Source organism: Rousettus aegyptiacus, unplaced genomic scaffold (assembly GCF_014176215.1).
Source record: "Rousettus aegyptiacus isolate mRouAeg1 unplaced genomic scaffold, mRouAeg1.p scaffold_m13_p_6, whole genome shotgun sequence".
NCBI classification, from domain to species: domain Eukaryota; kingdom Metazoa; phylum Chordata; class Mammalia; order Chiroptera; family Pteropodidae; genus Rousettus; species Rousettus aegyptiacus.
The window spans coordinates 68548939-68693117 of NW_023416309.1; the positions used below are offsets into that span (position 1 = coordinate 68548939).

The following is a 144179-nucleotide window of genomic DNA, read 5'->3' on the forward strand; positions in this document are numbered from 1 at the left end:
GTTGCCATGAATGTGTGACAAAAGTACAGACGCCCAAGAAAACCATACAAGGCCCTCAGGATCTAGGTCCTCTTTCTTCTCTAGTTTCATTTTTGTGCTTCTTCTAGCACCTTTCAATGCCTTCCCCAGGCCAACCCGCACTTCATTCGCACTGAAACACGAGCAGTTGAAAACATATAATACCCTCTCTTATCTCTTGACTTTTCTTTGTCTGCTCTCTCAGACTGGAATGCCCAGCTCCCAACTCTTCTCTGGATTCATTAATTCATCAATAAATTTTTACTGGTCTCCTTGCAACAGGTAATACACTAGATATTCCAGATACACTACTGAGTAATGGTCTTGCGTTCCATGGAACAATAGTAGCCTAAGAGGAAAGCATAGATATAACCACACAACCTGTAACATTACAAATTCTCAAAGTCTGTAAAGAAAACTTCTGGGAACTTTGAGAATCTTTACCAGGAGACTTAAAGATGTGTTTTGAGCTGATATCTAAAGGACAAAAGGAATACACACTCTAGGTAGAAACACCATGTACCTTGGGCTGGGAAAAAATGGGGCACATCTGGAACTGAATGTGAATCTGGTGAAAGTGTAATACATCATGTCGTAGATCAGTTTAACACAATGTAATTTTAAATTCTAAGGAATGTGTGCATATTTTGTCTCATTAAGATTTTGTTTCTAAGATCTGTGTTTCCCACATGCAGGACATAGTCTGTTTGCTCTCCCAGAGCCATTTTACCCCTTGATTCTGCTTCAGGAGGCTAGCCTAGATATATTACACCAATGGGCTCCCAAGCTCTCATGAACTCCCATTCATGAGTTCACATACATCAATTATTCTCATTATTACAGATGGCCAAAGGTTTCTCTCAATATTCTCCACACTGCTAGGAAGTCAGCCTTTTTTTGAAAAAGAAAATTCTGTCTCTACATCTACATATAGATGGATATATATATTTCATATATACATAACTTTATATATACACCTTTATGTATAAATAATATTTAATTAAATACATATATAAGTTATATATATATGTATATAACTTTGGAAGCAATTTTCTCCATCTGTTGAGCGCATGCTTCTAGGCGTATCCCCTGTTTGGCTCAAATAAATAATAAAAAGTTTATATATATAATTTATTATATATAATTATTATAGTATTATATGATAAAATATATTATAATTTATTATATATCTATTTATACCTATACACTTGACCCTTGAACAACACAAATTTGAACAGCATGGGTCCACCTATACATGCTATTTTTTAATTGATATCCGTACTATTTTCAATTGCCATTTGGGAGTCCATGGATGAGAAAGGCCAACTGTATGCATTGTTTTAGGCCATTTTATACAGGGGACTTTAGCATCTGCAATTTTGGTATCTGAGTTGCCCCAACTTTCTCACTGTTCATGGGTCAACTGTAAACATATTTACGGATATATAACTTTAAAAGGAACTAACCAATATATTAATTATGGTCATCTCCGGACAATGAAATTTTGAGTGTGTTTTTGTTTATTTTATTCTTTATACTTCATTTTATATAAAGCATTTTAAATAAACACAAATTACTAATTATAGGAGAAAGTCACTTAAAAATATTCTGTTAAAATGTAAACCCTCTGTGAGTACAGTAGAATGGATAGGCTCATAAGATCCAGGGCTGAGAAGAGCCTAAGGGTAGAGCCTTGGAGAACATTGGGTGAGGACGGTAGAGCAGAAGTGGGCACCAATTAAGGGAAGAGAAAGGTGCAGAGAAGAAAGAGAAAGCTGGAAGCATTGAACATCACTCTCACCTATCTGGGATAACAAGAGCTTTTCCTGGCAGAATCTTATCACCTTTAAGGACTGGCTATACGCTTTAACATGAAATGATAAAGAGAAAGATACAAACAAACAAAAAAAACCTGCGAAAAAGTCCATAGTGCTTGTTGGTATTCTGGTAGTGATTTTTCTCCCTTCAAAGTGCCATAATAATGATTAGCTACAACTGGTTTCCATTATAATAAACGTCCCTAAACTGATGAAAGAAAGCACTTTCGAAAGGATTGTGGAGTATGACTGTAACTAATGTCATCATGAGACTTTAATCAATTTTTATGATTTTTTTATGATTAGACATGATGCCACATAACTATCTACCCTCCCTTTTTATTTTTATTTTTATTTTTTTGGTTAAGAATTTTTTTCTCTAACCCTTCCCTGAGATGTTTGTTGCTTTCAGTAGGCTGTGTCAGGCCAATAAAATTCACTGCTTCTCAAAAGGGCCTCCTCTAGATCAGGGGTCCCTAATTCCTTGCCGCACACCTGGAGGTGAGCAGCGGCAAGCAAAGCTTCATCCATATTTGCAGCCACTCGCCACCACTAGCGTCACTGCCTCAGCTCCACCTCAGATCATTGGGCATTAGATTCTCATAGGAGCACCAGACCCTGGTGCCAAAAAGGTTGGAGACTGATACTCTAGATGACTTTTTCTTTCTAGGTTTTGATAACCTCTTCTTTCCCTCATTCCTTTAGACTTGTGGATGGTTCACAACTCCAATGCTACTAGCCTAGAGTTACTGCATTTGCCTCTGGCCTTCACCTTTCCTACTGCTTTGTAAACACACCTCTTGTAAATAAACTCTCCAAGAATTATCTACATAATGTAACATACAGATGATGTCTTATAGAATTGTACACTTAAAACCTATATAATTTTATTAACTAATGTTACTCCAATAAATTTGAAAAAAGAATTATCCTAATTTGAATATACTGCCTGTTTTCTGCTGAGATTCTGACAGATACACTCCTCTTACCAAAACGACATCCCCATCTGTGCTGTCCAATATGGTACCCACTAGCCACATGTAGGTATTGAGCACCTGAAATATGCCTAGTCCCAATAAAGAAGTGCTGGAAGTGTAAAATACACACTTGATTTCAAAGACTTGTTATGAAAAGAAAGGACATAAATGACTTCAATAATTTTTATACTGACTACATGTAAAAATCACATGTTTAAGTATATTAGATCTATCATTAAAATTAATTTCACCTGTTTCTTTTTACCTTTTTTAAGGTAGCTACTAGAAAATTTAAATTACCTGTGAGGCTTGTATTTGTGGCTTATATTTTATTTATCAAGTACAGAGCAGCTCTAGATATTGTGTGAGTGATTCTGAGAACCATGCCTCCTACATAATGTGTTTTTAATACCCACATTAAGGAAACACCTATGCTTAAAATGTGAAAGCATAAATGTACAATATCCTACAATGTGGGAGCAAGATGGGAGCTTGGAGACCATCATTTTCAGGATGAGAATACCGAGGAACGTTTGTAAGCATTTAAGGGACAGTATATGTTTTCAGAACAACTTTAAAATGGTCTTTGGTTTTTTGTTTGTTTGTTCGTTTGTTTCTTTGTCTTCCTTCTGCAACACAGACTGAAATGCCTAGAGAAAAACTTTAAAATATACTAAAGCTCAAGTTAGTATTAAACCTCAACTGGTTTGTCAATATCCAATTTTAGGACACAAAAAAGGCATTAAAACTTGGACTTGCTGTTCATCCTTGTAAAAAGCCCATCACTTTATGGCGTCAGAACCTAATAAACTCTTCGCTGGCTTATTGGATGGGTTGCGATTGGTGCTTCATAAACATAAAAACATGTCCAGCATTGGGTATTTATCCAGCGGGCACACATATACCAGTTCCACACAAGCAGACCCCTTTGGAAGGTTAAAAAAGGAATTCCCTGACTGTCCACTCCCATGGTCAAATAGAGTGCCTGAAGGCTGAGAGAGGAAGGTTGTAAAGTTCCAGCAATGGACCCAGAAGCTGTCTCCATCGCTTGCAGCGGTTGGTGTGCGACTGCCAGGCTACCGCCCACATTGCAGGGCGTCCTGCCGAGATAAGGAAGCCAAGAAATCAGGAACAAGTCGGATTGGAATAAAAAACCACCTCATGTAAATTCCACGGTCCACCTCCCTCCATTAAACATCAAGACGATTTGTATCGCTTCCTGACCTGTTCCTCCAGGAGCGCAAGAAGATATAGGGTCAGGCGAGGCAACAGAAAGGAAACTGTCCTTTATGGAGGGACTTTTAACTCCTTTAACGACACACACACATACACACATGTACAAACAACATTAAAAAAAAAAAAAAACCCCTTCATCAAAAACTGGGCGTAGGGATTTGGAATCGGAGCTGATATTTATTTATTTTAATCTTAATTTCTCCCCTTGATTTATTTTTTGGCTTATTTCTTAAGGCGTTATTCCTTTCTAGGTCTTGGGAAACTCTTGAGCATCCTCAATAATACAAGAGAAGAATCAATAGGAAAAATAAAAACAAAAATAACACAGCTGATGGGAGACTAAGTTCCTCTCAAGGGCCGCCGTGGACAATTGAGTAGGTGCAAGTCAAAGCTGTTGCTGAGGAATTCCGTTCGTCCTAGACAAATCGGGGCGTGGCGAGAAGCGCGGTACTGGGAACTGCTGCCAAAAATACTTCCAAAGGTTCGGGTAGGTGGCAGGGGCGGGACCGGGGAAGGATGTAGAGACAGAGGCGGAAGGGAAGCAGAGCGCAGGGAACTTAGAGGAGGTCAGGGTGGCGAAAGGCTGAGCTGAGTTGGAGGGGTTGAGAACCCCTAATCCAGTGAGTGGCCGGCTGGGTGGAAGTCAGGCCCCCGGGGATCCGGCTGGCTCTAGCTGTCAGTCAGACAACCGTGGGGCCACCGCAATCCCTAGCTCCTCTCCAAAGGAGCTATGCTGCCGGCGGGGGCGGGGGCGGGGGCCGGGGCGGGAGGAAAGGGAGGAATGGGGAAGGGGCGTCGCCCCAGTCGCCCCCGCCTTCTCCAATGTCATTGGGCCGCCGCGGCGAGGTCCGCGCCACCTTTTCTCCATCCCACCCCTCCCGCGGGCCGCGCTCGTCCGGGGGCTGGTCTGGCCTGGGCCGTTGACGTCACCGCCAAGTTTGCTGCCCTGGGCTCCCCACGTGTGGCGGCGGCTACGGCCCAGGAGACGGCGAGAGAGCGCCTGCTAGCACAGTGGCCGCGGCCGCTGACAGGTCCCGCGCAGCCAGACTCCGCTGTGCCGCTCCCAGGTGAGGCGTGAGAGCAGTTCGGAGCAGCCGGGTGCGCGCCAGGAGGGGCGGACTGCTCGGCGCGGGCCTTCTTGTTCCTGCTCGGGCAGAGGGACTCGGGGGTACCTCGCACCAGGGCGGAGAAGGCGCACCCAGGCGGCCCAGAGGACGGAGGAATTCGGGGCCGGGAGGCACTGTCGCTTGCCGCTGTCTGGAGCGCACGGAGTTCAGCGGCCCCGGAGTGGAGCGTCCCCTCACCAGGACGGAACGAGGGATGTAAGGTCTCTGAGTGGGGACCGCTGGGGGCCGGGGCTGAGACGCTCGCCTCCGCCACCGCGTCCGGGACCCCCATTCCGGCGACTCCGAGAAAACTGGGGCGCCGAGCGTTTCCCCGAAGCTCAAGACTTGCCGAATCTAAGAGGATGGTTTCTTAAGCACGGCACCACTTCTCCTTTCCCGCCCCCTAGACCGGAGGCAGGGATCCCGCGAGGGACTCCCGAGGCTCCGTCTCCCTAAGGAGCCCCGGCTGCCGCCTCCTGGGGCAGCTTGCACGGCCGCAGGGACGCACGGGCGATGTGGCCTCCGTCCAGCGCGCAGGCCCTCCTGGGGCATGTCATGGCACTTGGCGGAGTCTCGGCCTAGCATGGCTCGCGTGCTGCCCGACGTCGCCTCCGGCTAGGATGGCCCCTCCGGGCCCCGCCGGCGCCCACCCCACCTCGGCCGAGCCGTTGTCCCGCAGCATCTTCCGGAAATTCTTGCTGATGCTCTGCTCCTTGCTCACGTCCCTTTACGTCTTCTACTGCCTGGCCGAGCGCTGTCAGACCCTGTCAGGCCCCGTCGTGGGGCTGTCGGGCAGTGGCGAGGAGGCGGGGGCCCTGGGTCGCGGCGTCCTGGCCGGAGGCCCGAGGGAGCTGGCGGCGCGGCCCGCGGCGGTGCAGAGAAAGCGCCTCCTGCAACTGAAGCAGTGGCGGAGGCGCCGGCGGCCTGTGCGACGCGACGGCGGCGAGGAGGTGGCCTGGGAAGAAGAGACCCCGGGCCTGGCCGGGGGTCCCGGTGGCTCCGGGGCTGGGAGCAGCGTGGCCGAGGCCCCACCGAGGACCCTGGCGCTGCTGTTGGACGAAGGCAGCAAGCAGCTGCCGCAGGCCATCATCGTCGGCGTGAAGAAGGGCGGCACGCGGGCGCTGCTCGAGTTCCTGCGCGTGCATCCCGACGTGCGCGCCGTGGGTGCGGAGCCCCACTTCTTTGACCGCAGCTACGACAAAGGCCTCGCCTGGTACCGGTGAGCTGGCCCTGGGCACAGGCAGGGGGCAGGCAGAGCGCGATGTGCATGTTTGCGTCGGGGGGCTTTGAGAGAGACCATGAAGACTCCCAGTTCACCTTCCTACCCGTTTCATGCAGAAGGCGTGGGGGTGGGGAGACGTTCATCAGTAGTTGTTCTTAACCTGAAGGGTCTTGTTCCCCAACCATGCCTTCTTTCTCCAGTATGCTGGATGCTGGAGGGGGAGGAGGGCAGGAGGAGGGAATTGGTCCTTAATGATTGTTTTCTTTAGTCTTTGGGATTCCTTTTCCCTTAAATAGCCAATTTCATCTTTTCCTCCTCTGCTAGAGGATCCTTGTTGATAGCTAAAGAGGGGGAAAAAAGTCTCTCCTAAATTAGAACCTGTTCATCAATTATTATGTTGTCTCCTTTCTCAAAGAAGCCTGTTTTTATTTCTTTACCTTCTGGGCAGCTCTCTATGGTTAATGCAGTCTTCGCCGTCAGGTATTTATTTACCTTGACCTTTTGCCAGATAATTGTCCTAGGTGGTAAGTAATATAGAGACTTCATAAAAGTGTCAAGAACCAGAGTCTAGGTTGTTGAGAAATATATGTTGGAGCAAGTGCCAGCAACCAGTCATTGTGTTTTCAAGAAGGCTTCCTTGGTAATAACTTTTGTTTGAGGCAAGGAATGAATTTTGTAAAGTGCTTTCTGTATTTACAGGAAACAGTATCTTTTGTCTCTGGACTGGCAGAAACTTTCTCAAAGCTTTTTGAACACTTCTCTTTAGAAATGAGGTAGTCAATTGGAAGGAAGGAAGGAATGAAAGAAGGAGAAAAGGAAGGACGGAAGGAAGGAAGGAAGGAAGGAAGGAAGGAAGGAAGGAAGGAAGGAAGGAAGGAAGGAAGGGAAAGGTAGAAAGGAAAGAAAGGAGAAGAAGAAAAAGGGAGGGAGGATATGAAGACACCAGTTTCATTGTGAAAAAACTCCCAATACAGTTTAGGAAACAAGTCTGGCTTAAATTTTAACCTTATATTTGCTAGTCTTCTCAAATTTAGACCACCTTTAATAATAGAATCAGCCAAACTCTAAGAAATTCTAGTGTCACCTGGATTTTGTTTGCCATAAAATATTGGCCTTTTTCCTTTACTCCGAGAGCAAGGAAAATCATATGGCCAGAATTTTTCCATTTTATAGTTTTATCTTGTTCTTTAGATGTGCGATCTCCTTGTCATTTTAACTAAAACAATATTACCAAAGTTACTAAGAAATTTAAATATATTTTAAAAGTCCACTAAATCAACTATCCATTCCCAAAACAGAAATGGACATGGTTTGACAAGTTTATTTACTTGAGGGGTCGAACTCACCCTCAGACCGATTTCAGAAACTGAATTTACAGTAACTCAACTCACGAGAAAACATTTGGTCCTAAAAGTTGAAATCAAACATTAAACGCTTTTTTCATTTGTTGGAAAGAAAAACAAACAACCTTTCTTAATATAGAATATATATCATTTAAAATCATCGGCCACTTAAAATATTCCCTTGTGTTTCTGTCATTTATGTTGTATCCTTTGGGAAGTTCTTATAAAAATGACCTGTTGAATCTGGAAACAACAGGTCCTTCTTTTTAGCACAAAGGCAGCTCTGTTTTTTCCATTAAGGACACAAGAAAAAAAGTGATTAAAGACCCCTAAAACTCTTATCTATAGCAGTTTGCACTGAATTCAGCTTCATACAGTGTATAAGTGAACACATTTCAAGCCGACTGCCTGGAATATCTAAGACAATATTTGGCTGGCTCTGAGGTGCTATTATATATGGTGAAATATTTAGTACTAAAACCCTTTATTTTCATTTTACCATCTAGACTTTATTTCACAAAGTGGGATTGTTCTTATTCCAGAAATGAGTATTTGAGGGCACAGTATGTCTAGAGACCTGAATCTTATTTTCTGTGGACCTTTATGAGCTTGTGTACGAGAAGGAAGGTTTCAAGATAACTAGAAGCACAAGTATAGAAAATAAAGAAGAGAGAGAGAGAGAGAGAGAGAGAGAGAGAGAGAGAGAGAGAGAGAGGAGTCATAAACCTTTAGGCCACTCTCTCATTTAGAAACTGGATGAATGCTGTAAAGTAAATCTCTCTTTGGATTGTTTACTCTAGCAGAGGAGTTCTATAAAGCAATTTATGGTGGTTACAAAAATAACTGCACAGTAGACTTCATGGTTTGGTAAATTTAATTTTCTAAGTGTTGGAGCAATGTCTTTGTTTTACCATTTGCAATTTATTTATTTTTTATTGGATGTATGAATTTATGTGTAACTCGATTACATAGAAAACTTTTATTTTTAAAAAAATCCAAGCTATGGTATCTGGATTATGCGATTATTTAATGAAATTTTCCTGAGTTCTCTTTCATCTTAGCTCTGAAGTTGGAGTTTAAAGTTGGTGAGAAAGATTGAAGACTTAACCTTGAAAAAAATCTCCCACACAGAATGTCACTTAACTATTAAGTGCATTCCAGCAGTTTGTATTTAGCCAGTATTTTATAATAAGGGATTCACTTAGACTTTCTTGAGTCAGCCCCAAATTTTAATATTGGATTTCTAACACACACACACACACACACACACACACACACACCACACACACACACACACACACTCTGACAGCGAAAGAGAGGAGAGAGAGAGAACCCCAAAATTTACACCCTGAAGTGAATTATGGAAGAGAAAAATCTGTATAATATCTTTTAGATGCTCATTGACGTGGGAGAATCATAAATGTCTAGCCTTGTTTTTTTGCTCAATGAAATCTCTCAGTTTGTCATAATAATTTGTAGTGGCAGTGCCCCCTACTGTCCTGACAAAGGGAGAAATCTGTTGCTGTTAGAAAGTTTGAGACAATCCCTTGGTGAATGAATGAGTTTGAGTTAGAAATGCCTGTTGCTAGGATGTTTCAATAAATTTCTCACTCTGGGCAAAATAAAGTACTTTATAAACTGCATCCTAAGACTAGTATAACTGTAAAGGCAAAGAAAATGAATTTATTCAAAATCTCTATAAATGAAATGTTTCTAATTAATTAAAATGTCCTAATATTACTTTTAAAAAAATGAAACAAAAGTAAAACTTAACATTCCAGGATATTTGTTAATTTGGATAATTTAGGATGCATCAGTGGAGTTTTCTGAATATGAAACTCCACCCTGATAGGATTTTAAGAACATTCCACAATACTTAATTTAGCGGGCATGATATCAGTACAACAAATGTCTGTGGCTTGCATGTCATGGGAAAACAATCCTTTGCAATGAATAGTCTTCATTTCTATTGTATGTGTGGTGGGTTCATAAAGGAAGGTAGGGAACTATTTCTTTAGCTTCTAAACTTTGAGATCTTTTCTGTAAATCAAGACTGAATGACTCTACTATAGTTTAAGAGCAGGTGAACTTAGAATTTAATGTCCCCTCTCTCTGCCTGTGTATATCTGCACCAACTAGAAGCTGTGCTTTTTTTCTCCTAAGATAAAAGGTACATATTTATGAAGCATATAAAGGTCTGTGTGTCTTTATGTATATGTATGTGTGTGTATATATACACACACATATATATTATACATATATATACACACACATATATATCATACATATATAATTATATATATATACATACACACATGTTTATATATATGTATGCATATAAATGTTTGGGACAAGATAGTATTTATTATCCAACCTCTTATACTCATGCATCTATTTCCTTTCGTAAGACTAGAGAATTTCAGTGGAGAGCAATATCACTTAAATTGTTTTACTCTTTAATATTCAAGAAGATTCAAGATTACTTAGCTTGGTATTTAGGAGTTAGTTCTCCACCGACCTCATCAAAATTTGAAGTTTTCTGGCCTCTAATAATCATCGCCTTATTTTTCAAGTCCACCAGAGAGGATAGTAGAACAGGAGAACTTTTGGTTCCTATCAGGAGAAACCGGCATTTTGTAGCAGCTGGGAGCAGCTGCAAAGTACCTCCATGTGCAGTTTCCCACCCTCCTGAGCCACGAGGCCCTTCTGCGTGAAGGGCTGGAAATGAAATTTGAGCCAAGGGAGCTGCAGAGTCTGGCCACCCATGCAAGGTCATATGGATTGAAGTCCAAAGAGGCCTCTCTGTCCTTAGAACTGAGTTAAGAACATGGAGAAAGGACGAAGGATAGGAAGAAAGCAGGAAGAAGTTGTTTTGGACCCTGAGTCTAAGGCACATGTTTGCAGAGGGGAGGGAATAATTCTTTCAGACATATAGTTCCCAGGAGCTCTTGGAGATGGGATGCTCTTCATCCACTGAGAGTTTGCATTTTGTTTGCTGAATGTCTGAGCTCTTGGATCATCATTTCAATAGACTACTCAGGAAAGAAGTCAAACAGCCTAGTTTCTGTATTTCTGTGTATGTGTGCTTGTGCACGTGTGCATACCCACATGCTCATATGTACAAGAGCAGACACCTAGTAGGAGGGAAGTGATGGAATTGATAACAAGGAAGTTATTAAGTGGTTAGAGAACTTCTAAACATTATCAGACACCCAGGGTATGGAACAGGCTTTGGGTCTACTGAGTACAGGTATTAAAAAGAATAGCAACAACAGAAACTGCAGTATAGCTTGGACCTGGAATACCTCATGTGAGTGGCTATTTCTTCATAACAATGAGATTTATAATGTGCTGATATATTTTATGTGAAATACATAGCCATGAGTGAAAATCCTCCACATTGTAATCTCCTGTTCTCCTCTTAAAAAGAAAAAACACTCTGGCCAAAATATTTGTCTCATATAAGTAAGTCTCTTGATTGGTCAGGAAAGAATATGTGCCAAATCCATATTTTGGCAGGGTCATGAGAATGAAATAAGCCTGTTCAGTTAATGACAACAGGGGCTAACCTTATATAGACCAGATGCTAACATCATGAGAAGAGTGTCACAGAGCAAACAAACCAACTTGTTACAAAGAACAAAAGGCCTCATCAATCTAAGGGATGCATTTGAACAATTGCAAATTGCAGTTGCCATCAGTCAAATTGCTGGACCTGGTTAGAAATTTTATATACTTAGCCTTTTACTTTAGGTAGACATCTTCTCACTGAGTAATAATAACTTGGCTGATAAATGTAATTTCTTGTGATGTTTCCCAGTGATGTTAGACTCTAAGCTTTTAGGAAAATTGTTTCTGCTAAGTGATGAGTTACAATTTTGAAAACGACATTTCTTACTAAATATATACCTTTAATATGTAATCAGAGAAAATTTCACCTAAGGAATATATTAGTTACCTATCCTTTGCAGTTATATGAATGTCTTTAAAATGTTTTCCAGCACTTTAAAATTTAAATTTGATATAGTTTAAAACTCTCTGTGGGGGATATTGACATAGTTAAAAAATAAACATGTGAAATAAGGACTTAGAAATTGTGGAAATGCCAAGTTTAATGAATTGAAGCATCTTCCTAGTTTTTGCCAATGATCACAACTTCTGACTTTTTTTTTTTTTTTTTGCATTATTCATGAGGTCACGACTATCATGCCTTTAACATATACATTTATCTTATGAACACATGAGGAAGGTATTCCAGAGGTTCAGATTTGGCTTGTTTCAGAAGTTGTCAGATGACAGTAAATGTAAAAGGGGAAGCGTTTATTAAAACTGAAGTTTAGTGCTTGACATTAGGCTTGTGATATTCTTACAAAGGTTAAAAAAACAAAATCCTATTCACTGACTTGAGAGCCGCCCACTTTGAATGTGATGTGTAGCGCCACCTGGTGGGAGGAAGAGTCAGCAAGGAACCAGAAACGCTAGGCTTTGAAGACCTCATCATTATCAGAGTATATCTGCAGTCTCAATTTTAAAAAAGGGGGGAAGGGGGAGGGTGTGAGCATCACGTTAGGTAGCACTTACAGCAAGTAAGATCTGCTTAGTGTAGCTGAGCTCACTTCTTTCAGATAGGGAGTTTATTCTTTGGAGAGAAATAAAAGAGACTTGCCTTCACAATAAATCTGAAAAACACGATATAAATGATTAGGAGATTTATATTAGAAATGCACATGACCGAAAGGAATGCCATATGCCCCAGATTAGTTTTGTTAGTGTGTTTTGCCTCTGTTTCTGAAAGTCAGCTTCAAATGAAAATACTTCCAGATGATTTTATTTCAACATGCAGCTTTATGCCTCCTCCTGTGTAGTACAGGCTCTGGAGGAGGGTCCCATGATTCTTAACAGGCAGCACACAGAATCCTGTTTAACCCTTAACATACCTGAGATACGCTATTGAAGAAGACCCTACTCATGTGAGACAGTTTCATAGGAAGGTGCTTTCAGAGTTCTAACAGGAGAGACCTTCCAGGGACTACAGTCCAGTGCCTGGGGAGGGTGAGTTGGGATAGAGAGTGGTAGTCAGGTTAACATTAGGCAGGAAGAAAGGGAAAAATAGGAAAGTTACAGTGGAGAAACCTGGCAGACACCACCTTAACCAAGTGGTAAGTTTTACATTTCCCTGTGGTCATGTGCAGATCATGTACCTGCCGGTGTAATGCAATGTGGACGGCAGTTCACCTGTGGGAGATTCTCCCCCCAAATCCGTAGCCCCACTCTAATTATGAGAAAACATTAAGCCAACCCAAACAGAGGGGCATCTACAGAATACCTGACTAGTATTCCTTAAAAATTTCAAGATCCTGAAAAACAAACAGGGAGGAGGCCAAAGAGGCTAACCGCTAATGAGTAAATAAAGTATGGTATCTTGACTGGGTCCTGAAACAGAAAAAGGGTGTTCCATGGAAAAAATGGAGAAATGTGAATAATGAGTGTGGTCTAGTTAATAGTACTATACTGAGGTTAATTTCTTGGTTTCAATCATTGTACTAGGGTATGTAAGATAAGAACCTTAGGGGAATCAGGGCAAAATGGTATCTGAGAATTCTCTGTACAATTTTATTTTTACAATTTTAATATCTAAAATTATTCTAAAATAAAAGGAAAAACAGCAGCATCAACAAAGAAAGCAGGAGATGCCTAATGTCACCAAGGGCTGTGGGCTCATGCTGTAACACTCCACTGTGTCAGCTTCCTTTCATTCCATGTTTCTTCTTTCCTCTCCTTCTGAAGGCCCCCAGCACAGGCCTGCCAGCTTCCCCTCCACTGCCAGCACCTGTTGCTTCCAGACACGCTGAGCTTTCTCCTCAGCTGATTTTATAATAAAATTGGCTCATGGCTCCCCTCCTACTCTCTTGTCCCTGGAACAAACACAGAGTTTGTTTTTTGTTTTTTTGGTTTGTTATTTTGTTTTGCTTTCCTCTTTTTCTTTATGGCTGGCAAATGTAAATGTAAAGTGAAGAAGGTGTAAGAAGTTGCCCACCCCTGACTGAAATCCTCGTGGTCTGGAGAGCAAAAACTTTGATGTAAATGATAAGTTTTTGAGAACACAAAGAACTGAAGTAGGAGTCAGAGGAAAATTAGACTTGGGAATCTGGCTTTTTTGATTCAGACATAAAAGGAGCAGTTGTCAAGGACTGGGAAGCTGGTTATGGGGTCAAGAGATGGGTTCATGACTGTGGACACTCCTTAGCCTAGGATATAACAATGTAGTCCAGGTTTTCCTGGCCAGCTTAAATATTCTGCTTACTTGACCTTATGCTTTAATCTTTGGTTTAGACACTATGGTTTATGAGACCAACCGTAAGAGCAAAACAGACCTGGAGTAGTCATCGGGTTAAAGAACGAGGGAGGAAGAGAGAAAATCCACCCTCCAGAGCACTGGAGGACCAAGACCTGGGCATCCTGGGTGGTTCTTCCTGTTGGAACTGCTAATCCCGGGATGCCAGTGTTATCAGACTAGGTAGCATGCTGGCATTTTCTGCTTCTGTTTTTAAACACACAGTTGTGCATCTGAGAGTCTGGTTTAATAGAGTAATGAAAATCTGACTTGAAACATTTCCTTTGATATTTTTAACAACTATAAAAATAGTTTTATCCACATTACATTTTTACTTGAGCAAAACAAAATAATATACAAGCAACATCTTGAGATTTAAAGAAGTTAACAGTATTTCCTCTAATTTTTGACTGATTTATCTTTATCGGATATGTTTTACAAACTGTTTCATGCAAAGGATAGTCTACTAATGCTTATATAAGTTAAAAATAATTTCTTTGATTTAATACCGTTCCCAACTTATTGTTTGGTGTTTTCCATCATAGTTGGTATATACTTTTCTCCATGCATTTTGAACCATTTTTAAAATAGCAAAGTATTTGAACCCTGCAATATACATTTGATAAAAATCTATCATTTTGGTCTCTGTTTCATTCATTTTTGCTTTGGCTTTTGTTATTTTCTTCCCTCTGTTAACTTTAGATTAGATTTTTCTTCTTTCTCTGGTTTCTTAAGAGGTTAATCAGTTAGATTGTTTATTTGAGCTTTTTTTTTTTTTCTCCTTAACATAGACATTTATCACTATAAACTTCCCTCTGTGACTGCTTTTGCTGCATGCCGTAAGTTTCGGTATGTTGTGTTTGCATTTTCATTTAACTCCATATTATTTTTTGATTTCTTCTTCGACTCATTGTTAAGGAGTGAATTGTTCAATCTCTATATATGTGTGAATTTTCCAGTTTACCTCTTGTTACTGATTTCTAGTTTCATATTGTGGTTAGAACAGATACTTGATATGATTTCAATTTTTTTAAATTTTTAAGAGTTGTTTTGTGGCTCAGCATATGATCTATCCTAGAGAATGTTCTGTGTGCACTTGAAAGGAATGTGTATTCTGCTGCCGTTGGATGTAACGTTCTATGTATGCCTGTTAGGTCCATCTGGTCTAAAGTATAGTTCGAGCTCAGTATTTCCTTATTTATTTTCTCTCTGGATGATCTATCATTTTAGAAGTGAAATAATGGTTACATGTGTTGGGCCCTCACTGTATGCTCAATGAAGCTGCATAGTCTGGATATTTTGTTAATATGATCAGTATTATTAAGTAGGTCCTATCACTTACTACCTTTTATAGATCAGGAAACAGGCTCAAAAAGGTAAAGTGACTTGCTCAAGGTCATATAGCCAAATAAATAGTAGAACTAGCACTGGATCCAGGTCCACTCACCTCCAATATGCCAGTGCTACACCACTGCAATATCCTATCATGTTCTCAAAGTTGCATGTGTGGTTCCTGCCTAAACAGTAAGCCATCAGTGGCTCAGAGATGATAGAAGTTGAAAGGCTGCCCCATGTTTGATTCTGAGTCTTCAACCTTCAATTAAAAAAAAAAAGACAACATATCAACATATGGTTGAAAAGTAAATTTTAAAAACTATTGAATAACTATCCTTGTGAACTTATTGTCCTATATGGAATCATGAAAGCCACTTCTATTTCTGTCTTTCTTTCTTTCTTTTTTTTTTTTTCCTAGAAGAAATCTGATCACAGAACTTGTGCTACTGAGCATATCAGAAATTCTGGGCCATTCAATTGATTTTTTTTCCCCATCCATTAAAACAAATACCGAGAATCATAAAACAAAAACAAAAACAAAAACCCCCCAAAACCTCAACCATTGATTGGTCTGAATAGGCAAATTTCCTCCTTCTAAATAGCTGCATGGAGAAGCCAAAATATTAACAGAAATATAATCAGACAGGTCCTGAATTTGGGCAAGGTGAGTTTCTGGGTGTGCTTCTTTCCTGCTATCATGTGCAACCCAATGCTCCCTTTTGGCTCTAGGAATCCTCCAACCAAGCATTCCCTGTGAACATGGCTGAGTCATTGCCAAAGTCCATCTTTCTTATTCTTTTCTATATTGGCGTTTTTGATTTTTTTTCTTTAGATATGTTAATATTCCTAATCAGGTCAAGGTCCATTTGTTACCTCCAAACACTATCCTATCTATCTTTATTGTTATCCTTGTTAATAATTTTCACCTAATTGAAAATTTAGATTTCCTACCAGCTGGTCATTATTAATGCCAAGCACTTTATAATGACCAGGTCATTGCCACATCAGACATGACTCTTAATTTGAACTTCCTTTGTTTCTAGCCATATAGGCTTATAAATTATTAAAGGATGTTGGAATTACAAGATATCTTAGAGAGTGTCTTCTGTATGTAAGGAAACCGAAGTGCTTTGCCCAAGATTAAGCCAAACACATGAACTCTGGGTTTCTAATTCCCAGGGTACAATTCTGGAGATTACAATTGAGAAACAACTGTATGTTCTGAATTACATAAATTTAATTTTGGAAGATTTGCACCACTGACAAAAAAAATTCCAGAAAAATGAAACAAGTTATAACATTATTTTTTCTCCTCCCAAAACTAGTGAATTAAAGCATTGAACTGAATTGAGTCAGTGCTCAATTCATTTTTAAATTTCTGGTTTTTATCTGAGATGTTTTCCCCAATATTTTGATGCTTATAGATTTTGGAACCCAGCTAGCATGATTGGCCTATGGATCCTGGTAAGTAATTTGTGTTTTATGGTTGTTGCCTGCTTGTAAAAGATTAGTGGGAGAAATCCAAGTACAGACAGGAAAGTTTGCTTTTTCTCTCTTGAGTGTTCAGAGTAGGAAGTAATCAATCAAATTATAGGAATAAAATTCTTTTTCTCTTTTCCAGAGTTCTTACTTGGATTAGCTCTCTCCTTTCAATAGGAAATATCAAAGTTGCTAGGCCGGTTTGAATGACAAAATCAAAAACAACGTGTTTGTTACGGTCATAAATCTTTGCAGATTCTCATTAAGTTCAGGTATTTAAAAAGGGAACTGGATTAAGCTGCAACTGAAGTTATATTTCCAGAGCTAACTGCTCCCCTCATCACCTTTCTTAAGTGAAGCCATGTTTGCTCTAACTCAATGTTTTGAAAAGTTCTGGCAGTAGGAAAATGCTGTAGCAATAAAGCGATTTCATTTCACGAACAAAGCTTTTAAATAAACAAAAACTGGCATCTTTTTTTTTTTTTTTAATTTCCTGGTGTACTCTAATTATTCTTATAGTTTCTTTCATCAAATATTGTGGGTGTTTTGGTTTTTCTTTTTTTTTTCTTTTATAAATAAAGGCCACTTATTTTTCTTTCTAATGAGAACTTACTCTTCCTTCTTGGTGTTGGAGGACTTGGGATCACAACAGTATCTGTTAAAAATGCTTTTCTCAAAGCCAGAGGGTCTACTAGAATGCCCTTCTAGGGTTTAATGGTGGAAAGAAAACAAATTGGATCTGTTTTATATTTATATGGGGGGAAAGTCATGGGGAGTTAATGCTTGTGATAAAAATTCTTGAGATTTTCAGGTGCATTTGTCTTGTGGCAAAAGATGGCAAGTTGGAAGCAAACACTGGAAAAACTACTTCTCAATCCAGCTGGTGGTTACCAAGCAAGAACGTGGACTTACCATTGCCACGACCTTTGATTTTTTAAAATAATTTTGGAATACTGATTAATTAAAGACCACATTGGGAAATAATTCATATATTGAAAACCAAACCCACATATAAAATAAAACAACATTCTGCATGGATGAAGCAAATCATTTTTATCTGAGATAAATGGTTGCTAGATTATAACCCATGGCCTGTGGTGAAGACCAAAGCTAGGCAATAAAAAGCTGGTATACCAAGAGGCTTTCAAACTGTGTGACTAACCATACATTGATGTAAAATAAAATTAATTATTAGTTTTTAAATGTAAGGGGCTATAACAGGATAAAATAGCAGCATGAATTTCATATAGCTAGAAAGACAAATACTTCTTGACAAACTCAGTTCAGTTATTTACCTGTGTGCACCAGCGCACAGAAAGGATTATATGTAAAATGTATTTGCTACAGTGGATCTCAGTAGAAAAAATAAATTTGAAAAACACTGGCTAGTGTGAATAAAAGACTTGCTTGGAAAGACTAAAATGTATATGCTTCAGGGTCCCTCAAGAAACTAAGTATGAACATTCTATGCTATGGATTCTAAAGTTCAGTCATTTTCAACCTTGTATCTCCAAGACCTTGAACTATACCTGTCACATAATAGATGCGCTATTTGGTTAATGGAAAACAAACAGACAAACCCACCAACCAGCCTTAAAAAAGACACTTAAGGCAAAGGTCAGCACTTTTTTTCTGGAAAAGACCAGAAAATAAATATTTAAGGCTTCGTGGGCTATATGGTCTCTGTCACAACTATTCAACTTTCATTTTATAACAGGAAAACAACCTTAGACACTGTGTAAATGAATGGGCATGGCTATGGTCTGATAAAGCTTTATTTACCAACACAAGCCTTTGGCTTGCTGGTCATAGTTTGCAAATTTCTAGGGTAGGCTAAAGGTTTACAGTATGTTCCCTGATCTTCCCTCACCTATCTTATTACTCAGATGAGTATCCACAGCCAACATTATGTGAAGTGATGTGAATGCATGATATAGGTGATTAACCTCCCACTAGAGATACAACTCAGAAATAACAGAGCTCTTTGCAGCTGTATGAAAAAGGAAAGTTCATTCCAGAACTGCCTGAGAGTGACCCACCCATGGAAACTTTATGAGATCTGCAGAGTTGTTTGGGTGATGGCATTTCACATAAAGGTGATTATATGCTTCATTACAACAATTCTGTTTTGGAAAAGACATCACGAAAACACAAACCAAAGCAGTCTTTGGTCATTTTTTTTTTAAAGCTTGACTTTGTACTTGAGTGCATAATTAATTTATGGATCTTCCCTTGCTTCTCCATTTTTCCTTTTGTCTTTTAGATGCCTGGTTATTTATTCTGCGAAGCATTTAGGGGTAGCACTAGGGGACACAGTGAGGTAATAGTTCATCACCTGGCCTCTGTTCTGAGAAACAATCCCACCATGTGATTTAATTCAGCAGTCTGCCTTAGCAATTGAGAAGTGAGATATCAAGTTGGGAACAAAGCACAAGGAAAGATTGCGGAGAATTATTAAATGGCATGGTTAGAGAGCTTGGACTTTATTCTAGGTCAGCACTGTCCCATGGAAATGGAATGGGTACCACATATGTCATTTTAAATTTTCTAGCAGCCACCTTCAAAAAGTCATGAAGATGTGAAATTCATTTTAGTAATATTTTTATTTAAGCCAATATGCATGAAATATTATCATTTCAATATGTAATCAAAAACAAAACATATGAGACATTTTGCATTTTTTCCATACAAAATATTACAAATCTAATGTGCATTTTATGTTTGCAGCATATCTCAATTCCTAATAGTCACATTTCAAGTGTTTAATAGTCAGTGGCTACCATATTGGACAGCATAGCTCTAGAGGTGGGGGCTGGGGAATGCATAATGAAGACTTCCTTTCAATAGAGGACTGATTTCGCACACCTCTGGTTGTTTTGTGGAAACCTAATCCTAGGTGGCATGTGAATGGTAGAGAATGCATACTGAGCTGGGTAGGTGGTGAGGAACCTAAAGGAAGGATAATGGAGGCTTGAACTACAGCAGTGCAGTAGGCATGGGGCTTGGGAAAAGATTTGCTAGACTTTTTGGTAATAGGAATTATAAAATTTTCTGTGGAATGCTAGCAATGAGGAAAGGAGAAAAAATGAGAGACTATTTCTAGGTCAGGTGTATTTACTAGTAACTGTCACTATGATAGAGAACAGAGAAAGAAATAATAGGTATCAAGGAGAATAAATAACTTTCTTTTAGACATAAAAGTTAGAAAGTGCATCATTGAAGTAAGCTGGAGCTCACAAAGAAGGTTAGAATTGGGAGCCATCGTGAGGCACGATTGTTGAGGTTGTGAGAGCCATCACCATAGCTGAGATGTGAAAGTGTATAGCAGAACACAAGAAGAGGGCAGGAGGAAAGCAGGACCAGGAAAACACGCTTATATTCTTGCCCCAGAGGGAGACAGTTTCCATAGGTTATGGCATGCATGAAGAAATGTCTACAGGGAACTGTATTGATGTCTATCATTTGCTTTGAAATGCACTGAAAATGATAAGATGAATTGATGGATAGTTAGAGGGATACCTAGACTTTTGATAATAAAAGTATAGAAAAATATGTATTTAGAGTTTAGTTGGTGGGTAAATGGGTGTTTGTTGTATAATTCTTTCCTATTTTTGCCATGTTTAAAATTATCCTAATAAAATGTTGGAGCTAATGGGGATGATTTAAAGGTCAGTGATTTTAAATGCTGCAGAAGGGGTACATAGAGGCCTGAGACAAAAAATGTTTGTCTCATCAGTTAAGCAGGTATTGGTGACTCTGAGACAAGATTGACTACAAGATGGTGTGACAGAAGCCAGCCAGCAATGGGTGGATGAGAAAATGAAAACGCTTCAGAAGAGACAGGAAGTGTAATGAACTTCACCCATGTATCTCTGATCTATGCTGTCTCCCTTTTCTTAACTGGACTTGAGTTGACCAATGGGCTGTTTATACTTGCTTTAAGATCACCATGGCTAGTCATTTACATAAATAAAACTTCTTATATGAAAGGAGGGTTTTAAAATATGTTTAGTATGTTTTTGTCCTGTTTACTGCATTTGTATGTCATGTTTTTGCACTAATGTGCTTATAAATGCATGGTGACTTGAACAATAGCTTTTTAATCAGAAGGTTCTAGCTAGATCTTTTTGTTTTTTTTTTTTTAATTGCAGCTCTACTCTTTAGATAGATGCTAAGGTTTCTAGTATTAATTACTGAACACAAATTGTGTCTGCTCTGCCTGTTTAATGTTCTTGAAATTTTTGGTGAAACTGTAGTGGCTCTTTTTCAAGGCTGCGCTGCACCAGCCTAAACTAAAGTCTTGCAAGTGTGAAAAGAAAAATAAACTTCTTTTAAGAATCTCCATCTTTTTGCACCTCAGTTGAAAGTTCCATAAGAGAATGAAGAAATTTAAATGCTTTTTGTTTTCTCTCACCAACACAAAGTTGCAACCATCAAATATTCTTTGTTTTTCTCCTGATATTTTTCCTTATCCTCTGGAAAGTTTGGTGACAGTGAGAAAACACTAAAAAAAAAAAAAAAAAAAAAAAAAAAAAGGTAATGTTTTATTTCTCACTTAGTTGATGGTGACAATTTCTCTCCAATTTGTAGAAGCTCATAGAGAAAGGACTTAGAGGATGCTTCAAGCTGAAAATTACTTAAATAAGGGGACTTTCTGTATCTAAAGGATCTATTTTCATGGCATCTCTCTATATTTAGTATTGTAATATTGCAGATAACTAATCCATTTCTAGTCCACTCAGAAATCTAAGAGTGGGCTTTTAATAGCATGCTGACATAGCAAAGGGGATTCATTTGGAGAGGATGAGGGAGGTGGCAAAGGAGAGAGTGTGGGCAGTCCAGAGAACTGAAGAATTAAAAAACTAGTAGATTTACATAAACACAAATAACTGCATTTTCACTTAACTCGTCTAATATCCTGATTAAAATAAAACTGATTGCCATGTCATGTTCTGTACATGTATGACAGAACTTTGAAAAGTTTCATTGCATCACCAGAACTTGGCATAATTGTAGCAGAGGAAGAAGTAGAAAACTAGAGGGGAAGAGAAAGAGAAAGGAGCCAAGAACAGATGCTTTAGAGGGCCACCCATAAAGGGGCAGAGACCCACATGCAGCAGAGTGGGATGTACAAACAGTTTCGGATCTTGTTCGTGGTCAACCTTGCTATTTTCGGTGGATACTTCTGGATGCTTTTCTAAGTCCTGAAATTCTCAGATGTGGATATGTTCTTACCTGCTCCCCACCTCTGTCTCCCTTGTCACGTCCTGCCATTGGCTGTGGGTTTCCAGTAAATTTCCTCAGAACCTATGTTTATTGCATTTTTAGTTTCCGCCATAATTTTGTTCACTTGATCATTTCTGAAGAGAAACATTTCCCCACATTTTTGGAGACTGAATGACTATACCATCGTCATAGGGATTCAAATCATCTGCCTCTACAAAATTAACAAATGATGGTATCTCATGAACTGTGGAGACTACTTACACATTATCAGAGTGACTACTAGAGGCTACTCTACATAATAATGCTAGTTGAAAAATAAGGCATTTGGAAAGGTATGACAGTATTTCAAATATAGTTTCTTATAATAGTTTATTGATTTCTCAAGGAAAGGAAGCATGAAAAATCATTAATCAAAGGATCTTGTGTATGAGTAGTGCTATGCAAATGTAAAAGGTGATTATTTTGAAATACTTAGAAATCCATTAGACATTAAATGTCTTGTTCCATGTGCAACCCCTTGATTGGTTAGCAAATTACATCAATGATAGATTGTATTTTGGCTCGCTTCTTGCAAGCATGTTTCATCTTCATTTGTAAAAAAGCAAGTAATAGTTCATTTAAACAATTCTATGAGTATATCAGCTTAAACATGTGACTTATGTATCCTATTATCACAACATGCAAGCATAGTTTTAAAGGTTTGGGTGAAATCAATGCCCTTCAAAACAGAAAGTTCTTGAAAATTGGATGATAATTAGATATGTATGCATTTTCAATGTATTGATTTCGATGTCTGAACTTACAAGTGCCTATTATCAGAATTTTGTAGAATATACTAGCTCAGATTTGAAAGCTTGGGCAAAATCATTTTCCTTGAAAACAGAAAGTTCTTTTTCTTCCTCCCCAAGGCTTCTAAAAATCTGAACTATTGAACTTAGATTTGAGTAATGATGTACTATATACTTTGCCAAATGAGTCGTTTCCCTTTTTATAACATCCATCAGAGAAAAGGAAGTGTTCAGTTGGAAAAACTGTTTCCCAGGAAAGGCCCTTTTTTTTTTTTTTTTTTTTTTGGTATTTGTTTAAGTCAAGGTGATTTTAAAATAGCGGAAAACTTCGTATTTGCTCTCAGGTGACATTTTGAAAATAAAATGTTTGAGTCTGTGGGTTATTTTCTATTGACATAAAGATGTTAAGACAGTAGTTTAAGGAAATAAGTTATCTTCCATAATCAGAACAAAGTAATTTGGACTATTTAACAGCATATGTTCATATAAAAATGACAGAAATAAGAGATGTTTCACATATTTGCAGTTTTCTTAGACACAACTATAACAAAATATAAAATGTGTTTTGAACATATTTTTGTAAATTTGTAATATTTACACTCATAGTAGTATGACTAGATTTATTTTTATTATAGGCAATTCCTTTTTGAAATTCATGGAGTTTGTACTAAATCTCAACTCTCTGGAAACTGAGTTTGTTTATTCTTATCCAAAATAAAGTACCTTATTACCAAGGAAAAAATGTACACTATCATTAAATTTCATTATTAGCATTAGAAATTCCCTCTGGGTCATTTAATCCAATACCTACATGATATACCAAAGTTTATTAAAACAGTTCCATAGCTGTTCTAGTCATCAAATAATGCTTTCGAGATACATCTTCAAAACACTGATATAATATAATGTATTTGAAGAGTAAAATATTTGTCAGTCATCTGCTTCTTTTGCCTATTAGTTGCCAAGCAGATTCATATTTATTAATTCTTTATTAATGTGACTAGTTGTTTTGAGACAGTATAAATTATCTAGACAACTTTAGAAATATGGTTTTATTAGCTTATATTAAAGCTTATGCACTACAAACACAATACAGTCAATTCTGCTATGATGCTTGTTTTGAAAAAGTGAAATTGTTTCAGGAGATTAATATATTAGGAAATTGTTTGAACATAATGTGAATTTTGCATTTGTTTATGTGCATTTTCATCCACAAGAAACATTAGCTAAGCCCAGCTATGCAAGAAAACACACACACACACCTCTTAAATATCTATCAGTTACCTCAGTTCACAAAAAGTTACAAGTCATACCCATCCATGTCTGGAGTGTGGCTTTAGGTTCCATTTCATTCATTCATTCATTCATTCATTCATTCATTTTTAGGTGAGGCAACCCTTGGTTGATCTCACAGATTGCAAGGACTTTGTCAGCTTACAATCCCTTATTTTTTATTTTTTACACCTACAGCACCTGGTCTTCCTAGGTGGCCTCTCATCCAAGTACTAACCAGGCCCAACCTTACTTAGCTTCTGAGATCAGATGGGATTGGGTTTGTTCAGGGTGGCATGGCCGTAGACTTTTAGGTTCCATTTTAGATAACCCTCCTTCCACTATATCACAATAGCTCACAAGCTGCAACCCTTCCAATGCCCACTTATACAAGGAAACTTTAGGACTTTTTCAAGGCCAAGTGTCATATTTATTGTAGTATTTATGAATTTCATAATCATTTAAGGTGTGTAAAACTGTGCTACTATTGTTATTAGGTTCCTATCTTTTTAAAAACGTGCCATGGATGAAGTTTTTGACTGTTGTACCCTAACTCCATTCTTCCCATATGTCCTGTAATTTTTATTGTGTGATTTTATATAGTACAATGATTATAGAAATGCATATGTGGAAATTTTAGCACAACTCACTGTATATATATATATACCTATTACAGAAAATGTAGCAAATTACAGAAAATGTAGCAAAAAGGTAAAGATTACCCTTATCACCAATTTGATTTACTCAAATTTTATTATGTTTCACATATTTAAAAAAATATATAACCTAATTAGCCTCAGGGCATATATGTAATTTATTATGATTTTATTATTTAGGAGGGTAGTATAAATATTTTGTAACTACATTGTTAGGCTTCTTATAAATATTGTATTGACTTCTAAAACTCATTTTAGTAATATATCATAATTTACTTATCCTTTAGCCTTTAGATGCTTTTTAATTTGGGGCTATTATAAATAGTACTTTGATGGATATCTTTGTTCTAGTTCTATTTGTTATATTGAATACAAGTTATGTAGACTGTATTCCCAGAAATAGAATCATAAGGTCCAAGGCTATGAATATTAGGTATATATTGCTAAGTTGATTCCTACAATGGTTGTATGAATTTATACTCGCAACAGTATTGTACAGGTATAAATGTGATCAAGTTTCCATAGATTCTGAAATGATGAGGAGAAAATTTTATTTGAATGGCAAAATGTGTCCAATTACACAAATGCTTTAATTTTTTTTAAGATGCGCAGTGCTAGACATCTGAACATTTTAATATATATAGTTGTATGATATAGTCAAAGAATCACCAGCTTATCCAATAGTAAAATGTTTTTGTAGGTATTTTCACATCAGACAGCTACATTAAATATACTACATTTTTTATATTTAATGTAAATGAAAAATTTGGGAATTATAATAATGGAAAATCAATTTTATTTTTAATACATGAATTAATTTAAATCTAAATAATCACCATACTTGTAAATAATTATTTTTGTTGACATGGTATTTGTAATATATCTTACCTAAATACGACTTTGTTATTAAGGTGCTTAAGTGTCAAACTAGGAAACTAATTGTTACTTACTCATTTACAAATTCATTAAATATTGCCAAGTCCCCTTCCAATGCTGAACACTGTACTAGGCACTGGATCTAAGTAGGAGGAGAGACTGGGGCCTTAGGTTCTAGATTGGATTAAAGTAAAGCCTTGAGTGAGGAAAACATAGCTCTCCAAATACCACTGTGGAAGCCCCTGACTTTTAAAGATATTTTAGTATTGCCTGAATTCTGTTGTCTGGATGTGTTGTAAGTCACTTAATCACTCCTTATTATTGAATGTCTAACTTGACTCAAGTATTTCACCATGATAAACGAGATTGTGGTGGACTCCTTGTAACTAAGTCTTCAATATTCATCCATGATTATTTTTTTTTAGAATGCTCACAAGAAAAATGGTTGGGTGAAATGGCATATACATTTTTTTAAGGCTTTTGATAGATACTGCAAAAGTACCCTTTGGAAAAATTATTCCAAATACTCCCACTGGTGGTGTGAGAGAGTACATTTGATTAGCAACTACTCAGAGAAATCTTTTTTCCACACACGTGTGTGTGTGTATATGTGTGTGCGTGTGTAACAAAAGCTGTTATTAACATTTCTATGTTACCCTTAAAATAGTCATTGGATATAAAAATTGAGTTGAAGCATACCTGAAGTTTATGCAGATGCCACTCACATTGACTGTTGTAGAAAAGCACTTTCTAGTAGAGTAGTCTGGAATTTAGTCCTGGCTTTGTCATTAATTAATTAGTGAACTTATACCAAACACTTGACTTCCTTGTGACTGATTTTTTCATCTGTAAAACAAGAATGGTAAATTAAATGATTTCTGTTTATTCCCTATGAGCTAAAAATTGTACCATTCTATATGTATTCTGTACTGTGCTATAAGATTATGGACTAAGGAAAGCTCGTGAGCTTTACTGTAATTAGTACTCAAGCTATCATTTTTCTTCTCTCCCAAGAGGGGACAGTTAGCTTCACTGGTTTCCACCACAGCCAAACCTAAAGGCTTTTCATGGTGGAAGGCAGTAGAGAAGGTAGGCCCTTCTATAGTGAGTAGCTAGGAAGAAACCCCATGAACCCATTGGAGACTAAGAGTCCATAGCAGCTTAGAGGACTAGAGACTGGCAAGCTTTCATCCAATCCAGGCCAGGCAGAATCAGCATTAAGAAACCTTAGTTCCACAAATTAATAGCATGTAAGCAGAATCGGGGTGAAGAAACCTTAGTTTCACAACTTAATAGCGTGTTGATTAGGCCATCCTACCAAGCAAATGCCTAGTTCATCATCCAGTGCTAAAATAAAAATTGTCCTTAATGGAACTAGTCAGTTTACTGGCAAAAACAAAAACAAAAACAAAAAACCAGAGTAGTTGCTTGATCTAGGATTAAATAACTGATTCTTAAAATGACCCTTGACCTCATGTACTGCAGAGATTATCTTTTAATTGCAAAATGATCACCTAATATTTGTCACCATGCATAATTACAATTTTTTTTTCTTGTGAAGAGAACTTTTAAGATTTCCTCTATCGGCAACTTTCAAATATACAATATTATTAACTATAGTCTTACATTTCCATGGCTTATTTATTTTGTAACTGGAAGATCTTAATTAAAATGGAATGCTTCAGATACTATGTGCTATTAAAGTTCTGTGGACATCCCCCAAACTGTCCTGGTGGTTCAGAAGTTATGTCCACAGGTTCTTTGATATGCCTTCTTTCAGGAAGTAGAACTTAATTCTGGGCTAGTTCTAGTGATTCACTTTGAACAAGCTGAATAAAGCAGAAGCGATAGAATGCTGCTACTATGGTTCTGTTATAAAAGACTGTACTTCCCAAGTTGAGTGCTCTTTGTATTAGATAACTTGTCATAGGGAAGTTAGCTGCCATGCTTTGGGAGTAGCCCTGTAGAGAGGTCCACCTCGTGAGGAGCAGAAGTCTCCTACCAACAGCTGTGTTAGTGAGTTAAAAATGGATCTTCCAGCCTAGTTAAGCCTCCATGTGACTGCAGCTCCAGCCGACCACAGGATTGTAATCTCAAGAGATAACCTGAGCCAGAACCACTCAGGATTCCTGACCCATAGAATCTTCGTGAGATAATCAGTGTCTATTATTTTAAGTTATTGAGTTCTAGAGTCATTTGTTATGCAGCAGTTGCTAATACAACCACTAGCACCATTTGCTGTGGCAGTGCTTCTTGAACCTAAGTAGGCATCAGAATCACCTGGAGAGCTCATTGAAACACAAACCTGGGCCCCAGCTCTTGAGAATCAGATTCAGCAGGTTTAATGTGGGGCCTGAGAATTTGCATTTCTCATGGGTTTGCAAATGATGCTGATGCTGCTAGTTTGGGGATCATCCAAAGTGCAAAGGCCTTAATCTGCTGTCTAGAAAACCTTGGTTTTAACATGCTATCTACAGCAGAGTAGAGCTTTTCCGTGACGCAGTCCTGGGAAAATTTTCTGCCATTCCCAATCCACTGTATCCTCTCTTTGCTACCCAGCATTGTGGCTAGGAATGAAGTTTAGTAATTACAATGAAAGCTTTTAAGGCTTCAACACCTGCTGGTCTGCTGGTGGCCATTCCAGCAATTAGTCAGTCTGTTTTCAGCTCATTCTTTCCCAGTACGATTTCCCTCCTTTCTTAGCTTCTATTGGCATCCTCCCTGCTAACCCTTGGTGTAGTTTTGTGCTGTCTGGAAATCTCTTTGGCAAATGTGGAAGGAGCTAAAATATCTGAATGATCCTTAGAATGAGCTGTAAGTTGAAATGGTGGGAGTTGAAAGTTAAGAATGGGTTTCCCATTGTTTTCCCTGACATAAGTCATCATAATTAGGAGGGAGGGAGAGAGAGAGAGAGTGTGTGTGTGCATGAGCACGTGAGGGTGAGAGCGAGGGCTCTCCCTGGTTGGGGCTAGGAATTAACTGAATGCAGATTCATGCTTGTGTCTCTCTGGTTCTTTCTCCAAAGCACACAGCTGTCTTCATCTGAGTAGTGTGTCTTATAAATTGGAAAATTATAAATCAAAACAGAGGCTGGTAATTCCCTTCTTTTCTGACTTTGAACATTATTATCTAGCTTTCTTGAGCTTCTATAAAGATCCTCTTTCCCCATTAGTGCAGGAGCTTGCAATTTGGTAAGGGATTCAAGAAAGAATCACAGTATAGAGTAGCATGTGCAGTGCCAAATGAGGGCATGCAAATGATAAGCATCAGAAAATTTCAGAGCTAAGAGAGTAGGAGAGGCCTTTGTGTGCTGGGACATTGAAGAAAACCTCCCAAAGGAGATGGGACCATTAAAATGAATAGGAGTTAGACATACAAGGAGAAATTCTAGGAGGGCAACCACAAAGTGAGAGAGAGTTAGTTATATTGGGATGCTGTTGTAGGATGGTGGTAAGAGGATTAATTTAAATAGAGTGGATATTTTGTTTATGAGGAGTATCGTAAGATGGGATGAGAAAGAAAAATTAGAATCTCATTGTGATGGATCTTAAAAGTCAATTTAAAAGTTTTAGAATTTTCTTTCTTATGGAAAAGTTTTTGAGCAAGGCAATGATATGTGCCCTTAAATGTTTAGGAAGATCGATGTGGTGATGGGTATAGACTGAAGTAGTTGTGGTTTAGTGTAGCATAGAGTGCACTGCAGGTGGGAGCTTCACTCAGGAAACAACTGCAGTCATTTTGGCTACAGCTAATGAATACCTAAACCAGGGGAAGAATACTCACATTTTGGTGTCTGGTTGGTTTGGGAGAATAAAAATGACTCTTCCCAAATTTTTATTGTATTAGTTTGGAAATAGGTGAGACTGAGTGAGTATGAATAAGGAGGTGTGATTCATACTGAGTGAGTATGAATAAGGAGGTGTGCACAGAGAGTGAAGGGTGTGAGTTGCAGATGCAGCTTCCATCAGGCAGAGGTATAACTACAAATGTGTACTTGGAGTGTTCTGCTTAGAAGTGAGAGGAGATACCATAGATGGGTTGAATTTTTAAGAGATAGAGAGTAGGAGGCCTTGGAAGAGACCTTAGTGGGGGTATTGGGTTATGGAAGAATATTTTAAAATCCATTCAGAGAGGTCAGATGGAACACAGGGCAACTGTAATGCTGTGGAGGCGGGATAGTGGTTATCTTAAATGCAGACAGGAAGGAGGCTAGGAAGAGCCAAGAACTCCGAAGATCGAATGTATTTGGCAGTTAACAGGTCAGGGTGAGCAATCACATGGACATTCAATATTTTGACTGAAATCCAGATATAAGTGGAAAGACTTTAATGGAGCATATTGTACTATTTCTCCAGGACCTCCTGAACTCCACAGCTATGCATAAAAATCCCTCCTGCCCTTTGGGATCATGCTGTTAAAAAAGCATGGTCTTATGGTAGAAAAAGGGTCATTGCTTTTCTGCGATTCAATATATAAAATTTTCACTTATTCTTTTTGTGTCTCCCGTGTCCCTAATAGGATGGCTAGCTCCTTGAATCTGTGTTTTGCTCATTTTTAAAAATTTTCCCATGGTTTCTATCCCAGTGCCTCACACCTGATAGAAACTTGGAAAATGGCTATTGGATTGCCCATCTTCTAAATCCTTTAAAATAAGAAACTGGGTCTAAAGATCAGGCAGGTGAAATGACCTTAGCAGATTAAAATAAGAGACTAGGTCTAAATATCAGGCAGGTGAAATAACCAGGACATCTCCTCTAAGGAGCCAGCCTCTATGAGCAGAAACCAAATCTTCAATAATGGCCAATTCAATTCAATCCAATTCAGTATCAACCACAGAATCAAATTAGAGCACTCTCTCATCCCCTCTGCTTGTTCATGAGTTGTTCTTAGCATCCTAACTTCTTTTAAACCTTAGCTCAAAATTTCCAAATGCATGAGTTTCCTAGTCCTTCAGGGTTAAGTACCACAAAAAAGAGGTCCAACTTTTCATCCCCTGGGAAAGAAAGTGTGTGGGGATGCTGCTCCTGAGCCCACCATGTGATGACTTGGCTTGGGACAAATAATTTTTCTTTTCAGGACTCAATTTTGTTCTCTCAAAAATGCGTTTGACTCAGTGCTTTCTGATCATATGTAGTCATCTTTACAGAAATGTTTTCAAGCAATTCATAGAGGTAAAAAAGACATGCTGAGCGGGTGAGGTGAAGAGAGATGAAAAATCTATTCAGCAGCATTTTGTTCCTAAGGAAAGCATTTTTTTTTTCCTGAAGGCTGTCTGTTTTGTTTTTGTTGTTAAACAGCATTTTATTATGAACATTTTTAGTATGTAATAAATTTTACAGGGAACACCCACCTACCTACTCACACCCTAGATTCTGTTCTTAACACTCTACTATACTTGTTTTATCATACCTTCCCATCTATTTATTCTCTATCCAGTGTGGCTTGTCCTATGTTTTCAGGACTCCTCAGGGCATACAACTCTTCTCAGATATGCAGAGCTGTAGGAAAGTTAGGGAAAGTTGCTAACCAACCATTGAGACAAAGTGGAGTTGGCAAATTGGTAACCAACACCATCTTAGATACCCTTTGAGGGAGATTTTCTTCCTGCAGTCCTCACCTACAAATTTGCTAAAATAATGCATCCACTGTGCAATATAAAATATAAAAATAAGAAAACTGAGGTTTTGTTTTATTTTGTTTTTAAATGTGCAGAATTTGTAGGTCCAAATGAGCAAAGATCATCAAAGCAGTCTAAAACAGAGGTTATCTACCTAGTCCAATATTGCCATCACACAGAGTATTTGTTGGGAATTTTTTTCTTTTAGAATTTCCTTCAAAACTAAATGCCTCACAGGAAAGCTGGCTTTATTGCTTCTGGATAGGCACACACTGATTACATACATAATTACTACTTCTCAAAGCCACCCACCATCCCACCTTTCTCCCTTTTATTCCAGCTGTGGCTCTCATTCTCACTACCCATGAGTTTGTGTGGCTGAAGTAGCAAACATGAGTTCTCTGGATTTGCACACATCTACAAAGAGCTTTGATAACAGTGAGCTTCTCCTTTCTCTCTCCGTGATGCTGAACAACTCATCATCAAATGCCAGCATCTCAGTTTCTGTCTCTTTAAAATACGGCCAAGAATTTTTGCCTTGCTCTCGTTAAAGGGTTGTTATGATGGGGAAAAAAATGGGGGGGGGAGATACTTAGGAACCTAAAACTTTAAATGCGTGAAAAATACACAGGGTACTATGATTTTGACTGTTTAAATAAAGTCATAATGCAAACAAAAAAAGATTGAAAGGAAATACATTAAAATGTTAGTGTGCTAAAATTATAGATGAGTGATTATTTTCTCTTTTTATTTCTAAAATTGTTTATAAGGTGTTACTGCCTTTATCATGATAAGGTGTATTAGGACTAACCATCTGTTGTTATCATTTTAGAACAAAAAGCAAGAAATGATTTTTGTGGTAGATAATGAAGAAAGGGAACAAGCAGTCACTTGGGAGAAAAACTGAAATATCATAGTGATGAACCTTTTTTGCCTAGTGGTAGCACTGACTGTCAATTTATATCTTCTATATCCTAAGAATATTGTTTACTTTGCATCCTTGGGTAACAGCTGGAATCTCACAAATACAGTGAGAATAGTCAAATGTTGATCATTCTAGAAATTTTTGTCACTTTTGAGCTGTAAGAAAATTTTGAGTAGTTAGATGAACTGTTGATAACCTGCTAACTCCTATCTTCTGCACTGTGCTGGTTTCCAAGCTGGATTAGTGGCAACTCCCAGAATAGAATGTCCAGTCTACTCATCTAGGACACAGCTTACATGAACAGGAAAGTGGGAGAGTGTAGAATGGCTAAAGACCCATTTTACATTTTTAGAACAGAGAATGTGAAAACCAGGGATTGTCCGAGGGGTAGGTAGCATTGAGATTTTTTGGTTATGCTATTGAAAACTTCTATTATACTTTTTCCTCCCCACTACCTTTTTCAAAGGATTGAATTTATACCAGACTTTTAGTCCTACTCTTGTCTCCTGCATTAAAGTTTCAGAAGTTGATAGTTGTGAAAAATAAACATCTTAAAAACCATTACTGGTTGTATAGACAGATGGAAATGGAAGATGCTGGCAGGGCACAGCCTGGGGACATGAGCAGTGAATCATCTGATTCATTTTTGTATCATCTCAGGACATCCAGCTTTGTGTACTGGATAGCATTCTGTAGCGGTCTCCACTGGAGGGCTCATGTTGTTGTGTGCATCTGCCGCATGTTACAACAATGCAGTAGATGTTGGAAGGCTAGCTTTTCCACTTATGAGATGTGGCACAATTATAGCTTCATAATTAAAACTTTTAATTATCTCAGAAACTCTTCCAGCAAAGAGATGGACTAAGCCAAGGAAAGATGTGATCTAATTCTTGCCTCCCTCTGCCAGCTAACAATAAACACATAGGAATGTTGCATAAAATATGACAACTACCACAACAAAAACAAGTACACCAAGCCAAAGCTCAAAGAAAGGAAATCCTGCTGGAAGAGTATATGGAAGCTGAGGCTGCAGCAACCCACAAAGGGTAAGTAAGAGAGAGGACCTGCTGGCGGAAGGCTGGGTTCTGGAATTTGGCCTTGTGTTTGCCAGAAGAAACAAAACTATGCCCCCTCCATAATGCCAAATATCTTGACAGACCCCATGCTCTTGCCCTCATGAATTGGAAACCCTCACCTCCCAGAATCAGAAAACGGGGGCAAGGGTATGGGAATTTGGACAAAATTTTAAAACCACCCACAAGAAATTAAAACCACAGTGCTGAGCTGTACGTTTGCATGTGGTCTGAGTTTATACTTCCTGTATAGTGTGAGAACCACAAGCTGAGAAGTCAACATAAAGACTGGTCTCAGGACCATCGACACCCCTGGTATCTTTGGCAAAAGAAAAACTGAAACCACTCTGGACAATTTTCCCTAACTTGGTTCGCAGGAGACTTCTCTAGAATGAATAACCACAATCGAGGATGATTGCACAATTAGTGATTTCAGTCACTTGAGGAAGGAAATCGAACGTGAAGGGGAAGCAACAGACCCAATGAACCCCCAGACAAACCTCAAAAATATATATTCTGAAAGATACTTACATGCTTGTTTCAAATTATTAAAGATATAAAAGAAAATATAAAAGTCATAATGAAAAAAGTATGGCAGTATAAAAACATTTGAAAAACAATATTAAATGAAAAATAGAGTTAAAATTAAAAATTCAATGGCTGGATAAAATAGCAGGAAAACATAGTAATAACTAAAAGATCAACCTAATAAATTTACCAAACAGCAGAGCAAAACAACTGAAAAATACTACTAAAAAAATTTGACAAAATTACCAAAGAGATAAAGAGATGGAGGACTAGAAAAAGGTGGTTTATAGACACAGAATAGACTAACTAGTTCCAGGATACATTTAATAAGACTTCCAGAGGCCAAAACATGGAGAAGTTTCAGATAAACAGAGTTAGCTAACTCTGTTTATCTGAAATATGACAACTACCGCAACAAAAACAAGTACACCAAGCCAAAGCTCAAAGAAAGGAAATCCTGCTGGAAAAGTATATGGAGGCTGAGGCTGCAGACTTTCATTGAAACAACTACTCAATATATACTTTAGCAAGAAGGACTGAATCCAGAAAGAAAGCATGATGTAATAAAAGCAATGTTAAGCCAAGAAATTGGTAAACATGTTAGTACTTCTAAATGAGCAATGACTAGAAATTAATAAAATTAATAAATTGGTTGGATTACTAATGAGAATGAGAGAAAGGTGAAATGGGGAACAGTGTTAAAGCATTTTAAAGTCTGTGTTGATAGCAAGAAGACTAGGGATATCAGCTTTAGATTTTCTTAAGTCAATCATATAAAACATTTAAATGTAACCACTAAAAGAATAAATATAACTTCAAACTAGAGAGATGGTAAAGCAAAATACAAATAAGCTTGATCTATCCAATAAGACCCCCCAAAAGTCAAATTTATTAAGTAATCAAATAGATTGGATAACTTCCTCAGAAAAATAGGCCTGCATCAAAAAGAACCTGGATTTTTGGAGAAAATTCCCTACTCATTTAGAACTTCTTCCACGCACGTCATTTCTACTATCTTCTACACCAAGGGATAAAAATAACGTGCTGCTGTGTGCAGACAGAATAAAGATCTGTATGCAGAAACCTATATTAACACATGTCCTGAGGTGCTGCTGATGGAAGAATTGCTTTTCCTGGACTGACATTAAAAATTTCCTAAAACAAATCCTAAACATTTTAGCTTCCTACAGAGCAATGGTAATACAGCTTTTTGGCCAATGGGATGATTCCAAATATTTTATCGTGTAGTGACTGGACCAAAGATAATTCAGAAAAACTTAATGCCTGGCAACAGTGCTAACAGTTGCAATTTTGTGATTTTAAATTGCCTTCTCACAGTTAATTACAGTTATTTACAAAGTTTAGAAACACAGACTGAGGACAGGAAGGGGCTCCAGCTGAGTTCACCTGGGAAAGATTTCCAGAGCCAAAAAAAGATAACCGCCTTCAGTCCAACATCAAGGGCCATTTTGTGATGCTTTGCTAGGCTAAAATCCTCTGGATTCCATGTAGTTGGTGATTTCTAGTGGCAGAGTGTATCGGAGCTGGAAAGTAACTTCTAAATATCCAACCTGTCAATCGGCTGTAGAGATGAAGAAAACTAAGTCCCTCTCTCCCCCAGATTAACACAATAGCTGGGCATCTCTGACATTTTGTTTGCCTAGATTCCTACTTGTAGATTACCTACAAAAAACCTACTCCAGTTGCCTTGGCTTCAGTTAACATAAAGTCCTTGTGCATAATGATCTGAGTGAAACATAACATGGGTACTGACCAACACAGAGATTCTTCAGGTAACTGAAAAAAACAGAGAATCTGCCACCCCACCCCCACTCCCTACCCTACCCCCACAGCACAATCCCCCTACTTCCTTGTACTCCAACTTCAGTTTCTTTCAGTACAGTTGCTGCCCTGAAAAGATGGCCGTGATCTAACCTTCTCCAAGGTTCTGGTGGCATGTTGGAGAATTTCCTCACTGACTTTCCTCCTTTTCACATGGGATCCTGACACCCTGGAGGAGGTAGGGACTGAGAGTTCAGGTAAAATGGGTTCCCTAACCCCTGCATTCCATTTGTAGCATATGACATAACAGGTACATATTCTCCACCCCTCTTTCAGTTGTACCCCAAAGGATCTATAGGATAATGTTTGGGACTCTTAGGTCTGATTTGACTCCTTAACCCCAACAAAGTGAGCAAACAACAGCTGGTTGACTTAGCTTTTCAGGTTCTGTATCCGCTCCTGATATACAATCTCCTTGTAAAAGAAGCTAGGGCCTTCCAGGCAATGAAAGTTAGACAAAAATCATCTTTTTATGAACTCGAATACTGTCCTCTCATAGTAACTATAAGATGGTTTATAGTCATAGGACACGTTGATTGGCTTCATAAACCCTGACTCCTGGAGCTCAGCTGGGTGCCTTGATATTTGAGTCTTTGGATCGAGTTTGGCCCAGTGGAAATGTTTGCCAGTGATTTTCATCAATGTAGAAAAACAAGACTTACAGCCCATAAATTCTCTGCCTGGCCAGGGGTGGGGGTAGGTTTGGTGGGGCCTTGGGGGAAGGGCCTGAAGGCAGAGAGTAGAGGATGTTAAAGGACTTCCATCAGGATAATGTTTCTTCAGTTTTTGAATCTGTCTTTCACGCTGGACATTTTTATAGGGCCATTCAATCCCAGGATGTAAGGAAGATCTGAGGGTGTGGGAGGGGCCTGCAATGTCAGGAATCAGATAAGGTTACTGCCCCTGGCCCGCTGTTTCTCCATGTGTGCCCCTGCCACCACACTGGTGACAGGATGTAAAGTGCCCAAAGCATGGATTTGGGTGTCTTTCTGTCCAAATCAGACATGTTTGTTTCTTCATTTTGCAGAATGAGTTATCCTGGACTCCTCTAGGCCAAGCTTGTGTCTGACTCATCTCCTAGTATGTGGTAGGAAATTAATAAACTCTTTAACGCTGCAGGCTCCCCTTTTCTAGATACAGAGCCTAAGTTACAGGGTGGTAATGGCCATGAATTGAGGGGAAAAAAAGGGATGAGTCAGATCCTCTGTGTGTTCCCATTTTTAGGTATATAGAGGTCTCACCAATGCAGGGCTTTGCTAGAAGATTCGACTGTCCATAAGGGACATCTGCAGCATGCTGTGTCATATGTGGCATTCTTCTGTGGCTGAGCTCCCTGTCCCAGAGAGAATGTTTTCATTGCCAAACACTTTTTTGAGGAAACTGCCTTTAGCACCACTCAGACCAGCACATCGCATTGTGATTTTGCTCTTGGTTCCTGCTCTTTTCACCTGTTTAGGACATTTGTGTTGGCAAAATGCACTGCTCTGTCTTTTGACACTTGTGTGAGTGAAAGGACTGCCATCGGCTGCTGTGTCCACCTCCTGCTAGAATTCCCCCATGTCTCCAGCCTGGTGGGAGGTCTGTGGCCAGTGTGTTTAGGAATGGTTCTGACCTGGCAGTTTCTCAGGGTGAATGCTGGAGGGAAAATCCACAGCAGGAAGAAAAAAAATGTAATCTAGCATTACCTCCTAACACAAGAGTTACTATGTTCACTGGAGGTGGACAAAAATTCACAGCTGCAGCTGATGTCTGAGTTCCCATTCCTTCAGGGCATTGTGTCTCAAAGCTGGCTGCTTATGAGAATCACCTGGGGAGCTGGTAAACGCTGATACCTGGGCTCTGCCCCAGAGAGCCCTATTTAATGGATGTGAGGTAGGCTCCAAGGTATCTATGCAAAGATCCCAAGATAATTCTAATGGGCACTAGGGATGGGGACCTCTGCTTAGCTGTGGCATGAACAGAAATGAGGGAGATGGAAGCAATTTGTCTCTCATCTCTTAGTGGTTCTTTCACGCCTACATTCTCCCATAGGCTAAGCATTTTAAGGTTTTGTGCTTGGCTAGATGATGTTGCTGGAAGTTAAGTCTGAATTTCACCAGCTTTCTCTCATCCCATAAACTCGAGGAATGCCACTTTAATTTCCCAAACTTGGGTGTCTTTATTTTTTAAAAGAAGAAAACATTTAAAAAGGTTTTTCTGTAGTACAAAGATTTTAGTTCGTTATCAGATTCTTTAATAGGCAATATTGCAGTTGTGCTTTGAGTAAAATAGAATTATAATATTTAATTATTTAGAGATATTTGTCCATGATATTGAGTAATGGAGCTATATTGTTTTGCACTGAAAGAGGTCAGCTCATGTAAGCATAGTCATCGCCAGACAAATGGAAACCTTACACTCTAAACCAAAAACACAGACACATGTTGTGAAAAAAAAAAAAGTCTCAATGGGAAATATCTTGAATGTGATAATTGTATTATGATTACTTAGGAGAATGTTTTTTGTTTTTGTTTTTGTTTTGTCCTTAGGAGATATACGTAGAAGTACTTACTTGTGAGGTGTCTCAATGCCTGCAATTAACTCTATTATGGTTTAGCAAAAATATATATACATTCACACACACACATAGAGGCAAGTCTAGCCAAAAAAAAAAAAAAAACAAAAAAAACCCTTCAAGTTTGGCTTTCACAATAAAATTAACTTTTCTATTTCTACATTTTTAGTTTTTTAACATTATTTCGCCTAGCCTCTTTTCATGTCTCTTTACTTCTCAAGTAGCTTCTTAGCCCGCCTTATCCTTAGTATTTTATATTTTCTCTGATTTTATGAAGTCCATATTTAAGTATTGTGAGTGTTTTGGCAGGAATCACTTAAAATTTCAGGTTTTGTTTGTTTATTATACTTCTTTTTTTCCTCTTCAAAACATACTTTTGTTGTCTGTTTTTCTTTACTGCTTTGTTCCTTTCTTTTAATTTTATGGCCTCTCTAGAACTGATGTTGGTTATTTTCTGTTGACTCATACTTGACTGTTCAAGGTTTTATTCAGGCCTTTAATTTGCTCAAAAAGTAGGATGTGTGATTCATCCCAAATAAATTGAAGGTCTAGTTAATGACAAATCCATTCTAATGAACTGACTCAGCACCTGAGAGGAGAGAAAAAGAGGCCACATCTTAAAGCATCCACCAGGGAAACGTTTCTGGGGTACCCCTCACCCCGCCTCCTCTTTTTTGTGAATCTGCTGTGCCAGGTGGCTGCTTTCTATGTGGGCTTTTGTTTATTGGGACTTTTTTCTTTTTGTTTATTTAACTTTGGTGTGGCTGAGCCTTCCCTGGGTGTGTATATGATATGACTGTGTCTGACCGACTTAATGTGCTGCTGCTAACTGCTCTTTCAGTGAAAATTTCTGCTAGGTGCAAGTACCATTGCCATTGAGTTTCTGAATGATTCTGTGTTTATTCTATGATTCTCCTTGCTTTCTAACTCTTTCTAAATTTAGGGAAGTTCAAGGAGTTCTTCTAGGATAGCCCCTGCTTACTGCTCATCACATATACTGCTGTTTTAGGAAAGACACTCAGGTAGCATGGCCCTAGGTAGATCCCTTAACTTGATTCCATCTGTGTCATATCTGTAGGAATACCTTGAAGCTGCATGCAGAGGTTACCCTTCACCAATTTTCAGTACTGAAGGAGAAATTTTTCACATTTTTATCTCCCTTTGGTCATTTTGCTTAAGATTGGATGAAGGATGTGAGAAGGAGGGGTGAGAATGAAGTCAAAGGTACCTTTTACCTTCATGATTTGTTTCTTCACTTTCATGCTTAGAAAACATCTGTCCAGGAATTACTGCATATTCATCTCTGTTTCCAAGATTTTACATATACTATTATATACTCACATAAACATGTAACTCTTAACACATTTGGAATTTACATTTGTGTGTGGTTTAAGGGTCAGATGGAACTTTATTTCCTATCTCAAATAGTTGAGTGGTTGTCTCAGCACCTTCTGCTGCATATAAATATCTTTCTTATTTTCATTATTTCATCTAAAAGTACCACATTTATGTCACAGGGGAATTGTGTCTTGTTTGGGTGTTAGGTCTTAAACTCCACACATAAGACAAGGTCTTATAAAGTCATTTACCTGGGAAACTCTTCAGCCAAGCCTAGAGTGCTGCAAGGTGAGGTGCTTCCTCTGTGAAGGGCCTGGGAGAAGTGGGACCCATAGAACCAATGGCAAGTCACCGTACCCATTCCTTACTTTCTAGGACATAAGCTCCCAACAAGTGACAGGTTGAGTCCCCTGTAGTATTTCAGTTGTGTTCTCTCTGTTGCCAGGTTGAACATGTGTAAGTGAAATGGTTGTTCAGTATGACATCCCTTTAAATAAGAGTGGATTACACTTCTCCATTTTGCTGTTCTCATTTCCATACTGCATGAACCATGTGGTAGGATAGTAAGAGCAAAGGTTTGGAGAAGGCTTCCCAGAATGGACTGGCAAGAGGGTGAGCTCCAGAAAGACAGATGGCTCAGAAAAGACATGTAGGTTCAGTCTGTGCTCAGGCAGCCATAGATGCTTCGCATCAGCAGAAATGTGGGTCTCAGCTAGGGAGGAGTGGGTAATACTAAAGAGGTAAGTGGTCTGGGACTTTATTGTGGTCACCTGTGAATTCTAGATTGAAATGTTCGTTCATTATTTGCTAATCAGCCACTGAATGATTTTCAGTAACGCCATCTTCAAGGGGCTTAAGGAAGAGTAATTTGGCAGCACTGAGATTCAGGATGAAATTGAATGGTGGGCAGTCTGCCTGCAGGGAGATAGCTTATAAGGATATTGCTATAGTTTAGTTTTAGGATAAGAAGGCCTAATGGAGTTGAGGGTGGCTAGATGGTGGCAGGAGGTGGCATCTGTTACAACCTCAAGGATGGCGTCTTACCCACCCCAGCAGGATTTGAAAACCTGGGTGAACTTTTCCTCTTCCTGCTTAAAAAATAAACCTTTGCCTTATCTCTCTTTTGAGGGAAGGTTGAGCATGCTTCTAACTAGATCGCCCTTGTAGGTATGAGACTTGACCGTTCCTAAGTCACCAACACTCAGCAAGGAAGGCAGTAATCAGCTGTATGTGGGTCAGAGCTATGCACTGACTGCTGAGTGTTCTTTAGGGACCATATTCCAGAGACATCAGCACTGTCAGGTGGCAGCTCTGGTAATGACTGTGTCTTGGAAAACTTGGTGGATTTGCCATTCTCCTTATGAGAGCTTTTATTTCTCCTTTTTATTTTTAATAAGCTTGATACATTATGCATTGTTCATTTGCTACTAAAATTGGAACCAGTAGAGCAATAACTAACAATTACTTCTTTGAGTGCTGTGAATTTTCTCCTACTTTTCTATAATAAACGGAAGGCTCTGAGCTGTCCAAACAACTAGACTTTGGCCATGGACTTTAGAGCTGAATGGTGGAAGCCCTGAGCCTGAGTCCTGCCTGGAGCACAGGCTACCTTCTCAATAGAAACTCTTGGAAACAAAGCAAAACAAAACAAAACTAACTAACAAGGTAACAAAAAAGAATAAACCTATGATTAATCAAATGGATAATATGTCTTATTTATGAAGCAGGAATTCCCCAACTCGTTAATTCACAGAGAATGTTCTTTCTCCTTTTGAATTTCTGATTTCTTTGACTTCTCCAGCCTCCACACTTCCTGGCAATCATATCAGGGAAACTGTTCCCTTATCTTGGTGTCTAATTTTTCTTGCAAATTCCTGCCTAGAGTATTTATAGGAAAATTACTAGATTGTCAATTGCTAATATCCCAGTCTATAAGGGGTATCCAAGGAATAAAATTCCTTCTGAATATTATTTTAAGGAATGCTTGATAAAGATATGGGTAGTTTAGGCCAAGAGCCTACTTACAGTTAGAAAAGGAAGTACCTGAAAGGGTAGTGGGGTTAGGAATATTGAATTAAAAAAAACATTTTTAAGAAATTAATACTATCTCATGTGCCTAGGAAGAACTTTATGAGCATTTATAAGCTGACCAGAGGCACCTCAGAAGAAGTTTTTAAAGCAAGGAGTGCTGTGGATGAGAACTTGATTGGTGAGACTTAGTCTCAGATATTTAGAAATATTTGAACTGTTTTTTAGAATTTTGGTACATGGACAAGTATTGAGGACCCTGAAGGAACCACAGGCAGAGATCTTAGTTTTTTCAACAAAGAGTCAAGGCATAGTATCGTCATCAAAAAAAAGGTTTATCAATGCCATTAAATCCTGCACTGATGGCTTATGAGGTCTTCACCATTAGTGGATGCAACCATGGAAACCTACTTCTTTCTCCAAGCAGTTTCTCCCTCACAAGATCCATGGAGAAGCTCTACTTGGTCATCCCCAAACTGCACTTGTCAAGCCAGGTGGTGCCAAGTTTCCTGTCCTGTGAAACCACAGTACCCCCTACTCACTCACCTCTTCCCAACCTTACATTGTTAGTACCAACAAGAAGTTGAAGGGAGGAACAGGCTCTAGCTCTATATTCTGCCTTAGAGATATAATCCAATCTCTTGTTAATAGGGCTTTGAATTTTGTATACAGCTTTGTGCCACACCTATTCTTACTTATTGTGTAGACTTTGTACCACAAAAACAAACAAACAAAACAAAAACAACAACAACAATAAAAACAACAAGAATTTAAGTTAACTTGATAACTTGATCATGGAAAACCAGGAAGCCTTAGACCCAGGAAACTAGAAGTCTAAATGACACTGAAAGGCCATGTCTCTAGGCAATCAATTGAAATTCTCCTCCCTGTTAAAGGGGAGCCAGTATTTGTCAGGAGAACTACTTTACTGGGTTTAGTCAAGGCCCAAACTATTTGCTTAGTTAAGGTGGGAAAGGAAAGACTTGGGAAGCCCTTCACCCTAATCTGCCTCCATTTCCCCTTCTCAAGTACAAGGGCTGCTGATGCAGCTGGATGAAGAGGTTTTTGCTGTATCTTTCTTTCTCTTAATTTGCATTTGAAAAAAAAGAAAAAAACCCAGACTTGCCTAAATGCTAAGAACAAATCCGGCACCAAATAATGATGAAAGTAGATTTGGGCACTATCCCTCTAGCCAGTAGGAAGAGTTCTGGAAAAAAAAAAACACATTTCAGTACAGATGGGAATTTTTTTTATATAAAGAAATTTACAAAGGAGGTGACAGAGCCAAAGTGAGCCACCTAAGGAGAGGCAGAAAGAGTCCCCCAATCTTATCTCATCCACACCAATTTCAATATTGCCCTTGAGAGTGCTTTCATGGGGAAGTTGTATTGATCAATTCTGCAGTTGTATTTTCTCCCGACATACCTGGTACTTAGATTATAAATACTGTGGTTAGCCAAGGGAAAATTAAAGTGTTCAAGAATCAAATATAGCAATTGCCAGTCAGACAGCCATAAACTTAGGTCTAAATCAAATCAGTAAGTGCTGTCAATTGGTGTCTCTGTATATGGGGGTAAAAGAGGATTGATACCTGGTTTTTACTTTCACAAACTGTGTAGTTTACTTGGATAGATTCAGACCTAGAATATTAAGCAGTAATTCTTGTGTTAAACAATATATGAGAAACATAAAAGAGAGAGAGGAAATGCTTCAGGGCAAATAGATCATTATGATAAAGTCACTTGAAGGAGATAGTTGGATCTTAACTGAGAAGGCTTTAGTATGATGAAGAAGGTAAAGAATGAAAATCTAATAATGGAAAACAATTGAAGCACAGCATAAAGATAGAAGTGAATGCAATTTATTCAAAGGAAAGTTTTTTAAATTACTTTTTTTCCCCCCAGAGAATGAGATTCATTTAAATAGGGACAATATTTTGGAACCTGAAGGTTAAGGGCTCTGGTTAAGCAGTTGAGAGTTATCTAGTAGCCCTTTGATCAGGGCAGGGACATGATCAAAATGGTGCTTTAGGACAGTTTATCTGTTGCTGTGTACATGGTGGATACCTCTCTCACTTAGGGAAATATGGCCGCTGTAGCAAATAAACGGTGATCCTGTCTTTAAAATGTTGATCTTTTTTTCATGATGAATATTTCTTATATCAATTTTAATTTTTAAAAAATGTTGCATTAAAATATTATTTATCTTACTGAGTTGTTGGGGCCTTTTAACTTTTGCACCTGAGTAAAATAACTCATTTATCTCACCCTAGTCTTGGCCCTGAATAAATCCCCAAATTTGCGTATCTATCTAAACAAAAGTTTATTTTTCACTCACATAACCAATAATGCAGTTGTTTTTGGTCAGGTGACTCTGCCCCAAGTGGTGATTCAGGAACCCAGGTTTCTAACATAACACATGACACCAAGCTCGCTCTGGGGTTCACCTCTAGTGTGCCAGCCAGAAGTGGAAAAGAATAAAGAAAATTGTGAAGGGAAGGTTTTCACAGACCAGGCTTCGAAGTGATGCACATCATTTCTGCTCTCATACTATTGGCTGGAGCTCAGTCACATGCCACCCCTTAGCAGGTACATGGTTGGTAAATGAGGTGTAGCTGTTCTCAAGAAGAAAAGGAAATAGGCTGGGTGAACAGCTTACCTAGATCCCTTTGCCAGAAATCTTGAAAAGTAAATTTAAACTTATACTAAAAAGTATGGTTCATTCATTTAAATTTAAACCAATGCTAAAAGGTTCAAATATCAAACTTTGTTAATATTGCACACTGTTGCAACCTCTAGCAGATTCATAATACATGTTAGTATTTTATGGCTCTGAGAATAAATAAACCAAGCTTATTTTAATTTAACCTTATGCTCCCCAAATATATATGGCCATGGAATCTTCCTTTCTTAGAATATCTATCAATCTTCTATTAGCATTTTGGGAAATGGTGCGTCTAGAGGAAAGGGAAGTTTTTAGATAATCGATAAGAAATGAGTAAAAGGTCTTCTGAGTATCATGAATCATTAACAGTTTAGTTATATCAGTTGGCAAAAATTTATGGTGAACCAAGATAGAATAGCTTTGTGACTTTTCCTAATAACTTTCCTAGAGGCTAGAAGGGAAATAACCTATGGTTCAGCAGTTAAAAGTGTACAATCGCTACAGTAAACTGTTAAGTCCATGTGATGATTGGAGGGACAAGTAGAAGGAAGCTTTGATATATCCAAATGTGGAGTTTAACAGTGTGAGGTGCAACTGCCACCAAGAAAGACAAATGGAATTGGTTCATTGGGAGGGATCAGTGTTAGGGAAATTTGCCCGAGGTCAGAGAATTGTTTAACAGTGGTGAGTGCGAGGAATGTAACAAAAGAAAATGTTCATAAAAAGGCAGGAAGTATTTGAGAGTTCGATGCTGTGTAATAACTAAGTCTGTGCCTTTGTTTGTGGCTAACATGTGGAATGGAGACTATCAGTGAAGTCTTGGAATGTGATAGACACAAGATCAAGGTTATAGATGAATCTTTAACCTAAATATTATCTAGGATATTAAGAGACATGGTTGGTATATGGACTGAATGTACCACCCTGCACCCTAATTCATATGCGATGATATTTGGAGGTGAGGCCTTTGGGAGGTGATTACCTTGAGATGAAGTCATGAGAGTGGGGCCCCCATGATGAGGTTGGTGCCTTTGTCTGGCATGTGAGGATACAGTAAAAAGGTGGATGTCTGACAACCAAAAAGAGTGCTCTCACCATACACCATATCTGTGGGCACCTTGATTTTGGACCTTCCAGCCTTCAGAACTATAAGAAAAAAAGATATTGTTTAAGCCACCCAGTCTATGGTATTTTGTTGAGCAACTGAACTGATTAAGACAATATATAAAAGTAATACAACTACAAAGTCATTAAAGACCATGGAAATGTCTACTGGAAAGCATTAGAGTATGAAAATGAGACTTGAACTTTGTGGTATAATTAAATAATGGGAAATTTAAAAGGTGAGCTTAGATGCTGAGGAGAGAGATTAAGTTTAAGACTCCTTTTGTTCCCTTGAGATGATGGGAGTGGAGGATAGGTTTTGATTTAAGATACTGGTCATAGAATTTAATCTGTCATAGAATATTTAATATTGGTAATTATTAAGTCTAATGTGTGTTCTTTGAGGGGAGGGGTTCCCAGGCAACCAGCAAAACATGAATTTCATGGTTCAATATGTTTGCTAAATGTTGCATACCACATGATTTTGGAGTTTCATTGTGTTTACTAGCACATTAGAATGTTTAAAAAGTCCTAGAGTAAAGATTAGACATATTTATCTCAACTCTTCCTAAACTTATTTGTCTATGAAAGCCATTTTTTATGGTACACATATTTCTATTTATTCAACATGTTTATTGAACATCAACCACTTGGCGCTGTGCGAGAGAACACAGTTTGAGAAATGATGATCTTGTCCAATCTCTTCATTTTTCAGACAAGGAAATTAAGCCTATAAATAGTCAGGCTTTCAGTAAAAAGAGAGGCTGATGAGGTAGTGCAATTTCCGTAAGGAAGTCAGTGGGGAAAAATTTACTGTATTATCATGGCAACTGAGAAGAGTAATATGGAAGGAATTGTATGAATGCAGTTTGGGAGGCAGATACATAATTTTTTATGTGGGTTGCATATGAAGATGAAGGAATAAGAAAAGAAGAAAGTATACACAATTTGGGGAGGAGAGAGTCTGACTAATAGGCAGTCAATTTTATGATATTGGAGAGGAAGGTTTGATGGAAATTAAGCAGAGAAATGCAAATACATAATCCACTACTCAAGCAATCCCCCAAACTGGCAAAAGGTTGAGGAACAAAGATTCATCTGATACTTTTTGAGTATTATGCTAATGCTCTGGGTGATGCAGACAAGAGATAGAGAGTGTCCCTTCCATGGAAGAGAGGTCTCTTTCATGACCTCATGGAAGAAGCGATGCATCTGCAGATCCAGTATCAACTCAATCCATGTCCCAAGCACAGCTAGGTTCTTGCAGAAGCCACATAACCACAACCTCTCGGGCTCAGTGGAATGTGACAGAAAATATAAAACCTCTTCCAGGCAGAGAGATGCTTAGCTCCCAAGTCTAGGTAGGAAGAGAGAAGGAAAGATTTCTCAGATGGTGAAAACAAACCAACAAAAGGAAAAATCCAGAAACAAAAGTTCTGCCATGATAATAAACAAACTTTAGAAGGAGTTATTCATGGAAATACTCCCCGTGGAATGAGCAGAACACTGATGTCTCCATTCATTATGCACATCCCCCTCACACTGCTTTCATTACTTGAATGCTATCTGGTGTCATTAAGATATCAATGTTATTTAGGTGTATCTGCATTGGCAGTTTAATTATGTCTGGGTAAGGCTCAGTATTTATTCATGGGTGATCTTGGGGAGTTGTCAGACACCAGCCTCGAGATAAAGACGAGGTGCCTGAGGAATACTAATGCTCCTCAGTTTGCACTTAACACACACACATGCCAGTTATTACCAAACTGATTATTTCGATCATTAACAACATATACATCACCCTCCTTCACCCGAGATTGCCACACGCGTTCATCTTTTCATAAACAATTATCTGACAAGGGTGCTGAGAATTGATGTTCTGGGGGGAATTTCCCAACTTGGGTCAGCCATGAGATGCAGCAAGCTGAATACCCTGTTAGCATCATCATTTCATTAATCAGATTAGGACAATCACCCGTGGAATGAGCACCGTGTTCATAAACAGTAACCAATCAGCATGCCTTTGTGTTGCCCGTGACGGTGGCTGAATTTCTTTTGAGAGGATGCTGCTTTGCAGATCCCCTTGGAAAACCTGCATATTTGCTCATCCTATCACCCTCCCATTTATAATGATTACTCTTGTTCCAAGGAACAAGGCACAATGAGAGACTCAGGGGTTGTGGAGGGACCATCTGCTTTTTATTGCTCACCTGAGTCAGAGCCTCCTGATGTCACTTCTCCACAGCAACATGAGCCCAACTGAACAAAAAGAGGCTGAGACTGTGCCAGAAGTCAAAGGGCCTGAAAAGTGATGAATGGAAGTAATGGGACACAGCAGAACTGATCTCAGACAAAGAGCTCGTTCCTTCAAAGGGTGACTCACAGAAAAGGCAATTTTGCCCAATGGGAAAGACCATTCCTGATAAGAAAGGACTAATGTTTGTTTCTCTATATCCACAGCTTATTCAGATCGCATCTCACCCATTTTGGAACAGGGAACACTCTGCCCAGTTTCACATGGGCTTTGTGTTCTTTTTCTTCTTACGTAATACAGAGTTATAGAGTTTGGTTTTTTAAAGACTAGATGATTGCCTTTTCAATAAACACACATTTTTTAAGCAGTCCCAAAGCAAAAAAAAAATTTTACGCATCTGTCCTGAGAATGGTTTTATTTGGTGGCACATACAACGTGATACGGTGATGATGGTGCTTTCTGTTAATATAACGTTTCACTCATATAGTCTTTTTTGATTTTCACAAAAGTTGGACTTGCTTTCTAAAAAAATTTTTGGAAACTGTGGTTAACCTTGTGCAATTTGCCCAAGATCATGAACTGATTAGTAGTAACTCCTCATAAGAATTCTCCTTAATATTTTACAGCCTTGAAATAACCCTAGAGTCACAGTAGTCACGTTCTATGTGATGCTTCAAAATACTGACAAATGGTTATTCTTGTGAGGAGACCTCACTCCCTCTTGGTATCTAATTCATTCTTCTTTCAAATAGCTTTAACATTTAAAATTTCATTTTTATAATTGGGCCAAAATCTTTGTAATTTCCAGCTTATTCAAGATTTCCTCCTAGGTGCACATAGAACAAGTATGATATTCCATATGAGTAGCCTCTTGGATAGTTAAGGATAGCCAAAATGTTTCCTGGAAACTTTCTTCTTTAGGCTAATTCCAGGTATTGAGATTATGTGGTACTAAATTCATCTTTGAAGAATGTCATAACAAAATACCACATATGAGATTATATAAACAATAGAAATTTATTTTCTTACAATTCTGGAAGCTGGAGATTCTCCTAAGGCTTCTTTCCTTGGCCTTCTGGCTGTTTCCTCACATGGCCTCTTCTCTGCATCTCTCTGGTGTCTCTCTTTATCCTTTTAAGGACTCCAGTCCTATTAGATTAAAGCTCAGCTTAATTACCTCCTTCAGTGCCTGATCTTCACATATAGTTACATCGGGGGTTAAGGCTTCAATGCATGAAAATGGCAGGGGAGAGGAGGAAAGTTCAGTTCATAACAGGTATGATTAAGTCAAGGCCTCCATTTCATTAGCATACTTTATCACATGTATAAGAAACAGAGAAAGCCAGCACCTTTTATAAGTGGAGGAGGTATCTGCAGATTCGTGAAGGACTTGACCTCCATCTTTTTTAAGTGGCCTTCAGCCAATGTTAACCTAAGTTAACACTGAAAATGATCAGGACTAAGGCAAGAAATATGATTTCACTAAGGCAAGAGAGTTCTCAAAGACTCTTGGAACTGGCTATTTAGCAGCAGGTTTAAAACTAGAAGACTTATTCTCTCATATCTCAAAGAAACCAGATTCAAGCTTTGTTTTCTTATAATATGTTTGAGAAGGTGAAGATGGTAATTATATAAACTGACCCTTCTATTCTCAACATGTATACCAAGAGTGAGAAAGACAGTGATGAATTACCCAGAATGAAGTTAGAATAATTTGATTTTTAAAATGTGGAAATGGGGTCTTTAATCCCTACCCTTTGGATCTGTGGCTCAAATTCATTAACAGAACATGGACTAAGAAGTCCAAAGTAAGATAACCCAGCATCTGCCACCAGCAACTGACTCCAGCACTTGGGTCAAATTGACATCTGAGAATTCTTTAAAACTTTATGACTGGGATTTTTTTTTTCCTGGCTTGATTTCTTCTGTACTCTTAGTCTCTTTAGCCAATAAGATAGGAAGTGTTTGACATGCATTCAAAACTCATTCAAACCACAAGGCAAACTATAAAGGAAATTTTAGGGGACACGCAGGGTCAGTCACGATAGTTCCTATCATAGCTTTCAGTAAAAGAAAATATTTTACAGTATCAGTAAAGAGAATTATATCATAATATAGAAGTACATTTAGCAAGATTTACAAAGGTACATGTGCTTTCTCAAGCAGTAGTTTTCAAATATTTGATGACCTTAGAACTCTTGGTTCAAATGAAATTTTTCATTGAAGTAAAATTGAACAGAACTTATCAAAGGAAAATTGCTCTGCTTACTTAAGAATGTGCAATCTCAGATACCCCCATCTCTCCATTTCACTTTTTGGGAAAACCCTTAGTAGGAATGAATGCCAAGATTTTTCAAGAAGATAGATTGAATGCTTTTTCTCTAGGAGATTCTTATTTTACAGTGAATTTCTTCAATAAACCACAGAACATATGTGAGTGAAAGCTGATTATTAAGTAAGTAGTAAGTCACACCCCTCCTTAAGTTTTGAAAAATATTTTGAAAATGAAATATGGTCTCCAACATAAATGTAGAGATTAAGGAAAGTAGATTTCCCCCATAGCAGGAACCTTTAAAATTATTTTACTGTTTAAAGCAAAATACTGCAAACAGGTGTATTTTATCAATTGTACATGCATTTTTTTAATTCATCAAATTATACACTGTTAAAAATGTAAGGGACCCTAGAAATTGAAATGAAATGAGATCATTAAAAATACTTTGTCATCTCTAAAATATTTTGCAAGAATAAGTGTTGATGATAATGCTTCCCCCTTTCTTTTAACTGGAGCTCAGAAAAAAATATCTTGCTCAGTTTTGAGCAGCTAGTCAGTGACACGGATAACACTAGAAGATTATAGATTGTTGCTTGAGGACATTTCAATCAGTTATAAAAATCTAGTAATCAGAGATCAATAAGAAATTTAAAATAAACCATTTGCTTTCTCATGTACATGAACTACTTTTTTTTTTTTTTTTTGGAACACAAAAGATATAATTCTGGACCTGCAAGTCTAACACATGTTTTTAGAAGAATTTAGGCTTATTTACCTAAGCCCAAACTGAGGAGCAGAGGGGAACCCACTCTTTATAGCTCTGCATTGATGTTTGGAACATATAGAGTGGGCTTTCTTCTTACAGAGTTGGTGTTGAGTTTCTAAAATCAGAGTAAAAGTTAAAGATCCTAGAAAATCAAAATTACTTCCGAGAATCCTTTAGACTCTTAGAGCTCAAAGACAAATGCTATATTATTTTTGTCTCTGGAAGTTTGACGGAGATATTACTTTACCTGTGATATTAGACACCAAGATCATTTTTAACTGAGCAAGGCAGCATAAATATGTTGTGTTTTGTTTTTTTTTTTTTGAGCTTTATTGATTGATTACGTTGAGGAATTTGCACATGATCTGATACCATAATACGAGTTTCCTACTTTACCCACAAATAACTCATGGTGATAGAACTGACTTATAACTCAAATAAATTTGAAATGAGGATATAATAGCAAATATGCAGTGATACTTAAGAGAAAGATGTTCTTTGGGAAAGTTTCTAACCTGCGAAGAGAAATTATGGATGGTGAGTGCAAACTCCCCCAATTGATCCTGTGAGCTAGGATCTGGATTTAGAAGAACATTGGGAGTTGGTATGGTATTATCTCCAATGGTGGCCACCAGTGATTTTTCTCATTCATATTTGTGCATTTCATATTTGTGCATTCTCCTATCAAGTGAAATCTGATTATTTCTTCTCCCCTTGGATCTGAGCTGGCTTCGTGACTTGCAGTGACTAGAATGAAGCAACAATATTCCAGTTCCAGGCTTAGTCATGTAGAGGCCTTACTGCTTCTGCTTTTGCTCCCTTAGAGCCCTGAGGAGGACAACCACCCTGCTGGAGAGAGAGGCTCGCTAGCACCCAGCTCTTTAGCCAGTGCAGCTGAGGACCCAGACATGTGAAGTCATCTTGGTCATTATAGCCCCAGTTGAGCTCCTGGGATGAACAAAGCTGCATGAGTCCAGCTGACATCATGAGTCCACATGAAGCAGAAGAACTGCCTAACCTAGCCCTTCCTAAAATATAGAAGCATGATGAAATAAGTGCTTTATATTGTTTTAAGCATTAAGTTTTGAGTGCTTTGTTAGACAGCAGTAGATAATTGAGACAGTTGGCCATGAGATTTCTGATAATTTTTGTTTTGTAGACTCTGCCCTGGTAGTTTTCCTTCCTCCAAGTAGACTCTTGTGTTTCTGTGTGCTCCAAAGCTACCCACACTCTTGGTAAAGAAAAGTAAAACAAAAACAAGGCACCAAGTACTTCCTCAGTAGTAGACCCCGCACGATCTTTTGTCCCACCCAAATAGATGTTTGGGCCGAAGGATCTGGCTTCAGTATCTCAATGTGGTTCTCAGCTTTGTAGGAGTGTTCACTAACACATGTCATGGTTTCATAAACTCACATTCCATATTTTATTTTGTTTAGTTTTTAATTTCCATTGCAAAAGAAGACAGCGACAGGTGGCACACAACTACTTTCTAAAGGATTCAATACCTAGTGAGAACAGGGCAGTGGTAAGGATTGGAAATGGGAAGTTAAAAAAATTATAGGGCAAGGGTAGTAAATTTATTTCTAGGAAAAAATATAGTGCTACCACAAAAATATCAAGAAACAAGTTCAGTGACTTGCAAAATGGTGAATCCACCTATTCTTAGCTACTCAGTGGCCAATCTGGATGGCTAAGTCAGTCAACTATAAAATAAATTTGTCTGAAAAAAAAAAGTGGAATCCCCATCTGTAAACATAAAGAGTGACTTATCCATGCAATACCACCATGAGCTTCATTCTGTTAAACACAGTTGCTAGATGTCTGACCATTAAATAGTAAGACACGTCACTTCAGGTGGATCAAAAACACTATAATGTCACTTAAAATGCATAAAGGTAGCACCTACAGACCAAATAGATATTTATTGATGGAAAACATCTTTTAAAACCTTGTCAGGGTAAAGCAATCTTCTGAAGAATGTTTATTGTATTAATTGAAAGTCAGTTAAATTCAGCAATGCTGTCACTTAAGAAAACACCAAAACCCAAATTTCAACTCTACAGAAATATGGATGGTATAAAGTGGAGACTGATGGAATAAAGGAATCATTATTATCACTACCTTGGAACAATCTTTTCTGGTTGTGAACTACAAGGGAATTCTTTTTCCACTGCCATCTCCCTACTACCCCATCTCCTGTCCTGTACAAGAGGTAGCTCTACCTTCAGTTGACAAGTGCCTGGTGGAAATGGTGGGAATTTTATGAGTTTCAGTGAGGCATCAGTTGTCTTTAATAGCTGAAAAAAATTGAAAGGAAAGATTCAATTACTCTTGTGAAAAATGAACCTTCTATCCAAGATTTGACCACTGCTGTTATGCTTGTTTTAAAACTGAATTATAGGTGCAATACATTTGTCAGAGACACAGGCATTAATTTTTCTTAAACCATTCAAGAATGGTAGGACAGAATAGGAGGGAGCAGAGAGAAAATAAGATAATAAGAGTTTCACATTGATTTATTCACCTTTGTGCAAAGTAATAGGGACAGGAGAGAGACTGCTCCAGGAGCCTGAAGGAAAGGTGGAGAAGCTGTGGAGGGAAGGACTGCAGGGCAGCCTGCCAAATAAAAAGTCAGATTGTTGTTTTTAGATAATATAAGACCATTTTATTTCTCTAGCTACTTTATAAAAAATGCATATGCATAAAATATACCACCTGATGCTGCTATAGTGAGTGAAGGACATACTGTTTACCCAGGAAACAGTATATTCCTAAACTCCCTGTATGTTAGCTCATTCCTTTAATAAAGATAAACTGGATCTGTACATAGCAGAGCTGAGGCTATGATTCTAGTGTACTTGAGTCTGGTAGTGAGAGAGAGACTGGCTCACAGCCCACTCTCAGCAGATGGATGGGTTCTTGAGGCACAAAGTTGACGCCACACAGATGTCTATGTATGTGACCTATCTTGCAGACCTAATGTTGGATCATTTAGAATAAATAAGAGAAGCACTGCACCGGCAATCAGTGGAGTCCTCCCTCAGCAATTAGCTCCATGCAAGACCAGGTTCATGATTTGTGAGGCACAGCACAAAATCAAAATGTAGGTCTCATTTAAAAAGTATTTTGAATTTTTAGGCTGTAATGTCAGAGCACTAAATAGAGGACAGAGCCTTTATAAGTGTGGACCTGGTGAAACTGCACAGATTTCATTCCCATCAAGGTCATCCTGGCTCCAGGACTTTGTAATAAGAAGCTTCTCATTGGGAGTGGTCAATTTCCATGAGTTAAAATTAACTGATTAGATAGGATCAGAAACTTTAACTTTGGGATAGGGTGGTGGTGAAACGTTGTTGGAGTCAGTTAGCAGCATTATTTAGATTTCTATACTATGGAATGTAAGTCTTAATCGTAATTCCAAAGAACTTCTCCCCATTCTGTTCTTTAAACCATGTATCAATGCAAAGTTCTGTGGATTCTCTTGAATATCCAGGAGGTGAGGAGTAGAAAGTTTATGACCATTGTCTCATAGAACAAAAAGAACTTAAAAAATAAGAGCATATATTCTCATATCTATAAAATAAAATCAAGTTCATTCATTTATATTAAAAAATTAGTCTTTGCCTTTCTTCTAAAACAATTTAAATCTGTTTTTGTCCCCAAACAGAAATTTAAAAGATAGCATATGCTCATTTATCTTGGACTGACTTTTCAGGCAATGTTGGCAGGTTTATCTATTTGAAAAGAGACCTTGAAACCCAAGTGCTTTCTTTAAAGCTTGGGCTCTGAAGTTGAACTTCTGGGAGATGACAAATGAGAACAGGATGAAGTATAACTTTTCTTCCTATCACCATAAAAGGATCACTAAACCTGAGCATAGGGATTTGGCTTGGGAGTTCTGAGAAACATCATTCTTGTGTCTAGCAGCTGTAAAATGAGTAACTCTGGTTCTCCAGGTCATTTAGGGAAGGTTCTGGAGTCATCAAAAAAACAGGCTGATATTTCGGTTTCTGGTTTCGATGGGAGAATCTAATATAATTCTGAAGATCTGCAATTCTTCCCCTTTTTATGACTCAGCGAGTAGTAGACAATGAGGACAGTAAAGCCATTCATTAGCTAGGGAAAGCAATTTGACATATCAACTTGCTATTTTATATGAATAGGTGTGTCATTGACCTGTTGATGTTTTTCTTTTCTTCTTTCTCCTTTATCTCTCTCTTTCTCTCTCTCTCTGTAAAACAGGAAAACCTGATCTGGAAGAACAGAAGTCCTGCAATAAATTTGGCCTGCTTTTACAGGTTCTGAAAGACATTTATTTCACAAATACGGTTGACCCTTGTTATTCATAGATTTGTATTTTCAAATTTATCCACTTGCTAAAATTTATTTGTGACCCCAAAATTAATACTTGTAACATTTTCATAGCCATTTGTGGGCATGCACAGAGTAATGAAAATTTGCGTTACTTGGTGCATGTGTTCCCAGCTGAGGTCACACAAGGCAACACTCTTCCTTCTTGTTTTAGCTCTCATACTGCCAGCAAGTGTCCTTTTTTGGTCTATTTAGTGCCATGTTTTGCTTTGCAATTTTTCATGCGAATGATTTCATTGTTTAAGTGATCCCCAAGTGCAGTGCTGAAGTACTATCTAGTGTCCCTAAGTTCAGGAAAGCTGTGATGTGTCCTATGGAGAAAATATGTGTGTTAGATAAACCTCATTCAGGTATGAGTTATAGTGCAGTTAACTGTGAGTTTAATGTTAATGAATCAACAATGTATATTAAATAAGTCTTTAACAGACACACACATAAAACAAGGTTATATATTGATTAGTCAGTGCAATGCTGGGACTAGAGACTCTTGGGAACCTAACCCAGTGTTTCCCCTAGGGACAACAGTTCAGCGTTTGCTAATTCAGTATTCACAGTGACTTTGTAGAATATAACGACCTTCAGTAATGAGAATCGACTGAATGAATTGAGGCCCCACTCTGTTCAAGTGCTCTAAAGCCTGCAAAGTGAAGTAGAAAAGTGATCCCCTCAAAGAGTGTGTTTAATGACAGTGGTGATCATTTTTGACTACTTATTCTAAGCACCTTATACAACGTCTTTTTTAATTCTCTGAAGAGTACTGTAAGTTGAGCATTAAACCATTCACAGGAACAAAGACTCAAGTTGGCAAAACTACTAAGTGGCACAGCCAGGATTTGGACCTGATTCCTTGACCCCTCCCCCGCCCCAAATTATGCATTCATCCTCTCATACTCCTCTATCTATCTAGTCAAGGAAAAGAAAATTCGCATGCTGTCACTATTAGATTGAGAAAAAGAAGATACCAAAACACATATTTATTGTTGGTTTTCTAAAAAACACCAAGCCCAAATTTCTCTCTCTAGCTTGCTTTGAGATATTTTTAAAAATGTTTTCAAAGAAGCTTATCTAAAATTTACAGCTCTTCATATGTTAAGTCTTTTCTTCTTATTTGTTGCATTAAATATAAGGTAGGAATTTTAGACAAGCAAGAAAAGAACTTTGTACTTGAGACTATGATCCTTTGCTACAATGAATATCTTTTTTGTTGTTGTTATTGCTGTCCTGTTTGATCAACTTGTTGACTGTATCTAAAGCTTTAGGAAGTTGTTTCCATGAAAGTAAGAATTTTTATCCTGATACAATCAAATATTTCTCTGATGTGTAAATGTGCATTATGTTATTTAAATCTTAATGAACATAATCAACCTCAAATGGCAGGTACATATGGACTAATTTCCTCCTGCCTTAAAAAAATAATAATAATTTTTCATATTATAAGAGGTTTTATATTATTTTCTGTTTTGTCTTCCCTTTTAAAGTTTGGGAATTCTTGTAAAGCGAGGTTTGCTTCAGACCTTTCTCTCCCAATCAGGACTAGGGACGGTGACATTTTTTTTTCCTGTTTCTTCAAGGTTGTTATAAGAATAAAGTTAAATAACTTAAAAATCACCTTAAGCAGTATCTGAATTATACCAGGACTCATTAACTATTAGTTTCTTTCCTAACCCCCTTGGTAAGCAGTTTAATTTCTGGTTAGCAGTTGAGGACATTGTAAGGCTAGTGTGTAAATGAGAAAAACTAACTTGTACAGATACTGCTATGTAGAGAAATTTTACATGTGTAGAATTCTCTACAGTTTATGGAGCTCCCCTCCCACCTCCTGGACATATTTTATTCAATTTAATCCTTACAGCAATTCTGAGAAAAGGACAGAGCCTTCTTTGGGTAAGATGCTGAGACAGGGTCTATAGAGGATGAGGTTATTCAGGGTAAGACCACACATGTCACTGAAAAATATCCTTTATACTTTCTCTATTTTCATTGTAAGTCAAAGTATATATGTCATCATATTGCTTTAGTAAGAAAATATTTTTAAAAATATTCAAAAACCAGCAGAACCTGACTGTAAGATGCTGCTTTTTGATACTCTTATCTTCTGCTGCCCAGACATCCCTAATTTCACACGTTTGATGAGGAAGAATGGTTGTCTTTCCCCATGTTGGATATCCTGTCAACGGATGCCAATGAAATTCTTAATTCTTTCTTAAAATCCAAATATCCAGATTTCTTTTATGTGTGAATCTCTACTTTATTCTCCTTAGTCCTGACCCCTCAGGCTTTGGATTCTCCTGGAAAACTCATTCTCTCACCATATACTTCTCTCCTTGTTTCCAGATCTTCAGCTTGCTCCTGAAGCACTAGGCTTTGTTTCCTGATTTCTGGAAGTTGACTATTGCTGCTGCTGCTGCTGCTGCTGCTGCTGCTGCTGCTGCTGCTGCTGCTGCTGCTGCTGCTGCTGCTGCTTCTTCTTCTTCTTCTTCTTCTTCTTCTTCTTCTTCTTCTTCTTCTTCTTCTTCTTCTTCTTCTTCTTCGACTGCCTTAGGACCATCCATTTGTCAGTTTGAAACTTGAACTTCCTGGTAGTTCCTGTGCTGTGAACCCTTGTGAGTGTATAGGAGATCTCTCCGTGCAGGAGACCACCATAGTCCCAATTCAGCAGCCCCAACTCCAGCCTTCACATCAATTGCCAGAGAAGTCATTCACTGGTGAACTGTGTCTGTGGCTTCTCTGCCTCAGAATGGGCTGTTTCAACTCATCTGGCTGATTGTGCTTGCAAAGAGGCTTGATTTTCAACTCTAATTACAGTCACTAATTCAGGCCTGGCCTTCTGATCATTCATCTTTTGAGTGTTCAGCTTCTGAAACCCATTTGGTTCCCTGTCCCTCTCTCTTTCCTACCAACTCCCCTTGATGTGGCTAGAATAGTTAACTCAGACAATTAGTAAATGCTGAATCATTGAGTCAGTGAATGAGGCAAGTGTCTGTGTGAGGTATACAACTTCCTGAGTGGGTTTAATGGAAGCCTAAAGAGATTTTTCACAGATTCATGGGTTTTCAAAGGAGAAATTTGCATATTAATAAGAAGCTGTTCAGACTGATTCGCTTAATGTGTTTGGAGTAAGTATAATTAAATGTCAAGGGAGATATATCATGAAGTAATGAAGCTGAAGCCAATTTATCAAAAATAAGGTCTAGGGAGAGACATTTCAAATAATAAACAGTTCTCTAACCTTCCTTTTTAAGGTGATTTGCTTAGTCTGGGCCAAGATTTACATATTTTTTGAGACTGGGTTCAAACAAAGATACTGGGAACAGAGTGGGGGTGGGGAAAGTGAAAAGACATTTTTTTCCTATTCAAGTTTATAACATTCGAGGAGGTCTTTACTGTTTTGTACCACTTTTAAAGGAGACAAAACCTATTTATTTTTTCTCTCCCGGATATCGGGAATGTGGTTAGGATCAGTACCCCAACTCCACCCCAACAAATACAGCTTCCATTTGCATACTCTTGTTTTGATGAGAGGGAATGTCATATGTTAGGGCAACTAGTCATTCTGGAATTGCACTTATAACAAAAATTTATGAAAATATAACCCTGCAGGGTTCCAGACTTTGAAGAGTGAGCTATTCATTAAAAAGCATGTCTAAGCTGCTGGCTGTTCTTTGAACAAATGTAACCCAGGCTCACTTGGCATTCACTAAGGAGAGAAGTCATGATAAAATTACACAGCCATCTTTTTATGCTTTATCCCCTAACTGTTTGGTTGAATTAACCGAGAAATTCAGGCCTGTACAATAGATGGATTCTCTTGAATTCTAAATGACACTAAAGTGACCTCAGGAATAGTTATTTGACTGGACCAAATGGAAACACTCAATAATATCTTGATTCTATTTATCAGAATGCAAAAGCCAGTGGGTTCATTCCTGGGCAGAATGCAGTGAACAGGACTTTCAGCTGCTTTCCTTAAAGAGGTCTCAAGGGCAGAGAGGAGAGACCTGAGTCAGTGCTGTAAAACCACTGGGGAGAAGGAAGGCAATACCTACCTTGTACTTGCTTAGTACTCTAACAAAATGAAAAGTCACATTTACCAAACTGAGAGATTGAAGCGTTTCCACTTGAACTGACTGCATTGTACTGACTGGTGCCACTGTGAAGATTAAGTGGAGAAAAGCTGTGATTCAGGGATATAAGCTTATGAAGTTTATATCACTTAAGGGTGATAGCCAATGCCCTCAAACAAGCTAACCTTGAGAAGCTTTGAAAACAACCTGTTTTGTCCCATATCCAAACAGATAACATTATATAGGGTTTTTTAAAGTTAGTCTGTTAACCCACTGTCTTTGAAGTCTGCCTGTCTTAGGTTCAAGTCTCAACCCTCCTCCTTACATCCTGGGTAACTTTGGACAAGTTGCTTGACTTATCTACACTTAAGTTTGCCATCTGGAAAGGCAAAAATAATAACTTATGCCTGGCTTGGCTTTTGTTGGAGTAGAGATGGTGTATGTAAGCTATCTTGTTATTATTGTTGTGATTTTTATCATTTGACTCATGACCTCATGAAGCCATCATTTGTGGATATCCTTTACATTTAAAGTAACTGGAGACATGGGACCCCTATAATTTTAACTTTCAAAGGTGAAAATAAGAACTATATTATAGGTCGGATTGTGTATGTCTGACTAGAAGAATCTCTTAGGAAATCTGTTGCATCCATTAAGAGCAATGAAAAGTAGAGCATTTCTTTTCTGTGATCAAGTCCCTGGCTGTCCTCTTTTTCCTAATGACAGAATTAACCTTTTTCTCCGTGTGTGTGTGTGTGTGTGTGTGTGTGTGTGTGTGTGTGTGTCAATAGATTATAGTTGTGGTTTCAAATATTTGTGCCACTGGGACTCATTTAAAAAAATAGTGTCGCCAACTCTTACCATACAGTAGAACCTGTGCTGATTGAATGAAGGAAAGAAGATGTCTAGAACCCATGTGCTTAGCCCATCCTTTCTCCATAGGGTGACCCTAGAACATTTGCAACCAACCTTTAAGGTCGCCTTTAGCCTAGTTTGAATGGCTTGCATTTTCTCTAACTGTGTTCAACAGGTTTGCATCATTGTATTAATGATTTTATCACATCATATCACATTACTGAAACTTAAAGTGAACACAAGAATATTGCACTGCGGTTACAAACACTGACAACCTTATACAAATGTTCTTTTATTTTGTAAATTTAAAAGTTATTTTCATAGATGAATGTTTGACAATCCAGAAAACCAGAGTCCTAAGTACCTTCAAAGTATGTTTTTAGCTGTAAGCTTTTCTCTTTCTACCACAGAAACAGTACATTGAATATTCCCCAGTCACACTGTTAATAGGACTCTCCACAGAATAATCAGTTAGAAGGACCATCCACATACCTGGCTGAGAACAGCAAGTTAAAGAATAAGAGATGAAACTTTATGAAACAAGATGGCAATTGTTTTGTTTACTATTATCACATTTTGATATAAAATGTTTATGAATTCCTCAAAGTCAACCCACAAAATGTATTCGCTGTAATGTTACTTCCACAATGTTATGAAAATAGGAGGACTTTGTGATCAAACGTGAATAGGACATGAATTCAACACTCTTAAATTTTTTTTAGTGGACATTTAAGAGTTGTGTTTCTAAGATTCACTGTGACAAGTCAAATAGGGTTTGTCATATGCAGTGTTTCTGACCATGGAAAACATTTGTAACAAAAACCTAGAGGACTATATGTTCCTTGGAACATGGTTTGGGAAATGCTGTTTTGTTTTTTTTAATTAAAGTAAATCGCGATTTATAAAATGAAAACTTTGTTAGGATGGATGAACTTCATTGTTAGAATTTGATGGTCTTAAGGAAATTATTTTAGGATACCGTAAGCAGGTCATTTTCTTCTCCTGAATAAGTAGATGGTGATAGGAATATTAACTGCCAATTTCTTTTCTGGAAATGTGGTCTTAGAGACGGAATTTTACTTGATAGATTGGCATTATGATATGATTGATTTTGCTGTACCATTAGACAAGCAATTCATTTTCTCCCTAACAAATAGCAGGTACTATTTGTTCAAGGAAACCACCTACATAGAATAAAATATCTTTTTAGGGCTGTCAAAAGTACTGTGCTATGGAATTTTCCACACTTTATTGCTTTAGGAAGCTCATTATTCTCTCAGGGTTACCATTTTTCTATACTAGAGTCTGCAAACCAATAGAACTACATATATAGGGCATTTATTACAGCAGTATGTCTTGCATCCTATATTTTCCAGCTTTATTTCCCTAGTCTGCCCTTCTGCTCCAACCACTGCATACTTCCATACCCCATTCCCTCCCAATACCTTTGGTCCCACATCCTTCATCTTTATGTCATTGTGCCTTTATGCACATGTTCATCTCTCTGTTTAAGATGCCTATTTTTTTTCTACTCATTTAACCCTCACTCATTCTTCAAAGATAAACCCAGCACCACTTCCTTTATGGCTTTGCTTTCCACAGTGGCTCCTTCAGTGGTTGAATTCATCACATTCTTTTCTGAGTTGCATTCCACTTTGTTTACAACTCATCCTCGGTCACTCTTTGGGTTCTCCAGGCAGCAAATCCTGAGAAGGAGTTAAACATACAAAGGTGTTTTGGAAATGGTTACCCGTACAGGGAAAGAAAAGGAAGCTGGATTGGGCAGACCCAGTGCACACCTGACAGTCTCTGCCTGCCCTGCCAGGAGGTCTAGAACAAAGATTGCTCATCTGGGTTAAGTTTCAATGCCATCACCTTGTTCAGTCATTGACCAAGAGCCACTTGGAGCAAAAACTGTGCTCAATAGCTCAAATGGCCTGTAAGGACTCGAACAGCTGGAACATATTAGCTGACTACACTTCACATAGCTAGACTGCAAGTTCTTTGGTTAAGGGAGATCAGATTATCTCATCTGTGTGTCTTTGTGCTGCTTGTCAGAGTTTTTATTCCGTGACCCATATCTCCAGAATATTAAAACTAGAGGGGATTTTGAGATCGTGCAGTGGAACCATCACATTTTACTGACAAGGAAACAGACATTTGTCATCCACACTGGGTTATAATTTCTTTCATTATATGATCCATACTGAATTGAATACCAAATCAGAATCTACTAGATCAGTCCATTCATTCCCATTTCTACTTCTTCATTCAAATTACATCTAAGAATCCATTTATCTGGCCACCCCAAGAGGTACTGCCTTTTTCTGGAGGCCAAGAAGAATGAATAAAAGGAGAAAATTATTAGTAACACCTGCAGAGGACATAGTAGTTCAATTACACATTAAAAAAAAAAAGTATTGACATTTTGAATATTAGGCTTTTGTGTCTTGAAGTCCCCAAACAATTACAGATAATGAAGGGGGGACTGAAACCCACAAAGCCAGATCAGCTGCATCAATAGTTGTAGTCTATGAACAAATTTTTGTAGAAGGAAGAAAATCAATGAGCAGAATGGGAGTAAATTGCAGCAGAGTGTTTGTTTTCCTTTCTGTTCATCAATTACTTTTCATAGAAGCCCCTTGACTCCAAGATTGTCTGAGATGCTGCTTTCACTTGCTCTCTCAGCTCTCTCAGTGCTTTGTAGAGGATATCTGTGCTGGTTATGTGGGGAGGACTCCACTCTCCCACAGGGGTCTGCCCCACTCTAGTGGTGACTGATAATGCCTTAATTACCAAATCCAAAGCAGGTGATGTCTGTCTTCCTGGTCCTGAGGGCTCTTGATTACTCAACTCCTTAAAAGGAAACACTTTCCACATCAATAATTAAACAGAGCAATTAGTGGAATTTAAAACATATAATTATGCAGAATCAACTCTGTGTCCCTTGAGCATTTTATCTCTTTTTCTTGTTCATGCTCTGTTCCCTCCCTCCCATTCCCCTAAAGTGTCATTTTGTGGACATAGGAGGGCTCTATTCTGTGTTTTTAAAACCCAGGCAGAGAAGGGGAGAATCATTTGAAATCATTTGAAAGGGATGAACTTGAAGAGTGGAAGGTAAGTCAGACTCAGGCTATCAGCTTGAGCTTTTGGGACTTACCATTTCCACCTTACAGCCAGCCTCAGCTTCTGGGACTTGAGTAATAGAAATGACACAGGCTCTCTCAGGCTGGCACATGCAGTTGTACAGAAGTCTCTGAAAATGGGTCCCCTTGTCGCTAGCATAGTCAGATGTACGGCCAAAAATATAGTGTGCGGTGGCTCCGAAGGGGCATCCACAGAAAATTATCTCTGCTAGTGACTTTTTAACTTCACTCAGATCCATCTAGTGTCCTCAGGCAAAGAGAATCCTTTTTTTTTTTTTTTTTCCTACTTTGAGAAAATGAAAATCAAGCACAAGACAACCAGATAATATGAAAAATATGAAAATTAAATTTATGTTCTAATTCAATATGATAATATAAACCTGTGTATGTAAGTCTTCCCATCTCCCCAATCCCCAGTGAAATGACCAAAGAAATAGTAGCAATAAAGAAAAGGCAGTATCAGTAACAGAACAAGAGCGAGTCACCATCCATGTACCATAAACGTTCATAAACTTCTCTAAGAGGTGATTCAGGGAAATCTAGACTGAGAAAAGGGCAGTCAAGCCCAGAGCCAGTGAAGAAAATGTTGGCCTGGGAAATAAGTAGAGGAACCATCAGGAAACCACTAAGCTCAATTGGTAGGAACTGACGGAGAGAGTGCTGCAATGCAGTGACTGAAGTTAAATCTTGAGTTGACTCTGGGGAGACATCAAGTGCCAGAACTGAACGAGTAGCATTCATCCCTACATATGACACCAAGAGCCAGGATTGAAAAATTAGCATTCACGCCTGCAGATGACACCAAGAGCCAGAGTTGAACAAGTAGCATTCACTCCTGCAGATGTCAGGGTCAGGGCCTGGAGAGTCTCCGCTCTTCAGGGGCAGAGTGTTGGGTACATGTAGGGGCTCAGCACAGCTAGTTTCAAGTCAGCTTTGACATTGTAGCTCCTGTGTTGGCGTGCTACCTCCTCCTGCTGTATGGGCTATTTATTTCACTTTTAATTTTACAAAGTAAATCCCAGAAAGTAACAGTTCTCTTCTCTATTTCTCTGGCTCTGACAGATTTCAATAGGAACTCAGAAAAACAAGTCATTTCGGCCCTGAATGTGGACAAATATAGATTCACCTCTGGTGCTCTCTAAGGTCAGCAGGCAGAAACATGATCAAACCTAAGTCTTTGTCCTTCAAAAAATCATTGCCAGTTGTAGAAATCAGAGCGAATATCCTGCCTTCCTGTCCCTCCATAATACAGAGTTTCAGTATGAAATAGGAGAAAACTTCAGAAAAATTTCTCAACAAGATTTCAGTGTTCAATTGAAAAGGTACTGAATACCATGCAAAAGTAATGAAAATAACCTAAATGTATCCTGATTCCAAAGAGAAAAGTTTAATCAAAGAATGTAAGGGAAGGGAGGAAACAAAACAAAATTCTACAATCATCTAAATGACAAAAACAAGTTTACTCAAAAGAAGAAAAATGAAGTTAGCATTAAATGTTTTCAAAATATAATATTTCAGAAAACATTGGCCTCTTATTGCAGAGTTTTGAGGGGGGAAATTTTGTGACTTAAGAACTTTTAACCTTAAGTATCTCAAATGGTAAGATAAAGAAAGTTGAGACAGCGCAATAAAAATGAGTGAACTAAAACCACATAATATAAAAGAGAATTAATAATCTATGATGGTAACTCATTGTTTATAAGAAGCATACTACAGCAACATAAAATAATGCTTATAAACATAAGAATGGTCAAAGCTCACTTAGTTACAAGGCATGCACATACACACACATATATACACACACATACTCAAAACTGGGAAAAGAAAGGAAATAAAAGTAAGCAAGCTGGGATGACAAAATTTACATCAGGCAATGTCAAATTCAAAATAAAAGATTTTAAATGAAACTAAAGATCTATTTTTAATAATCAAGAGTACAACCTATAGCTTAATTTCCATTAACCTTTATCTGCTAGATGACATAACCATTTAGTATCAAAATACATGAAGTGTAAACTGTTAGAAATGCAAATAGATTTTTTTACTTTATTTTTTCTAGTTTATTTCTTATATTTTAATTTGAAATAGTTATAGATTTATAGCATTTCTAATAAATATACAGATAATTCCTGTGTACTCTGCACCTAGATTTCCTCAATTTTAACATCTTATATAACTATGGTACAATATCAAAACCAGGGAATTGATACTGATGTAATCGACAGAACAAGCAGATTAACAAAAAATCATAATATTCTAATATGTCCATTTGAATCTTTGCCAGAACAATTGGAAGAAAAACATCTGGAAATCTCAAAATATACTTAATTTTGATTTAATAAGTAGGTAAAAAATGGCAACCTATGCTATAAACAGAAAAGAGTCTTTTCAAAAGCCTGTAGAATATTTATAAAAGCATTTATATACATGGCCACAAATAGCATACATTTCCTGAAGTTTAACTAATATTAAACTCACACTTTAACTACAAGTGAAACATAATAATAAAGGGAAAAACAAAATTAATAAAAATACAAAATAACAGAATTAATTAAAAATTATTTTCTTTTAAACTCTTGAATTGAAAAGAAAATCGAATCTGCAACTTAGGTAAGTCAAATGATAACAGTACATACCTGTCATAGTGTATAGTCAGTGATGTAAGTAGAATGAATTCATGTCCTTATATATTTTAATATCATCTAGAAAGAATGAAAATTAGTAAAGTGAACATTTAAATCCAAACACCAGAAAAAGAGCAAGAAATAAAACAAGGAGAATGGGTACAGCCAAAAATATCAAAGAAATTAGAAAATATAGTTTGTATAACTCCATAAGAATGAATTTAAAGTATACTAGCAATAATTTGTTATCTATAAAGAGATACAAATCACCAAAATTGTCTGTAGCAATCAGAGGGGATATCAGTTGTTGAAAGACAATCCAAATTAAATTAAAAACAAGCAAACAAAAGCAGCCAAAAATTTACTGAGAGAAACTATTAGAGATTTTTCTATGTGAAACTAACTTATCTGTTCTCTGAAGCACTAAAAAACCTACCTCACCATGGAAGGCACACATTCTGGGGAAACTGTTCTTTTCAAGAGCAACAACCCCCTGTGTTGCCCAGTCTATCATGCCTTGCCATCTTTAATCATGTCTTTACAACATTTAATTTTTTACATTGTTGATTAGGACCACTTTTTAAAACATTATCCTGTATCCCTTTATTTCATTTTCCATTGACACTACCATCCTTCTTCACTGCCTTTTCTTCCTAATTTGGCTCCCAAAGGTCCAGGCTTTGTCCTGAAAATTATTATGTTCTTTGTCTCAATTAATTGATTCTGTTCTCTACTTAAGAAATTAACTGGACTTACCACATTCTTTGTCTTTTCCTTATTTCACCCACTTCCTGCACAACTACATGGCCAGATCTTACAGCCAACTTTTTCTAGAAAGGAAATTTATAAGGAGAAAAATGGACAAAACTTCACTTGATCTTTTGCTTGATTCTAGTCTTAGTTGCTGGACTCTTGAGAGCTAGTTCTTCCTCTCTCTTTTGTGACCATACGAGCTTGTATAGCATCACTTTTGACCATATCTCCTGCCTCTGATTCCTATTTTGACCCATTTTTGTTTCATTTACAGACATTCAGTATTTCTAGTTCACTCTAGATATCTTTTTTTTTTAGCTTGAGAACTTGCTTTACCCCTGTTTATAAAACTTAATTTCTGTGTTTTATGGTAATATGACCCAAACCAATAGCACCATCATCTGCACTTACTTTGTGTGTATGTGTGTGTGTGTGTGGAGGGGGGGAGTCTATGAAGCTTGACTTAAAACAGCTTCAGTATTGTTAAACATTGTTTTATCCTTATATACTTGTTTCAGTTTTTATGTGCTCATGTCACATATCCCAACTTAGCAGATATCATTTCTTGTATGACTTGATATTTACCAACTAACTCTGTGAACTGTCTATGAAGTGAGACCTAAATAGATATTGTTTAATAGATTGTCTTTTGAAATAGATGATAAGATCTGAAATGGCAGGGTTTGACTTCACACATTTTCCTATAGCACATAGTAAATACTCAATAGTCTGCTGGATGACCCATGATGTTTTATTTAGATAATTTTGTGTCATCTGAGGTAGAGGTAAGGCACTATAATTACCTTAATAAAGTAGAAGATGGAGTGCCCATTAGTTGTTAAAAGAAAAACATGTTAAATTAAAAACAATCAAACAAAGCATGCAATAAAGTATTGAGAAAAAAATAGAGATTTCTAAGTGGGAGACTAATACCCATCTCTTAGCCATAGCACAGAGAAATAATTGTTTTTTTTTTTTTTGAGAATCAAGACATTCTAACAGTATTTTTAAAACATATTTTCACCCTGATTCACATTATTTATATGTATATACATATAAACAGATAAATATGAAATATATGTTCATGAAAGAATACTTTCTCATATTGTCTGATATTTTCTATCCTATCTTATTTATTCTAGTCTATTTTTTTAATGTAGATTTCAGTCTTCTAAAGCAGTGGTTCTCAGCAGGGGATGTTTCCTTTGCCCAGGAAACATTTGACAATGTCTGGAGATGTTTTTGGTTGTTATCATGCCCTGAGGGGTGTGAGAGGATGTTACTGGTTTCTAGTAGGTAGAGGCCGAAGATGCTGCTCAAATCCTACAATACACAGAACAGCTCCCTCAACAAAGAGTTATCCATCCCAAAATATCAATAGTGTTGAGGTTGAGAAACCCTGATGTAGTGGGTGTGCCCACAGACCTCAAAAACACCTTTACCAAGAAGGGGAAAACATAGTCTGTAATAATATGCCAAGGTTCTTCCAAAAAGAATGATAAGAACAATTTTTGTCTTTATGGGGACCCCACAAAGTAGACCCATTTTCCTTATGACAGTGCTTGGTATACTATTTCTTCAAGTTTATATCAACTTTGTGAGACTTTGGTTTTTGATGCCATACAGGGCACTTTGAGGTTAAAATATTAATGAATGCCTCTCTAAGTGTCCATGGAAGTTGATTCAGCACTCAGGGCAATTAGCAGTGTTGGATTAGAACTAATGAGCTTTGGGTGCCAGTATTTATTTGAGCTTAGTGGGGCATTAAGACCCAACAGCACTCAACTTCTTTCTGACCTGCTTGGACTTCTATTCCTTCAAAACCCAGTGGTGAGAAAACTGCTGAAATAGTTCATTCCCCATCAGGCTAATTACTTCTTTTCCCAAGATCAAGACTATATTTTGGAAGGGCTGAAACATCTGAAAGCAGAGAACATCCTGCCTACCGGGGCAGGGATGCTAAGGCAGTTTTTATGCCCCTGAAAAGAAATGGGAGATTAGCAAAGAATCTGAAAGAAGAACACAAAGTGGAAAGACTTCTAATGTAGTCTGTAGACCAACCCTGCCAAGAAGCAAGTTGTGACTAAAACTCAGAAGCATGGATTTGGGAGGTGTGTCACCGCAGATAGTTGTTGCTGTGTAGAAAGAAAGGGTGGCAGTGGGACTAAGAAAGCTCAGCAGAATACGTGTAAACAGTAGAGAATTTGGAAAGAAACATATGAAGTTGCTTTTGGTTGGAAAGTTTAAGGTTATCTCAGCAAGCTCTCAAGCTCTCATTAAACTTGACATACAAGTATGATATTCCAGTTTTCTTATGAATAAGCAATGCATTATTTTATTTTTTTACCTAAATAGAAATATTTTGCAAATTCAACATTCTTAGCTATAATCACTATGGATTAGTTCTGTAGACATACATTGTTTGGGAAATATTTTAGAGATTTTCTGGCCTGAAGGTAGGGTCCTAGATTTTTACTCTTACTTGATGAGTATAATATTGGGGAAATTACTTTGTCTCCTGTTCAGGTTCTTGTAATATTTAAATATGTGATTGGAACAGTGCGATAGCTAAGTTTATGTCTCCTTGAACATACTATGGGTTTAAGAGGATGGGATAATAATGGAACTGTTCTAAGTACAGCAGATCTTGTTTTATATCCCACTCAAGCAGACATTAGAAAATTAAAGCATACTTGGGAAAGAGAAATTAATAATGAGTCAAAACATTTTGATTATAAGGAATATAAAGAGTGTCAATATTAGTAGCATATTAGTTATTCATTGATTCTTTGCCAGACTTCTTACTAATTTGAGAGTAGAAGTAGAAAAATAGTGTGACAAATTACTCAATTTAATTTTTATAACAAGGGTACTTTGATTATTTCCATTAATGGATAAAGAAACTGAGATAGAGAAATTAAAACACTTATAGGTCATGTAGTTATTAGGAAATTGAATCAGATACTTTTATTCCCCAAACCTGACCCATTTTCATATAATTCATTTTTCACTCAACTCTAAATTCTGTGCTTCATACTAGAGGATAAACCTCTGCTATTTTGTGTTTCACTTATTTAAATGCCTTACAGACTGTTAACAGTATTTATTGAAGCTTAATGTGGGGAGAACAATCTGATCAGATTAATAATAGTTTGTAATTACCCTCTTTTTTCTAGATTTGATAAAGTTTAAACCATAATCATTTCTTCTCTCAGACAGTTGACATGAATGAATAACTATGCATCAGTATCGACTTATTTATAAACTACCTCATGTATTTAATCATATGAAAGTCCAAATTAGATCAATTGCAAAATATTTAAGAGATCATGTGGCAGTTGACTGTCACTGTACCTAAAAATAAACACACCACCATCATCATCATCACTACCATCATCATCACCATGCTAAACACTTTCAGCCTTATTTGTTCACTTGTACAGCATTTTGGGTAGTTTTAACAGTTTCTCATCATTGCTTTTCCTATTTATAGTAGAAACAATTATTGTCTTGATGACTTCACCTTCCCAGCAGGAGCCATTGCATCTTTATAAAAGAAAAGTGAGCTATAATAGAGGTTAAGTGACTTGGTCACTGATTTCAGATTATCAGTGTTGCAGACAAGAACCAAAGCCAGCCATTCTAAAACTTTTGACATATTCAGTATTGTAACCATGCAGACTTAATTTATGACCCTAGGCAGCTACCAGGATTAGGACCTATTTTCTTATCTAATCTACCTTAGGCATTTTAAGAACATGTTAAGAAAGTAAAATGGATCAAATCAGAAGTAATCATTCAATTTTTTAGAGGGTGCAGCAATATGTTCAGCGTTTGGAAACAGTGTTGACCAACAATTCAGTTCCCTAGAGGTAACCATGTTAATGGTTGGTGTGTATCTGTCAAGGTTTTTGGCAAACCTATGTTATATACAAATTAGAATATTAATTACCAATGGCTAACATAAAATGATATTTCATGACATCACCACAAAACCTCAGAGACATACAAAAGCAGTTATTTATTAGACTAGTCTACAGAGTTGAGCTGATTCAGGCTAGTTTAAGATCTTGGCTGGCCTTACTCATGTGCCTGTGGTCAGCTGTGAGTCAACCAGATGTCTCTCCAGACTTGTGGGTCTGCTCACATATCTTGGGAATCAACTGGCTGAAGGCTGATCTAGGGTGGTCTTTGCCAAGATAACTTGGGTGACTCAACCATTTGTCTTTCATCCTTCAGAAGGCTTATCCAGACATGTCCTCACAGTGATGACCAGACACAAGAGCATGAGTGGAGAACATATGAGAAGTTTTTCAAGCCTCTTTTTGTATTACAACTGCTGCTGTCCATTGGCCAAAGCAAGTCACATGACTGAACTCAATATTAAGGAATGTAAACATTTATTCTACTCATGATGAATAAGCTGCAAACTCCATGGCAGAGGGTAAAAATAGAGCGTGGGTTGAAGAATTCAGGCCATCAATTCACTTAGCCTAACAATTACTGAAAAATGTTTTAACATACAAGCATTGTTTTTTATTGCCCGTTTGTACAAATATGAGATAGTAGCCTATCATTTTATGGCTTATACTATTTTAAAGATTTTTTTTTAATTTGAAGCAGATGTAAATCAATCTTTTAAATATTGAAAAATATTTCATTATATGGATATTCTGTACCAGAAGATTTATCCAATCCCCTAATTATAAACATTTAAGTTGTTTCCTGCTTTGGAAGATTTTTTTTTTAATAGTGCTGCACTGGATTCCCACTTACATTTGTATATTTACTCTGATATTCTGTAAATTGAACCTGTAGAAATAAGAATGTGGAATCCCTCATACTTTAGCCTCCAGCAAGACTAAGCCACTTGTAGTTCCCTGAACATACCACAATCTCTTAACCTCTATGTCTTCAAACACTGTTTCTTCTAGAATTCATTTCTCTCCCACTTGTCCCTGATAAACTACAGGTTAACCTGTGATAAAGTGAATCTACACATAGCATACTTGGTAATTGTCAGCCTTTGCATCAGACTAAGTGCAATATCTCAAGTTCACAGTAAATACAATTGAACTGTATGGGAGGCCACTTATAGCTCTATCCTCATTATCATTCTAGTCTGCACTTAAGCATCACTATATTTTTAAAGCCATCTCTAAATTCCTTCAACAGCTCAGGTACTCCTTCTCTGAATGTAATAAACACTCCCATTATGGTAATTCTCCCATTGAAATACATTTGCTGATAAGCCCATCTGCCCACTAGATGGTAAGTCAGGTCTTTGAGAACAGGAACAGTGTTTCTGTCCTCATAATTCCATTTTCTAATACATGCTTAAACAAAATTGGCACTCAATAAATGTTTGCTAAATAAAAATCTTTTACTTGAGGTCAGTCTTAAAGGTAGCTATATAATAATAACTCAGAAAATATTTATTCATTCATTCAATAATATTTATTGACTATGTGCACTGAAATGGATATGTTTGAAATGAGAGGATGGATATGAATGTACCATCCTGAAATGAGATGGTCTTTAGAACATATGGTGAAATTTCAGACTTTTCCCTCAGAAAAATGCATACATGCTCATGTTCACATTTTTTACGTACACTTACAGTGAGCTCACTACTTCCTGATGCTCATTCTTTGGGACTCAGATTAAGAACCTATGCCTTCAGTTGATAAGAACATGCCTATGTCAGACTTATCTATGCTAAAGACAGATTTTGAGTACTTGAGCTTAGACCCTCCATCATGACACACCCATAATACTTTATCTTTCATTCACGATAATTGCGCAAGTTGCCAGAATATGGATTCTGTCATATTTATACCTTTATCTAGATTTTAGATATCTTGCCTACCCCTAAAGTAGTTTTAGAGGCTCACATATTATTTTAGGCTACAGATAATGTGATAATACAAATGGAAACATCTACCACACATATGTCTCATGACTCATTTAATGTGACTTAACCATAATTCTGTGTAAATATATAGATCTGTTTGATATATTGGAAGAAAAAAATCACCAGGTATAAAATATGATTTCTGTATTTAAAAAAAAACATTTTAAGGTGTATTCAGATTAAATGAAACATCAAGTTCACATTCAAAATAGTAATAAAAATAGAAACTATTTACAAATAATGTCAATAAGATGTACACCTTCCCTGCAAAAAATATTACTGAAGCTTCAGGACTTGGGGCTAGGCAAAGAATTCTTAGAGAGATAAGAGCATAATCTATGAAAATGGATAAATTGGGCTTTATCAAAGTTAAAAGAAAATATATTGCTCACAGACATTTTTAAAAGAAAGACAAATACTTTATAATATTTATATGTGGAATCTTTAAAAAAAAAAAAGCAAATTTAAGGAAACGAAGATTAGAAAAGTGGTTGCCAGGAACTAGATGGTGGGGGAAATAGGGAGAGGTTGGTACAAGGGTACAAAACTCTCATTTATAAGATGAATAAGGTCTGAGGATCTTAGGTACAACATGGTGGCCATAGTTGATAACACTGTATTTTATAATTGAAACTTATTAAAAGAATAGTACTTAAATGTTTTCTCACATACACACACAAACTAATAAAAGAAGTCTTCAAATTTAATCATTAAAGTTCAGTCCATGAAAGTAAAAAAAAAAAAAAAAAGAAAAGAATGATGAGATGAACTACAGGCTGGGAAAATATTTCCAAATTCTGTATCCAATGAAGGACTCCTAGTTAGAATACATAAAGAACTTTAAAACTCAACAGTAAAAAAATAAACAACTCAATTTAAAAAATGCAAAAATAACTTTAACAAATATTTCAACAAAGAAGCAATTAAACGAAAAAGATATTCAATATCATTGGTCATTAGGAAAATGTAAGTTAAAATTACTGTGAGATACCACTATTAAAAAGGCTTAAAAAAAGACAATATCAAGTGCTGACAAGGATGTGGAGCAAATGGAACCATCATACATTGCTTTTGAAAAAGGCTACTCTTTAAAACAATTTGGCAGTTTCTTATGAAGTTAAACATAATTTTATCAAATGACCTAACAACTTCACTCCTTGCTATTTGCTCTAAACACCTATATTTACACAAAAACCTATACCAAATATTTATAGAAGTTCTATTTATAATTGCTGAAAATTGGAACAAACCCAATTGTCCATCAACATGTAAATGGTAAACAAATTGTGGTACATCCATACAATGGGCTACTACTTAGCAATAGAAAAGAACAAACTATTGATGCTTGGGGCAGCATGAATGATCTCAAAGCCAATATGCTGAGTGAAAGAAACCAGTCTCAAAAGATTATGTATTATATGATTTTATTTATATGACATTCTTAGAAAAACAAAATTGTGGTGATAGAGAACAGATCCATGTTTGCCAGGGATTAGGGGTGAAAGGAAGGTAAAACTACAAAATGATAATGCATTATCGAAGTGACAGAACTGATTGGTTGGAGTTATACAAATCTATACACATATTGAATATCACAGAATTATACTCCAAAAAGTCAATTTTACTAGATATTAACTTAAATATAAAATAAAATAAAAACTTTAGTGAGGAACATTAAATAAAATTTGCATGAATGAAAGCTATATCATCTTCCTAGATTGACAGACTCAATATAAAAAAAATGCCATTTTTTTTCTAAATTAATCTGTATGTGTTATGAAATCCCAATTCCAGTGGTGGAAAGAATAGGACTTAATGCAAATATTTTATAATTTTTCAGTCCATTTGGAAGAAAACACATTTGATAAAAAATATTTAAGAATAGAATAGACAGTCAATTTCATGTTGATTTAAGAGATATTAGGAGACTACGGTAGTTAAAAGAGTGTTATTCTAGTGCCAAAACAAATATAGAATATAATATAGAAACTTAATAAACAAACATTATAAAAAGATGACATACAAAATGAAGTTTATATAAGAATTTACTATACTAAATAGGTGACATATCAATATTGGATAAAAAGACAGTTATCTATAAGTCTTTAAAAAAGAAAAGTAATTAGAATTCGACCTCAGCAATTATCTAAAATTAATTACAAAATGAATAAAATTAAAATTAAGGTGGATATTTATTTATATCATATTAAGGTAAGAAAGACCTTACTTAGAAAACATAAATAAAATGCAAAAGTCATGAAGAAAAATACTGATAGATTTAAAAACAACAAAATTAAAAACCATAAACGAAAAGGAAATGAGAAATGATAAACTGTAATATTTGCTGCATAACAGAAAAGGGATAACTATAATTAATATAAAGAAAATGCTTAAAATCTAAGAAAAAAGATATCCAGTAGAAAATAATAGGCTAAAAAGAATACAAAACCAGGAAATGTCTTTAAAATTTATTTTCCTAATAATACATGGGACAATGCTCACTAGTTTAAAACATAAGTATTAAAATGTTGAAAAAATATTTCCTATGTTTATTGGCAATAATTACATAATATAACAACACTCAGTATTAATAAGTGCATGAGAAAACATATACTGAACTAGAAATAAAAGATTAAAAACAATATATTAAAATTCAAAGATAAAATTTAAAAACCTTCACAGAAGGCAAATTTGTAATACAATTCAAAAGCCTTTAAAATACGTATGTTTTCATTTTAACTTCAAGGAAATAATTAAACATGTGAATGAAATTGTTTAACTTTGGAAACAACCTAAGTATCCAACAATAAGGAATTCACTGAATACTTTATGGCCGTCCATCTATGGGATACTACGCAGTCATTTGAAATGAAGTTGATGTGTATTCAACATCACGAGTGATGTTTCCAATTTAGCACAAAAAAAGCATTTAAAATGATGTGTTTATAAAATGATCTACTTTATAAATAATTTATAAAGATCTGCATAGAATAGTCTAGGTGGATATGTTTTAAAACACTACATCTGTGTGCTGGGTGGGTGATTTTACTTTTCAGAATTTTGTGTTTCTCTGACTTTTCTAATTCTTCTATAATGAACTTATTTCACTTGTGTAATTTTTAAATTTTTGAAACAATTTTTAAAAGTTTGGTTTGAAAGCAACTGTTTTCTCCATGGTCTCATCCTACACCCTATGATATTTTGTCTTCCTGGGCTGAAAGAAGAGAAACTTTTGTGTAGAGAGAGTACATCTGTGACATCTCTGCTGTGGAAGTACTACCTAGTTCACCTGAATTGCTTCATTAGGAAAGTCCAATTCTTGAGGGCCTTCGGGCTTGTTTTGGAACCAGAGCCTCATCTGTCTGCTTTTTTTTCCTCTTTATAATGACTTTTCTGAGCCCTGGTACATTCTCTTCAGGCCCACTCTGAACATCATCAAGTCTCTGGACAAGAGTACAAATGAAGGCCCCACAGTCCCATGTGTCTAAACATTTAAAAAGTGATAAATCAAGCTAATAAGATGCTAAATGGAATAGAGTCTGTTCTCCTATTTTGGTAAATATCACTTCATAATAATAAAACATAAAAATATGTTTAAATCTACTGTTTTTATATGTCTGAATGTTTTAGCAGAATACCAAAAGTGACTAGATTTAATTATTATTGCTCAACTGAGTATGCTGTTGATGGGCCAGTAATGTTTGGATGGGTAATAAAGATACACACAGATCATGAGCTCAGATACTTAGGCAGTACAGGTTGTTTTTCATGCTTAATTTTAACAAAGTACTAATTATGTTGCAATAAAGATTTCATATTAATTTTTTGCTATTGACAGTAATGATCTAAATTAGCAAGAGTTGACAAACATTTTCTGAAAGTCAAGATAATAAATATTTTGGAGTTTATAGGCAATATGGCCTCTGTCACAACTGTTCAGCTTTGCTGTTACTGTTCCAAGCAGCCATAGACAATCTGTAAGTAAGTGGGCATGGCTATATTTCTATAAAACATTAATAATAAAAATAGTTGGATTCCACCTGTGAGCCATAGTTTAGCAACTCTTGATCTAAAGGATTTGTAAAGTGAAAGTGTAGAAATTTAGATGTGTCATGGTCCAAACTGTAAATCAAAGTAAGTATAAAAATTAAAATTATTTTCATGTTTTTAAGTCATTTTTCTTCTGAAGTATTCCAAGTTATCTAGCAACATTCAGAGACAAAATATAAATTATAATTAATAAATATCAAAATTTGAAATCAAAATTAAAGTTGACTTTTTATTAATTTTTAAAATTATAATTAAATCTTATTGAAGTTTTTCATAAAATTAGAACTATTTTCAATTCTAGCCTGCAATGCACTTCGAGTTGACAGTGGAAAGAATTCAGTATCATGCTTTACTGGTTTCACCTAGCCATACATATTTACAGCATCCTGAGTAGCATCATTTGATTAATAATACAAAACATCACTCCACCTCCATGTGCAACTGTGGTATAGTACTAATGTGTGAGTACCTCCAGGACCATGAATTGTAATAGGAGGTGCAAAGAAAACTCTCAGTAATATGCACAAAAGCTTTTATCAATTAGCTATTCCATGATATCTCATGAAGCATTACATAAGTAAGGTAATTTGTTTTCTCTCTACACTATTTCCCTCACTCAGACCTTCCCCGCTAAAAGCAAAGCCCGTCTTCAGTGTTGGCAGCTACACAAACCCATCTTCATTCTCAGCATTCAGATTCTGTTTTGAAGACACAAAGTGAGAGGTTTACAGAAGCATTTCCTGGGGCCTGAACAGTGTCGATCAAGAGAGTGGATATTTAGGGTTACGGGCTGCACATTGTCAATGTTTGAGTGACAGTTTCTTTAATAAATCAGTGTGTCATGTGGAACCTTCTAAATTGTGGGACTTTGAGCTATGGCTTTTCTTGTCCATGGGGACTACTGATGTTTTTTACCTGTGTGCCTACTAGAGAGTGTGTTTTCTCCTTCACGGTGGTATGTGGTATAGCTACACTGATAAACTGTGTCTAATGGATACTGATTGATTGCTTCCATGAAGTTTGTTTTGTCTGCATGCCCCATTTTATGATGAAGTCATTATTTTGGAGGTTTGTTTTATGTGATGAGAGAGATTATTTGGGAAGTTCTGTTTTGATGTTAGTAAGACAGATCATGTATCATTTTCTGCTATCCAAAATCAGGGAAGCTGATGGCAAGGTACAGATGGTAAACTTTAGAAGGAATACCCAATCAGTCTAAGGCCCCGAACTATGCATTATCATGGCCTCGCATGGATTTTCCTATTTTAAACTCAAAAGAGATAGTGATTTAGGACCTACTCTGTGTTCAGTATATAATAAACAGAACAAAAAATCAAGAAAACAGAAAACAAACAAACAAAAAACACCATTGCCAAAATATAACAAAGAATCTTTACAAAATTTCAGGTTTTTCCTCATTATGCCTTCAACATGTTTCTCTCTCAGCTTCTCCACTCTCTTTAGGTTGTTGATTTCCAGGCAAGGAAAGCAAGCTTCTTCCCTTATCTCCCGCAGCACATATGCAAAGACCTGATAATTCCTGGCTGATGGGAGAGCTCTGTTCTGAAGCAGCTGTCCACAGTAGCACAAAAGCTGATAGCACAGCTCTCAAACTAATCATTTTTAAAACCCCTGTCAGGAGCCAAGATGAGCTAGTAGATGGAGGGTTGCTGTGGCAGTAGCCACAAAGCTGGGAGAGGTGGCTATCATTAGCCCATGCCCTGCCCACTCTAAGAATTCCACATTCCTTTTCTAGATTGTTGATATTATAACATGGTTAAACATACCCATCTGGTACTTTTCTTCCTTTTGTCGGGGATCATATTGAATGGAACTTTCCTGCTTCAGAAGCACTGCAAGGGAGCTTCCCCTCCACAGATGAGCTTTATTTTTCAGGGATTTGAAGCATCAAGATGGGTCAGATCCTGTTCATATTATATTTTGAGAATTAAGGCAGAATGATAAGCCATCGAAAGAAAAGTGAACCAAAGGTCTGGAGAATCGAAATCGAAGCCAAGCTTTGTGTCCATTTGGCTCATATAATTTCTCAGATCTTCTCACATCTGTGAAATGAAGAGGCTAGATTAGGGGATTTCCAAAATTCCTCCCAGTTCTAATGTTTAGTGGGGTTGCTGCTTAGGAGAACATAGTCCTCCCACTTTCCTTGCTCCAACACATTCTTTTTTTCTCCTACCTTCTCAGTCTCTTCTTCTCTTGTCTCCTTATTTCTCGTAATCAGTTAATATCATCCTCTCTCCCTCTCATTCTCTCATTCTTTCTTACACACACACACACACACACACACACACACACACAATCATAAGGATTTGTAAATATCAGGCTTTAGATCCTAAGTTAATTATATTTTATTTTAACTTTATTTACCATCATTTTTTATAACCAAATTTGGAGTTATACTTGGGCTTATTTCTGTTCTAACCAGTTTTAGATCTTAGATTTTATACACTTACATTTTCATTCCCAAGCTTTTAATTTGGCTCTTATCTGTGGTTCAATTAAAGTGAAACTTCACTGTTGAGAAAACTACCTTGGTATTCTCAAGGAAGATATTAAGCATCGCTGGATGTTATTATTTTTGCCTCATTGCATATCTGAAAATGTCATTTTGATACTACTTCAAGTGAAGTAAAATTTAGATTAGTACAAAGGTGTTTTTCCCTTTAATGTTTTATGGCCTTTGGGCACTTATTACTAAAGTGTAAGACCAAAGTCCCCTTTCCTCATTTATCAGTGTTATTTATTTGTCTTTGTGTATGATTGTCTATGAAATGCTTTATTCTGAAACTCTTTTACTATTTTTTAAATTGTGATTCTCTACCACTTTAGAGTGAGGAATTAGGGTGAAGCACTAGTAGCACAAAGGGTGCAAGATTTGAAATAATGCAAGTGTTGAGTTCTGCATGAAGAGATAAAAGAATAATTGTTACTTTTAAGCATGGTACATAAATAATGTCTTAAATCCAGAGACTGATCCAGTACGGAGAGATATGCCTGTCTTTTTCCAGGTAGTTTCTTAGGCTCTGATTGGCTTATATATTCTGAAATTATTAGGTTTTAATGTGAATTTTAGTTTTTAAAAATATTTTTAGGTGTTTTTTTTTTGGGGGGTGTGGGTATTCTTTGACACTTTGATAGGACACTGGGGGAAGTACATCATTTCCCAAGAGCCAGACATAATTTTAAAACAGAGTTTGGAATAATGTATACAGGGTTAGGAATGATATTTTAAATCTTGTGACTGCATTAGTTCCCCCAATATAGTAAACCTAGAAGGAGAAAATCAGAAGTTGAAGCAATGAGCCTTGTAAGATATTAGTCTATTTTTGTATTTCCCAAAAGTCAATGAATGAGATCATTTATGGGATTGTTTGGGAAACTCTTAAGACCCAACACAAACAAAAAGCATTTTTGCTTGAATTTATGACCCAAGATAACTCTTGCCCCTTCCCTTTCAGGACTGCTCTTCTCTGTGACCTGAGTACAGATATATTTCCTGCCGTTTTATAAAGCTTCCCAAAATTATCAACTAGGAATCCTGGACCTTTCTTTCCTGCCCTGGAGTGCCAACAGACATTGTCTCACTTGAAATAAACTTCTTTTCCTTTGTCATAAAAACTAATGAGAGTAAAAACCATCTGTTTCTCTTTCTATATTTGATAATTAAGAGATTTATAAGGAGTCTGCTATCTGGCATGGGGAAGTGTATCAGCCTTTCCTGGAAGTTTGATGTTTGACTTATCTAGACAATGGTTTGATTATTAGAATTGCACATCTAGGCTTGGTCAGTTTGGGAGCCAGTTTAAAAAACATAAGTGTTCTTTCACAGGAGCCAAATCAACTAACAGGAGTTTTCTTGCCAGCATGTTTTGAGTAGGGTCTCACATAACAACAGAAGAAAAAAAAATATTGGTGTGATTGGGGCTTGGCCCGAGGGACAGCAGGCTAACAGCACCAGGAATTTTGTAGCAGTTTCCTCTGCTCCAGGCTCACGCCACGAGAGACCCACGGGAACTACCTTCATGCCGTGACTATGAGAAGAGCATGTTCTTCCTACAATTTTCTACTGCCAAAGGCTTCCAAAATCAGACATGGTTCGGTTTGGTTTTATAGACTAAAAAAAAATGTATGTATACATGGGCTAGACTTATTAATTCTTCAAGGTAAATTACCATTGCAATACAACTCAGGGACTTTCCCAGGTTGCATGTCCTTCTCTTGAAGAAGAACACTATTGGAAAAAAATGTTACCTTTTTGCAACATTCCAGGTAGGATGATTTGCGCTCTGAGATGAAAAGTGAAATGGTGCTTTTAATATGCATGTTTTGATAAAATGTCAAAGACAGCCATAACATCAACCAAAAGAGTCCCACTGACATTGCCTGGGTGCCTATGAAGGTTGAAAGAATATGTGCTTTAGAGATGAATGGATCTGGATTTTCATTCTGCCCCTTTCACTTGTTACTGTTCCTTTGTCAGTCACATAACCTCTCTGAATCTCTTAACTAATCTTGAAATTATAATAATTCTAGTTTTTCACTATTGCGAGATGCTGGAAATAATACATCAGATCTTAGTCTACAGTAAATGCTTAGTTGGTGTTCATTTGCTTCTGTCTTCATCATGTTTTTTTCTAAGGCACCTGAACTTGAATTCTTGGCTGTCTTGTATCTATTTTTAACTTAGCCCTATCCATGCACTTCATTTTCTAGCTATGACATCTTATTTTGGTTTTTCAGGCATAGAGGAAGCATGGGACAGAGTTGGTTTCCTTAGTCACTGCATTATCAAATGCAGTAAGACCACTCAACTCCTGGACTTCCTGATACTCGAAGTGCTGGGAAAATGCCAAATGAGCCTTCGTTTGAACAAACCTCAGCACTTTCTCTGGGCATCCATTATTTGAGCTGCATTCTTTCAGACATCATTGATTTCTAAATCCATTCTGTTGGTGAAGAATTGTCCTAATGATTTACACAAATTTTTTTTTTTAATTTGATTGGTGAAGCCACACTTCAGTACAGAGCAGTGTGAGGCTGTGCAGAGTTTTAAATTTAGCAAATTAATAATTAATTAGTCCTACACCATACATTGAATCTTAGAAATAGAAAGGCCTTAGAGATATGGAGAACAATAGTCTTATTTGGCTTATGAAGAAACCATGGCACAGAGAACTAAAGTGATTCACCCAAAATCACACAGCTTATTAACAGCAGAGTCAAGACTGAATCCACATTCCTGTTCCCAGTTTCGAGCTTATAAAGCTATGTTGTCTTAATGGAGATATATGATCCATCTGTGCCATACTTTAGAATTAAACTAACAATCTTTTGTCTTCATTAGCATTCTTAAGCAGAAACTCTAACTTTTAAAAATTAGCCTCAACTCTACTAAAAGAGAAACATATTTCTTTTTTGTTTTAGAAAGAGAGGGGTCTATTTCATTCCTCAAAATAACTGTTGTTTTTTTTAAGTAAAATTTTCCTCATTTTTCACCTTTAAAATTTTGGGATAGTCTTTGAAAAATTCTACTTTGCTCCCTTCATAAATCGGCTCTCCAGCCACATCAGTTCTCCCTGTAATATTTCTCATGTTCTTGACACTGGAGAGCCCGATGAGGATGGAAGTCCAAGTGAGGACTCAACTCGAAGCTCCGGTGACCAGGTTCTTGTCTTATGCCATGAGAAGGAATTCAAGGACAAGACGAATATCAAGTAGGAAAGGGCAAGGTTTATTAAAGCGAAAGTACACACTTAAGAGGGGAGTGCGAGCAAACTCATACATAGAACTCGTCCAGCTGAGGATGTTTAGATTATGGGCTTTTGTTTTCCGGGGCATATGGCCCAGAGACTTTAGTTCTAAAGTAGCCTCGTTGTCTCCTCCCAGTAGGTGGGGAGCTCAGTTTCCCCATTCTTTCTTATTTGGTGTTTCCAGTACTCTCATGGCATCAGGTGTATGATGAAAGCTGTAGTATGTGCAATGCAGATGACATTATAAGGACATTATAATTAGCCAAAAGTCAGGTCTCGGCCTAAGATGGCATCTATGCTGGAAAGGACTGTTTTTATCTTATCTCCCCTTGCCAGAGCTAAAATATGGGGAGAGTTAGTTGAACAAAGGATGAAAGAAAAATTCCAGAGTCTTATTCTAGGGTGGAGGGAACATCCTTATCTTGGATCTGAGGGCTGAACAAAGGACAAAGGAGAAATTCCAGAGCCTTATCCTAGAGGGGAGAGGACTTCCCTAGACTATCTATCTTGCCTCATTCTCATTACCCCTTTCAAAGTTTCTCACTATCAACACTCTAATAATCCAGGTCTTTAGCTCCTCAAGCTTGGGATATAATGGGTTATATTTAACTACCTGCATTATATTCTTGCTCCATTCTAATTTGTGCATTGCCTCAGATTTATCACTGACATAAATTATATCATCATCTTTTCAGTCTGATTTTATACAACTTTCCAACACAAGCAGTCAAATTCCTTTATTTGTATTTAATTCAGAGTTTGGGTCTTCCAGGATCTTCACAGCTACCCTCTAGGTAAATCATGTTCTCATGTTCTCCATCTGTTGAATTTGCCATCTTATATATGTTCTTTTCCTATTGTCTTTGTCAGTTGACTTTCTCTTATCTTATGAAATAGAAATAACTTGTCTTAGGCTTGGAGAAAACCACGAATTGCCTTCTGCATACTGACTGTGGGAGCTTGTACATGCAAAGTAGCCTCTCTGAATCTCAGCTTTTTTTGTCAGAAAAAAAAAATGGGGAGCAAAGTATCTACCTTATCTTCCCTATGGCTATGGAAAGATTAAATGAAAAAGCGATTGCTAAAATGCTGTACAAACATGATGTGCTCTTCAGTTATCTCTATAGTTGTGTCCACACTCTAGAGACACATGCTCTATAATACTATGAACACCACTGTGCTTATAGCACCTGAGAATCAATGCCCAGCATAGAGGACACAGGCTAGGCAGCTTCTGTTTTGATAACTTACCTTAGGGCGAGTGGAAAGTAGTCACTGAGAGGTCTACTGATTCTTGGGTATGGGAGTTCAACCTCTTTTCCTTTATGATCTGAATTTTCATAAATTAGAAATGAGGTTGGTTTAGCAAATACTACTTTTTTTAACTATTATTACTTATACCTATCGCACCTGGTCTTCCTAGGTGGTCTCCTATACAAGTACTAACCAGGCCCAACCCTGCTTAGCTTCAGAGATCAGACATTGGACTTATTCAGGTGGCACGGCCGTAGACCATGGATCGTGGCTCCACTGAAGCATGAACCCAGGGTATTCTGCATGTAAAGCAAACATACTAACCACTACACTAAAGAACCACGTCTGCAAATACCATTTTCTGAAATGCACAATTTCTTAAAGAATATGAAATAGACAGCATAAAAGAAAAAAGCAAAAGACTTATCAAACAGATACTGAACACATAAGGTAATATCCAAATGGTCAGTTTTTTAAATACGTTGTAAACTTTTATCGACTTATAACAAAATTCAGAAAAGGACACAAGTCTTGACATACAGCTCAATGACTTTTCACAAGGTGGATACACTTGTGTAACCAGCACCTAGATCGTGGACTGGGATATTTCCATCTCTCCAGAGGCCCTTTTTTCCCCCTTTTAATGACTCATTCCCCCAAGGGTAACCACTCTCCTGACATCTAATAACTCTAGGTGAGTTTTTGCATGTTTTTAAACTTTTTTATAAGGGAAATTATAGTGTATATAAATCTCTGCGGTTAGCTGTGTTTGTTAACATTGTGTGTATGAGATTCATTCACAGATTTTGAGTCGTTCATGCCAATTCTATATAGTAGTTCATATATATATACATATGTGTATATATGTGTATATATATGTGTATATATATATGAAATTATACATTTATATATAAGCATATGTGTATGTATATGTGTATATAGCATCAAAAATAGAAGGATATACAAGTGTGAGTAGCTTGCATTTGGGCCTATTATGATTAACTACAAACATTTATGAACATGTCTTTTGGTGAACATATATACAGTTTCTAATGAGTATAACCCTGGCAGTGAAATTGCTGGGTCACAGTATATGAACGTGGTCAGCTTTGGTAGAGGGTGCGAACAGTTTTCTAAAGTCACCATGCCAGTTTACACCCAAAACAACAGAGAACCAGTTGTTCCTCATCCTCACCCATACTCAGAATTCTCTGTGGCTTTTATACTAGCCACTCAAGTGAGTGTGTCATAATAGGGCATCCATTGTGTTTTAACATTCATTTCCCTGATGACTAATGAAGTTCAGCACCTTTTCATACATTTATTGACTGTTTCTATATACACTTATTGCTTCATAGGAACTCTTTATATATTATGGTTATAAATAGTTTCTCGGGCATATATATTATAAAAATTTCCTCCCATTCTGAGGCTTGCCTTTTCACTCTCTTAATGATATCATTTAATTAACAGTTTCTGTTTTTAATATAGTCCAATTCATCATTACTTTCTTAATGATTACTCTTTTAAAAATTTAAGAAATCTTTGTCTCCATTAGAAATTGTTAAGATGTTCACCTAAGTTTCCTTTCAAAACCTTTATTATTTGTATATGGTAAGAGATTAAGAATTATTTTTCTATATGAATAACCAATTGACCGAACATTATTATTAAAAGTACAGTGGGGAAGGATAATATCTTAGGAAGAAGAACGTCCAGAGAGAGCCAGTAGCAGTTCCAGTGGGCAGGTGGGGGAGCAAGAAGACAATATAAGGGCAGTGGAAATTCAGGGGAAATGGCCCAAAGGGACAAGAAAGATAAAGTACATGAGGTAGGTTCCTTTTTTGTACTTTCTTGATGTGTTATAGACATTATGAATATGTGTTGTTGAGTGCCATTGAGGGCTACCTCTGGGTGGTACCCCTTCCCATAAAAGTGGTGGTGGTGCAGACAGTGCTAGAGTAGTGGGCCATTTTCCTCTGAGGGAGGCCTTGTCAGTGGGGCACAACCCTGGAAGCGAACCTGTCCTGTCGGCAGTATGGAAGTGGAAAATTCCTCTGTGTCGTCTAGTACTCATACCATAAACTACCCACTTGATTTCAGGCTCAAGTAGAAAAGAACAAACTAGTTATCGGTTCTATCATGGTTCCTACTTAGCCATAATATTTCCCACACCATAGAGAGTGGCTCAAATAACTCTAGGCCCATAGAATTTATCCCATTGTGACTGATCATATCCAAAATTAAATCCCCAGGACACCGAGGTGGAACAAAGTCTTGAATCAGATGGAATTTTACCAAACTGATTCCTTCTTGGCACAACTATACCACATTGCATAGGAGGACATTGATTCTCCTTAAAAACTGAGCTCACCTCTCTCACACCATAACAAGCCAGTATCTGTCCTTTCAAAGAACTTGGTTTTGCTAGCTCATGGCTCTCAAATAAGCTTTTCTCACTCTGTATGTATACATAGGAGGCCTGAAACGGACAGGTGTGTAGTTGTCCCAGGGACATGCTGGAGGGTCTCTCATCTCTGGGCCCCAGTTACCTGCACCAAATGGGGTTCTCCTGGCAGTTGGAGATTCTGAACACCAGGTGTCGCTTTCTTAAGAAGAGTGCTTGGAATAATCCCTATAATAATGGTCATGCCCACACTCCATTTACAATCCAGATTTCCCAAACCTGTGGCTGGATTTTTCTGGCGAGGTGAGTAAACTGAGATTTGAGAGGTTAAATGACCAGTTCATGGTCACCCAACTGGCAATAGGCAAATACAAGACACAGGCTTCATCTTCTAATTTTACATAGCTCCACCAAAACTTCATAAATTCTTATATTCCCCTTTGTCTAGCAAGAGGAAAGAAAAACTGCAGCCTCCTTCAGTACCTTGTACTAATGTTTAATTACCTGCATAGCCAAAAAGACTCCTTTGTCTAACTAAATTCTATTGATGCAATTGAAACTTTTGTCTTCTTAAGGAGTTCTTTTTTAAATAAATTATGGTAAAGTAGGCATAATGTAAAATTTACTATTTAACCATTTTTAAGTGTTCAGTAATGTTAAGTACATTTACATTGTTAAGTAATCAATCATCAAAACTCTTTTTATCTCACAAAATTAAAACTCTATATTCCGTAAGCAGGTTCCCATCTTCCCTCCTCCCAGCCCCTGCAGCCACCATCTGACTTTCTGTGTATGAATTTGACTCCTCTAGGTACCTCATAGTCTGGAATTGGTAACTGTCCTTCTGTGACTGGTTTATTTCACTTGTATAAAGTCTTCAGAGTTCATCTATGTTGCAATATGTGTCAGAATTCCCTTCCTTTGTATGTACAAATAGTAATCTACTGTATGTATATATATATCACATTTTGTTTGTCTATTCATACACATATGGACACTTGGATTGCTTCTACTTTTTGGTTGTTGTGAATTCTCGTTGTGTTTTATAGGGACAAAGAGCAAATATATGCAACTCATCTTGTAAAAATTTTTAATTTACTTGTGAAATCCCTTCTTATCCTTGTCTTTTTCAGGGGAAAACAAATAAGCTTCTCTAATTTTTTCTCATAATCCTGGTTTCTACTCATTTCTCCATTCCCATACTTATTATAAATGTCTTCAAATCCTTTTCTGAAATTTTAGAATAGCCTACAATGTTATCTTGGAAATTAAGGCCTCCTAGGATCTATCCCTCTATTGTTCAATTGAATTTCTCACTTCCCACCCCAACTTTTTCTGTCTTCAGGCAAACATCATATGTCTTCTCATTACACACATCTTTCTGTTCCCATAGCCTGTCTGGTATTTCTGCAAAGCTCTTATAATACTGGTAGGGTCCTTTCATTTCTCATCTCAGGCCCAAGCCCTTACACAGAGTAGAGCCATAGTATATGCTCCACTTGGGTAAGGAAAGACAATTTCTAAATTCTCTTAAACACTTTAAAATATGGTATTCCAAATTACATGTGTATTTTATTTTATGTGAGAGGTAAACTCTTTTTGGAACATTAAAATTCAAATTGCAATAAGAAAATGAACAAAGAAATTAAAAGACATATTGCTATTTTAAGAAAAATGGTTGTGAGTCATTTGCAAAGTAACATTTTTCTACAATGTAAGCTTAATTAAGGCTTTATTTAGACTATCACTTTTTCATTTTTTAAAAAAATAGCTTGCAGGCAGATTATAGTTAACCTCAACTCCCCAACCTACCCCATGCTAAACAAGTCAGCTTTCCTCATCCTGTACTTGACAGTAATTAATGTGTTTTTCTTCTGAAATCCTATTTTAGCTGTTTCCTCTTCAAACTCCTCCTCTTTTGGATAGCTACTTTTCCTACTCTATTGAGGTAATTTAAAATATGGTTTCTTTTTTTTTTTTTCAGAGATATTAGTAGTATTTCCTCTGGCCTGGCACAATCTGCAGCTTTAATCTCTCCCAAAAGGCTACTGGGGATCTGTGCATTCCCCCAGAGACAGAGGAAAAGAAAGCTGAGATTACTAATCAGTAGCTCCCAAGTGAAGTACGTTAGCTCTATTTTACTGGCCAAAATATGAGTAAAGTTGAGTAGTTGAAAGTCACAGATTCTAGGAAAGGATATAAGAAAGCTGACTTTTTTTAAAAATCAACAAATACTCTTTCTTATCACTGTAGTGATGTTTGCTTTAACAGTCCAAAACTTTTTCACACATTTGATCAAATGTCCCTCACTGAGATATTCCAACAACTTCTTGATAGATCTCCCGGCTTATCTTATAAAATTTAACCTAAGGTTCCAGAGTAAGATCGCCTAGCCAATTTCTCAAGTCTTTCAAGAGAGGCACACAGTGACAAAATCTGTGAAATCATGGCACACAGTGGCACTAGTGTTGCATAAAGAGTCATAACAATCTGTGTCTCTCTTGTGTCAACACTGAACTCTCTGGTCTTTGCTTAATCTTACCTGGACCTTAAGGTATATTTAAGAAATGGAAAATAGAGCACATTAAAAGTTCTTTTGGAAAAAGAATTTCATATTTAAAAAAAAAATGAAACAAACAACAACAACAAAAAAACCAATAGCTGTCAGACATCTATTATCATTTGCCCCTTACGAAAAAAAAAAAAAAAGTAAAGATAACCTTACTGCAATATCAAAGAAAACAAAATGGGAGAAAACCTGAATCATCATTAAACTAAGGCAGTGTCAGTGCTACCAGATTGCCATAAATGTTGAATTCATGCCAGATACAATACAGATGGGAACCAGAATGTTTAAGAAACGATTGATAAAGTGTATGAGATAGACTTCAAAGAAATCCATTTGGGATGGTGGGGAATTAGAAATGGAAAAGTTATGAATGAAATGAAAATGTCAGTAGTTAGTTTTTGAAGCTGGATATAAGGCACATGAGATTTATGTTATATTTTTGTGTATGTTTGAAATTTTTCATAATATATAGCTAGCAAATAATATAGAATTAACTAAATTATAGGAAGTGAACAAAGGCAAACACACAACACAAAGTACTTTTTTATTACAAAAGCAAAATAGAAATTAATAACAAAATTACCCTGCTCCCCCCCCCCAAAAAAAGCATACCAAATCAACCATTAGAATTACAAATTGAAAAAGAAGTAATTCTAGGTAATGCCTGGACCAAATAGGAAATTTAACATGTAAAATTCAATTCCAAAATATTTATGAAGTTATGAAAATGACAACAGTACATATCAAAACTTGTGGAATTTGACCAAGTCTGTACTTTAAGGAAAAATTGTAGCCTCAAATGCTTTTATTTCTTGAGAAGAGAGATTGAAAACAAATTAAGTAAGCCCAATAAATTGGAAGAATAACAAAGCAAAACTAGAAAAAGAATAAAGGGGGCATTAAAAAGCTAAAAGGCAAATTAGCGAATTAATAAAGATAATCTAACCTAGAAAGCAGGAAGGAAGGCAGAAAACACAAAATTACAATTGAGAATAACTTCAACTACTCAATTGGGTGATTTTTAGAAAAATATGAATTGCCAAAATTGACATGAGACAAGATATAGTATTACCAAAAATAAAATAATAATAATAATAATAAAAATAACCGTAGAAGAAACTAAAAAGAGATTTAAAGTTTCTACTTCCTTTGCTACCCTCATGCCTGAAAGTGCTAGTGTTAAAGGGCTTTGTAGGTGACGCCTATTAAATTTTGAAAAAATATAAAATTATTTTGCTACTTAAATTTCCCTAGAATGCAGAATAATATGAAACATTTCTCGACTCATTTTGTTTGTAGAATAATTCATATTCTAACAATTGATTAAGCTATTAATCAAGAGAGAAACTACAGAAAACACCTCATTAATGAATATAGATGAAAAATCCAAAACAAAATAAAGATTGATCAAATCTAGGATGACATTAAAAGAATAATATATCATAATCAAATAAAGTTCATTCCAGGAATAAAAGCGAATCCCGTATAAAGATATTTATAAGTTTGATTCTTCTTATGGATGGATCAAAAGACAAAACACATTTAGTCATTGTAAATCCCCAAAATATATTTATTTTAATATTGATTTGAGCAACATCTATTTCTTACAAAACTTGGAATTAGAAAACAGTGCCTTGCCTTAATAATAGAAATATATATATAATACATATTTCAAATAAATAGTGGATTTAGTGACAGTACACTTAAGTTGGAAGAGTAAGTAGATTTTACCTGTCTTGCTCATATTTTTTTGTTCCCCTGCTCATATTTTTTGATTGACCATCCACTCTCAGTAGGAAAGCATACTTGAACTGGGTAGCAATATCTGCTCCATTGAGATTCCAATGGGATTTTTTTAATATTATAATGATGGCATTTCAAATTATTGATAAAAGATGAATTATTTAACATCTTGTTTGTTACAGGAAAATTCCACAATTATAAAGAGAAGTATTTTGTGTAACATACTATGATATTTTTTTAAATATAATTGTTTTGTTTATAAGAGAATTGCAGAAAGGGCTCAGGACGTTTTAAAACTATCTCATAGCAGTATGATTGTGTTTATTACAATATTTTAATTCGCCTAAAGAATTCAATCAAGGTTATTTTCTTACAGCATTGTGAGTTGATAATAAAAAATAAAAATTATATAGCATTTATTCTGTGCTATATAATTGGGGTATATTAACTCTTTTAATCATCACGACAATCATATTAGATCAGTATTATTATTATTATTTTCCATTAAATACACAAGGAACCAGAGGTGCAGTTTGTTTATGCAACTTTTCTGCAGTCACACATCTTATAATTAGGAGAGTTGCAATTGCAACTCAGGCAGTCTGGCTCCAGAATTTGTGTTACATTCTGTCTCCTAGGAATGAGCTGTTGAAATCAGGATAAGTCGGTCAGTTTTCAGGCCTTAACATGCTTTTTTGGCTTTTCTCAGGGACCTGATGCCCAGAACCCTGGAAGGACAGATCACCATGGAGAAGACGCCCAGTTACTTTGTTACCCGGGAGGCGCCCGCGCGCATCTCGGCCATGTCCAAGGACACCAAGCTTATCGTAGTGGTGCGCGACCCGGTGACCAGAGCCATCTCGGACTACACGCAGACGCTCTCCAAGAGGCCTGATATTCCCACCTTCGAGAGCTTGACCTTCAAAAACAGAACCACGGGCCTCATTGACACATCATGGAGCGCCATCCAGATCGGCATCTACGCCAAGCACCTGGAGCACTGGCTGCGCCACTTCCCCATTGGCCAGATGCTCTTCGTGAGCGGCGAGCATCTCATCAGCGACCCAGCCGGTGAGCTGGGCCGCGTGCAGGATTTCCTGGGCCTCAAGAGAATCATCACGGACAAGCACTTCTACTTCAACAAGACCAAGGGCTTCCCCTGCCTGAAGAAGGCCGAGGGTAGCAGCAAACCCCACTGCCTGGGCAAAACCAAAGGCAGGACACATCCTGAGATCGACCACGAGGTGGTGCAGAGACTGCGGGAGTTCTACCGGCCTTTCAACCTCAAGTTCTACCAGATGACGGGGCACGACTTTGGCTGGGATGGATAACAGTATAATTTAAAAAGAAAAAAAAAAATCATAATATAATATATTTTTTTACCAATCGGTAGAGAAAAGGCTGTTTAATATTTGTGCTGAAAATATTTGTTTCAGTATTTTTTTCAATGAACATTGAGATTGTTCTCACCACCACTCCCATCTTCATGTTTAACTGAAACCAAATATTTGAATAAGCAACAAAAAAAATTTTACTCATCTAAACACTTTCAATTTTCAATTTTTATTTTATATTTTATATACATAATTATTATAAAGTATGAGCATGAGTTGCCATTAAAATTTAAGTAAATCCTGAGTATAAATCAATCTCTTTCTTCCACCTCTCTCTCTCTCTCTCTCTCTCTCTCTCTCTCTCTCTCTCTCTCTCTCTCTTTCACACACACACCACACACACACACACAAGGCCCAGATAAAAGTGAAATCTATCCTTGTTTTTATCCCTTTAATTTTTTTTCTTGTGCCCTACTTTTTTTTAAATGTTTCCAAATTAATAATACTGTATGTTTGTACACCACTTGGATTATCACAGTGCTTTCAAATAAAACATTTTTTTATCCTTACACAACTATATGGTATTAGAACATGGTACATAGAGATTATAATCCACATTTTACAGACCAAGAAACTGAGTCTCAGGGAGGTTAAATAATATCTTAAAGCCAGATGGTGAGCCCCGGACAAAACCCAGTCTTTTAGTCATCCGTTATTTTATGTCACTTTTTCTAGGAGGATGGGAAGTAAGAGACATCTGTACTTCTAAAAATGGTTAGCTAGTTTGGAGATGATCTAGATGGAACAGAGAGTATTTCTTCTTGCCTTCTAAGTTCCAGGCTAGCCCACTGGCACTCAGTCACACTACAAGTGTGCTTAAGGAAACCACTCAAATCTGAACATAACATCTTTTAAGAGCAAATCTTGGCTTGTTAAAGTACCCTAAGATACGGAAACTTTGGCTTGACTGAAGCTGACAAAATTTATTGGATTCTTATATCAAAACAAGATGGACAGTCACACTAGCAACAGGAGAAGGTGTGGCAGAACACAACTTATTTGTTGTTTTGACTGTCCTTTTTTTATTTAATAAAATCCCATATCTCTAAGAGCTTACAAGTATGAATATTATTTTTCTTTACCTCTTTTTTAGCAAAGAAAATCTGTTCCTTGTAATATCTCATTACTAACCTTGGAGCTAGTACTAAAAATATAGCAATAAACATCTCATTTATAATGCCCTTATTTTTTCACTGATGGAAGACTATCACCTTGACACTTTATTTTTCTCCATTTCCTATTTATACCAATTATAACCCAATATTCATTAATAATTGGGAAATATTCTCAGAAATGCAAATGAGGTTAAAATGGTGGTTTTCCTTTTCTCCCATCTGTTTCTACCCATCTCCCATTTAAATAGTTCAAATAAATCAATTGTTGATTAAGAGTATTCCTTTCCTCTTGAAGTGGGCAGTAACAAGATTAGCATTAATGGGAATTTAATTGGTTTAGAGAGGAGCACATATACATGAAATATATAAAACATGGATAATTCGACTGTCAGCAACATCTTATTACAGGTTTAAACCCAAGAGGAAAATGTCTTCTATCCCATGTAAGTTTTCTATATCTGCCAAAAGTTAAAGGACTCCAGTATTCTAAAATAATGCTTTTTTCTTCTCCAATGTTGTCAATTAAAAGAAACTAAATTTGTTTTAAATACGCAGTATAACTCTGCATTTGCATAGAGATTGAATCAGGTAAAGTAAATATTTCTTGAGAAGGCTAACGTAGGATTAAAACAATGGACAAAAGTAATTTTAATTTCTAGGTATTTCATCATTGCTCAAAATCTTTGGCTCTATTTTATTAATTTCCAGCTTTGGGAGTTAAGTAAACCCCAAATTCAGGTCCCTTTTTCCAGCAGATTTTCTCCCCTTAATTTTCCTATGCCGCAGATTTTTTGTTCTACTTGAATCATCACTACCAGGAACAGGATAGTTACATTAAATTTTTTTCATCTTTTCTCTTAACTCATTTTTGTTTGTGCTTCTGATTCTCTTATAAGCATTTACTTGGCATTATGCAAAAGAAGTTTGCACAAGGGAACAAATGCGTCTAACAATTGTATTCGGCAGTCTTCACCTTTTTGTGTTAAGAAATAATAATAATAATAATAAAAACAAAATTGAGTGCAAAGGACCTCTTCTTCATGTAGACTTTTTGTTATTGTTCTTCATATTATTTTTAAAAATGAATGACTAAACAGCACTCCAGGAAAATCTTCTAAGATTTCATAAAGGTGTTAGAAATTATAGATCCCATAAAATGTATTAAAATCTAGAGTCAGTATACTCTAAGGTTCCTCAAGAATGGGAATTTATTAATTCTGCTTCTATGTGGTACTTTCTTCTGCTATGCATGGACTTGATCTTAGATTTCTTTTGTCCATTTAGCTACAACAAATAATAGGCTTTGCCCTTGATTTAAACATCTTAGCCATCCTTCCTCCAAGCTGTCTGCCCCACTGTCATGCCTAATGACCTCCTAACTCTTATTAAAAGTGAAGAATTGTCTCTCCAGAAGAACAACCAGAGATCCACAGCTTCTTTCTGAGCAGTTTGCTTTTGAGGCCATGTCTACGGTGTATAATTTCTCCAGATAGCTCCCAATCTTGTAACACTGCTCAGTAGCTAAGTGTTGACTGATAACTCTATACCTATAAATTTTCTAGATACTTAGTAACTTTTCAGGAACATTAATTTTATTCCGTTAACCTGGAATTAATAAGCTTCTAGAGAACGGATGTTAATTACTCTAGGAGTATTAATTCTACTCTATTCTTATTTTCAAAGATCTTTAATGTTAGAATAAACCTCAAATGTAATGTGAATTAAATCCCCATTTAGCATTGAATCCTTTCTTTAGCTGGTTATGCCTGAGTTGAAAACATTGATGTTTCTGTAAATTCTTAATTCTTGATTTTGCATTTATAAAGAAGATAAATTTTCCCTAAACACATTCATCCTGTTTTGTCTGCTGAGATCTGCCAAATTACTCATGAAGATATATAAAATTCAGGGTATAAACAAATAAATAAAAATAAAAATAATACCTTATATACATGTAGCAGTCTATAAAAATAATACTTTATATACATGTAGCAGATTAACCTTTCAAATGCAACATTTCACCTTACACAAGTAGCACCTCTCTACTCTCATTAATTCCACTTGACAGATGATGAAACTAATCCTTCAGACAGTGATTCTCAACAAAAGATTATTTTGCCTCCCAGGGTCATGTCTGGAGATACTTTGGTTGTCCCAAGGGTGGTAGAGTGTAAGGTGCTGATAGTGGATAGATGCCAGGGATACCATTAAAACATCTTATAATGCACAGAAGAGCCCTCACAACAAAGAAGTACCCCACCCAAAATGTTAGTGGTGCTGGAGTTCCCAATATAAGAAGTAAAATAGTCACAGCTTGTGAGTGTCTGAACCAGGTCTAAACACCAGATTCTAATTATTGCTTGACTTATAATTCTTGCACTCGCCACTCTAGGTTTTTCTCTTGAAAACATTTATTTCTCTTACTCTATAAGTGACTTCATTTTAATAAGCAGGTCAATGTTTAATGTTATCCTTTACCAAGAGGAATACTAAAGAGAAATATCACTGAACTGGGTTTTTATGAGAGGCAGGAGCAGCTTATAACAGATAGTTGCATTTGTTTGAAATGGAATCAGTCAGTTTCAGGTGGAAAAATAACATTTCAATAAAACATTTCTAAAGGCTTTTTTAAGTTCAAGTCTTGTAGTTTCAATTTACCTCCATGACAATGCTGTGACCGTATTTCTTGCCATCTGACACAACCAAATGACAAATGTTAAGCAGCTAAATTCAGATGGATGTTCTATGGTTTATAAATGGCCCTAAGTTGCTAAGTAATAGCAAAGGAAGGAGCAATCTTATTGCCAAATTTTCTAGAAACTCCAGAAATTTGTATGTAATTATCATAGAAGCAGGAAAGAGAAGAGTTTATGATCCCTTAACATAGGAAAGTATGGCTGAGATTCAGTCCAGCAGTCTTAGTGCAAAAATAAAACTCTACCTATTCTTCTATTATCACTGGAGAAGACTGGAAAGCAAAAAAACTCAATGTCAAGTCCTGTTGGGGAAACATCAGCATTACTGTAGAATTTTTGGTCCTTTAATTATCTTCTTCGACATGAACACATATTTGCACTCAGAGTCTCAATATATGGTAAAAAACATGGATAGGGCAAGTTTAAACCTGTTTGCCACATTATAGAGTTTGGGAATGGCAAGCCTTTCCTTTTAAGCTTGGGGAAAAAAAGGTGATTTGGGAAAATTATGAGGCAGTGCAACTTCAGAACCAGAGTAATAAAATAATGAATCTATTGTGAGATATTTAAGATATTTAGTTAATATATTTCAGTCAATAACCTTAGTTTTCTACTTCACTTTCCAATTGTTGGCTGTATTGTTTTAATAGTTCTATGCTCAGCAATTTCCTTTAGTTTTACTGTCAAAATAAAAGATAATAATACATTGAGAACATACTTTTAATCCCCCAATTCCTGGGGCTTATATTTTAGGTACATTTGAAAGATGAGCTATGATAAGAAAATGGTATCCTTTATTAGCTCTGCCTGGCTTGTACATGATCAAGTTAGATTTTTAGCCTGGTGCTGATAATTCCTAAGAAGGCTTTAAAGTTACTATCTGGTCTACACATTGGACAGCTATGGTCCATATGCTTCCTGTCTCCCGAAGTCACTTTATAGTAAACCTGGAATGTTTATCATCCCTGGAGTCGTGTTTTTATTGCAAGGAGGAATAATGCATCTTTTTCCCTCCCACCTCCCATCTCCATGCTTCCTTTACTTTCTAGTGCCTTCTCTTCCTACATCTCACCAAGTCCAAGGATGACTGGCATAGATCTTTCCCATTTCCAACAATCCCTACTAGCCTAAGTTCTATCCTCTCTTCAAATGCAGCATACCCCATGGTAAGATTCTTGGGGAAAACCTTGCAGTTAGCCTTAGGCAACTGCTCTCAGCTTCAGTTCTATGGAAAGGAGTCTAATTATTTGATACAGATACCCAGATAGATGAAGTTCAAAGGGGTTTAAATTTCCCCCAAAGTATTTATCTTAGTAAAATGGGGCCTAAAAGAAGATGGATAAAACAGTATGAAAGCGTAGGGTCACATTTTTGACAGGAGATGGAGGTGGTGTTGGAAGCATACTTACTGTGTTCCAGTGCCCCGCCCCACACCACTGGTCTGAAGAACCAGTGTCAGCAACTTATCATTCCACTTCTGAAAGGTTGCCTGTCTCTGGTCTGAGCAGTGGCATTTTCTCACACCTGTTTTCCCATACGGCTTTATCTAAGCTCAGATTTCTTTATTTCAAGCCTGCAACAGCTGGTCAACCAGAGAACAACAGTAGGAAGCAAGAAAACTTTACAGTCATATCACTGCAATTTTTGAGAGAGAACAGGAGTTCTTGATTAGCTACCATCAACTGATAACCTTTATAGTCAAACTTAATTCTTATTTCAGACTACTTGTTCATACTCTTTAAATCTAAGATCAGTTGTTCTTTGTTAAGAAAAGCCCAACTAAATATTCTATAATAATAATGACGCATTCCTTTAAATGAAATTATTTAAAGCACTTTTAAACCCTACTTAGGTTTGAATAGGGTTATTTTTCTCTTTTTCCTTTCTGGATAAAAAGAAGTTTATGTAATCTGTTATAGGTCTTTCCCACTTCCAACAATCTCCACATTTCCTCTCAATTGAAATACGTTCAAATATCTAAAAAAGTCTCTTTTCTTCTACCCTTCTTACTTCTGTGTCATTTCCCTTATTTATTTAATTATTTAACCCTTTATTTATTGATTTTCCTCCTCCCACTCCGCCATATCATTTCTCTTTTGAGTGAACTTTTACCCTTCAATATTTTCATGTCTCAAAATTCCTATGTCAAAAGTCATCCTGCATTTCATTCATTTATTATTATTTGTTTGTTTGTTTGTGTGTTTATTCCTCTTTCCTCTTCAGTAAGACTCATTATTTTTTCCCTTTTGGTCCACAGAATTACACCTTATTTTTTATTTCAAAACTTGGTCTTTATTTTCTAATATCATCTTTGCTTTTTCTTAGATTGTGTCGTTACATTATAGGGAAAATTTTCTTTAGAGAAAAATCCCTTCCCACTAGCCTTCCAGCATATGGCATTTGAAACTTGCTTGGGGTTGTAGCTTTCTTATTCCCTCTAACCCACTAAAATGCAAAAGTACTCAGCAGCATTGGCTTCCAACTGTAAAATGATTCCGTATTGAACATGTCTAGTTCTTCTTCCATCTAGCTGTAAATAATGAACCCTTTTTCAGACTCTTTGGCCCCTGCTTTTTGATGAGGCCATTAATAAAAAGTTCTGTATCAATGGAATGATAAACTCTACTAACCCAAGCCATATATAATGAATACGCAGAAAAATTGGAAGCAGATCTGTTTGCACCAGCCTCACTCATCCTGTCTTCTAACATAAGCTGCTAATCTCCCACATGGTAACAATGCCCAGAGTTCATTTCCCTCATCAATCCTTCAATGCTAGTCCCCAGGTTTCTCATCAGTCCGCTCTCTGTTTTTCATGTTCATGCATTCCTATAACACTTCCATTATTCAATTGACTTTAGCTCCAATTTCTCCAACATGATCTTCATAATTTTTACTATTGTCTTTCTTATTTCTACTACCACCACTATGATGTTTCCTAGGTGTATGAAACGGCTCTGAGTCTGCCTTTTCCCTGACACCCTGTCATTTTCCACCTTCTTCATTTTCCACATTATTTAAAATTTTCCTCAACCCATTGTTCGAGGCCAGAGAGACATAGCTATACTGATAAATAATATGATTATATATTCACTAGATGTAGGCACCACTTCATACATATATATATATACCTGGAAAAATAAACTTTAGCTTGTCTAATCCATCCATTTTTTCTTTTTTGTATGTGTCCTTTTTTTCTCATCCATTTTTTTGATCCTCCTTTTTTTGGTGACATTTCTTCAATTCATCAGTTCTTTCTGTACCTTAATGATGAAAACTCATGTCTTGTGGATAATTTTGTGAGTAGTCTTGATTTGACCAGAAATAATAAAGTCTTGTATGAATCATTCAGTACCACGTGAACCTCAGTTTTCTCATTTATTAAAAAAAAATGCAGAGGATAAAATATGCTGCCAGGCTTATTCCAGTTAAAATGTCTGGAAACATTTTATGTTTGGAGCTATCACAATACTTATTTTTCTTCTGTCTCTTAAAATGATTATCATTAAATCAATCACTTTACCTAGTTCCTATAGGGCACTGAAAACTGTGACCAAAATTTGCTTTTATTAATAAGAATCAGTGCTAGCTGGCCACCAAATCTTTTCTTCTCTGTAACTCAGTAACATTTGTCAACTTTATAAAAGTGATGGACTGCCCTTGAATTCTGCGGGTTTTTTTCCTATTTTCCTTGCAGTACTGGCATTATCACTGTTCCCTGATTCTGAGGCCATATCTTTTCTGGATTCTGAGGAAAAAATCTGTTAAAAAAAAAGCCTTTAATAACAGTTTCTAAATTGGAGTTTTCTAATTTATACATTTTAGGTCCTTTAATTTACAGACTACCCTCGCCCCAACCTTAAACAGTAAAATATAGCTATAAAGAAACTCATTCATTCTCATGTTAACCATTGCTTTCATCATCACTTTGATCTGGTCCAGACAGACCATATTTTTCCTTTGACATATGCTATTTTCTGTGAATTTTTATACTCTGGTCTTTCCCACCTTCTGCATTCTCTGCTTTAAAAAGGAGGTAGAACTTTACTCTTTGAATACTACTACTAAGAGAATGTACCATTTATAATCTTTTCAAAATGGAGACAGTGTTTTTGGCCTCTTGATCAAGCATACAAATGACTTTTGAGTCTAGGGCTTGCCAAAAATTTTCATTAAGTGACCATCAAAGTTAACATCTATTGCTTTGTGTTCTGGCCTCTATGGTCCTTACAATTAAATCCATTCTGCTTTGATTTGTGAGAATTCAGTTAGTTTCCAAGGTGTCTTTTGAACTCCCTTTTTAAAAAGAGTTTTGTTTGTTTTTGGTGAAATAACAAAATCTGCCATCTTTAGCCATTAAGTATATAATTCAGTGCCATTAAATACATTCACAATGTTGTTCTGCAACCAACATCATTATCCATTTCCAGAACTTTTTCATCATCCCAAACTGAGACCTTGTAACCAGTAACAATAAACACCCTCCCCCCCCAATTCTCCGTCCCTCAGTCCCATGTAATTTCTATTTTACTTTCTGTCCTTATGAATTTGGCTTCTTTATCTACCTCATATAGGTGGAATCATATATTTGTCCTTTCGTATCTGGGTTATTTCACTTATAATTTCATTAAGGGTCATATACATTGTAGTATGTGTCCAAATTTCCTTAATTTTAAAGGATTAGTAATATTCCATTGTGTGTATATATATGTGTGTTTTGTTTATCCATTCATCTGTCGGTGGTCATTTGGGTTGTTTCCACCTTCTAGCTATTGTGAATAATGCTTCTACAGACATGGGTACACAAATATCTGCTAGATTCTCTGCTTTCAGTTTTTTTGGGGTATATACCTTGGAGTTGAATTGTTGGATCATGTGGTAGTTCTGTGTTTAAGTTCTTAAGGAACTGTCAAAACATGAAGTTTTCAATTTCTCCACATTCTCAATTAAAAAAAAATGGGGCAAGGTAACAATAGCCATCCTAATAGATATGAAGAAAAGGATTTTTTTTTTCTGTTTTTATTTATTAATGCAAAGTCTTTGTTTCTGGCTTCCCCTTTCTTCTTGTAATACTTCTAGGGGACTATTTATTTATAAATACAGACTCATTTCTCCTTTTCCTTGCCTTTTCCTTTCTTCCTTCCCCTTTTAAATTTCACAATAGGAACCAACTAATCCTCTACCTTCTTCTACTGCTTCTTTGCCTTTTTTCAAACTTTCCACACCTTAGAAACCACTCCTGATTGTCTACCCTGAAAGCACATGGTGACTTCATCTGGATGAATCCTAATTTACCTAACTTGTCTGACCTTTCCATTCTGGACTTTTGAAGCTGACCAACCTATACCCTTTTCATTATTGTCACAGTCGGCTTATGGCCAGGGTACCCACGCTCACATTTGTACAGTCTTCACTAAAGACCGTATTTAATCTCACCTTTACTTGAGGTATTGCCATGTTTTGCATGTTGGAGACACTTTTTTGATGGTATATAACACTCAAGTGATCTCTCCGACTTACTCTAAACCTTTAGCGAATGGTTTACCAGCCATAATAAGCAAGTTCCAAACAGCAGAAAACATTTTCTTCATGCCATCTTTCTTTTTCACATAATATATTCATTAATACAAACCGCAGGCTGGCTTGTCAACCTCACTAGAATTGTAAACACAGCCCAGTGTTCCTTTACTCAGTCACAAATTCTCCCTTACCCTGAAGGGATAGCAAAATTAACTTAAGCCTACTTAGCAAGACCTCTATGAATAAAAACAAGTCAAGTCATCTTTCCTTATTTTCACTTCAAAAAAAAATATTAAAGTGTCACTGTAAATGAAAAGATCTACCTTAATTTTTGCCTCTGTTGTCTTGAAAAATGGGTGTCAGAAAACGGCACCATTCCAGGCTCAGAGACGAATCTTGTCCTCAGAAGGGACATAGATGCCTAATCCTTAAGTGGGTAGTCACATTCACTGAGGCCCCATGAGCCTGGACATTTTGCTCAAATTCTGAAAATTAGGCTCATTTTATTTTTCTGTAATCAAGCTCCCAATCTTGTAACGCTGCTCAGTAGCTAAGTGTTGACTGCTAATCCTATATATAGCTGGGTTTAAGCCTTTCTTCCACCCAGTTATTTCAGGATCAGAAGGTATTTGCCCAAACCCATCTCTTTGATCACATTCCTGATGTCTGCTGCGAGATCTCCTTTGATTTATCTACCGAGGCAGGTCAGGAGATGGGATGACAGCCTTCTATTTGAATTCACCCGAACATGTGACTTGTGCCTGTAGTACTAGGACTCTCTGTTTATTTTATCATCTTACCGATGTCATCGCTGATCCATGCTAAAGCCAAACCTAATTCTAAAGGACATGTTCCAATGGCCATTGCCCTTTTTTCTTTTCACACATTTTCTAAAACAAATCAGTTTTCTCTCTCATTTTGTGTTCCTTGTAGGAAATTGAAAGGCAGCTTTTGCAGCTTTGGTTCCTCCCAGTTTAATTGATATTCCCCAGGTGGCTGTGGTTTCTCCTGAAAGGTTTTCTTGAAGAATTCTCCAGTTCACCTAGGTATACAACAGCAGGAGCTCCTCACGTCCTCCTCTACTGCCTCCACCCTTGATCAGGTGGATTTACTATGGACGTGTTGTGGTGCGATCAAATCCAAGACCCATGGAGCCAATCAAGATGAATTATGAGCCTTTATTAGCCAGCCGGTGACTGACTCTCTACCACGCAGGGTTAGAAGAGATCAGCAGCGAGCTTCCAGAAGAGGCAGTTTATATAGCCACCAGCACATCCCTGAGCAGATCACTACACCCTGGTTAACAGTTGGCAGTTAGCATATCCTTGATCAGATTACCCTGGTTAACAGCATCTCCTTGATCAGATTACCATACCCTGGTTAACTGAATCAGAAGTAAATATTTAATACTGGCTTACTGGAAAATTGTCCACCCATAACGGATGGAATAAAGCTCAAGCTTTAGATCTTTCATTAGCACTAGCTCCTTCCAGGATTCTTTACCAAATTTTACATATGCAGTTCTATATTCTTTTCTCAAAGAAGCCCTTAAAATTGTCTGAGCCCATGAAACCTGTATCCACTTCTGCCTGTGTGATTCTTGGGGAAGATAAGTGTGCCCTACCAGCGGGATTCATTTCTTCCCCTTGCGCCCCCTTCTTGATTTAGTACATCTCAAATTTCATTCTCCCCAACTTCTCAGTTATATTTTCCAGTTCTGCTTCCTCATTCTTATCTCATACCTGGCTGATAGCTGTAACTTACAAAGAGAGGTTTAAAGATCTGTGTAAAAAACCATGGCAAACCAATAAAATGGGAGACCATTCTCTCAGTTATTTTTGAAAGGAATGGAATGATGATGCATTTTAATTTTAACTGGAAATGCCAGATCAAACTAATCAACACAGGCCTAAACCCATGGTGACCAGGGGCAAGAGATATGTTAACACAACTCACAAATCGCCTGCTCCTCTTAGACTCTCCAGAGACTATTTTCTAACATAAATCTTTATTATTGAGAATCAGTGTGGATTGTTAGAAGCATGGGTGTTTGATTTGAATTTCTGGATTTGCTCGTTTCTAGCTGTGTGACTCTGGGAAACATACTTAACCTCTCTGGGACTGTTTTCTAAACTGTAAAGAAGGGATGATAATAATAGCCCTCATAGCATAGAGTTGTTATAAGGATTAAATTATGTGAAGTGCTTATATCAATGCCTGACACATAGTGAATAAGATATTACTTTCAGCTTTTATATTAGCTATTATTTTAGAAACTGTACAGACTCATTCTCTTGGTTCTAGAATATGACTGTCATTTGCATGAGTGTATTTACGTACATGTACATCTCTATCTTCCTATGTACTTTCAGGCCTCTGCAGAGATTATGCAGTTTGGGATAATTGCATCACATTTTAAGATTAGTTTATCTTGAAATTAGAAGACTGGTTAAATACATACTAAAAGGTTTCGAATCCTAAAACTCTCTAACAGCTAAGTAGAAATGGGACACGGATGGAGTCCAATTTTGTCATCCCAGTTATATCCTCATGTTTTGCAGAAATAAGTTATGAGCAGGAGTTGAAGACCATCTAGGCTTCTTCATCATAAGTCTTTCAACAGAAAGTAAACACTTGGGATTACTTGGTAGAATGACCTAAGGGTCTCCTCATTGCAAAACTGTGAGAATCTGTAAGGAGAATCCCCTAACGGCCTCAGGGCCTGGAGTTTTGCTCTGTCTGACACTATCTTTTGACTTTACATAAATTCTTAGGGGCTTTCGGAATCTCAGTTTGCACAACAGAGAGTAGATGAAATGTTTTCAAAGGTTGCTATCAGCTCTAAGCAAATATATATGCAAATTTCATCAAACCGTTTGCTTGGTAAATCCTAGTAATGACACATTTTAATGGTAAACCATTTTAGAGTTTGCACAAGTCCTTTGATGGCACAGATTAAATTTCTTTAGCAGTCAGTGTCCCTAAAAATGGGATAATTCCATGTTCATTACTGAACACTCCTAATAGCACCTAAGTTCAATGACACTTTCCCAGTAATATTTTTATAAACACATGAGCAGAGTGATCTGGTATATTTAACAGTCTACACCACATCCTACTTCCATAATCATCTAGTATAGAAATTCACATTTTATATTTTCATTGGAAGAGAAAAAAAGATGGTGATGTGGAAGTTAGGAATATATTGATTTTTCAAGTAATAAACTTTAGAGAAAAAAACAATGAGAGATGATTCATATAATGGCAAAGATGTTGTTCAAACTCAATAACTATAAAAATTAGGTTAATCGAATTGGGATATTCTGTTTATCAGAATATTTTGAGGTCATAGAATTCATTCATGCTTGCATTTATAAAACTTCAACATGATGAAAATGATATTTAGCAGCAGTTTCATAAGATGAAGATATTTACCATAAAATAGCACTTAAAAGCTATGAAATAAACTTTACAAGGCTCCCAAAGGCTTTTAGCATTTTATATATCTAACATATTGGTTAAATTTTAATTTTCAAGGACAAACCTGGGCTTCCTAAAGATTTTTGCAAATATATTAAGATTTGTAAATAACAAGCAAATTAATAGTTTCCCTTGATGGTTTGGTTCAGTTAAGCCAATAGTACATTTTTGTTTATTTTCTTCCCATGTGGTAGAATTGGAACTGAAAGGAGATCATTTGTGGTGGTGGATGTTAACTCGATGCAATTTGTTTGCTCATATTTGTTGAAATAGAAATTATATTTATATATATGCTATATTAAGGAGGCACTCTATTTGAAGTTCCATGTTTTTTTTGCTCATATTGGATTATCATTAACATTTAAAAAAAATGCCTTTCAAAGTTTCTTTAAAATAGTCTTCTGTGACTTAAGTCATCAAAAAGATAGCTTTTATGTGCTTCAAGTCTTTGAATTTATTTTTTGTATTGCAAATTTTCCTTATCTGGGAGAATTCATTGATTTCTTTCTCTGAGGAAATACAATTCCTTTTGTTTTATGTTCATCATTCTTGATTTTTTTCTTCCAAAAGCTGCTAAGATCTTTTATTCAAAATGCTTCTCTGTAAATTTTCTTAACTCTGCAATTTTTCCACTCTAGTAATTGAAACCGGAAACGGTTTAATATATTAAATGTAAACTCATTGTGACAAAACTGCCAGGAAAATTATAGACAATGATAACAAATTAAGAATTTAAATAATACATTGAAAAATTCCCATTTTAAATGTATTTATTAAATCGTATCACTATACCAGGTTTTCTTTCTCTTTCTATGTAGACTAAAATATGTATAGGTTTTCCATGATAAAAGTTTAAAACATCTGTCTTCACATAATATTTTGTTGGACATTTTCCCTTTAGTGTTATTTGTTTAAAAAGAAAACAAATTTTGTTTGTATATTATATTTTACTTAATAAAAGGCACTCATTGTATAAGTACATGCTCAGTTACTGTCATTCATTGATGCTTATTCATAGAACACAACACTTAAGAATCTTAATATTACTGAAGGGGTAAACATTATTTCAACATTAAATTAGTCTTATGTTTTTTAAAATGAAAATTATTATGACTTTAAACATGTATCTATTATTGTTCCTTCCTTAAAACTAACAATGTCCACCTTTTTTTTTTTTTTTCTGGTCCAAAAGTAAGACATGAGAAGAGTTTTGGCTTTCTGATAAAGCAAAACTTAATGCTAGTTTCTTTATTATTTAAACGGTTTATTTTATTCTTTTGGATTTCCAAAGTACTTTCTAGACAGTTCTATTGACAAACAATTGAACATAATAAACTGTACATATTTAAAGCATTGGTTTCATCAATTTTGAGATATGTAAAAAACCCATGAAACCATTCATTTAAATATTAATTTTGAATATTAACATATTCAAAATAACAAATATATTCAATTTCTTTAAAATGTTCCTATTTTTTCTCACAGCTCTATCAGATTTAGCTTCATATATTTTGAAGTTATCAGGTACATACACACAGGATTATTATGTCCCCTTGATAAATTGATCTCTGTACCATTATGAAGTAGTCTTCTTTATCCCTGGTAACATTCCTTTTTTTGGAAATATAGATTCATGTTCTATGTTTATTTGGGTTAGCATAGTAAGTCTTCTGTTCTTTTCGTTTTAATCCATTTGTGTCTTTATATTTGAAATTATTTTCTTTTAGGCAGCTATAGCTAGATCTCAATTTTTTTTTAATCTATTATGACAATCCTTACCTTTTTTATACATTATGGCAATTGAGGTATTTCAACCATTTACATTTAATGTGATTATTGATACAGTTTTGTTTAAATCTTATCATCTTGATATTCGTTGTCTATTTGGCACATCCTTTATCCGTTTCTGTTTTCTTTGGGATTAATTGACTTTTTTATGATTCCATTTTATCTCTTTATCGACTTATGGAAGTAGAGTTTTTTGAAACCTAATGAATTTTGTTTTTGTGTGGAATGTTTCCAAAAAAAGTAGAACTGAAATAATGTTTAGTCTTTATAGTTCCACGATGCAAACAAAGGAACTGTGGTTCTTCCACTTGATATCTAGTGTTAAGTCTTACCCACCACTGCTTCATTTCTATAGTTACTTTTATGCAGTTTGAATGAGCATGTATACACACACACACGTGCACGCACACACGCGCACACGTGCGCGCGCACACACACACACACACACACACACACGCACATACTGTATTTCACCACAAGTCACATTTAGCCCTGCACATCTCTAACTCTGTCTTGGTATCTCATCGCTTTATTTTATTTTTTATTTTTTAAATTTATTTTTATCATGGTGACATGGGTTTTAAAAATCCAGTAAGTTTCAGGTGTACAATTCAACAGTAAGGCATATACAAGTTGCATTATGTGTTTATTGCCCATGGTTAGATTTCTTTCTGTCACCACATATTTGACCCTTTTTACTCCATCAACCTCCTCGTTCCTGACTCTGTCCAACCTTCTGGTAACCACTAGTCTATTGTTCATGTCCATAAGTCTCTCTGTTTGTCCAGTTCGTTTGTTGCTTTTAGGTTTATATCCCACATATAAGTGATATCATGTGGTTTTCAACATTCTCTGTCTGGCTTAATTTATTTAGCATGATTATCTAGAGGTCTATCCATGTTGCCACAAATGGCAGTATTTTATCTCTTCTTATGGCCGAGTAATATTCCATTATACAGCTTCTTTAGGACACTTTGGTTGCTTCCATGTCCTGGCTACCATGAATAATGCTGCTATGAACATCAGCGTGCAAATATATTTTCAGATATGACTTTTCAAGTATTTGGGGTAAATACCCAGTAGAAGAATTGCTGGATTATATGGTAGATCAATTCTTAGTTTTTTGAAGAACTTCCATACTGTTTTCCATAGTGGCTGTGCCAATTCGAAGTTCCATTAGCAGTGTATGAGGGTTCCTTCTCATCACTTTAAAGAACTCCGATGTAGGACCCTGAGAACTTGGGTCACCAAGCTTACTTTCCAGATACCTATATTAAATTTGGGGGGCTGCTCTTACAGATTACCACAAACTGAGAGGCCTAAAACAATAGAAATTTATTTTCGTATAGTCTACGTGTCCAGAAGTCTGAAATCAAGGTACTGGTAGGATAATTTCCTTTGTAGACTTTGCCTCACTCTTAGCTTCTGGTGATTTCCAGAATTCCTGTCATTTCTTGACTTATAGCTGAAATTTCTGTGTCTGTCTTCACATGGCCTTCTTCCCTCTGTGTACATCTGTGTCATCTCTGTCTCCGAATTTCTTTCTTCTTATAAAAACACCAGTCATTAGATTTAAGGCTCACCTTAACCAAGTATAACCTCATCTTTTGCAAAAAAAAAAATTGTTATTGAAGAGTAATTGAAACATAACATTTTATTAGTTTAAGATGTACAATATAATGATTCAATATTTATGTATTGTGAAATGATCCCACAGTAAGTCTAATTAACATTCATCATCCTACATAGTTACGAGATGTTTTTTTTTCTTTATATTATTTCACTAAACGTAATGCCTTCAAGTTCCATCCATGTTGTCACAAATGGCAAAATTGCCTTCTTTATTATGGCTGAATAATATTCCATTATATATACCACATTTTCTTTATTTATTCGTTCATTGATAAATACTTAGTTGTTTCCATGCCTTGGATATTGTTAGTAATGCTTCAATGAACATGGGGCGCATATATTTTTCCTGAGTTAGAACTTTTGTTTTCTTTGGATAAATACCCAGAGTGGAATTGCTAGATCATATGGTACTTCTATTTTTTATTTTAGTATTTTAAAATAGTATGGACTCCTTTTAATTTGATTACATCCTCAAAGACCAAATAGGGTTACATTAACAGGTACCTGAGGTCAGGACTTCAACATAGTTTTCTGGAGAACACGATTCAAACCCAAGTGGTATTGTAAATACAGGGGACATAAAACAAATGTTTTCTGAGTTACACTGAATGTGCCATAGATAAATTATTTCTCCTTCCTGGGTTTCACTTGTGTGTTATATATTGTTGCAGAACAAAATGCCACAAATTTATTATGTCCTAGTTTCTGTGGGTCAGGATTCCATGGAAACTTAGCTTGGTCTTCTAATCAGTCTCAGAAAGCTGCAGTATCAGGTCACCTTGTTATCTGGATGCTTGTCTTGGGAAGAATCTGCTTCAAAACTCATTCAATTTGTTGGCAATTTTTTTTTTCTGTGGTTATAGGACTGAGGACCCAGTTATTGCTGTCATCTGGAGTTTTCTTTCAGCTCTTAGAGGCTATTTCAGCAACAGAGACTGTCTACAATTTCCAGAAGCCACCACAGTTCCTTGCCATGTGGATTTCCTCAAACACGCCTGCTTACTTCATCAAGCCATCAAGGAGAGTCTCTAGAGCAAGTCTGCTAGTAAGATGGAGATCTTTTATCAGTCATGTAATTACAGGAGTGACATTTGTAACCTTTGCCATATTCTGTTGTTTAGAATCAAGTCCTGCCTACACACTCGAGAGAGGGTTACACAGAGGCATGTAGAAGTGAGTATCTTGGGGACCACCTTAGAGTCTGTCTGCCATAGGTTTCCCTGTCGATGAATGAAAGGACTGCAGTAGATGCTCGCTAAGTTTCCCTTCACGTCTGGCATCTAAGTGTCTGAGGAGATCCTTCACCCCTAGTTTACATCTGCTGCCAACCCCTTTTCATGTTCATCATGTCCCACTTTCTGACATGTAAGCACAGGGCCATTCAGAACTTAATCTATGTTTTTGCCAATAAGAGACCCAGACTTAGTAACTATCTTTGCTGAGGTTTTTAACCATTCAAAGAAAAACTTCTAACCAGTATAAGGTGTGTTTGCCTGAATAATTTAATTCCTGAATAAAACAAGGCTTTCACTCCTCTGCGTAGAATAACCTGGATTTATAACACTCTTGACTCGTTTTCCTTTGATACATTCTCTTATGTAGTCTCTTAAAGAATACTTTCTTTGCTGATCTGAAGTTATCATCAAATACCTTGCTTCCAAAAAGTTGAATTACAGAACTATGACTTTTTGATATAACTCACTAATTGCTAAAGAAGATCCTTATCATATTGTTTGTTTCTGGGCTGCTTTTACCACATTATCTTCATGTTCCTCTGCTTAGAAGACTTTGTTTCATAAGCCTTCTTCTCTCACCTGCCACACAATTTCCTCTGCTTACTCTTCCACCTTTTCATTCTTCCCTCCTCTCTTCTCTCTTCTCTGACCTGATCGGGCTTCAGCTAACCTCATTAACTAAGTTCTGAATGGCTCTGTGCTTGTACCGCAGAGGTGGGACACGATGGGTGAGGGCGAGGGTTGCCAGCAGTTTTATACTTGGGGGCGAATAACACAATAAGAGCATTCAAGTAAAAACAACAGCAAAATAAAACACACATGCAAGATCCTGAAGTGTCTGTGGCCTTTCTCTGGCTTTTCTTATATCCCTGTTGATACATCATTTTTTCATCCTGCACTGATACATCTTAGATACAGGCCTGGCCTCCTTTTCACTGTGTCATTTATAATTAAAAACTGATGCTCTCTGGGCAAAAAAAGAGCTCATGTCCCGCATCCTCCGCTGAGCTGCCTGCCGCTCTGGTAGGTGTCCACACAAATGTGCAGTCTTTCTACTCTGCCTCCTTCCCCCTCTCCTCATCACACTAGGTTCTTTAATTTTTGGGCTAAGTTGACAGAGCAGTTTCTAAAAGCCTACCAACTAGTATCCTCATTCCCACCCCACCTCTGGCCTCGTTGATGAAACAAAGACATTCTCAAACCTGGGATAAAACAACATAGAGCTAGATCAGTTTTTACATTGAGATTCAAATAAGTAATTCTGACTTGAAGCCAATATCTAATAAAACTCATCTCCAATTTCCAATGTCAAAACAGTGAATGCATTCCTTAGTTTAGTAGTATTTGATCATAGCTTCGCAGGAGGGATAGGATTGTTGGTATTGGTGATATGAAGGCAGGAGAGAGCACAGTGCTACCAAAGAGAATCTTCTAAGAATATGTAAGTTAGTGACTTATTTTGCTGTTTCAGGTCACTATTGTAGTATTGACAAAGGTGCAATGGCATCACTGTGGAGATGGATGTTACTTGGCTCACCTGCCTCTGTGCTCCCTCCTGTACCCACAGAAGACATCATCAATTTATCATAGTACTCCAACATATTAAACCCTTGTTCCCCTTGAGAGTTCTCCCAACCACGCTTTGGGAAGCTACTACCAATTGGTCAAATGCGGGTGCAGGTGATAAAGTTGTACCTGTTCTTAGAGTTCAGAAAATATTAAAGAATAAAATAAAAAAAGAGGTTAGTAGAGGAAAATGGACAAGATCACTGAGATCTCAAATGCCATCTTACTCTTTTTATCATACATTTAACTTTATCACATTTCAGCTTCCCAATTCTAAAACTGAAATACTGGTGCCCAGAAGATATCTGGGTTTCCTAAAATCGCAAAACCAGATTATAGTGTTTTTAATTTACTTCATTTTAATTTGTAAAATAAAGGTAATGATGGCATCAAATATGCAGAATTGCAGAGTCAATAAAGTTATATATGTTCAATTTTTAGAGTAGTGCTGGGTACGTGGTAGGTACTTGATTAATATTAACTATCATTAATATTAATGTTAGTTATAATTTGCAAGTGGTTACCCTCTTGGTGAGGTTTGTGAGACATCTTTTAACACCAATGCAACCTTTCTTGTGAGGGCTGGGCAGCATTTTGCTCCTGCTCCAGAAACAAGCCATGTGAAGGAAATGGCAAACTTGCTTACCTCTGCATTTACCATGTCATGGCAGAGAGGATATGTCTGCAAGGTCTATAGCATTGTGTCAATTGTAATAAACTTCCTAATGCAACCCGACCCCAGTCTCTCACTGTGCTTCCCATTAACTTTTACTTCACCTCAGAAAGACCTTCCTGGGAAATGTGGTTTTAAAAGTGTTGGAGGAATTTGTCATCAGGGACCTCTTTAGTTACAGAACCCAAGTGAAGTAACCAGGGCAGGAAATACATCTGTTCTACAGTACTGGGTTGCCCCAGTGGATACACAGCTCTCCAAGTTCAGGAGAACTTCTGAGTACCAGCATCCTATATCATAGTCATCTGTCCCAATAAATCCTGCACCTACTGCTAGATAAAACCACTGTCCAGGGATGAAATGATTGATTCATTAGCTACCGGTGAGGCTAGGAATCCAGACTTGCCTTCTTTTTCCTGCTTCATTACATTCGAGAACAATTAATAAAAGTGATTTTGTCCTCACACTCTTGGCAATAATTACAGTTTTAGTGGGCTAAGTAGTAGCCTTGAAGCAAAAACGGGTTATAGGTTTCTATCACGTTTTCAGGTTGAAATTAATGATGGTCATTGTCACAAACTTTTTGCATATGTGTGTCTCTATTTTACTATCAAAAAAATAAAAAGAATAGACATACCGACCTTCTTTCAATAGAGCAATGAAAATTGGAGCCAGCTGGCCCTCGGGGACCTTCTTGTTGCACAATGGGTTAAGTTTTATATCTGAGATACTCAGAAGAAAGGTGCTATTGAACTTGACCTAGAGATCAGAAGACAAAGGCTTGCAAGCAGGCACAAGGGAGTCCTCCTAGATTTATGAAGTATTCTGAGATTTCAACTTCGTTCTAGACCTGGCAAGTATATCACGGCCTCCTCCTCCTTGTGCCTTCGGGTCATGAATTACAGCACTTTGAAGAGCTGTAATAAGTAAAGTGGGATGATATCAAAGAATTTGGCAAATCATAGAGTTGTTTTTCATTTTTCTTTCTTTTTTTTTTTGCCCATGCACCAAGTAAAATATTTGAAAAGAATAAAAAAAATATGAAATCAAAGACTTCAATTATTGACACTAGAATTGTTGTTTCTATCCTAATTCTATCCACGACTTAGAATTTTAAAGACAGCAAAGCAATTTGATCCTTTTCTCAATCCCCTCTACCAAAATCCAAGAATTCAATATGATTGGTCCAGGGCATAAACAAATGCACAGGACTGTCAAAGAAATGTCAAATGCAGTACATAAAATCTGTTAATTTTTTATTTAATTTAATCTTGGAATTCAAAAAGATATTTGAGAATAATAGTTCCAACATCCTTAAGACCTAGACAAAGTGCATGAATGGTGACTGTAGTCTTTTTTTCTACTGGTCACATATTGATTTTCTTGACCTTCAGAGAGAACAGAGGAGGAGACCCCTTCAGGCTCTCTTACTCTGTTAGTTATTTGGAAGTAAAAAGAGGTCTTAGCTTGGCCCTCCGCGAAAAAAATAGGAGCTTTCGACTTGATTATTTCAACTTTGAACTCCACCTAATAATGCACTGACAAAATTTTCTTGAGATTAGTAGGAGTAGAGAGGGGAGAACTCAGAACACTAGCAGTTACTGGATGCCACTAACAATCCCATACTTCAGTCACCCCTGTCTTTGACTTCTAAATGTCAGTCTAGACCTGCCTCTGTGGACTCTATAATTTGCTTGAGTAATATCATTTAACCTGGCTTTCTAAATATTCCTTTACCTCCTTGCTCCATTTCCAGACATAGTATGCTCCTAGCCACAACCTCCACAGTCTACAAGTCGCTTAAGCTGTCTTCTCAGCTCTAGGTTTATTCTGACTTATCTTAGAACCCAGCATAGAGAGAATCAGGTCATTTACACATAAGAACAAGAAGTTCAGAGTCAGGAGGAAGAAATGAATATCATTGCATTCAGTGTAGCATTCTGGGCTCAGCTCAGGGTTGGCATGAGACATTCTCCTTGATATTAATACAAATCATGTGTGGTATAGACATAGAAGGGTTTGATCCAATTCATAGAGCCAGAGTCTAGTACAGATAAAGTTCTAGTTACAATAGTTGGAAGGATTAAAGACTGAAGGAATTTACTACATGCCAAATTCACTCTGACTGAGGGATGACATGGGTCAGGTGGCAGAAAGTAAAGAAGAAATGGAGATAAGAAGGTGTGAAAGAAGCAATGGCCAAAGAGGCTTGGAAAGAGATGAGAGGGTCAAGGTTGTAATACGTGAGCTGATTTAATCAGTAAAGCTCCTTAACTCCTGGTTTATTCCAGAAGATATCCTCTCTAGCCAAAGGACATCTCCTCAACCATCCCAGAAGTTTCTGGTGGATGGAACGACTAAGGTCTCTCTGCAAAAAGTCATCCATGAGTAGGATTGAGCATATCCTGCCTAACAGAGCAAATTATAAAATAGAATTTTTACTAATCTATCTACACAAGTATTAAAAGTAGTAATCTCTGGTAAGTGGGAGACTGCCCTTATTTAACATTCACCAAACTCTATAATTATCAATATTCTTAAATTATGACCCTGGTAGATGTGGGCTAGTTTCTTCTGTGAGTTTTAAGTGGCTTATTTCTGACTTCAGTCTAACTCTGTACTCAGCCACCCTAAAGGATGCCTATACTAAATGCTCAGGTACAGTCCCAGGAGACTGAGCTCCAATTCCTGGTAGTGCACCTCGCATATCCCACCTATATTGCCTTCTGTAAACTATTAATGCTAAGCTATCATTTAGCAGAAAGCTGAATAACAACCACCAGCAAGTTTCGTGGGAAACAACCCACTACCCAGTTTTCTGCATTTCTTTTCATGCATATCAAAATTCATGTTTCTCTACTGTGACAACTTGATCTACATTCTGACTTTCCTCTTAGCTTAAAATTTTCTTGGTTTTTGACTACAAATTTTTAGTTCAGTTAACCAATCATAGTGGCCTGAAGGAAGAAACTGAGCCAATTTCTTTATGTTATCAGTAAAATGAAGGGCGTTATTAATGGCTATCTAGTTCAGGGGGATATGAAATTGTTCACTTCAATGCTCTTCCCCACCAAAGGACACATGCAAGTGGCTTCCCCACCACCACTACCCTCCTTCCTCTTCAGTGTCCCAGATTTGCTCTCCTATTTGAACTAGTTGTTGTTTTGGGACATTGCACAAGCAGGCACGAGATAGGGACTAAGCAAAGGTCTTAGAGCCTGAATGTTCCTCTAGTTGAGTAGTCACAAAATGAGAAAATAAAAGGCTCAGCAGTGACCTAGGGAAGTAAGGTTTGATGCAAAAGAGGCATTCCTGGAGAATGTTAATATTTTAAAACTATATATTAGGCAGTAGGAATTGTGAATTCTGCAAATCTACAATCCCTGAGAACAGTTTGGTTTTAATGCTGTTTTTCTTTATCAGTACTATCGCTAATATTTTGCAGCATTGTCTTTCTGAATAACAACATGATGTATCATAAGAACTATTTGGCCTTTATTATAGCAATGTGTACTATTCAAATTCCACACCAAACTTACTGATTTCCACATACAATTTTCACTATAGCATTAATACTACTACTTGATGAATATTCAGATGACATTGTTCTGAGTTTAAAATAATTTTAATTGTATTTACAGTGAATGCAAAAATAGCAGCACAATAGTCACCACAATCACTTCAGAAATTTCCATACCCAGAAACAACAATATAGTACAAAGGACACAAAAAAAAGCTGCCAAGAATATCATTTTATAGATGAAATTGGGCCATTTGGCAAAATGACAATACATTTGTGATTTGAAATGATGTGATTCTTCACTTAATTTTTCCTGCAATCTTCAGAAAATTTGCCTTTTAAATTATTTTTCATATAATATGAGATTGTATTAATAGTGTCTTGATAGCACTATTTTTAATTTGTATAAATGCAACAGCCTTGTAGTCAGTGCCCAGGGAACAATGCTCACCAGTGAAGGTGGGAAAATCCCAGGCCACTGACTTAGCTCCCACACCTTCCTCTACTGCAGCAGCCAGGGTCTATTCTTTCAGGCTTCCCAAGCAGTGGGTCCTCTCCCTTAAGCATTTTTTTGGATAAGCTCTGAGTTCCTGGGAAACTTATCTAGCAACTCTTCCCCTCCATTCTCATATCTCTCTCAATACAGGAAAACTCAATTTAATTGAGAAAAATCCTCCCTTTTCTCTAAACCCTATCTCCCAGTCAAACTATTTGGCTTATGCCCATTGAATCCTATGTATCAGATTATCATTGCACCTTCACTAGCATTCAGAGGGTGGTGGAAATATGAGCAGGGTCTCACCTCCATAAACAGGCAATGAGAGGGACAGTAACTTGAGCAGTTTTCCGGAGATCATCCTGAGAACCTGCTGAGATCCTGCCATGTGGAATAGTCGACATAACTATGAATTGCTGAAAGAAATTGTCAAATGAAGTCAAAGAGGGTATGAGAAGGAGTGTCCAAAAATTCTAAGTTCTTCAGAAATCCTATCTGCCAGGGCAGAGGAGACAAAAACCCCTAAAACTCCTTTTTTTTGCTCCATTCCCAACTTTCATTCCACACACACAAGCTTGACTCCCATCTTCTGAATTCACAGCACATCTATTGATTTGGTCTTTAAAAAAATATTTGAGACTATGTGAGGCAAAGGGGTTAGTTACTGTTTTCTCAAAAAAATACTAATTGTGCCAAAAGGGAGAACAAGTCATCCAAATTGGAAAAGAAAAATTGAAATTTAAAATATTAGAATAGCAAAAAAATATGAAAGTTTTAGGGATAAGTATGATTTAAAAGAAAAACTGTAAGACCTGTTCCCTGGAAACCACAAAACAATGTGAAGGGAAGTTTTTAAAAACCAAAATAAATGAAGCAATATTCTCTATTTGTGGTCTATGGAAGTCAATATTAAACTTTCAATTATTCTTTATTATTAAATTTATTGGAGTGGCATTGGTTAATAAAATTGTATCAATTTCAAGTGTATAATTCAATAATACATCATCTGTATACTGTATTTTGTGTTCACCATCCAAAGTCAGAATTTTCATCATCATATATTTGAAACCTTTACCCTTATCTACCTCCTCCATTCCCCTAAGATATTAATTATTCCCCAGTGAATGCATTCACACTCAAAATTTCAGTAGGATTTTTTTTAATTGACAAGATGAATCTTAGAGATGCCAATGATCTAGAATAGCCAAAATGCCAGCCATTAAAAAAGAATGAAAAATTTGGAGGATATTTATTACTTGATTTCAAGACTCATTTGTCATAAAGTTACAGTAATTAAGACAGTGCTGTTGGCATCAAGATAGGCAAATAGATCAATGGAACAGAATAGAGTCTTCAGAAATAAATCCACACATAGCCAATGATTTTTAACAGAGATATTAAGGAATTTGATTGGATAAAGGGTAATATTTTCAATAAATTATGCTGGAACACTTGGCTATCCATGTGCAAAACAAAAATGAACGAAAACAAACATTGATCTAAACCTCATACTTTTACAAAATTATCTCAAAATGGATCACAGACCTAAATGTAAAACCTAAAAATAAAATTAAAAATTTTAGATATAGATATAATACCAAAAGTACAATTTATAATAAAAAATTGATAAAGTGAGTATCATCAAAATTAAGAAACTTTGCTCTTCAAAAATACTGTTGACAAACTACAGAGTGGGAGGAAATATTTGTAAATTACACATCTGTTGAACAACCCGCATCCAGAATATATAAATTACTTTTAAAACACAATAAGAAAACAGTCAACATAAAAAAAAAAAGAAACGATTTAGAAATTTTAACAAAGAAGATATGTGGATGACAAACAACATATTTAGATACTCAACACTATTCATTAATAGGAAATGCAAAATAAAACCACCAGTAGAGAACCTTAGAATTGTTAAAATTAAAAAGATTTACCACACCAAGTGTTGGCAAGGATATGGAAGAAACGGAACTCATGTATACTACTGGTAGGAAAGTGAAATGTTACAATCACTTTTGAAAACAGTTTGAAAGTCTCTTAAAAAGGTAAACATATGTCTGCCACATGACCTTACAATTCGTCTCCTAGGTATTTATCCAAGATAAATGAAAGAATATGTTTTACAAAGACATGTACATGAAAGTTCATAGCAGCTCATATGTCATAACCCAAACCAGAAAGAACTCACATGTCCATTAACAAATGAATGAATAAATTGTACAATGTGTTGTACAATGAATAAGATGTGTAATGAATACAATGGTGTACCACCCAGTATACAAAGGAATGAATTATTGATACATCCAACAACATGGATTAATCTCAAAATAATTATTATGTGCAAAAGAAGCCAATTATACATACTGTATAATTCTATTTAAATAAAATTCTAGGAAATGCAAAATTAACCCATAACACAAAAAAGCAGATCAGTGGTTTCCTGGGAATAGAGTGTAGGGAAGAGAGAATAAATTACCAAGAGATAGGAAGAAACTTTGGAGGTGACAGTTAAATTCATTATCTTGATTGTCGTGTGAGTTTCTCGAGTATCCAATTACATAATTTATATATGTATAGTTTATTGTATGGTATTTACACTTTAATAAAGCTATTAAAAACTTTTTAAAAATATTATCTTTGTATTAAAGGGAATTTTGGGAAGAAAATACTCTTATACTTTTTCTCCCTATAACTAGAGAAAGACATTTAAAATTTTTTCCCAGTTTTATTGAGATGTAATTGACATGTAACTTTGTATTAGTTTAATGTCTATAATAATGATTAGATAGATAGGTAGATAGATAGATAGATAGATAGATAGATAGATAGATAGATGATAGATAGATAGATAGATAGATAGATAGATAGATAGATAGATAGATAGATAGGTACGACTACCACAAGAAGTTTAATTAACATTCATCACACTTCACATAGTTACAATTTTTTTCCTTGTTATGAAAACTTTTAAGATCTATTATCTTAGCAACTTTCAAATATACAACACAGTTTTATTAACTATAGTCACCATGCTGTTTATTACATCTGTAGGATTTATTTATCTTAAAACTAGAAGAATAATATTTTTAAAGAAAGCTGGACAGAGATGGTAGGTCTATAGGATAAGCAAGGGATAGCAAATTGTGAGTGAGGAAGTAGATACACTGAAGTTTTCTCATAAGATGCACATGTACATTAGTTTTTAAAAAAAGTAAGATCAAATATATTATCTTGGAATAAAATCAGCTCCAGAAGAGAAAATGCTGTTAACTGGGAGTGAGAAGAGAAGCTCTGTTGTAGACTCCAGCCCCCAATAGACACACGGACCACCAGAAATCAGTGAGTTATAGGAAACACACCCTTTATTCAGCCAGCTGGGTCTCCCAGGGGTTCTCAGACACCAAATTAAGCAGCCCCGAAATGTAGAGGTACAGGGTTTTTAAGCCCTAAACCCCATTCTTCATTCTGTCTGAACACAAAAGTCTATTTTTCTTCCATTTACTAACTGTCAACCCACCGGTCAGTTGTGCAAGCGAGGGTACAGAAGCAGAAAGCTTATTGTTAGACTATTATGTTCCCATGGGTGATAGCCTATGTTCCCACAGGCGATAGCCTATGTTCCCTTGGGCGACAGCCAAGCAGTAATTTTCCAGCTAGCACAGCTCAAATTTTCAAAAGTCATTTTTTAAGGCTGATTAATAGTGGAGTCCAGGGCACCGACTCAGTAGGTCTTTTCATGGTCCTCACTCATAGTAACACTAGCACAAAATGAAGCATTCATTAAAGTTTAGCTTACAAACATGTTGTAGATGTTGACAGTAATCTAAAAACTTTTTAAAAAATAAAAAAATAAAAATAAACATATCTGGCTGCTTTAACAGACCCAATTAGACAATGAAAGAAATGTATTTAGAAAGAATGAGAGAAAGACTGGCATTTTTTTTTTCTGCTCCCTTTAAATAATGCCATTCCATCTTTCCATCCCCCAGGGAGGGATTTGGTCTGGCAAGGGATAGAGGAGGAAAGTTATGGTGGGGGGTTCCTGAGCAAATCAGAGAACCTTGTGGAAATGGAAAATCTCCAGAAAGCTGCCCAAGGGTGACTTTGACAGACAGCAATTAAAACCACGCATTGTCTGCAGACTGAAATGGGTTCAATAAGACAATTTCTCTGACAAGTAGCAGTAAATGCATTGCTAAACGTAGATTCTGGAGGCATGAAAACTTCCCAACTTTTTTCCGCGTGTTAGAGGACACCAATAAACTCCCATCTGTTCAAAACAAAGGTAAACATTCAATAAAAAGAAGTTGGTAGGTATTTCTGGCTAATATTTATTCAATGCTTATTATGTTAGGTACTATTTTAAGTTCACATGTGGATCACTTAGTGTTCCCAGAAACCTCAACATCAGTTTATAGAAGGGGAAACTGAGGCATGGGCTAGCTAGGTGCTTACTTTTTCCAAAGGAGCAAGTTACAAACCAGACAGTCTGGCTCCACAATCTTCACTCATAACCTACGACTCCACCACCTCTGGCGTATTTCAGGTACATCATCACAGAGAACTTTGTACTTGAGAGTTTCAAAGACAAATGAGTCCTATTTGAAAAGCATTTCTAGGTAGTTTCTATAGGCACAGTGCTAGATGGTTTTATATTATTTTTTAGCAACAATTCTGTGATAAATCTGATACAGGACAGGGCAAATTTCCCTGAGTTGGCGGGGGAAGACCAAGCCCTGGACCGAAAGAAGAGTATCCTTAGGCAGAGAGTGTAGAAAGAATTCAACACACATGCCAAGTTAGAGTCAAAAAAAAGTTTATTAGAAAAGAGGTAACACTCCACAGAGAGTGGTCTCCTCTCAGAGACAGAGAGTGAGAGAGACAGTGAGAAGGACAGTGATGAGAGGGACAGTGCAAAAGACAGAGTTAAGGCACTGAGAGAGACCTTTAATATTCAGGAAATTCAGTTTACCATTCTTTAGTTCTCCTTTCCTTTGATATGGACATATAGTGAGGAAGGGAAAGAGTAGGTCCTGTGAAAAGGTAAGAATATGTAGAGTGAAAGTCCTGCTGGAAGTTCCCAGCCTTTAATCCATAGGTTCCCCATGGTTTTAGCCATAGGAAATGACTCTGTTGGGGACTATCTCCTCTTCACAGGTGTGGAGAATGGGCCTTTAGTAATCCCAGCAGAAATCTTCCTTTATTCTGAAGGTGACCTTGACCTAGTTGCAGGGCTGATCAGCATATTGCAGTTTCTGAAAGTGGCTTGATTAGCATTTTAATTCTCTTGCCTCCTCCCTACACTAAACCTATCCCATTTCTTTCTAACCTTGTTCTTTAGAAAGTAGGTTTATAATAGAAGTGAAATCTTTTTCTCTAGAGATTTTGCCTTTATAGAGAACCAGCCCTACAAAATAATTTAATGAGTGAATCCTAATATCTTTCCTTCCTTTGACTATTTATACCTCATTCATACAGTTGTGTTCTGCTAGGCTAAATCAGAACCGCCTTTCTCCCATGGCACTTACCCAAGTCCTAGCAGAATGTCCAAGTAGAGTTAATTTACTTCCAGTGCTAGCATTTCATGTCTCATATTCTTTTCGTCTATGCCAGATGTCATATCAGTTGTCACCTTTTAATACAAATGGCATCCTAATCAGAAAAAGTTTCAATGTTGGATGGTTTCCGGATGGATCGGTGAAATAGTATCATATTTCTTTTGTGTTCCTGGCTTCACACTATCACCACAGTCATTTTCCAGAAATTCTTAGAGTCTCCCTCCTGGTCAAAAATTTTTGTTAGTTTATTATTTATATCTTGAAGTCCGGCCTCTCAGTCTGCCATTTAAAATCATCCCATGATCTGGTATGGGTTATTCTTTTCTGATATTATTTCTGTAAGGTAAACACGTGACAGGCCAAGAGAAGTTTTAAAAGCAAGCCTTTATTGGGAGAGCGCTCCTGGTCGAGGTTCTCTGGTCCAGAGAGGAGAGGGGCCAGAGAAGTTGCTCCCTGGGGCCCTGGGACAGGAGGGCGTAGTCTTTATAGGGTTATGTCGGGGTAGGGTATAGAAGGGGGAATGTCGGTTGAGTATCTGGATTAGGGTGGTGGCGGATTAGGGAGGTGGCACCAGGGCTTTAAGGTGGGCCCTTGTCCGGATTCTGATGTCAAGCTGGGAAGTCTCCAGGCAGCCTCACCCCCGCCCCTGTACTCCTTCTGCCCCCCCCACCCCCACCCGCCACTGACCTAACAATTTCCTGTGACTCCTTCCTTCCTTTCTTGTGACCTTCCTTTTTTTCTTGCTCTCCATCTTACAGTTGCAGGGGAGGAAAAATAATTTTCCATCTACCCTTTTAGGTTCTTGGCTGAGACCCCTCTGTAATAAAAGACATTAACAGGAGAGAAAAAAAAAATAAGTTTAATAACATAACATGTATATCTCCTGTATACATGGAAGAGGCCCAGGAAAATTAACTCCCTCAAATAGCTCAAGTAACTACCTCAAACATAATCTCCAACTAAAGACAAAAGAAAATGTTGGCAGTGGGGGAGCCAGTTATGGAATGTGACCAGGAAAAGCACAGTCAACAAGGGTAAGGTTGTTTTGTAGATTTAAGTCTATACTTTTTCAATTGATAAGAGTTTCTAGAAACTTAGTTATATCCTCTTCCTCTATAGAGAGGAAGACACCCTTACAAATGGAGATTTCCCTCATAGATGTAAATGTCTCTTACAAAAGGATAACTTCCACTTGGTATTTAGAGCTTCTCACCTGCTGCTGCTTTTTTTTTTTTAAAAATAATTAGATCAATAATTAATATGTCAAGAAGGCACATTTTGGGGTGGTGTATTTTGCTCCCCTTCACAGTTCATGGCTGCTTAAATCCAATGCAGTGGCTCATGGTTTCTAGAATGTTCTTTTGTTCTCCTCATCTTTTAAATTCTCTTCAGAGTTTTATACTGTGAACCGTCAAGGTCCAATTGCAAGGCTATGTCATAATCCCTTCTCCAATCACTCTAACAACTCAAGCCATCTCCCTTCTTTTCACAGCCCTTTATTAGAATCTCTCTGTGACACCGGCTGGTTTTTGTTGGTATTTATATACTAGTAATTTATATAAGTCTTATATTCCTACATGGCAATTTCCTTAAGCACATGACTGGTTTCACTTTGGGAAAGAAACAGAGGCAGACATAGTAATATGATAGTGGACACAGGGAAGAAGAGTAGGGGCCCCAAGTTTATAGCACTGGGTATGCCTCACATTTTACAAAGAATCAGAAAAGCAGCTTCTCACACTTCACAGAGAAATGGCTGAGGGCAAGTGGTGCAATCGTTTACTTTACATTTATATATTTTCCCCAACAGGACCTGATTGGGCCATTTTGACACCATGCTGTGCAAGTGCTCCTATTGGGAAATGTTTGTCTCAGATTACCCCAGAGGTCATTGAGCTCCACTTTCCCCATCCTATACACAGTTACTCTGAATCAAGCACTAATCCTTAAACTAATCAGCAGTTATCAGGGGAGTTGAGGTGACTTCATGCAAGTTTACTCTAGTCATAGAAACTTTATTATATAGAAAATTACTAGTGAGGATAATTTTTTTTTTTTTAGATGTAAGTTCAATTCCTTCTCCTGCCTGCCCAGCACAATAGAATCTGGTGATTTCTGTCAAACTTAGATGAGTAAAGTTTGGTTCCCAATTCTGTAATACAGCCAAACCTAAGCAGGATTTCGAGGGTCAAGACAGACAGGCTTGGGCCATCTCCACTGCCTGTTTTAACATCTTGAATGGCTAATGAATGGTTCTTCTTACATGTTTAGTTTTAGGCTAGAGCTTAGAGCACATTATGTCACCTAGCTTAAGCTATAGACAATCATGTCTTCCCCTCTTCCTGCCTCCTCCATCACTTAGATCAAGAGCTCTTTTATTATCTGTGCTGGCTTCAGAAATATAGGTTAATAAATTTCTATGGCTGTATTGGTCACACAGCTTTGTAAAATCAACAGGCCCATGAGCCAGCTGTGTGTTGGAGCTGAGTCCTATTAGCTTATTAGAGCCAATTGTTTGCATCTGTTCCCAATTTTGTGGACTCCACTATAGTGATACCATACTGGTAGCTTGAAATTGACCATAGTAGGAGTATTTACACTGTAGAAATGGGTAAAGACTACTAATACGGAGTGGTTTTTCTTTTCTTTCTTTCTTTTTTTCTTTCTTTTTTTCTTCCTTCCTTTTCTTTTCTTTCTTTCTTTCTTTCTTTCTTTCTTTCTTTCTTTCTTTCTTTCTTTCTTTCTTTCTTTCTATTATTTTCTTTTTTTGCAGAGAGCTGGTTTACTAAATGCAACTGAAGTAAGCCCATCACTATTCCTGATGACAAATATAAGACAGATGCCTGCCTACAAGGGCATTATTCTATTTCTCATAATACAGAAAATATATCCTGTTTCTTTGAGATCAAATTTATATAAGAAAGCTGAAGCATAGAGCTGATTGCTCCAAAGGAAAAAACACAGAATGGAGCTCCAGAAATAATCTAGATCAACATCTTAGTTCTATCCAGAGCTGGTCTAAGGTACCAAAATTTTTGCCCCAAAGAGTCAGATGAACCTAAGCAAGGTACAGTGATTTGTGGGGCAGGGTGGGGGTTGTGGATGGGAGGTGGAGCTCGGGGGCCAAATGGACTGATTAAACTTTTTGTAAATGAAGTCAATAAATGTTTAGAATAGAAAGAACTACTCCCATTCCAGGCCTCTAGCAGCCTCTAGTACATTTCCATGTCATGCTGGCCTTAATATAAAGTGACAGCTGATGAAAGCTGCTATTCATAGTCATCTGAAACAGCTTTTCCTCCCAGATGAAATTCAGTGTGGCATGAGTCTAAACACACAGACCAAAGGCCAGGCAAATGTATTCCCCAGGTCCCCAAGGGCTGGCAGAGGTGACTCTGTTTGTGAGGGGGCTTCCTGACTGGGCATCAGAGAGGCTCTGTGTAAACAATAGGAGTCTTTATGACCCTCCTATGCTCAGGCCCAAGATGGTGATCCTGGCCCTAGACTCTGCCCATCTCAGGCCCTCCTCTTTGTTTATAATCAACCACAGGCATTTGGGGTAACTTTGGAGTTTTGCGACTAGTATTTTCCACCACCATAAATGAACAAAGCCCAGATTGATATCCACTGCCTTCTAAGTGGGCCATTTTCCTGAGGGAAGCAATGTTGGGGTGGGTAGTATGATGCATGAACTGCCTCGATTTTGAGATGACTCTTCTAAACTCCTTGTCTAGAAGTACCAAGAGCAATACAAGTCTAGCAAAAAAGACTTTTTTTGTGTGGAGTTGAGGAATGCTGGTTATCCCAGCACCCTGTAGGACTGATCTTTACGAGCCTAAAGCAAGTAAACACTCTGTGGAACAAGAAGCCATAGTTCTACTCCGCGTCTTGCCATCTGACACTGACATGAAGTTACAAACATGTGGTTGCCATCCAAAGGGAGTTAGTGGTATTTGTCAGCCTCAGGGAACTAGGGACATAGTAACTAGAGTAGCTAGTAACTTAGTAGCTAGAGACTAGGTACTTGGAATAACAGCATCTGGCTCAGGAGGCAAGTCCTTCTGGAAGAGCCAATATACAAACTACATTAGTGTGAGGACTGGGCAAAGTGGCAAGATCAAGAATCTGGGACTAAGAGAAATGGAATTTAGTCCTGTAGCTTCTACCTTTATTCTGAGTCAGCTATCTAGTTGGGCATCCAACTAAGAGAGGCAAAGGCTATCGTACATCAGGCTGGCAAACTAAGGCCCTCAATCTAGGGAAACAGAAAAAAAGATTCATGTCCCTCTCCTTGTGCCTTCTGACTCCTAAGACACCTCTAAGATCCCCAGTGAACAGATACTAACCTTAGGCCACAAAGACAGCCTTGGAAGAAAGGAGAGATTATTTTTAATAGCTAATCGTTTCTTTTTAAAAATTTATGCCACTGTGTGATAGAAACTAAATTTCTTGTATCCCCAGAAGCCCAAAACAACATATAGAACTCAAGAAGCTAGTTTTCGAATGTGTGAATGTTAGGATTCTCTCAATTTATGCAGCTTTGACCTCAGTTTCTTGCCAAGTGCCAAGGCAAGTGTGTGTACACAGCTGTGAGTGTGTGAGGCTGTGTATGTATAAATGTGTGTGTTGTGGTGGGCGCGTATCTGGTCCTAGGTTGTCTGTCAGTGTTAGTATATATGGAGCTCTCCTTGTTCCCATCATTTCTCCAGTTGCTTGGCCATTTAGTTCTCTGCTCCATTCTTCTAATCCCAGCCACAAGGCCTCTTCAAGTCTGTTCTTCAGGGTGTGTGTGTGTGTGTGTGTGTGTGTGTGTGTGTGTTTGTGTTTCTGAGAGGCGCACGTCAAAGAGTCAGTCATTCTCTGTGCCATTCCTCATCCTCAGAGACTGATTCCTTGAAACACTTGTCCCAGTCATTTCTACTCTACAGTTCCATTCCTGTGCTGGGCACCAGGGAACAGGGATTTATACTCCCAAGTTCCACAGGGAAGAGAGATGTGGATGTCACTGCCTTACTTCTCCCAGCCCACCTGGAGTTGTTACCATCCTGAACCACCTGAGGACCAAGTGAGTGGGCAAGAAGACAGCACAGGAGAACTTCTTTCTTCTTTAATTTTTCTCTCTCCTCCCAGACTATGAAATCTAGTGTAGAAGCATCATAACTCGACTCTTCATCTACTTTTTCATTTCAGTATTTATCAAAACATTTGTTGTACCATGTGTGCCCTTGAAACTCATAATTTTGAGGCCCATGTAACTAAAAGTTTTCTTACTTGCAGACCATTTTTCCAGCCAGCAGTTTCAAAAATCAATTTTGATCTAAAACTGAGTCAATTCTTCTTCATCTTGGCATAGCTGCTAAAATATTCCTGCCTTGAGACACAAAAGTGGAATGTTCTATCTGTCTGGGTTAGGGGAAGTGTCACAGGGTAAAGAAAAGTGATAAGAAAAATCTTTGGCTAATACTTTAAAATATTGTCCTGCTTTATCTGCTGCTTTGATCAGATAGATGCAACAAGTTTCCCATGGTCTGTCATCTGAACTGAGGCTCCCATTCCTACAACACCAAGGGTCCCTCAGGAACATTTAGGGGAAGGGAACTGACATATATAAGTTATATTCTGAGACTAAGGAGAACCTGAAAAGTTAAGGTCTTGCCAAAAAGCTTGGCCAGGAAAGAAACAAGCTCTTCATTTCTCCTCTAATCTCTCAGATAGGAGGGTCTTTCCACAGCACATTTACTAAGGAACATTTGCAGTGTCCCAAGGCTGTCTGTTATCTAAGTTTATTATAATACTTAAAGTTGATAGAGAGAGAACTTAGATCCAAGAGATATCAAGCATTCTTCTAAGGTGTGTGGGTTTTCTGGGTCTCTTCCCAGTGGTGGGAAAGGAAATGTGGAGGTTTATGCCAGATTTTCTTTCTGTCAGAATTTTGGAATGATTAAGCATAAATAACTAATGTTTTGTCCTGTATATTAAACTCCCTATATGCTATTTATTACTGTTGCTGTCTTCTATTGTCAGAATATCCATTATATGCCTTGATGGACAACCAAAAGATATACTCTAACCCAGGAGTTAGTAAAAATGGCCAAATGTGTGCACATAAAGAGATATATGAGTGGGTGATTTGGATAGGTGATATGTGTAAGTGTGTGTAATGAGGTGGAGGGAATATACCTTGACACCAGGAGAATCACTCTAGTCCTTTCAGTATGTCCTTAATACTACTTGATATTCTTCACTTCCATCAACAGAAAAGCTGATGCAATTGACTTATTTGATTTAACAAGGATACCATATGTGTGTGTGAACAATACATATAGCCCAGAAAATGTAAAGTAAAATTTCAGTTATTCACATTGTTGCATGAATTAATTTCTTAGGAAATATTTTCAATTTACAATAGAGATTATAAATTAGGTACCATGGGTGAGAAACTAAAGCCAAAGGAAATAGGATTACTTATCCAAAATCTACAAGAAGTTAAAGGGAAATTTCTTTTTCTACTTTATGACTTTAATCAGGTTTCTGGCAGTTAAAATAATGGGTGTTAGTAGAATAAAAGTTTTAATATGGATTTTAGAGGAGAACTAAGAACAAATTTGGGTGGTGAAAATTCTGATTTGAAGTAATAGTTAAGGTCTTTAAAAAAATGCCAGAAGGATTATGTAAAGAGAAGTGGGGGTTGACAAACATTAGAGATAAATTGGGTGGGTTCTTTATTCAACAATTATTACAATTATGTTAATACTACTCTAGCCTCTGGTAATGATAATATAAAGATGAAAAAAACATGATCAAGTAAAATTTATATATAGTAGTATGTGAATGTTTTATTTATTTATTTTTGCAATTTGATTTTTACTGGTTTTTATTCGCTTCATTAGAAGGATTCTTCTGCTCTATGAGGGAGTAGAGGAAAGAGTACCCAGACCTATTTGCAGAGAGTGAAGACTGCAAATCAAAATTTTTTGTTGTGTTTGTGTGTGTGTGTGTGTGTTAAGGATTTAGGCTTAGATAGAATAGAATATTTATCTCTGATCTGCTACACTGCAAGAAAAGGAGAAAATATACCTATTGCATGGACAGGTATAGAATGTAGGGACAGGAACTAGAAGAGAATGGAAGAATGAGAGAATAAGAAAGTAACCTGGAAATCAAGTATGTCATCTCAGGTTCTCCAGAAAGCGACTCTAAAATGGAATTAGAAGTAGGAGAGCTGTGCTAGGGAAATGCCTGTTTATCTTTTGATAAAGGGAAGATGGAGCAAAAGTAGGTGAGAAGAGCCTACAGTGCAGTTCTGACATCTGTGAAAGGAAATGAGAAAGGAAGAAAGATTGGGTAGGGAAAACCTCAAATTGTAATGCAGCCCAGAGAAATTATCTCTGATAGGAAGACTTAGAGCACAGACTGCCTGTTAGAGGAACTCTGCATTGGGAAGGCATGGCCTGGCTCTAAACAGTCCCTTTCCCTCCACTGTACTCAATCATTGGCTGGAAACAGCTTTGGAAGAGTGTGGCCTCAGCATACATGCCACATTGGGTCCAAAGGTGTGGCAGCTGGAGGCTGTTAGTCAACCATCCTCCCCTCAGTAGGCTCACCCAAGGGGTATCTGAGCCATGCCTCAAAATTGTATTTGATCAGAATCTTTGCTAGCCAGCCAGCCAAACCTTAAGTGAGGGGAACTTGATACCTTCTGTTTCAAGAAAGCAAGCCCTTGATAGCTGGCTGCAAGAGGAGCAATTCCTGGCCTGAGCCATGTATCTTCCCTTTGTCACAATCTAACCGGGTGCTGCATCAGAGGGGCTGGTGTATATATATTGGGGGATGAATGAATCCCCTGGAGAACCTACACAGTAGGCTGTAGACGTCTCTACACTATTTACATTTTCTATGCAGACGATAGAAACCAGATTGTCTGATTTGGCGATATGATGTGATGGATCTAGAGTTAATGTAAATGAAAGAGAGTTTAAGGACTATAAAATACATTTGAGAAATGATGTCACCCTAAATCATGTCTTCACTAGGGTTAGAACAAGTCAGTGATGTCTGAGTAGATGTTTGCTCTGAGAATATAATTAATGATTTAGTGACATAGTATTTCTATTGGAGGGGAGGGAGAGTACTAAGGGAAAAGGAATGAGCATGCAGTGAATGAATGAACTCCTGATATCCATCGTTATAATTGCTGGGCATTTGACTATAGGGAAACAGAGGGGTTCAGATGAAAATGGCATAACAAACTAGAAATTCTTTATCAAATGTATAGGTTACCACAATGCCACACACTTTCAGACAGAACATTCACCACACTCAAAATGAAAATTACATGTTTTAAAGTAATAAAAACAGACATGCCTCATGCATACAAAAGCTGTACTTGGACAAGGGAGCTCTGAATAAATAATTGATGATTCTTTCCACAGAGCACACAATGGATTTTTGCATCATAAATAAATGAGCAACCTTTTATTTATCCAGCGAGACCTCCTTTAGCACACACATAGAACATCATTCTTTTATCATCATGTCCGTTTAAGAGGTAACCAGCTGTTTGCTCTGTGCTCTGTGGAACAAGGAAAATGGTTCATGCAAATAAAAATAACAAATAAGTGTTAGCCACAGGTACTGTAGGGGCTCTGATTTTATGATATTTTCTTAAACTTCACATAAAGAGAAATGAAACATTGTTTTCTGGTAGAGTTTTATATATCTGTGTTGAGAGTAGTTATAGTTTGTGAAACTCTCACTTTAGGTTGCAAACGCAGGACTCAGAAAGTTATCATTTCTTCTCAGGCATTTCACTTGCTATTGAGTGAACAGTTTGCCTTGCTATGAGCTCTGCGGGCCAAATGACAAAACTTATACTTCACTATCGGGATTAAATTTTTTAATCAACCAAATAAAATATCATTAAAATAATCAGTCAAGTAAACTATGGCAGCTTGAAAACATTCCTGCAAATTGTTGACTCTCTTGTCCTGGACAGGTGAGACCTATGTTCCCATTGTTGAATCTGGCCCTCCTTAGTGATTGATCAACTCACAGGCTATAGAGAAGTGATGCTGTGTGACCTCAGAGGCTGATTTTTAGAGAGATACAGCTTCAGCCTGGTACCTTTGAGCACGCAAACTAGAGTTCTAAGCTGCCTATGCACAGTCTTACCACTCTGAGGACACCATGCTGTGAGGAAGCTCAAAGTAGCTTATGTAGAAAAAGCACATAGAGAAGCCTTGAGATTAAATGAAGAGAAAGAGAGATGGCCACCAGACCCCATTTGATTGAAATGAGAGATCTCACACTAGGACTGCCTAGCTAAAATCCTCTCTAAATTCCTAGCCCACAGGAACTGAGATAATAATTGATTGTTCTTATTTTAAGCCATCATGTTTTGGCTTGTTAGGCATCAATAGATAACAGGAACACAAATTAATCATAAAAATGTAGAGAATTATAGACATAGAAATTGCTCACCAATGTATTTTAACTTAATTATAATCTACTGCACAGACCTTGTTCAAGATATTCATGCTATGGATGAGTGGACTACATCACTCACCTGGGATTTTAAAGATTCACCATGTGTAAGGGCTTTTTTTATCAGCAGCTTTTCTCTTTTTTTGGCAGCTTTAGACCTTTACAGAATGTTTCTGAGGTTTCTTTAAGCCAATAAGAAGAAAGTTTACATTTTCCTTTCTAATTTGCCTGCTTTTTGTTCCACCATCCATGTTAGAGGTATAAATTAAAATCTTTCTCCTTATATTATGCATGGGTCCTTCTTTAGGAATCTAACTGGCAGCTATATTATATACTAGATTATTTAATTACTTGAGAAGGAATCCATCCAAATCCAGCAGTATATTGAAAGGATTATACACCATTGGGATTTATCCATGCAATCAGGGTTAAACATATAAAACTTGACCGATGTGATGGACACATTAATAGAATGGAGAAAAAAAAATTATCTCCACTGATGCAGATGTGTATTTTGTTAAATACACATTTGACAAAATCCAACAAATTTCATGGGGGGAAAAAAAACACTCAAAAAATTAAGAATAGAAGAAAACTTCCTCTACCTAATAAAGGGTATATATGAAAAAAAAAAGACATATTTAACATTTTACTCAGTAAAGACTAAAAGCTTTTCCTCTAAGATCAGGAATAAGAGAAGGTTGCCTACTCTCACTACTTTTATTCAACATGATAATAGATATTCTAGTCAGAGCAATTAGGCAAAAAAAGAAAAAAAGAAAAAAAATCCAAATTGGAAGAAAGAAGTAAAACTATTCACAGATGACATAATCTTATATCCAGAAAATTGGAGAGAATCTACTTAAAAAATAAAAACATTAGCAGTAGTAAACTAGTTGAGCAAAGTTGCAGGATATAAGATTAACATGCAAAATTTGGTTGGATTTCTATATACTAGCAATGAACAATCCAAATACGAAATTAAGAAAATAACTTTATTTATAGTAGTATCAAAAAGAATAAAATACATAGAAGTAAATTTAACCAAATAGGTATAAGATATATACTGAAAATAAAGCATTGATGAAAAAAATTAAAGAATACCTAAATAATTAGAAAACATCCCTGATTATGGCTTAAAAAACTGAGTACTGTTGAATTGGCAATATATTCCAAAGCAATCTCTACATTCAGTGCAATGCCTATCAAAATTCCAGTGGCCTTATTTTTTTTTTTTTTTTCAGAAATTAAAAAGCCAGTTCTAACTCATACACAGTTTCGAGAGACCCTTAACTATCCAAACAGTCTTGAAAAAGACACAGTTGGAGAACTCACACTCTCTGCCTTAAACATTTATATAATCCCCTCCAAGGCTCTTCTTAAGGCACCTTTGATTACCATCCTAGAAGTGATCTCTCCCTCTATGTCCTCATGCATTCTAGACCTTTCCTTAACTCTTGTCATGTTTTACCTATTTGTATGGTCACTTATGGACATGATTTTGTTTTTTGTTTTTGTCTTGTTTCATTTTTATCAAGCCATGGCATAGTATGGTACAAAATTCAATGCCCTGGCAAATATTAATCCATATTTATCCTTGGAAACTACAAAACTTCTTTCTGAGCCCTATTTTTCTCAACTTAATGATAATGGTGCTACATTATTGGTTCTAAGTCAGAACATCCATTTTTGCATGAATTACCTGTGTTGCCATGATTCTACAAGAACTAACTGAATCAGAACCTTTAGGGTGTAGTGATGTCCTGGCATGGACATCTTACAAGTCCCTCAGTGATTCTAGAATGTACTCCTGGATCACAAAAACCAGATATCTGACCTGTCTTGGCTTATTGCTATGTCCTTGGTTTTCTAAAGTAAGATAAGGCTTGGCACTCAGAATTTACTTGATGAATTAATGAATAAACTCAAAGGTCCTTTCTATCACTAATATTTATGTGTCTCACTTTGCTCATTTATGCATCTTCAAGGTGCTTAAGATAGTGTCTTAGCTTATATTAGGTGATGACTGAGTGTCTGCTAAATTGAATTGAAGGTCAGAGAATTAATTTGAGGCACAGAGGCAGAATTCTGGGCATCCATCAGGTTAAAGCAGAAACTTCACCACTCCACAACAAAGATTTTGTGGAAGTGCAAAAATCATCCACAAAATGTTTTAGGAGATTTTTAAAAGCATTTTAGCACAATATGATTTCAACCTTTACTCTCAAAAAATTTGATTTCCATCAAGTTTTAGCTTGTTTTATCTATTTGAGTCCTTCTGTATCAAAATATAAGCCTCCTGGGTCACCTTATGCCTAAGGATTGTTCCATCTGCATTTTATCTCTGGTCCATTTCTGCAGGCTGAGACACTCACTGAATTCTGTTCTGGGATGCCTGCAAACCAAAAGACCAAACATCAGAGAGAGAAGAGAGTGCCTACTTGGTCTGCTCTTGGTTCCCTCCCCATGGACCTAGTGGCTCTGCCCCAGGCACAGCTATCCCCCAGAATGCCCAGCAAAAAGGACAACTTAGAATAGGCATCCTTTGATTCAACTATTTATATCTCTTTGTCTTCTAGATTCCAACAGTTCCAGGGCCATTTAATTCTATTTTTAACAAGCCCTGTCTTTAGATTATAGCTTGAGGCTTTATTCTTTAATAACCCCAGCTTGTTGTTGCTGTTGTTTACTCTTGAAAAGGTTCTGGGAGGAACTATTTGATAGGCGTGAGCTTCGCAGAGGATCTTTTAAATATAATCTCTGCATTTTAGGGAGGATAAAGTACTAGAAAAAAATTCTTAACTATCATTTGCTTGGTTTTATTGAACTAATAGGAAAGATATTCTGCATACATTAAGAAATATTAAACTTTTGTCTGATTTTAATCATCAACATGAGAGATGAGGGAGCTGTGAATCCAAGGAGTCTTGGAGAGTTAGAGCTGGTCCTCTGCCCTTCAGAACTGGCTGGATGAAGAATCTGGTTTGTTTGTTGGTTTAATAGATTTTATTTCTTTGTCTGCTCAGTTTGGCTGCTACAACTCCTTTTTATAAACAGAATACCTTTGTGCTAAAGAATCCCTTTAGTGTTGATTTGCTGACTTACCACTGATACCACTACACTACAGAGTGTTGGGCTCTCCACATCTAGAAAGAGAACTGTATGAAGCCAGCAAGGAAGCTTAAAATATCTTTGTGTCCCTCACAAGACCCAAACTTCACTACTGTGACTGGTAGGCCAACACATCCATACAACTCAGTTAAAACCAACCACTGGTAGTCAGCCACACATGCTACACACTTACTTATTCATTCAATACTCACTTACTAAATGTCAACCATGTGCCAGGCACTACTGCTTTAATTATTGGGTCTGAAGAGAAAGAAGAGATCTAGTCTCATCTCATAAGTGGTTTTCCCACACTCAAGGGAGACACATGACAGATACACAAACTAAGAATCTAAGAATAGTCTATGGGCATGCCACCCTGAATGCGCCCAATCCTGTCTGATCTTGGCTACTCAGCAGGGTTGGGCCTGGTTAGTATTTGGATGGGAGACCACCTAGGAAGACTGGGTGCTGTAGGTGTAAAAACAAACAGACAAACAAACAAATAAATAAATAGATAAATAGATAAATAAATAAGAATCTAAAAATAAGCATTAATTAAATAGTAGCTCATTAACTTGTAAGGTCCTAGATGGAGAATGAACTAAAATTGAACTAGAATTATCTAAAGACTACATAATTTACTTATGAAAACACGTTTTTCAAATTCTGTCCAAAAGTCCAAAAAAGTAATCTCAAAAGTTTGTTTGCATTTAGGTTGTTTCCATGTCTTTGCTATTATAAATAATAGCCAATAAGTATGGGTGCAAATATCTTCTTGAGTTAGAAGTGGAATTGCTAAATCATATGATAGTTCTATTTTGAATTTTTTAAAAGAACTTCCATGCTGTTTTCCATAGTGGCTGCATCAATTTACATCTCCACCAACAGTAAAAAGAATCACTTGGTGAATTTCTTTGAATGTACATACTAGATATAAGTTTGAGAGGGAAAAAAATCAATGGACAGAAGAGACTATACAGTCTTTTGTATAGTGTGTGCATATGTGTGTGTATGTTTAAATGTGCCTATGTGTGTAAGTTTAAATAAGGTGTCTGAAAGAATATACAATAAATAAACAAAACAAACCCTGCTTCCTGTAATTTCATTGTGGGAGGAGACCTGGGCAGGTGGATACAGGGTAGTGGGAAGACTTACTCTTCTGTGAATTCTCATTAGTATGTTTTGAATGTTGTACCATATAGATGTATTTATTACTTATTCCATAGAAATACAAATTTTTAAAGAGTGAAATTCATGTAGTTATTTAAGTAATTAAAATTCAAATTCCAAGATCCCATCCCAGAGATTTGGATTCCATAGGTACATGTGTAGGTAGTGAAATAGGGTGGGGGCAGGTATCTAAAAATTATATTTTTAACAAGCATTCCATCTTTATATGATTCATGTGCTTTAAGGACCACAGCTCAAAATTATGTCTGCAGAAGTGTTCTCCTTCCCAGTTAATATATTTGTTTATCAAACAATTAAGAAAGGTGTACCTGTCACATCCCAAGCACTGTGATAAACATAGATGACATAAGCATGAGGTAAGAAGTTTACTGTCTAGAGGGCAGGAGAGACATGCAGATATAGACTGTTGTGGTGGCTCTCAAAATTCAGTGTGGATCAGTGTCAATAGAAGGGCTTGCTAAAATGCAAAGAGCTGGGGCCACCTCCAGAATTTCTGATTCAGCAGGTGTGAGGAGAGGCCTGAGAATCTGTGTTTTTAACAAGGACCCAGGTAATAATGATGATTCTGGTCTGGGAACCACATTTTGAGAAATTGCTCTAAAATATCCCTGAAAAGTAATTAACTAGATGCACTTGAATATATTTTAGGAAGTATTTTAGGATGTGGAACTTACTAGTCATGCCTGAAACTTCATCTGTTAAAGAAAAAAAAAACCTGAAAAGTTTCTCTGTAAGTACTATTTATGCATACTCTACAATCACAGTGACATTGAATCCCACTACAAGTATTTCAAGAAAGGATCACATTCTCCTTTCCTATAATCCCTCTGACTCTGAGGTTAAAGTCTTCGCTCATCTCAGCTAGCCCTTAGAAGGCTTAGTTTTGAGTCTCTTGGTCTCTCTCCTCTGGGGACCATGTAGTGTGTTATTATTCCTCTTACAATATGGTTACCAAAACTTTGTGCCATCCGATTTCTGAGGTCTCGCCCATTCGAAGTATAATAATCTTTGACCGTCTTTCTTCTGGAGGCAGCGGGGTTGGTGGGTGGAGAAAGATGTCTGACAAGGAGGATCGAGGCTCCTCCTCCAGCATAAGACTAAGCTAAAGTTAATCAACCTGCGTTTCATACAAATACTAAAAGTTGGAATGTCAACCTATGAGTTAACATGAAAACAAAACAGGAAAATAGATGTAAAGAATCAAGTGTGTTTTATGGTTAGTCATTGCCATCACTTCTTACTCTGTGAGGGTCAGCTAGAGCCTCTCCTTCTTTCCCTCCCTTCCACAGTACCTGAGACCCAGCTTCATTCCTCCTTTTGTCAAAACCAAAATTCCCGTTTATCACATATTACATGCCAACAGACGCAGTTCTTGGTTGGGCTTAGCTGAGATGCTCTGTGATACAATCACAATAGTGGAGTAGAAAGAGATGCCAAAATTCACAGGGGCCATTTCAACCAGGAAGGCCCATGATGATATGATACACTGGAAAGAAAGATGGTATTTTCCACTTTTCTGCTACTCCTAGAGAACTAACTCATGGGGGCAGAGGTAGGGGGGTTTCAAGGTATCTGCTGTACAGCTGTGGGAGCCCCTTGCGCCCAGAGGGCCTTGGCAAGCAGAGAAAGTGGCAAAGTCCCTTCCTAAAATGATCATCCTGCTAAGACTGGAGTGAGGCCTAAGAGAGGGAAACAGGTGTTGCAGCCTCCTATACATTGGCACTTTCCCTGGTGACTCTAGAAAGAGGAGCTGATAAGCAAGCAAATAGCTGCCACCTCACTGATCCTTTACATTTAGAGATCTCTGGAGATACGGAGACACTGGAATTACAAAGACACCATTGTTTGTGTTTCTTCGCCCTCATTTTTCTCTTTTTTGTTCTGTTCCTTAGATGTTATTTTATTGATAGTCGAGGGAAAGACACAGTAGTCAGCTTGCCTCCATTATCTATTTACCACATTTCTTTAAAAATAAAAGTCACCTTTTTAGAAATGAATTACAAAAGGTTGAATGTGGGCACAATTAAAATGTGAAGTGTGAACTTTCTTAAACAACCAGAAATAAAAAGTCACTTCCTTACCCAGAGATAAATCTTATTTACCACTAGTATCTTACCTTTATTTCTCATAAAACTTGTATCAGAATTCCAACTTTCCAAAACTTGTACCTAAGTCCTTTTCAAAGTGGAGATCATATAATAATGGCCCCAGGTACATTTATTAATATTTATACATAAATGTGTACACACACACACACACACACACACACACACACTTCTTAAGATATCTTAAAATTAGACTTCCTATGAAAATTGAGATTTGATTTTCTCTTCAAAACTTAAAATACCTGGCCACACTGGGATGCCAATAGCTAGAATCATTGTTGCAGACAGAATCTACCTGTCTGTTACTGGGGATGCCATCTCCAGTCCCTAATTATACCCACCTCTCACAATGGGTCTGTATCTCTCATTTGCATCATCTACCAGGTTCCAGTAGTTATTTAATTTGAAGTGTCTAGCTGGAGGTTTTCTTATTCTTTTTAAGTTTCCAATATAAGTTATACATGGGCTGTCTTAACCTATGTACTTCTTGGGTTATGCTGTCACCTTTCCATTTTCATGGGTATTTTTAGGTTTGCTGGAGAGCTTGTGTTTGTTTCTCCTTAGTGAAAACAACAGTTCTGGGTCCCTTCTCACATCTACACAACTGCTTTGCAACACAGCGAAAAGGCTTGATGACTTGGTGTTTTTGTATAATGACATGAATCAATCATATGGCCTGACCTAGAAATTGCCAAGAGAGCTTGGAGACTAATGGGTAATGGAAGCCCCTGTCAGCTGACTCAGAAAGTGAGACAGAACATTCCTTGTCATTGCACATTCTGGGTTGTGTTGGCTCTGAATAAGTGTTCAGATAAAATGAGACTAGTGATAATAATAGTCATGGAGTTTAATGTGCCGTTTTCCTAGAGTGATGGTACAAGCTGAAAGAGTGACTTAAAGGACATAGCTTTAAATGGGAATGTTCTCAAATGTAGAACATTTCAAAGGCCATTATCATTAACACCAAATCATCCTTTCAAGGAGTCTCATGTAAAACAATAACTTTCTCAGTCCCAAAAGCAACACCATAAAAATGTATCTTTAAAATTTATTGTATTATGTCTGGAATTGATGAAGAGAGCCAAATAAAATAACCCCATAATAACAACACTTACTGCCCTTTAAATGCAGTTATAGAAATAGATAAAATAACAGCCAGCATCTGCTCAGCACGAGGATTTATTAATTTGATATGATAATCATAACTTATATTTTCCAGGGATTCCTCCTTAATGTATCAAAAGTCACACAAAATTTAAATAATAGAGTCAATCATCAGGCAAAATTGATTTGGAGGGAAAGCTTTTTCATTAGATATCAGCCTGGTAAAACCCCCATTCTCTAGATTCAAAAACCAGACAGTATTTTGTTAACAAAACATTCAAGCATCAGGTTATTATAAACATCAAAGAAGTCATAATCAAACACTAAAGAACTTCTTGGAAGCCATAAGACCAACACCGGCAGTAGATGCAATGTTTAAAATAATCAATTTTCGGAAATGAAATCAAAGGGCAAAAACTCAAAGGCTATTTCAATTTTGGCATAATTAGGCAGTTTTCCAGGTATCATTAGACTCTGGGGAACAATGTACTTCAGAGAGATTTAGAAGAGACAGCTCTGTGAAGCATCATATCAATTTATTGGACCAAAGCCTTTAGTTGAACAGAATACTCATGTTAGAATGTACCAAGTCCATGCCCCTCAGAAGCCATTTCAAACACATCAGTGTTTGATGATTTGGTTTGCCAGAGATGTTGTCTCTTTGTCTTAGATAATATTGGAAGTCATGGTCAAATTAGCATTCTCTAGCTCCTATTTATGGACTTCTAGTAGATTGCCATTTTTAACAACAACACTAGCAGCAACAATGATAGTAATAATAATGGTACGAGTAGTAACAGACAATGGCAACAATAATGGCTTTTGAACAATATACGATATGAGTTCTATTACTAAGTTTAAAATAAAAATCATAGGACTAAAGATAGCGAGGGGAAATTTTTACTGTTCCTCGATGAATCTGATTTCACACAGTGCTTCATCTCAGAGGGAAAAGGTTCTAGGGTAGAAAAATGGGGCAGGTCTTCTTAACCCTGAAGAATGAGAACCGTCTCTATGCCATACTAGGGGAGCAAAGTCTGTGAGTGTTGCCACTGGGCTGTTGGGGAAGTGAGCACTGAGATAACTGGAGATGACCCCCTGTGAACATGAGACACATACCTTGGAGTCAAAACCAACTGCCTAGCTTGTGTTGATGACACCCCAGAGTCAGGATGATAGACCAGTGTCAGCAGCCGAGAGAAACAGGTCAGCTTAATTTTTCATACATAGGATATAATTCCTGTGTCTGATTTACTTTATACTACTTACTGTGGTAGATATCTGCTGCTTTACCACTGAGCACGTGTTCACCACTTGATTTCAATTTCCTTTTAGAAGAACTATGTCTATTCTCAGCTCATGTAAAGTTGACTCTGCCTTCATGGGAGAGCATGACCTACACTAGGGCAGTAGCATATCTTTCCCCCATGCTCATATCCCTCTCTCCCCACATATTGACTCGTTCCAGGATGGGCATAACACAAGTCAAATAAACAGAGCCCACAATTCTTAGTGCTGAGGTTTTCCCTTGATCTATGAGAGAATCAACTCCTCTATTTCATAGGAGCCTAAAGCTATAAGGACTACCACTTAGAGACCTGGATAGGACCCAAAGGTTCTAGTCATGTGACTGGAACCTTGAAATAAACTGTGCCTAAAGCTAGCTCCACCTCCAAGTTTCTCCAGCTTGAATCAGGTTAGGTTGGGGCTGGAATTTCCATCTCTTAAAACTTAGAGGTCCTAACTCTATTAAGGAAAATGTCGGGTTTTCTGCTTTACTGGTTTGTCACTAAAAAATAATTGTTCCCATAGAAGCAAAAGGATTTTATTTGCTAAGCACCGTTATTGGTGGATATAGACAAATTTAAATTCAGAAGCTGGATGGAGCAGAATTGTTTTAGATAAGAACATAATAAAATTTTCTCTTTTGGAAAGAGACAATGAGAAATTCAGAAATAGGGCAGAGAAGACAGAAGCTACTCAATCTGGAAACTCCTTTCCGTATATCCCTCTGCAATCCTCCAAACTATATAGCAAAATTAAAAAAAAAAAAAATCAAGAATATGCTTCATAAGAACTGTAGAAATTGTGTGAAGTATAGTTCCAAAGTTACAATGGGAGGGAGAAGACAGCTCTACACTGGGGCTATACCATACCTGTGAGATTTGACAATATAGGGGTGATTCTTGTATTTAGGTTTGTAAGTAGTTCTTACTTTGGGGTTCGGGAGACAGACCTCCATTATCTGTGCTAGGATGACATTACCAGCTAACACTAGAGGGAAAGCGACTGGGGAGAGAACTCATCCATCTAAAAGAGTTTACTTTGGCAAATTACCCACATAGGATGGAAAATAGCCAGGGGCTAAGCCTTTAGCTACTGTTTCTGCTGGTGACCTTTTGCTCCGAAAGCCATCCCTGAGGAAATCAGACTCTGGTCAGCTCAATTGCCTTTCAGAGCCTCAACAATTGAAGTGATTACTCCTGTTTGTATGTCACAAGTCATATATGAAACAGGACAAAAAGCAATTTTTGTCAACATTTTTCTCAGAAAAGAGTGTTCTGACAGTTGTAGAAAAGGAACAAATCAAAGCTTCTTTTAAGTTAGCCAGTGCTGTTCTCTTGCTCCTAAGGACACCCTCTTGTGTCTGTTACCCTTTAAAGAGAAAACATTAATTTTTCTTCTTTCTTTTTTTAAGCAAAATAATCCGATAGCTTGTTAATAAAATATAAACTCAGAGAAATGCTGAGTACTTGGAAAATGGTAAAATTGAATTTAAAAATAACGCAAAATCTGACTGATACCTGGCAATGGAAGTCGGTGGGAGCCAGAGGCAGATCTGCACTCTATGAATGAGTTAGCCTCTCTATAAAGAACTAGGGTCACATCATAACACTGAGTCCAATTAAGGAACAAATTGGTTCTTACCGTGAGCAAAATAAATGTGTGCCACTGAGGGCCAATACCCCAAAAATGAAAAAACTAAATATTTGAAATCAAAAGAAAAAAAGCAAAAGAGAATATTTGGGGGAGGATTGTGGAAATGTGAATATTAACAGCATGGATTAGCAATGTTAAATTTTATAAGAATGGTTTCTATTGTGATTATGTAGGAGAATATGAGTTTTTAATATATTGTGAAGTAGTTAGGAGTAAAGTTTTAAGTTGTTTATAACTTACTCTCAATAACTTCAGAAACAAATCCTAAAATATAATATAATATAAATACACATAAATGCATGTATACATTCATACATATGTAGAAAGTGAACAAAGCCACAAGAACTCAAGAGCTTCCTTTCAGGATTAAAATATACATAAAATGTTGGGGAAAGTTCACGTAAATGAAATTAATAAAAAGATCTACTCCACTTATGTTCAAATCTACACAAAAGACAGTTCTGTTATTTGTAAGATTTAATTTTTCTTCATACAGTTTTTAATCATAATATTCTACTCTTGGGCCAGTAGTAAGCATCTTAAAAATAAAATTTTAATGGGGCTTTTATGTATTTGCTTCAGGCAAAGGAGTTCAGGAAGTAGTCTTAGGACTAGTTTTGATCTGCTGTGAGGTGGAAGAGAGAGAACAACTAGTCAAAAATAGCTGGTAAAGGAGCAATCAGATCTTTTCTCAAAAAGCCAGCCAAAAACAAAGGGAAAGAATAGGCCTCATGTATCTGTGTATGTGTGTTTGAAAGGTTGACAACACAATATTTGTTAAAGTTTTTGTTACAGTAACTCCCCTTATCATCAGAGATACATTCCAAGGTCCCAAGCAGATGCCTAAAATCAAAGATAGTATCAAATCCTCTAAATACTCTTTTCTTATACATATACACCTATGATAAAGTTAACTTACAAATTAGGCACAGTGAGAGATTAACAACAATAACTAATAATAAAATAGAAAAATTATAACAATATATTGTAATAAAAGTTATATGAATGTGGTCCCTTTCTCTCTCAAAATATCTTATTGTACTGTACTCATCCTTCTTGTGATAATGTGAGATGACAAAATGCCTTATTAAGTCAAGAATTTTCACTTTTTCACTTAAAGAAAGCGCTTCTCTTTGGCATATCCGAATTACCAGCATCACTAGTCTTGCACTTTGGGACTACTTTTAAGTAAAATAGGGTTATTTGAACACAAGCACTATGATACAATGACAGTAGATCTGGTAACTGAGCCGGCCACTAAATGACTAATGGGCAGGGAGCATAAACCACATGAAGACCCTGGACAAATGGATGATTCATGTCCCGGCGGGACAGAGTATGACTATGTGAGATTTTATCACACTACTAAGAATGGCACAATTTACAATATATGCATTGTTTGTTTCTGGATTTTCTATTTAATGTTTTTGGACCACTGTTGACTGAGGGTAACTAAGACTGCAAGTAAGAGGAGATTACTGTATGTGTAGAGGATTTTAACTCATTCACTTATTTTATCCTTAGAAATACTATGAAGAGTTGCCATTACTATAGTCGGCTTACATGTAGGAAATTTAGGCTCAGACAGTTCTGGTAACTGGTAACCTACTTAAAGCTACACAGCTCGTATATTTATGAGCCATAATTCAAAGCTAGATTTGTGCTCTTATTGTACCAACTCAACATCTAAAGGTATTATCCAAAGGTCCTATAATTCAAGTCCTTCAAGTGGCCTTGAGAGTCACTAAAGTGATGGGAATGAGTATAGAGGGAAAGAACAGAGCCTACCTTTATGCTTGGGCACCTCTATTTGTAAGGGATAGATCCTGGCTCCCCAGGGCTGTGCTATTTGCTTTTTCTCGAGCTGCCTATCTCTAGCTGTCTATCAGATTCTTGGTCTTTTCAACAGAGAAAAACTTATCTGGTAAATAAACCTGAAGTAAAAAGGAAAGTGTACACTTGGTTTTTCTTCTTTAGGTCATAAAACATATCATAGTTGTCTTTTAAACCAAATATCAGCAGACTTTTTTTGTGTGTGTAAATAAAGTTTTATTGGAATGCAGCCACACCCATTTATTTGGTATTGAATATGGCTGCTTTCATGCAACAATGGCAGAGTTGAGTAATTGTAACTTAGATTACAAAATCTACTAGTTAATTGAATGAAAAAAGTTTGTTATAAAGAATCACTATTACTGGTCATTGGAGTAACAAACAATTGGCTAGTAAAATATATAAAGAAAAGTACAGGATATAAGAATAGTAGATAAGGAATACCCTCTATCCCTAGAGCTCAGATAGATTGCGCAAGAAAGAAACTCCCCTCTCATCCCACACACATACAAATCTTGCTAGGCTGAGATCCAAAACTTCTTAAAGAGAGCTCTAGAAAATTACAGATCTATGTCATTCACAAATATAGATGCAAAAATTTCAAACATTACTTTAACAATATATAAAATGTATTATACATCATGATAAGTGAATTTTACCCCAGAATGTAAAGTTGTTTTGACAGTCAAAAATCAATAAATGTAATTCACTATATCAACACTCTAAAAAATAAAAAATATATATGATCATATCAACATGGAAAACATTTTACAAAATTTAATGTCAATTTCTCTCTCTCTCACACACACACACACACACACACACACACACGCAGACACACACTTTCTGGACATTGGAATAGCATGGCATCTGAAAAACCTATAGCCAATATCATACTTAATGGTGAAAACTAAATGTTTTCCCTAAGGTTAGGAAGAAAGTTTTCTTTTCTCTTCATTTCTGTTCATCATCATATTGAATGTTCTAGCCAATGCAATAAAGCCAGAAAAAGAAAGAAGAGGCATCAAGATTACAGAGAAAGAAATAAAACTATATATGCAGAAAAATGATTATCGATGTAGAAAAGCCAGTGAAATCTGCAAAAATTTTCTAACAAATCTAATAAGTGAGTTTGGCAAGGTTGCAGAATATAAGATTAATACACAACATTAAATATATTTCCATAAATTAGCAATAAACAATAGAACATTTAACTAATAAATGTCATTTTCAATAATATAAGAATCTGAAATACTTAGTGATAAATCTGAGAAAAGATATAAAGAATCTGTACACTGAAAACTACAAAGTAAATCTGAGAGATATGAAAGAAGACCAAAGTAAATAAAAAGATGTACATCTTTCATGGTTCAGAAGACACTATTGTTGAGATATTAATTTTGCATGTATTGACATAGTCAATGCAATTCAGAACAAAATAACAGACTTTTCCCTAGAAATTGACAAATTTATTTTAAATATGTGTGTGTGTGTGTGTGTGTGTGTGTGTGTGTGTGTGTGTATGCGAAGAACCTACAGCGGTTAAAATTATTTCTAAAATG

General features: G+C 36.9%; 1 protein-coding gene and 2 pseudogenes across 2 annotated transcripts; 2 read left to right on the forward strand and 1 right to left on the reverse strand.

Annotated features, from left to right (window-relative positions):
• The first annotated feature begins 5483 nt into the window (after positions 1–5483).
• HS3ST3A1 (heparan sulfate-glucosamine 3-sulfotransferase 3A1) lies at positions 5484–93710 on the forward strand. 2 transcript variants are annotated; one of them, XM_016161182.2, is made up of 3 exons: positions 5484–6373; positions 87844–87981; positions 90881–93710. In XM_016161182.2, exons 1-3 carry the CDS (start codon positions 5775–5777, stop codon positions 91500–91502), a joined length of 1359 nt encoding a protein of 452 aa, XP_016016668.1. In that variant the 5' UTR covers positions 5484–5774; the 3' UTR covers positions 91503–93710. The 2 variants fall into 2 exon arrangements, with proteins under 2 accessions (XP_016016668.1, XP_016016678.1); XM_016161192.2 differs by lacking the exon at positions 87844–87981.
• On the reverse strand, positions 24343–24461 carry LOC118604694 (annotated as a pseudogene).
• Positions 93711–133802: 40092 nt separating the features above from the next.
• LOC118604145 lies at positions 133803–133921 on the forward strand (annotated as a pseudogene).
• The last annotated feature ends 10258 nt before the right edge of the window (positions 133922–144179 follow it).

Excerpts from the sequence above, each read along its gene's own strand:
- HS3ST3A1 (XM_016161182.2), top strand. The coding sequence starts at position 5,775 with ATGGCCCCTCCGGGCCCCGCCGGCGCCCACCCCACCTCGGCCGAGCCG. Across the intron at positions 6,374-87,843 it reads AAAGGCCTCGCCTGGTACCG|AGATATTAGTAGTATTTCCT; the intron begins GTGAGCTGGCCC and ends TTTTTTTTTCAG. Across the intron at positions 87,982-90,880 it reads ATCAGTAGCTCCCAAGTGAA|GGACCTGATGCCCAGAACCC; the intron begins GTACGTTAGCTC and ends GGCTTTTCTCAG.